This window comes from Astyanax mexicanus, chromosome 24 (assembly GCF_023375975.1).
Source record: "Astyanax mexicanus isolate ESR-SI-001 chromosome 24, AstMex3_surface, whole genome shotgun sequence".
NCBI lineage: Eukaryota > Metazoa > Chordata > Actinopteri > Characiformes > Acestrorhamphidae > Astyanax > Astyanax mexicanus.
Window position 1 is genome coordinate 13,287,577 of NC_064431.1, and position 106,574 is coordinate 13,394,150.

Genomic DNA, 106,574 nt, shown 5'->3' on the forward strand with positions numbered 1-106,574 from the left:
AGTTATGGATACACCAGTACACCCTACAGAACAGAGTTTTACACACCAGTAAACAACAGGACAGTGGTATATACACCAGTACACCCTATAAAACATTGTTTTACACACCAGTAAACAACAGGACAGTGGTGTATATACACCAGTACACCCTATAGAACATTGTTTTACACATCAGTACAAAACAGGACAGTGATGTATACACCAGTACACCCTACAGAACAGAGTTTTACACACCAGTACACAACAGGACAGTGGTGTATACACCAGTAAACACTACAGAACAGTGTTTTACACAACAAGACAGTGGTGGATACACCAGTACACCCTACAGAACAGAGTTTTACACAACAGTAAACAACAGGAAAGTGGTGTATACACCAGTACACCCTACAGAACAGTGTTTTACACACCGGTACACGACAGGACAGTGGTGTATACACCAGTACACAAAAGTACAGTGGTTTATTTACCAGTACACCCTACAGAACAGTGTTTTACACAACAGGACAGTGGTGGATACACCAGTACACAAAAGTACAGTGGTTTATATACCAGTACACCCTACAGAACAGAGTTTTCCACACCAGTACACAACAGGACAGTTGTTTACACACCAGTACACCCTACAGAACAGTGTTTTACACAGCAGCACAGTGGTGTATACACCAGTACACCCTACAGAACAGAGTTTTACACACCAGTAAACAACAGAACAGTGTTTTACACACCAGTACACAACAGTACAGTGGTGTATACACCAATATACCCTACAGAACAGTGTTTTACACAACAATAGAGTGGGGGATACACCAGTACACGCTACAGAAAAGTGTTTTACACACCAGTACACAACAGGAAAGTGATGTATACACTAGTACACCCTACAGAACAGAGTTTTACACACACCAGTACACAAGGAACAGTGGTTTATACACCAGTACACCATACAGAACAATGTTTTACACAACAGGACAGTGGTGGAGACACCAGTACACCATACAGAACAATGTTTTACACAACAGGACAGTGATGTATACACCAGTACACCCTACAGAACAGAGTTTTACACACCAGTAAACAACAGTACAGTGATGTATACACCAGTACACCCTACAGAACAGAGTTTTACACACCAGTACACAACAGGACAGTGGTGTATACACCAGTACACCATACAGAACAATGTTTTACACAACAGGACAGTGGTGGACACACCAGTATACCCTACAGAACAGTGTTTTACACACCAGTACACAACAGGGCAGTGATGTATACACCAGTACACGCTACAGAACTGTGTTTTACACAACAGGACAGTGGTGTATACACCAGTACACCCTACAGAACAGAGTTTTTCACACTAGTACACAACAGGACAGTGGTTTATACACTAGTACACGCTACAGAACAGTGTTTTACACAACAGTACAGTGGTGCATACACCAGTACACCATACAGAACAGTGTTTTATACAACAGGACAGTGGTGTATACACCAGTACACACTACAGAACAGTTTTACACACCAGTACACAACAGGACAGTGGTGTATACACCAGTACACCCTACAGAACAGAGTTTTACACACCAGTAAACAACAGAACAGTGTTTTACACACCAGTACACAACAGTTCAGTGGTGTATACACCAATATACCCTATAGAACAGTGTTTTACACAACATTACAGTGGGGGATACACCAGTACACGCTACAGAACAGTTTTACACACCAGTACACAACAGGACAGTGGTGTATACACCAGTACACCATACAGAACAATGTTTTACACAACAGGACAGTGGTGGACACACCAGTATACCCTACAGAACAGTGTTTTACACACCAGTACACAACAGGGCAGTGATGTATACACCAGTACACGCTACAGAACTGTGTTTTACACAACAGGACAGTGGTGTATACACCAGTACATCAAATCAAATCAAATCAAATTTATTTGTATAGCGCTTTTTACAACTGGTGTTGGCACAAAGCAGCTTTACAGAAACATGATTACAGGACAAAGAATCAGGCAAAACATTACACATAGAAAATACAGAATACAGAACCCCCAGTGAGCGCGGAGGCAAGGAAAAACTCCCTCAGAGCTGCAGGAGGAGGAAGAAACCTTGGGAGGACCAAGACTCACATTTGAGGGGGGACCATCCTACCACTGGTCAAACGGCTTTTAAATTAAAATTTAAAAAGTCTTTTATACATCCATATAGGTTTTATGTACTCAGGAGTGTAATAGCGCCACTAATGGCTTGGATGTAATCTGTAGTGGAGAGTAAGATGGTCGATGAGCAGCTGATCTGTGGTGGTGGTGGAGAAGAGCTGACTTCAGAAACTTCCATCAGTCTGGCCGGACAGGAGACGCGAGAGCCTGAGGGTCCAACATCGGTATCGGGTCAGACAGGTGGGCAGTCAGTAACTCGGAGGAAAGCAGAGAGATGGAATTAGTTTTGACTGGATTTATGCAAAACTGAGAATATTAAAACATTATCAGAGTGTGGCAAATGACTCCGGCAGAACTGAATAAAACAGCCTAACTAAAGGCAGAGAGCCAGAAGGTAACATAGACATGGAGGCACCCTGAAACACCAGCATCCACCCACTCCACCGTCCACAAACCTGAGAGACCGTGTGCAGTGGGAGAACAACAGCACCAGCATCTCAGTTTACCACAATTTCCTCTGTCCATGAACCCCTGAATCTGCAGCCTTATCTAAAGGGAAAAATATTAATTACCAAAAGCTAAACTAAACAAGTAAGTTTTCAGTCTAGACTTAAAGATTGAGACTGTGTCTGAGTCCCGAACATATTCGGGGAGATTATTCCAGAGTTGAGGCGCTTTATAAGAGAAAGCTCTTCCTCCTGCAGAGCTCCTCTGAATTTTAGGAACTACTAATAAACCAGCACCCTGAGATCTGAGTAATCGCGGTGGTTCATAACAGGAGATGAGGTCTTGTAAATACTCAGGAGCGAGCCCGTGTAGGGCTTTATACGTTAACAGGAGAATTTTATAGTCTATGCGGAATTTGACTGGAAGCCAATGCAGTGCTGATAGTACTGGACTAATATGGTCAAATTTTCTTGTTTTAGTAAGGACCCTGGCTGCAGCATTTTGAACTAGCTGAAGTTTATTTAAGTTACTGCCGGAACATCCAGACAGTAGCGCATTACAATAATCTAGCCTTGAGGTAATAAAGGCATGTACTAATTTTTCTGCGTCATGCAGTGATAGGGCATTTCTTAGCTTGGCAATATTACGGAGGTGTAGAAAAGCTGTTCTAGTAACATTAGATATGTGTTTATCGAATGCTAGATCTGAATCTATGATAACTCCAAGGTTTTTAGCTGCTGAACCAGGGGTGGCTGAGAAGTCAGCCAGATTTAGCATTAAGTCTGATAATTTATTTCTAGCAGCTTTGGGGCCTAATAGGAGAACTTCTGTTTTATCACTATTTAATAGGAGGAAGTTGTGCGACATCCATGATTTTACATCTTCTAGACAATCCTCGATTTTCTTTAATCTCACTCTGTCATCAGGTTTGGCTGATATGAAGAGCTGCGTGTCATCCGCATAACAATGAAAATTCACATTGTGTTTTCTAATAACTTTGCCCAGTGGGAGCATATATAATGTAAATAATAACGGTCCTAATATAGAGCCTTGTGGAATTCCATATCTTACCTTGGTATAACTGGAACACATATAATTTATCCTCACAAACTGATAGCGATCGGTTAAGTACGATTTAAACCATGCTAAGGCAGTTCCGGTTACACCGACCATGTTCTCTAGTCTTTCTAAAAGGATAGTATGATCTATTGTATCAAAGGCTGCGCTCAGATCGAGAAGTACGAGTAGGGAAACACAGCCTTGGTCGGCGGCTATAAGTAGATCGTTTGTTATTCTAACTAAAGCTGTCTCAGTGCTATGATAAGGCCTAAATCCAGATTGAAATTTTTCATAGATCTGGTTTCTTTGCAGGTAAGAGCAAAGTTGTTGGGCTACAGCTTTTTCTAAAATCTTAGAAATAAAGGGTAAGTTTGAAATAGGTCTATAGTTAGACAGTACACTAGGATCAAGATTTGGTTTCTTGATCAGAGGTTTAATTACAGCTGTTTTAAAGGCTTTGGGTACATGGCCCAGGGCGAGCGATGAGTTTACTATCATTAACAGAGGTTTAATTATATCTGGTAGTACCTGTTTTAGTAATTTTGTGGGAACAGCATCAAGTGTGCAGGTTGTGCTGTTTGAAGAGGAGATAATTTTCTCTAGTTCTAGTTGTGGAAGTGGGTTAAAGACTTCCAACCTAACTTCAGTAACAGGGTTTTGTTCTAGATCAGCCAGACCAGATGACAGAGAGGATGTAATATTTATCTGTTTAATTTTATCCCGAATGTTTTCAATTTTACTATTGAAGAAGTCCATAAAATCGTTGCTGGTGTAAATGGCTGGAATCTGAGGTTCAGTACCTGCCTGGTTTTTAGTTAATTTGGAAATAACACTAAAGAGAACTCTAGGATTATTTTTATTTATCTCGATCTGTGAGGCCAGATACGCTGAGCGGGCTTTATTTAGTTCTTTTCTATATTTAACAAGACTGTCTTTCCACGCAGAGTGAAACACTTCCAGTTTAGTTGATCGATATTTACGCTCTAAATTTCGTACTAACTGCTTTAAGGTACGAGTTTGATCATTGTACCACGGTGCGAGCTTTTTCTGTCTCTCTATTTTATGTTTAAGGGGTGCTACAACATCTAAGGTAGAGCGAAAGGTATTTTCTAAACCTTTGGTTAGTTTGTCTAGTTCTACTGAGTCTATAGGAGAATATATTAGAGTTGATAAGTCTGGAAGCTTACCTGTAAATTGTTGGGCTGTAAAAGGCGTAATTGAACGTTTTACAGAGTAGCTAGGGGATGTACATATATTATGACTGAGATGTAATTTAAATGAAATAAGGTAATGATCTGAAATTGCAGAGGTTTGAGAACGAATATTCGGGTTATCTATGCTCACACCCAGGGTCAAAACTAAATCCAGAGTATGATTACAGTAATGAGTAGGTCCTGTTATATTTTGAATAAAACCAACTGAGTCTAAAATCGATGTGAATGCCTTTTTTAATGGATCATCCAATTTTTCGAAATGAATGTTGAAGTCTCCAACTATAATCACTTTATCACTACATACTGCTAAATCTGTGACAAAATCACTAAATTCTTTTAAAAATTCTAAATAGGGCCCTGGTGGTCTGTAGATGTTAATTAAAGAAAATGCATTTTGTTTTGTAACTGGATTGATTATACTGGTGTAAAGAAGCTCAAAAGAAGTAAAATTTTCATAGTGTTTCTGATTGCTAACTAAGGTACTTTGGAAAAATATGCAGACCCCACCTCCTCTACCGGACAATCTCGGATTGTGTATATAATTATAGCCTGCAGGGGTGGCTTCATTTAATGCTACATATTCATTTGGCCTAATCCAGGTTTCTGTCAGACACAGAACATCGAATTTCTGATCAGTTATCATTTCATTCACCAGAACTGCTTTTGAATTTAGAGATCTAATATTAAGTAAACCAATCTTTAGGCTTGAAATGTTAGTACTACAGTCTGGATATGATTGTTTAATATAAGTTAAGTTATTTAGATTTACTGTTTTAGTTTTTTGATGTTTTTGTTTGACTCGGGGGACAGACACAGTCTGAATACATTGGTATCTAGGTAACGTCTCTTTGCAGCTCGCAGACGGTCGGTTAAGCCTCTCTGTCTGCGGCCTGGTCCCGGCTCTGGATTGTCAGCAGCTTCTAATACTACTCTGCCGACTAACTAAAAGACTATGAGCTATGCTGCATGAAAGTAAGGCAGCACCCTCCCGCGTGGGGTGGACACCATCCCTACCTAAAAGACCAGGCTTGCCCTCAAAGTGTAGCCAGTTATCTATAAAGCCCACATGATTTTCTGCACACCACTTGGACATCCAGCGGTTCAGCGAAGAAAGCCTGCTGTAAGCTTCATCACCACGCCTCATTGGGATGGGGCCAGAGCAGATTACCTCCTCGGACAGCGTCTGGGCCTGTTTAATCACCTCTTTAATATTAGCCTTAGTTACTTCAGACTGCCGCAGACGAATATCATTGGCCCCTACATGAATTACTACCCTCGAATATCTCCTATTCCCTAACCTGAGGTTGCCACTAATGTCCGGTGCTCTGGCTCCCGGTAAACAAGTAACTGTTGCCGCTGGTGCCCCTAAAGGAGTAGCTAATTTCACGTGTCGGACGATAGAGTCTCCTATCACCAGAGTACCTTTAACAGGCTCCTCAGTTGGTGCTTCACTGAGCGGGGCAAACCTGTTTGACACGTGAACTGGGGGAGCGTGGTGTTTAGGTGGGCTGGCTGTGGCCTTTGCGGTAGCATTAGCCTTAGCCTTTCGACTATGCCGCCGAGACGTTACCCATTCGCCCCGCTGTGAGGGCTCTAAGGCCGGAGTCGAGGGGGTACTAACTCTCCCTGAGACACCCGGGGCTGCTAACAGTGAATCCTGCTGTCTATCCCTTATTAAACCCCGGACGTGCAGCTCTAACTTATTCACCTTATCCACCAAGGTGCTAACTATCTCACACTTAGTACAAATACCACTATTGTTACCAGTATCGGTGGATAAGGGATCTAAGCTATACATGCCACACTCTAAACAGGTGTAAACCTGAGCAGAAGCCATGGAGAAAAAAGCACTCACCTTGTTTCAGTTGAAATTAGAAACTTACACAAACAAACTGCAGCAGCAAACAGCTAATCCAGCAAACCTGAGGAAAAAGTCTATAAAAGTAGACTGAGAGTGGATTAATAGGTGTGTAGAGCAAAGAGGAAGCAGACTAAAAGTGGATTAGTAAGTGTGAAGAGAGTAAAAGAGAAGAAAACAGAGAAAAGTGTAGAAGCTGAAGATTAAAGCAAGCTCTCAGCAGCAGAGCAGCACAGCAGCAGACCAGCACAGCAGCAGACCAGAGTAGTAGAGACCAGAGTAGGGAGCAGAGTACACCCTACAGAACAGAGTTTTACACACCAGTTAACAACAGAACAGTGTTTTACACACCAGTACACCCTACAGAACAGAGTTTTACACACTAGTACACAACAGGACAGTGGTTTATACACTAGTACACGCTACAGAACAGTGTTTTACACAACAGTACAGTGGGGGATACACCAGTACACGCTACAGAAAAGTGTTTTACACACACCAGTACACAAGGAACAGTGGTTTGTACACCAGTACACCATACAGAACAATGTTTTACACAACAGGACAGTGGTGGAGACACCAGTACACCCTTCAGAACAGTGTTTTACACAACAGGACAGTGGTCTATACACCAGTACACCCTACAGAACAGTGTTTTACACAACAGTACAGTGGTGGATACACCAGTACACGCTACAGAACAATTTTACACACCAGTACACAACTGGACAGTGGTTTATACACCAGTACACCCTACAGAACAGAGTTTTACACACTAGTACGCAACAGAACAGTGGTGGATACACCAGTACATGCTACAGAACAGTGTTTTACACACCAGTACACAACAGGAAATTGATGTATACACCAGTACACGCTACAGAACAGTGTTTTACACACCAGTACACAACAGTCCTGTACTTCTGGTATCAGTGACACAGAACAAAAGGGACTGAGGGTATGAGGGTCAACAGCTTCAAAATGCTGACGCTGCATACCAAGGCAGGAGCAGTAGAGCCAAAACTATTGCAGCAACAGGACAGTGGTGTATACACCAGTACACAACAGGACAGTGGTGTATACACCAGTACACAACAGGACTGTGATGTATACACCTGTACATCCTACAGAACAGAGTTTTACACACCAGTACAACAGGACAGTGGTGTATACACCAGTACACAACAGGACAATGGTGTATACACCAGTACACGCTACAGAACAGTGTTTTACACACTATTACACAACAGGACAGTGATGTATACACCAGTACACCCTACAGCTGTCCTGTACCTCCGGTATTAGTGACACGGAACAAAAGGCACTGAGGGTATGAGTGTCAACAGCTTCAAAATGCTGACGCTGCAGGCCAAGGCAGGAGCAGTAGTGCCAAAACTATTGCAGCTCAAAAACCAATCCTGCTTTAGAGCGAGGATAGGACCGCCTACCTAATTACCATACAAATGCAGAAATATAGAAATACATAAATGAAGAAATGTGGAAATAAATCAACAAATAAATGTAAAATTAAATGAATAAATAAATAAATGTTGAAATAAGTAAATAAATAAATAAATCAAAAAATGCACATATAAATGAATAAATAAATATAAAAAATAAATAAATAAAAAATTATTTATTGATTTATTTATATGTTTTTTATTTATTAATTTATATGTGCATTATATGTGCATATATATATATATATATATATATATATATATATATATATATATATATATATTTTTTTTTTTTTTTAGATATAAAATAAATATGTCTTTTGCCCAAATCGTGCAGCCCTAAGTAAGGTCCAGTAAGGAGTGAAACTCAAAACTGTAACTTACCTGGTGAATTGTAGGCGGACAGCTCATTCACCCCACTGGCTCGGTAGCTACAGGCAGAAACCTGCTGTTGGTGTTTTTAGCAGCAGGTGTCGGTGGTGGACTGGGCGACTGTGAGGCTGGCATCTTGTGCCTCATTGGACGTATTCCAGTGGTCCAGGGAGGTAGTTGTGGGAGAAAAAGCTCCTAATCTTTAGTAAAGTCCCTCTCAAGTTGTGGAGATAAATAACCCAGGTGTGCTAGTGAAGTAGTAGTCCCACCTTCTGATTGGAATACTGAGACGATTACTCATGCACTGTGGCCTGATGATGTCACCACTGTAAGCTAGCTGAAGTTCCGACGATGATGTCACGAGACTTGCACAGTTCAATGTGTTTAAATGTGAATTAATAATTCACATAATGCTAGCATAACATTAGCGCAATTATTGTCTGTCTGTATAAAACTCTGTGCATGTGGTTATTATTAATGAATCTCTACATACCTTTACTTTCTATCTGTCTGTCTGTCTGTATAAAAGTCTGTCTGTGCATGTGGTTATTGTTAATGAATCTAGCATTTAAAGACAAAACCCCTCCCTCACAAGTGTGAAGACACCCAGCCGAGGCCCCCAGAACTGGTTTTAACTGATTCGTTACCAATACTTGTTTGTGTAAAATTAAATCAAGTATATGTTCTTTTGCTAGCATTGTTTAACCCAAATTCTTGTCATTGCTATGACAATATGGTTATCTACTCGCCCAGCTGCGGCCTTAATGTTACTTTGAGAACTGAATAGAGTCGTTGTCAGCTTGGTGTCTCTGGCCGGATGTCTTCTCACCTGTTACATTAGTAGAACTCTCAGTACCCCTTTCACACAATGAGCCTTTTTACTGGAAAAAAATTCTGCTACTGTTACTTTAAGTCACAACATATCTCTGATAGTTATAAGAAAACACTGAGCACACATTTCATTAAGACAATTCAATGTTATACCCTTGACTGACTCCCTCACCTCATCTCATTATACAAGACAATGTTGCAAAGAGTTTTACTGGCAGGCCCTGTTTTGTACATAGCTGCTAAGCATTAAGGCACACACATTATTCTAAGTATAAAAGTGTTAACTAAATACTGATTAAGTAATTATTTAGAAAATTGTTATTGAAATATTGGTTATTTAGCAATTGCCATTAATAAAGTAATAATTTAGCAATTGTTAGCATAAGCATCAGTACCTTTCTTAACAATTCCCCCCTTTTAGGTCCTTTAGGACCTAACAAACAACATCCACAGATAAATGAAATTGCAACAAAACAGCAAGTGACATAATCAGATTTTCCATTGGCCAAACATGTTCACCATCCATTCTTCTAATAGATAATCTATTTCCTAGGCCTCATGCATTTCGTTTGATACGGTTCTCAGACCCTCTAATGCTCTACTGACTGACCCGTCTGGGTTAGTGTTGTTTGGAATAAAAGTACAATAACTATCCCCACCAACTCCCAATGTATTTTTGCTTGTGTGTGTTGGGAAAAATATAACATTTATGCTTTTGATTAATAGCTGTTGATAAACCAAGGTCATTTTAAGTCACCTGCTAAACTTGTGAGGTTGTGTGTTATATTGAAAAATACAGAATATTCAGGGTTTGATTTTAATAAAAATGTTAATAATTCAGTTTAATGTCATTGGCATTGTACCTTGTATAACCCAGGGTTCAAATTGAAATTATTTTCATTCACTAATGCCTTAATAAAGGCCCGCAGCTTTTTTCTGTTATTTATTTTATATTGCTTTTGGTCCAAGCACCTGCTTTTTAGTTTTGTATGCAGTTGCCCTGTGTGAACTGCATTGTTGTAAAATGCAGAAAAGTGATTTTATTGTTAATAAATTGTTATATTGATCAGTCTTTATTTAAATGGTTTTTAATTACAATTCAATGTATTAGTGTATTTCTGTTGACCTATATAACAAACACTTCTTAGTTTGTTAATCTAAATGATAATGTTTTACCAATTATATTAAAACATTTTTTTTGTTGGTAAGTCTAGCATATATTTTACATTTACATTTTTACAGTTCCAACTTAAAAATATTGAATAATGATAAAATAATAATAAACTCTCTGTTGAGGTGATTCAATAAGAGATCATGTAAATGTTTTCAAATGCTGCATCAATTTGATCACTGATGTACTCACAGAACATGCAAATTGATTGTTTAAAAGTGGTAAAAAAAATTGGTTGACAACCCCGTTGCCCCCTCCTCTAGGTAATTGACCCCTCTGAATCCAGACATTATCCCACGTATTTTTTCACTGGTCAGTATAACTTGGATCTAGGTTTCAGCTTACCCCTTTACATGCCAGGATTTTACACCAATTACTGCATGGACCCTGACCATACCACCCCCCTTTGTACACCGCAGAATTGCTTTAACTTTTGGACAGTGCACAGGTAGACATCATACCCTCTATGCCCGGTTAGATTGCTCCTGTGGTTGATTATGTCACACATATCTACTTGAAAATGGTTGCACTGCCCTTAATACTGTGCACTCAAAACAGTCCTGAAGGGCAGAGATGGAGCCTGTCAGAAGCAGGTGAAAACCTGGCCGGCAGGCTCCATCTCTGCCCTTCAGGACTGTTTTGAGTGCACTGCATGGGACATGTTTAGGGAGGCTGCTACTGAAGGCGATTCTGTTGATTTGGAGGAGTATGCAGCATCAGTCACTGGCTACATCAGCAAGTGTATTGATAATGTCACTGTCTCCAAGACCATCACCACACGCCCAAACCAGAAGCCTTGGATGACTGCTGAGGTACGTGCGCTGCTGAGGACCCGCGACTCCGCCTTCAGAGTGGGTGACAAGGTGGCCCTGAGGAAAGCGAGAGCCAACCTGTCAAGAGCTATCAGAGGGGCAAAGCGCGCACACGCCCAGAGAATCCACAGCCACTTCAAGGACACGGGTGACGCGCGGCGCATGTGGCAGGGCATCCAGGCAATCACCAACTACAGGACAATGCCACCGTCCTGTGAACGTGATGCCTCCCTCCCTGATGCCCTAAACAACTTTTATGCACGGTTTGAGGCACAAAACAACACGATGGCGAGAAAGACCATGCCCAAGCCGGACGAGCAGGTGTTGTGCCTGACTGCAGTGGATGTGAGGAACATTCTGCGAAGAGTCAACCCACGAAAAGCTGCAGGACCAGACAACATCCCCGGCAGAGTGCTCAGGGAGTGCGCAGACCAGCTGACAGATGTTCTCATGGACATCTTCAACATCTCCCTGTGCAGCGCCACTGTCCCAACGTGCCTCAAGTCGTCGTGCCGAAGAAGTCCACAGTGTCCTGCCTCAATGACTACCGTCCCGTTGCACTTACACCCATCATCATGAAGTGCTTCGAGAGGCTAGTCATGAGGAACATCAAGACACAACTGCCCTCTTCACTGGACCCCCTGCAGTTTGCGTATCGTCCCAATCGCTCCACGGACGATGCCATCACCACCACCCTTAATCTCTCCCTCGCCCACCTGGAGAAGAAGGACACTTACGTCAGAATGCTGTTTATAGACTTCAGTTCAGCATTCAACACCATCATCCCACAGAACCTCACCAGGAAGCTAAGCTCGCTCGGCCTCAACACCCCCCTCTGCAACTGGATCCTGGACTTTCTGACGGGGAGACCCCAGTCAGTCCGGTTCGGGGGCAGCACCTCCAGCACCATCACACTGAACACGGGGGCCCCGCAGGGCAGTGTCCTGAGTCCTCTGCTGTTCACCCTGCTGACTCATGACTGTGCTGCAAAACACAGTTCTAACAGCTTTATCAAGTTCGCCGATGATACAACCGTGCTGGGTCTCATCACCAAAGGCTACGAGTCAGCATACAGAGAGGAGGTGCAGCGGCTGACAGACTGGTGTACAGTCAACAACCTTCACCTGAATGTGGACAAGACAAAGGAAATGGTTGTTGACTTCAGGAGAGCACAACACACCCACTCTCCACTCAACATCGACGGGTCCTCTGTGGAGATTGTTAAGAGCACCAAGTTCCTTGGTGTCCACTTAGCAGATAACCTCACCTGGACCCTGAACACCAGCTCTACAGCCAAGAAAGCCCAGCAGCGTCTCTACTTCCTCCGGAAGCTGAGAAAGGCCCGTCTCCCTCCACCCATCCTCACACTCTTCTATAGAGGGACCATTGAGAGCATCCTAAGCAGCTGCATCACTGCCTGGTTTGGGACCTGCACCGTCTCTGACCGCAAGACCCTCCAGCGTATTGTGAGGACAGCTGAGAGGATCATCGGCGTCTCTCTCCCCTCCATCACAGACATTTACACCACCCGCAGCATCCACAAAGCAACCAGCATTGTGAATGACCCCACTCATCCCTCACACAAACTGTTCTCCCTCCAGCCTTCGGGAAGTAGGTACCGCAGCATCCGGTCCAGCACGACCAGATTCTGCAACAGCTTCTACCCCCAAGCCATCAGACTCCTTAACTGCAGAGACTGAACTGATGGTTTTTCTGTACATGCACACACACTCTTACCCCACTTACCCCAGAAAATGGAAAGCACTAAAAACCCTACTACCTCACTGGACTCTATTGCACACTGTGTAATAGAGTAATTACTACCTCACCTGGTCTTTTTTGCACACTGCAAAATTTGCACACTGTCTTGTTATTTATTATTCTTTCTCTGTATGGTGTTGTATCGTCTGTCTGCACTTTTGTACTGTTGCACTATTGTTCTGTCTTCACTGTGTTTATGTGCACCATGGTCCTTGGAGGAACGTTGTTTCGTTTCAATGTGTACTCTGTATATAGCTGAAATGACAATAAAAACCACTTTGACTTTGATATAGTTTAAACTCTATTGTCCCATAGTACAGTATGTAGAAGTCATTTGATTTTTTATTTTATTATTATTATTTATTTTATTTTTTTTTCCATGTGGTCACAATCTACAAATGCGTTGGTTAGTACCCAATTTGTAAGGCTGAGCAGGTTTGGCCAATGGATTACTAGTTAAATAGTTAATGATCATATTGTGATGTGTCAGGGATAGTTGCTTGTTTGGATGGTGTGCTAGTGTTGCTGCTGCGTTCATTCCTTTGGGAGCAGCACTTCGCGCTACATGCTTCAGTTTAAGGTGTAGAGATAAATTTGTCATGCTGCTTCGTTCAGAAGCAATCAGTTTAAACCATAGACTGTGCATAGCTGGACAGAGGAGCATCGTCTCTCAAAAGTGAAGCCACCACAGGTCGGGCGCCCCCAGCTGTTCAGTTTCAGAAAGCTGTGTAACCCCACCCATTCCCATAGGTTTCAATGGCAAAACAGACAACTTTCAATCACAGCTAGTGTAACCTCTGCTTATATTGTCAAATTTTTATATCCCAACAGAATTCGTTTTTTAAAACGTTATTCAGCTCTATTCAAAAAAGGTGTGGTTATTGAAAAACGGCTGGTTATGGGCGGGACCAATAACAGACCGTCAGCTCCGCTTTGCTCTGCAGCCTGTGACCGCGAGGCAGCCCTCAGGGGCGGGGTTATTTAAATGAGTACTCTGTCTCTCCACAGTCTTTCTCCCTCCTCTGGGCTCTACTGCGCAGACTCGGGTTTCAGGATCGCCAACATGGCGGAAGATTTTGGCTTCATTTTCACTTAATGAATGGGAACGGCGACACGGCGTCCATATTTTTTTATAGCCGCAATACTGAACCAACTCCAGATCACGGAGCGAGTTGCTCCGTTTTGGGCACACGACCTGTCGTTAGTTGTGTTTGTGTGTGTTGTGTGGGGTGCGCGCGGATGGGAGGGAGAGAGGGGCGGGGGTGCGCGCGGATAGGAGGGAGGGAGGGAGGGGGAGAGGGGCGGGGCTAAGCTCTAAAATACAAGAGCCCCCAGGGGAGCGTTGGTGGTGAAAATTAAAACTCAGAGAAAATCAATTTTCATAAAAACACATCGTCCTTAACTGTAAATTCGAATGAATCGATAAAATCGATGAATCGCCCAACTCTAATATGCCGTTATATGTGTTGCTTCATTAACAAATGTATAATGTTCACTAGACATGCTTTAAAAGTACAGCTTACCTGGAAAACAGCAGCTCCTGGTTCAGGCTTTTCTTTTCTGTGTTTTCTTCCCTTTTTCCCTTCAGTTTGTCCTTCCAGCCAAGTTGGCGCCTAAAATGGAGCTGTTAAAATATCCATGCACCGTGACCGGAACTACTTGAATGTATTTGTTTGTAACTAGAAATAATTACTCAATTGAAAATAATTACTCATCAGAGAACTAAATAATTAATATTTTTAACAATACAAATTTCCCACACCAAAAAAACAAAGCTTTGTTTTTTGCTCTATATTATTAGTCGAAGGGACTCGATTACTGTCTGACTTGGCTGCTGAATAAGTCTTTAGCCCCACCAAAGAACAAAAAAAAGAAAAACATTCAGTCATACAGGTATTTTTTTTACTCAAAGGTGTCAAATTGCTTTTGTACTGTAGCTGTGATTTACATAGGTGCATTCTGGAAAACAGCAGTGTTAGGACCAATTCTGGCCCAAAAGCAGACCAGATTTGGTTTGCCGACATGGAGAAAGATCTGTAACAGACTCAGCTACTATAAGACAATTCTGTATTGAATCTGGGCCAAATCCAAAAATTGTCAGTGACTGTTATGCAGGTTTGCCAGAGGAAAACCAGATCTGGATCGGAGTCATCTGCTATCAGGGTAATTAAACAGGCAGTTTAGATGGCTTAATATCACATTTCAAAGAAAATGCAATGCCTCCAACTGACTCAAGTATTTTACAAGGAAACCAACAATGAGCCAGTATGCCCATCTTTTAGAAATTATTTAAACCATTTCAATTTAATACTACCAATCATAGCATTAAAGTCAATCATATTCAACCCACCAAATATTTAACTAAATCTAATTTTCTAATATAGTGGTGTTTGTTCCTCCAGATGAAGTTATATTGTTTTTTTTAAGTAAATGATTCTTCCAAAGATAGAACAGTCTCTTTGTAACCAGGTATTCAGAACTGACTGGCTTTTATTCAGGTTAACATTAAAATTAACCTTTTCTCTTTTGAAATTGTAACCCTAAATATTTGACTTTCTTTTTAACTGGTAAATTATATATTACATTTTCTGGGTGACGGTGTATTGACATTAATTCACTTTTTTTTATTTAAAGATAATCCAGACGCTCCTAAAAACTGGATACCATATTTAAAGCCTCAGGAACTTGATCAGGATTTTAAAAAATGGTTGTATCATCTGCAAACCGACTAATAGCTAAATCTTCCCCTATTCAAACTACTGTAGCTCTAAATAAGGAAAAGTTGTAAAAGTATACAATAAGCTGCCCGGCGTGTAAATGTGTAATGATCAGTGTTTGCCGGCAGGCGGCGATCTGGGTGCGGATTATACCGTATGACCGAACCGAGATACCCCTCGCTGCAGAACCACAAGTCCAGGGGGTGGGGCTGGATCTGATCCAAGGGGTGGAGCCTGACCTCCTGACCACCCATATCTTCTTTTCATTGGTTTTAAGTCATCGCATTTCAATTCGTCGTTAAACTTAACACGTGTCGCTTACGTTTCCCGACCAGGACTTTTATCTTATCAAATAAATCCTGGAAAATGTTATTTGCTACGTAGCACATTTAAATCACACAATACAGATTTAAAAGAAGGAACATGTCTGTGATTACAAACATAATAAAATGCTGTACATTTCCTATATAAATATTAACTATTTCATTTTTTATCTTTAATAAAAAGGGCCTAAAGACAAAATAAAAAATAAATAATTAAAATAAAGGATGCCAATGAGTGTCTTATCTACCAGCTACCATGTTCATTTATTATTACAGATATTAATACACAATCAAAATGGCGAACAAAAAACAGAGTTCTATAAAAAGAGTGTAACGATGTATAATTTTCCAAAGAGCTTGGAAAAATGCCCAGTACACTGAGAGTATAGAATGAGGATGTTGTTACTGCCAGATTGTTATTTATATTTTTTCTTTCTCCTCTTCCCCGTTCGTGATTGTTTACTTGACTCCGAAAGGCGAGTGAGTAAAACCGGATGGGGAAGAGTCCGATCTGCTTCAGACCAATGAAAACACGACGTAGGAAGAGTTGGATCAGATCCAGCCCCACCCCCTGGACTTGTGGTTCTGCAGCGAGGGGTACTTGTGACCGAACCGGGCATACTGGCTCATTGTTGGTTTCCTTGTAAAATATTTGAGTCAGTTGGGGGGCGTCTGAGACGGTCTGGCGGGGACCGGAAGCGGCGCTTTGTTTTGTGGGCGTGGTTTAGTGAACGCGGGAACTGGCGGCGGTTTGTTCGCTTTAGGTTTAGCGCGGCTCGGCTGCTCCGCGCGTCTCTCAGCGGGGCCGGACAAACCGCCGGACTGGGACCGAACCGCCACGGCCGGACAGGATTTTAGGCTGTGTTTAGAGCTGGACTCGGTTTTAGTAGAGGAGCAGGAGGAGGTATCTGTGCTCCCCGGAACAGCGGGAGACCCGTATGTGTGATATGGAGTCCTTTCAGAAAGTGGAGAAGATCGGGGAGGGGACTTACGGAGTGGTTTATAAAGCCAAAAACAAGATCACCGGTGAAACCGTGGCCCTCAAGAAGATCAGATTGGATACGTGAGTGAAGTTTGTGGTAAAATTTCGCAGCGCAGATGTGAATCCTTGGGGCAAATAGTGCCTAAAGTTGGCAAACCACAAAATCCGCCCAAAAATATCCGTTCCACCTTAAATCGTACAGCGGTTACATTCAGATTTCGGGTAGCGTTCAAATAGCGCCTCAATGTAACCGCTGTGTAACTGCCACATAATTTAAGGTGGAACGGATAATTACCACAAAAAGAATACTTATTGAAGCTAAGCTAACTACATCTCCATACAGCTGGATGTCTAATGTAAGTTAGTAACGTCATGGAGCTTAAAGCTGGTTTATCAATTTATATTTAAATCAGCGTTTTGTATATTTTAATTAAATTGAACTTTTAAATAAACTTAAAATAATTTACTTTTGACAAAAAAAAATTAACAATGCTTCTATGTGTTTTGACCCTGTGACTTGGTGACTATGGTTCAAACTATTAATAATGATGATAATAATGCTAATACATATTAAATATCAAAATGTTTAGGTTAAAAAATGTAGATTGATATTCAGCTTTTTTTTCAAATTCAAAAACATGTAGTCCGTGTCAATCTGAACATTTATGATAATTTAATTAAGAAATTAAGTTATTACATGTTATCTTCAAGTTCTCAATGTATTTGTTTTTTCAACAGCAAATTTTACCACCTCACAATATATAAACACACAAATACATTGTTACAGTTCAAACGTGTAAGTTACATCATTACATATATTACATTTTAACTGTTTTAGCTATATAAATAGTATTGCATTCATAGACTTGTTTGTTTATTTGGATTTGTAACTACATTATTTGTATACATTACATTTGTATACATGTCTGCCTACATTCATTATCACTGTGATCACCTTGTTTATAGTTATCATTTATTTGATCATTAGTTGATCAATGTATGATTTAATATTTCTCTGCTGTTTTCCAGTGAGACTGAAGGTGTTCCCAGTACTGCCATTCGAGAAATTTCACTTCTGAAGGAGCTCAGTCACCCAAACATTGTCAAGTATGCCATTAGCTCAATACAAAAACATTATAAATGTGTGTTTACACAGACACACATACATTTTTACGTCAACTATTGCTATATATAATTTATAACCCTTTTTGTTATGTATTTTCCCTTAGGCTGCTGGATGTCATTCACACAGAGAATAAGCTCTACCTGGTGTTTGAGTTTCTTCACCAAGACCTCAAGAAATTCATGGACTCCTCCTCAGTCACTGGCATATCCCTTCCTCTGGTCAAAGTAAGTGTGTGCATGTGATTTATATTTGTCCCTTAACTTTATTGCTTGAACAGAATTCATAGTTTTGTATCTTTTGTGTTATTGACCTAATGCATTCTACAGTAGTACTTACCTCCACCTCCAAACAATAGTCCCTTTCTATTCATATTTTTTTTAGTTCACTAAATGTAATTAATTGGTATGCATTTATATTCCTCTATACGTAAAACTAAAAATAATAAATAAACTGTCATAGGCACAAAGGTGACAAATAGAATAAAGGCCATTAATACACATCATCTTTCAAACATTTTGTAATAGTAGAAAATGTTGCAGTACAAAACTGTTTCAGCTAAATCATTACCATCTACACAAACCATTACACTCTGGTACACCTGTACAGTATATATGTTGGTCTTTTTTGTACCCTGTTATTTGTGGATGTTTTTAACTGTGTGTGTATATCTATCTGTCCATCCATCCATCCTCAGAGCTACCTGTTCCAGCTGCTGCAGGGTTTGGCTTTCTGTCACTCTCATCGGGTCCTGCATCGAGACCTTAAACCTCAGAATCTTCTCATTAACGCACAGGGAGAAATCAAACTTGCTGATTTCGGGCTGGCCAGGGCTTTCGGCGTGCCAGTACGCACCTATACCCATGAGGTGAGAGAGGAGCCTTATTTGGCTTGTGCTCATCACTGTATGGTGTGTGTCTGCATGGTTTATTGACCCACCGTACAACAGTGGCTATTTAGCGTATTCCGAAATGCCTAGTTTTTCATTAAAAAAAAAAGAAAAAAGAAGAATAATCATAGTTTCTGTTGCTAATTAGACATATTTGAACGGTTTTGTTTTCCAGGTCGTGACTTTGTGGTACAGAGCCCCAGAGATTCTGCTGGGCTGTAAATATTACTCCACAGCTGTTGACATCTGGAGTTTGGGATGCATATTTGCTGAAATGGTAAGAGGTGGTTGGTAGTGTTCACTGTTACAAGACAATCAAGCAATTTTTGCATTAAAAATATGCAATGTAATTGTTTTTTTGTTTTTTTTAAATAAATATGTATTTTAAGATTTCTAACAACAAATCATAGGCTTGTAGATACTTAACCTAAATTGTATGTTTTTTTTCTTGTTAATTTTCTCAGATTACACGAAGGGCTTTGTTTCCAGGAGATTCTGAAATCGATCAGCTTTTCCGGATTTTCCGTACGCTGGGCACACCTGACGAGACGGTCTGGCCTGGAGTGACCTCGATGCCAGACTACAAGCCATCCTTCCCGAAGTGGGCTCTACAAGACCTGGCTAAAGTAGTGCCTCCTTTAGACGAGGATGGAAGAGACCTGCTTGGGGTGAGAGTCCTATCTGCTTTATATTATACTGCCTAATCCTCTGGATTATGCACATTTTAGTATCGAGTTGTCAAATGTGTAAAAAAGAAAGGAAAAAAGGCTAATTTTGTGTGAACATGATTATTTTAAATAGACGCTTATCATAATAAAATAATAAATATGTAAGGCCACAAAGTGGTCCAGCAGGCTAATCACTGACACTATAATCGGGAGATCTCAGATTTAAATCCTGTCAGCACAAGACGTCTGTGAGCTGATGTATCTGAACAGAGTTGCTGCTTTTTCCTCGGAACGTGCTGTGATGCTACTTGGCAATGCTACATCAACAGGAGTTTGAAAAGAGGCGGCGGCTGATTCACATGTTTCATAGGAGGGCATGTGCTAGTCTTTACCCTCCTGGTGTTGGGGCATTAATAGTGATGGGGAGCTGAATAGGTTGGACAATAGGCCTGGCTAAATTGTGGAAAAAAAATGAAAGTTAGAAGTAAATCATAGAAAAAAAAAGTTTTTTTTAATGAGTGAATGATCTGTTCAAAATTAAGGGCCTAAAACATTCTAAATAAAATACATATTTTCCTGAAACACCACCACAGATTAGAGATTCTATTAAATTCAACAAAAACCTAATCTTGAGCCATCTTCATTACATAATTTAACAATTTTAATATTTGAAGGTCTGTAAGGGGATCATTGCAAAGTGTAACCTTTTATTTGGTCCACACTGGTGTTTTATCTTTTGATGAATTGTTTCTACATTTTTCATTTAAGGAGATTTTGTGCACATTAAGAGTGTGTAGGCTGGGGAGCAGTGTTATCTGTGCTGTTCTGGTGTGTAAAGCTTAATGATTTATTTTTACTTTTTCCTCTCCTCACAGCAAATGCTGAACTATGACCCCAACAAGAGAATTTCAGCCAAAAATGCACTCGTCCATCGATTCTTCCGCGACGTCACCATGCCCATGCCCCCTCTGAGGCTGTAAGACATGCAGAGCAGGAAATACACAGACTGACACTGACGGGCTGCAGCGGATCCAAACTAGAACCTTACCTTTTCCTGAAGAATTTCTCCTGTAGCTCAGAGACTGTTCGCCAGTTCTATTCTCACAGATTCTGGAAGCCTTTTAAAAAGAGAAAAACAGTTCAGCCAAAGTTGAGATTCTAAGATTCTGTGGAAAATGTTCTTAATGACATGAGCAGTTTGTTTTGTTTTTTTACCAGCGTATAAGAGTCCATCAGCTCAGGGCTCATATTTTGTACTGTGCAGATGAGACTTCCTCTCCAAATGACATTCCATAATTTGGTGAACTGTGGATTCAGGAATTTGTCTGATTGTTTAACAACAATCTCTTCACTTATGCACCAGCTTCATTCAGAGAAATATTTATTTTGGATGGCTAAAAACCTTTCAATTTCAAGTTCAGGATATTTTTGTAATCTGTGATTTTAAGCCTGTTGAGGCGTTTTATTAATGTTTGCTAATTATACATAAACTTGTTTAAAAAAGTGCTGTTTTATTCGTGTTTATCTTGTTCACCAGCTTGGTTAAGGAATGTACTGACAGTGGGATAAAGGATATTGCAGTTGTTATAAAAAAAATCTACTATAACTGTACAATAACCCTTATTTTTAAAAATTATTGTTAATCATTTTGCTGAAGGACAGGCAGAATTCAGCCTAGCACCTGGAAAGTGAACTGAAACCTTTCTACAGCAGTTCCTGTGTGTGATCTTTGGCATTGGTTGCTATATTTTAGCATCAACTTTGGGTCAATTAGATAACCTTTTAAAGCTGCAGTGCTTGGTTTACATTAATCTCTGATCTATGTTTCAAATTAGATGCAAAGTCTAATTACCACCGTTGTAGTATGACGTTGCATCTATTAGTCAACAGAACACAAAGATAAATTGATTGTTTCTGTAACAAGTCTCTCTTTTTTCTAATATTGGAACTAATGGGTTTAGCAAACAGTTTCTACCAAATATTGCTGAAAAGAAATAAAAAATACACTTTCAAGCTTGAAAAACAAAAACTTCATTAACCACCATATTAAATCCAGAGCATTGTAATAAATACCAAGTGAGCAAGCACTGCATCTGTATCAGCTAGAATACATTTTATACATATCGGGACATGGAAAGTTTAGTTCTTGCTGTAACTAGTTTTGGTTTAAGTTCTTTGGTGTGCAGCACCATTGCATTTCCTGAAGAACTGTAAAAAAAAAATTCTACAACCAGGATTGATTACTGCCAGACCTGTAGAATCAAGACATCACTTAAATAGAACTTGTCTGACAACATAGTGCAGATAAAATATCTCAAAAAGCAATACATTATGCAACAATCATCAAAAACAGTCATTGACGGAATAGGTTTCTAAGTCATTTTTACAGCTTTGGGACTCCAGTGGACCAGACAGAGAGCTATTATTCACAAATGAAAACATGGAACATTGGTGAACCTTCCCAGTAGTGGCTGACCAACGAAAATTATACCAACATGGCATGGACAACTCATCCAGGAGGTCACAAAAGAACCCAGAAAAGCATTTACAGATCTGCAGTCACATTTACCAGGACTTTTTGGAAGGTGTGTGTCCTGTTACGTCTGGCGCAAAACATAATGCATAATTTTAGAAAAATAACATTATACTTAATGTAAAACATGGTGGTGGTAAACAGCAGCAATCATTACCATACAGATGAGGGTCACTATTATAATTTATCATTCAAAACCCTGCTAAAAAATACAGCTCAAGACTCCAGCTGGTCATCCAGAAAAAAAAAACATTCCCTGTGCTAGGATTGCCACCCATTCTGTAAAATATGGAATCGCCCTTTATTTGGCAAAAAATATCTTCAGTAGTTCCATAAATGTCAACACTGCAGACATGTAAGAACACAGAAGAGTCGTGTTATGACTGATTTCATATCTAGTTGTGCTTCTGGCTGAAGATGTCGTGAATTAGGCATAACTTATTTTGTTTTACTGTTGTGGTAAATTAAGAAACCAGTTCAGTTTCTGAATCAGTTTCTCTGATTTAGCTATTTATAGGTTCATGTTTGAGTAAAATTAACATTGTTGTTTTATTCTATAAAATATGGACAAAGTTTCTCCGAAATTCCAAATAAAAGCATTGTCATTTAGAGCATTTATTTGCAGAAAATGAGAAATGGCTAAAATAACAAAAAAGATGCAAATCTTTCAGACCTTAAATAAAGCAAGAAAACAAGTTTATATTCATAAAGTTTTACGAGTTTAGAATTCAATATTTGGTGGAATAACCCTGTTTTTTATCACAGTTTTCATGCATTTTGGCATGTTCTCCTCCACCGGTCTTACACACTGCTTTTGGATAACTTTACACCACTCCTAGTGCAAAAATTCAAGCAGTTCAGCTTGGTTTGATGGCTTCTGATCGTCCATCTTCCTTTTAATTATATTCCAGAGGCTTTCAATTTGGTAAAATTAAAGAAACTCATCATTTTTAATGGTCTCTGTTTTGTGTGTGTGTGTATGTATACATATATACAGTTTATTTAGTTTATATTTTAAAAGTTCTTTATTGCACCCTACACACAAACAGATTATTAAAGACTGAATAAACTGTACTTTTTTTGGAGAATGTATTCACTGCTTTCTTGATCGTCCCTTTACTGTAAACACCAGCACTAAATAAAACATACCCCTGCTGCAGGCACCACACCCCACAGGAGTCACCCAGTGGGGGTCATGGATCAGAGGAGCCGTGGTATGGAAGTAAAACAGTGTCACCAGATTTTGAAATTTAAAAGCACTTGAATTTTTAGCACTGAATTATTTTACATTGAATTATTGCATGTGATTTTTTTGCCTCTGAATTAAACACTTTAGTTTTTCAGTATATCATTTTCACTTATTTTATTTTAATGTAAAAAAATTCAAAAGCAAAAATTCAAGTTTTAAAAATTCAATTAAAATAAATTCAGGTTGCTCAAATTCGACCTGTCAAATTCGACTGCTAAAATACAACGCTCAAAATTCGCTGTCAACATCCGGGACACACAGGATGAGCAATCGATTCAGTCTTCAATCGAGCCAACAACCAGCCAATCACATCACGCTCCGAAGATCACGTGACAGGTAGCGCCTCACGGCCCAGAGCCGCTCAACGCGAGTCACAGCCCCCACCGCTGCTGCTGTGGAGAAGGTGAGTTTAAAACAGCTTAAAACAGGGCATTTACCTCACCACTGTGGCCATGTAATATCACTTAAACGGTGTAGAAATCCTCACTTTAACCACGGTTTGCTCTGTGGTTTGTAAAAATATTAAATTAAGATAGATATCCAGATATACCTTTTTAAACTAAATAAATAAATAAATAAATAAAGCTCCTCTGTTCATTTCAGAAAGCACTTCAAACACGAACACTAGATCAATTATTTATAAATACAGACAGACTGTGTGGAAGATAATTACTACTGTAGAATCTGAGATAGTAACTTAGTTAGCTTAATTATAGCTACCTATCTTGCAAGTTAGCTGTGGGACTGTGCGATTATAGACAAGATACTACCTAGTTAGTGGTTTGTTTAGCAATACCTTATTTACACTTTGCTGCAAAGTATGTTGCTTAGTGTACTGGCCACTGTCTAAATAAATATATTTAGCTATATTACACTTACTATACCCCTCTCAGGCTTGTCCTCTCATATCAAAATGTGGTTGGGAGTTCTAAGACAAATTTTGAGACAAAGTGGTGAAATAAAGTGTAAGTAGTTAGCTGAATTGGTAATATTTGTGTGAAATAAGCCTTTGAATCTGTGATATTATATTAAGGAGTAGTAAGTCATTATTTTCGCTAGGTGGCAGTGTCGCGAAAACATAGGGTTCTAGAACTGCGGTCCTGAAACTGCAGGGTCCTAAAACTGCAGTCTCCGTAATTTCCTGAGGACAGAAATGGCACCTACTTGGTGGAGTGGCCCATATGTATGGAGCTATGAAAGAACAGTACAGAATATATAGTGGGCATCCATCATTTTATTTCTGATTTTTAATTTATAATGGTCATGAGCTAGATGTTTTAGATGGGGCCTGTTGTAAATTGTTTTGTTATTGTGTTATTTATTATGCCCAGTCCACAGAAATAGTATTATTGAAAGTAATCTTTATGTTCATTTATATTTGTAATAATTTCATGTGTATTATTATAAGCCGTATAACCAGTTTATTGTCAGTAAAATCGTTGGTCTGATTTAAATAAACCCCTCTCCTGTAGTTGAAGTGAATCAGTCTGAGGGCGGCGCTGCAGCACTGACCGCGCTCTGAGCCACAGAAGAGGGGAGAAGCCTGTAGTGGAGAAGGAGCTAAAAATGGCTGAAGTCGTAGAACTCCAGAAACTGAAGGTAATAAACTAATTTATTCGAGTTAAACGAGAATTTCGTGCTTATATGGATAAATAGAACCGGTTTTTAATCTGATTTATTAGAGAAGTGAAGGGTATAGCGCTCAGTCCACCTTTAGAAAGCTAGTCAACTAGCTAGCTTAGCTTAGCTAGCTAACGTTAGCTTAGCGTTCAGGCTACACCTCACTGCATGTTTACAGAGCTGTTTAATTTAGTGTATGTTATTTTGTTAGCTGTTCTACATACTGCAAATAAAATATTGAGGAGTTTAAAAGTGGATAAAAAAAACAGACCTAGGTTTACCTTATTCGTCGCTTCTGGGCTGTACTTTAAACATTTGTTAAAAATTTAAGTTCCACCTTAAATTGTATCTAAACTAACTGGTGCTAGCTAGTTTAGCTACAATGTGTAAGTTGGTTTTATATGCTTAAAGTAGTTGAAAATCTGAGAATATAGAGATAAACACACTCTTTACTGGTTAATCAGCTCTTAACCAGCTAAAAAATATCATGGCTAGCTCAAGCGAGTCAGGCTGGTTAAACTGGTTGACCAGTTTTGGTCAGTAGATTAAAAGGTTTGTGTTTTTGTTGGTCTACAAGCTAAACAGCCAGTATAACCAACTTGGGGTTTATTTACAGTGGTAAATTGAACCCATTACTATGAATATGCTTCCTTTTAAGTCATATAGTGGACCTACACGTGTTTAATAGCTCTTGCTGTTTGTTAACTACATAATTATGGTAATTCTAGAAACATCTAAGCCTTCTGTTGGTACTGTCTTTCTCTTTTCACAGCCAGTTTTTTTAAAACAGTGTTTTAAAAAATCACACCTTCTCATTCAAATATTTTCTTCATTTATTTCTTTCTTTCTACATTGTAGATTAATATTAAATACATAAAAATCCTCCACAGTCCCCTTATCTAAACCATGAAATTGAGAGCAACTTTTGTCAAGATACTGAGAAAACTATTCCAGGTGACTCTCCCTCATGAAAAAACAATAGTGTGTAGATCTGTCCTCAAAGCTAAATGTGCTACTTAATTCCTATCCGAATGGGATTAGTTTCTTAGGGGGACGTCTGTGAAAAATACTTCACACTTGTACTCGTGATAAAACTCTTGCATCCGGTCTGCAATTAAAACAATAGGTGAGTTTTTTTGGCTTTCTTGGTCAAGTGTGTGTTTAGTAGCTTCTCCATTTCCACTTTTTCTTTTGTTTACGTAGATCTCCATTGAAACGCGCACCCAAAGTGAAATTAAGCAATAAAATCACAGAGGCCCCCATTAAAAGAGAAAATCCCCCCAGAAACCCCCTGAGAAACTAATACTGTCCGGATAGGGCTTTAGATGAGTCTATCGTAAAAACTTATTCTATTTTGTTCAACACATTTTGTATGCCAAATAATTCCACATGTGTTCCTGTATAACTTTACTATCTTTTTAATATTGAATTTACAATGTAAAAAAACTCAAAGATAAATCACGTTGAATGAGAAGAAACCATTTGAATTAAATTAAAACTGAAATCATAATGCTGAAAACTAGCTTTAGTGTTCACATATCTTGATGTACCTTTTATAATCTCTATAATTTATTCTTGTTTTTTTTTTTTAAACAGTTGGCTGAGCTGAAGCAGGAGTGTTCTCTAAGGGGTCTTGACATAAAAGGAAATAAAGGTGATCTGATTGCTCGGTTGCAGCAGTATCTGGAGGAGCATGGTAGGTTTTTTTTAGCAGAATTTAAAGTAATGTATTTTTCTAGCATGTGATTAATTTTATTTGTCATGAAGTTCTAACATAAACAGCCATTGAAATATCAAGCAGATTTTGACCTTGATTTTAAAACGACTTTGACTTTGGGACAAAAGAGATCAAATCAGCTTTTAAACAGAGCAGCAAATCATGGAGGAGGCCGCTTTTATTATGAATGTGAACGGCAGTGAAGATAAACATGTTGGGCAGGCCTTGTATCCATATCGTTCATATATGCATTGATTGTTAGTCTTTCTTTGAAAGACTTTAGAATCTAATCTGTTTTTCTTGTTTGTTTTAAAAGAGGAAGATGTTAATGAAGAGGAGGTGCTGGGGGAGTTCACAGAGGTGAGTGGACCTTTTAATAATTTTAATCTAAATTCAAGACACTTTATTTAGTCAGCCAGGACATGTTTTTTTACACCTTTTGTTGATTCACTGCTAACAAACACAAGAATATTCTGTTCTGTAAATACACACCCTCACACCATTCTCAACCTGCTCACAGAATCTGTTCATTATCAAGCGGGCAATTTAATGTAATTTTTATGCAAATTATCTGGCTAAAAAAATTGAACATTTTAAGAGGGTTTTCATAAAATTTTACTCTTTTAAAATGATTTAGTTTTGCTTTAAAATATATATATATATATTGAACACTTTGCATATTAATATCTCAGCAGACAAACCGACAAAACACTGTACATTCCCTCAGCAGTGCAATTTTAATTATGAATACATTTTGAGCAATTATATGCTAGTCAATCATGTATGTACATAGCTATATAGCCAAATAATCAGTAGTTTTATTCTAATCATAAATATACTTAAGCAGTGTGATTTTAAATCATAAATTACCCCAGCGCTACTGCTTGCATGTAAGTGAAACACAGAGGGTGTACAGCTTGTTTATTTCAGTTGAATATCAGCCAGTTTGTGAAGAGGTAGTAAACTGATACCAAATGTGATTAAATAAGGTTTTCAGTCTCACTTATTTTATTTATGTGACTTGAGAGTCAAAATGAACGTAAATCTGCCATTTGTCAACAGTTTGTAATGTTTGTAGGGTGAATATTTTTTAAGTATTCAGTGCATTCCTATAGTTTTCTAAATGTAAGGTTGAAATATCTCCTTGTTCTTTTATGTTAGTATGTAGTGACACATCCGTGCAGCCTGCTCCTGCTGAGGTTCCTTTAAATATGCAACTGAATGAATCTGACTAGAGACTAAATCTGTTTTAGGAGGCGTCCCCGAAAGCTGAGGAAGCAGTCCAGGAACAGGAAACAGTAGTTGAGCCTGAAACGTAAGTACATTTCAGAAGAAAATATGCTGATTTTGCTTTACTCAGCTCTAGGAGAATCCACTGAGTTTAGTAAAGCTGAAACACTGTAAACAGAGTACAGCACATGTTTCTGCATTTTGTCCAGCAGATGGCGCTACGGCTCTGATCAGTGAATTTCATGAAGGGTTTATAGGGAATTTCTTGCAAAAAAATAAATTAATAATTGCTGTCATGCAAAAATCTTGTATGTATTTTTTTTTTTGTTTTGTTACTTTTTGACATTATCAATCTGATCATTGTTCCTTATATTATGTCAGAGTTTCATGAGGAATGGACCAAAATGACATACTTAACATTGACTTCCAGACTCTTTGTATTCTGAAATTGTGCTGATTTTGCGTGTTTTTCTTTTTTAATTATTTATTTATTTACTTTCTCTACAGGGAACCCAAGAAAGCTGTTGTTAAAATCACTGCCCCGTCTTCTGGTGATGAGGTATGTTAATTACAATTGGTCTAACTGGAACAGGGGCACCAGCTCTTATAACTGATTTAGATTTCAAACCATTTAAAATCCTTAGAAAGAGGAATCAGTTGTGTTGAGCCAGGAAATCCAGAAGTGGACAAATCACCTTTATGGACTAATATTTAAATAGGTTAAAAATCTTTTTGAAGTTAAGAATGTTGTATTTATTTAGATTTACATTGAGAATGAAAGTCATTTTTTTTATTCATTTGTCAGGTATGACCAGGTTCGTAGTTTTCACATTTTTGCCCTGAGACACTTAAATAAAATAAACACTTATCTGATTATTGTATTAATTTTATATAAAACAATGTGATTAAATTACATAATCTTTATTTTATGTTGTTCTTCTCTTTAATTTTTTATTTTTTTAGAGATTGCAGAAAAGGGCAGAGCGCTTTAACCTCCCAGAAACTTTGGACAACAAGAAAGCTGCTCGTGCTGCCAGGTCAGAACCTTTAAGCTAAATTTGTGACTTTACAATAATACATGTTGTGACTAGAATTTCTTTCTGTTCAGTCAAAAAAATATGGTCTGAAATTTATTTAAGTTTTATTAATATTTTGTTTTATTATGTAATAATGTCAGCAAACTTTAAGATGGAAGTAAATAACCTCAGTGTTGATGGTTTTTGGATTGCAGTGATGTTGCTTTGTAGGTTTTTGTGCTTAAATAAAGTACTTTATTCCCTTAGACCAGGGGTGTCCAAACTTTTTTTGTTGGGGGCCAGAAGGAGAAATATATTTGAAGTCACGGGCCACAGACTCTATATAATAAAATATACCACTTTAAATAATACATTTTCCTGATTACTTTCATTTACACATCATTTTACTTGACTTACTATCTTTATCTTTGACAGTGTTGTGTAAACTAAGATTTTTCAAAATGATGTTTAATTTCATGATGTCTGTTAATATTAAACTCCTTAATTATGGCAACTTTTAGACAGTTTGCCCCGTTTTTCTGAGCTACAACTGCGCAGCCTCTCCACTTTTAGACTCTTTGGTCCATTTTTCTGAGCTACAACTGCGCAGCCTCTCCACTTTTAGACTCTTTGGTCCATTTTTCTGAGCTACAACTGCGCAGCCTCTCCACTTTTAGACTCTTTGGTCCATTTTTCTGAGCTACAACTGCGCAGCCTCTCCGCTTTTAGACTCTTTGGCCCAATTTTCTGCTCTAAAACTGCACCCTCTCCGCTTTTAGGCTCGTTTCTGACACCTAGCGTTTAAACTTTGAATCTCACATTATAAAATCCTGCTTAACAGCGGGCCAACTTTCATTCTATTTCTAAAATACCTCACGGGCCGCTCCAAAAAAGGAAATGGGCCGCAAATGGCCCGCGGGCTAGAGTTTGGACACCCCTGCCTTAGACCCTGTCTAAGTCCCCATATTTACCATTATAACTGTATTATGTTATAATTAGTGTATAACATAAGTGTATTCGGGCCTACAATAGATCCTTGTGAGACTCTCCAGGATATATAAAATAAATTAACTGTGACCAAATAATGTGCATTTTTCATGCTAAATATATATATATTTTTTTTGTTGCGTCTTTTACCAGGTTTGGAATTCCAGCAACAGCATCAGCCCCCTCTAAAGGTGAGATGATATCTGATATATCTTTAACTGGAAATGTATAAAAAGTTTTTATATTAATCTGACTGCCGCTGTTTTGTGTTGTAGGAGCCTCTGCCATGTCCAAAACAAATGTGAGTATGAAATACATTCTGGATTCTGATACTTTTTAAATTGAAAGAAGGAATATGTAGATATTGGTCTTTTTGCTCTTACGAGTTTAACAGTCTAACAGAAGGACATTACAAAATAAATACAATAGAATAATCAGGAATGTACGTCTATGAACCATCAGGACTGGCTATGTGTAAGTTTACATGCTTTTATTATGAACAAATGTAGATTAAATTTAGAGATCATATTAAATCTATTTAAATCTATTTTTGGGACTGTTACGAGAGACAACTGTTTGACCAGCAGCACAATTATTTTTTTTGTAACATATTCTTTCTTTCATGTGCAGTTACTGTTAACTTGCCTAATTTATTATCTAAAATATATTCAGCAGAAAATGTAACACATTTTACTGCATAAACCAAGTTATATGATCATTTTAAAGGTAGTAAAGAGGTTTTTTTATTTTTTATTTTTTTCGGTTGCTCAATAGTAAGGTCTATATTAAGGTAAATTAAAATGTATTATATATATTGTATTTTTTGTTTAATAAAAGAAAATCCAGTAGCTCATTAGGAAAATGAAGCAAAAAGCCATTTTATAGGTGATGCTGTATAATTCTAAAAAATTCTTTAAAAGCATTTATTTTAATAAAAATGTTTCACTCTGTCCTCCGTGTTTGTCAGGTTGATGTGGAGGTCTTAAAGAAAAGAGCAGAGCGTTTTGGGATGAACGTCTCCTCTGTTTCTAAAAAGGTTTGTTGGTTTTATTTTTTTATTTTACACAACACATGCTGAACATTGCTGCTCACAAACGCAACAAAATTCGATCATACTGAACATGGCATGACACCTATTAACTCTGATACTGAAGGTAATAGCCTGCTGTAGAGTTATACTGGGCAGTGCTTTGATTTCAGCTGGAGCTCCAGTGTTTTTCAGAGTTTCTGTGAGCAGAGGAAGCTGTGGTCGGTGAGGGCGGATGTAATAGGCGCTGGTTGGAGGTAAATGGCTTCCAAATGTGCAGTAAGTGAGGGCTAAATTGAATTGTGGCAGCAGCTTTTTTGCTGTGTGGCTGTTTAGTCGAATGTGAGCAAATCAGGCAGCAAGTACCATACATGCAAAAATATTGCCTCTAATTGGCTAACAGCACTGCTAAGCAGCAAGACAGAAAACAGTTAAAATAAATACATTTTACACTAATAACAGTCTTTGCCATGTCATCTGTTATTTTACACCATGTGTAATGCCCTGTTAAGTGCAGTTGAGCCACTGACCTAGTCTTAGGGTCTCTGTGAAACGCGAGATCCTATGTAAACCTATAGTAACACATGGAGGTGGGTAGTCCAGGTCTAGCTCTGAATTACTGGGCAAAGCATATAAAACAATGATGTGTTATTTGCACAAATAACAAAGGAATTAACTTGCCATTCTGTTCCTAACGCTATTAGCTCCTATCTGACGAGACTGTGTCGCTGCTTGCCTTCAGCACTGCCTGCGGGCGGTCGCGAGCCAAGGTGGGCGAGGCAATGAATACTAATTCACGGGTTGACGCAGACACGGTGCTTTTCCTGATCGGCTCGTTTTTCTAAATATTTCCTTTTACTAGCTACTGCAGACACTGAAGGTTGAGGAACAGTTTTATGTGCAGAATGCATATTCAACTCAGAGAGACCTATTTCACAAAATACAAAAAAGTGGATTTTAGCGGAAGGACATATTTAAGCCCACAATGGTACAAACGATAATTAAAAATTAATGTTACTTAAATGGGTGCTGAGTGGTCCAGCGGTCCAAAGCGCTGCCACTATAAGCGGGAGGTCGCAGGTTGGAACCCCCACTCATGCAGCTTTGCCATCAAGCTGCCGGCGCTTAGAGGGAGCTCTCCGGGTGGGTAGGTGGTGCTCTCTCCCCACATCACTCCTAGGGTGATGTCTGTAGCACAGGGCGTCCGTGAGCTGATGTATCGTAAGCGGTGTCTGACTTCACATGTATCGGAGGGAGCATGTGTTAGTCTTCATCCTTCTGGTGTGTTGGGGCATTACTAGTCCTAGTGAGTGGGTTGAGTAATTGGCCGTGTAAACTGGGGAGAAAATGGGAAAAATTAGAAAAAAAGAAATGTATATATTACTTTATCTATTTAATCACTAGCAGTAATTTTGCAACAGATAACTCCTGATAGTAACATAGTTTTAGAGCTAATTTTTCAGCGTTGTTCTGAGTTGAGCACAGCTGCTGAATTGCGGCTTTGCTGCTCTTCGTTCTTTGTACTTGAAGCTCTTCTGAGAATCTGATCTGCTGTTCTGAAGCTCAGCAGTTTCTACACAATAGAGTTCAGCCATATCATTCTGCTCTGACAGCTCAGTCAACCTGAACCCTGACCCATGCGAATCCGTCACACTCCTGAGCCGAGCTGAGCCCAGTCCGTACGTAGTGGAGGAGTCTGAGAGTAAGCACTGGGTGTGATGGGTGGTGTGTGGAGGGAGGGCATAGTATGTATCATATATGTATAAAATATTTTGAGTACCTTTCCATTTATTAATACTTTTTTTTATTATTAAAATTAAGAATATAAATAAGAAAATTGGACTTTTTCAAAGGCTTTTTCGGAGCATTGTTGTGAGGATTGCATTTAGCAGCAAAAGAGAACAATCGAACTCAGGAATTTGAATCACCACCATCAGGCACCTCACTTATCTCATGCCCAACTCTAACTCACCTCATTTAAAAGTATTGAACAGTGCATCCTTATTCCAGAGAACACAGTTCCACTGCTCTCTAAATTGGCATTAGGCATTGTGCCAATAGCTTCTTGTTTTTATGTTTATCTGCTCCAGATAATTATTCTATCAGCAAGCTCTGTGGGTGCATTTTGCACATCTGTGTCAGCAATGGGTGCAACTTCATTAGAAGGGAGGGGCGTCCACACATTTGGACATACATTAGAGTGTAAAACGGTTCTAACACTTCCTATTGTTTGTGGCTGTGGATGGGACAGTATTAGATTAATGTATTGTCATTTATTTAACTTTTAAGGTCTTTCTGCTGGGGTGCTGACATGATGGTGATAAATAATGGCTTTGACATCTTGACAAAATAGCTTCTTGACAAGTATCAACGACTCAGATCAGACAGCTGTCTTCCTCCAGCAGGCGTCACTACAGATATGAAAATTAGCGAGCCCCTGCCTGTACACAAGCAACAGCTTACAAACGCAGCATAGCTATGGAGGTCACTCCGTTCCAGTATTTCAGCTCATTATTCAGCATTTGTCTGAAGGACTGTTAAAAAATCATACAAAATGAACACAAAATACTAATGACATGGGGGTGCATGGAAAGTATACACTGTATGGACAAAAGTATTGGGACACTAGCTCATTTGTGTGTGTGTGTGTGTTGTTGTTTTTTTTATAAATTAACAAAGAAAAATCAAGTATTAAAGAAATTAAATTCACTTTTTCTTTTTGAGTAACTGGAATCATTTAGTAAAAAGTTTACACATTATGCACTTTCTGCATTGGGGTGTACAAAAGTATCAATTCAAATATTTTTGGTTGTTTTTTTTTTTTTGTTTTTTTTTTTGTTTTTTTTTTTAAGCTATTTGGTTCGTCCAAAGCTATGGAAGCATTTTTTAAGCTATTCAGTTTTAATACAATTGCAATATACTCCCAGTATCTTGAATTGTATTTTATAATATATACACTGTATCTCCAGGTTTTTTTTTTTTTTGGTCAGTGAACAGCCCTGTTACGCAGCTGAATCCCCTTAATACCACTACACCTTCTCAACTAACCCAGGTTGAATCCGCCCCCTGCCGTGAATTACGTAATTCAATTACGATGCAGCCCAGTCGCTGTGAGGTAAGCAGTGAAGGAGAGCTGCACACTGGGATTCTCACCACGTTACCCCCAGTCCCACTGTGTTCTGAGTTTCATTGTGGTGGTGGTGGGGGACAGTGGTGTCGGAGGGGCCTGCCTAATGAGGGGCCCTGGGGTGGGTGCAGGGAGCTGGGCACACTGACCTGGCTGGCGTCAGACTGACGTGATTGTTGAGGTTACTCATTAGGAATGCAGCATCAGGCAGAGCTGTGCTGGCAGCTGCTGGCATGAGGGACTGGAAGATCATGGGGAGGATCATGAGGTGTCTTTATAGGGGGTGGGGGTGCTGACAGCATGGCAGAAGGCTTTCATAGAGCTTGAGCTAAAGTAGGGTGAATATGTGGGAATGGAGTCAGAATGAAAACAGACTGGGTGGGTTGTGCCAATTTAAGTCTTAATATTCACATGGAAATATACATTTGTTATGGTTCCCTACCAGAGTTGCAGCAGTTATCAATTTCACAGTATACCATGATATGAAAATGTATGGTATAATACTGTGTGCATTAGCCTTTTACTACCAACTGGTACCACACTTGTACACACACTGATTTTACCTCTCAGCAGTGTGGGATTACTTTAATTAACCCCTATAATGAACCTGGGTTTTTGCAACATTGTAAACAACAACAAGTGTATAATCCAGCTCAGAAAAAACGTTAATGCAGTAGTTAACATGTTCCAGGCCTGCAGCTAAACCACTCCAACTTTGCCATTGCTTAGTGCTATTTGAGTTTGCGATTAACCCACTATTCTAGGCTTCTTACCTCAGGTATAGAATAAACTACAGAAGATGAATACAAGTTATACCAAATAGCAAGACTTACCTTATTGCCACGGTGCACTTGGCATCTCTAGAAATATCAGCGAACAATCCAGCTCAGAATAACAGCTAAAAATCCACTTGCTTTCATTTAAATCCCACAGCAGGCATCCAGTGCAAGTGCACTAGTATGTGATTTGTTTCTTTTTTTCTGGAAATACTTTAAAATAATTGTGATTCTCTCATTTGGCTTCTTTATTAAAAGTCATTTAGGCCACATTGTGCTCTTGAGTAATTTCAGAAGTTTTTGTTTTTTGTGATTTAGGTTTTGGTTTTTGTGATTGTATCTGAAGACTTGTTCACCTGAGTCCTCATTGTACTAGCTGAGGGTGAAAAATATCTTAATATTCGAGAGAGAGAGAGAGAGAGAGAGAGAGAGGGAGAGATACAGCTTTGGCTGGTCAGGGTTTGAGAGTGAAGGAGTTGATGAATGGAAGGTGCTGGCATTTTGATAGGGGTAATTTTCTGGTGACAGAGCCTGGACTATCCCATGAATCAAAATCTGTCATGAGTCCATACGAGATGGAGGGTCGGCCATTGTGGGTCCTGACACCCATGTGAGCGACCAGAGCTGCAGGGGGTCAAGTGTGACACATCATTATAACAATGTTGATTTAGTGAGGCCACAACGCAACAGACCTCCTCCCAGGGGGCTCAAAGGGGGATGGATGAGCAGGCCAGTGGACAAGAGAAGGGGGCCCACTACTTTTCACTGGCCAGGCAATCAGTCGACAGCTTGCAAATCGTTCCCTACACCATACTCCCTACCCCCCACCATCCGCTCACTGTCCCTTACTGAGATTTCTTCCTGGACACCTTTCCTTTCTAATGCTGCGTTCCATTTACCTCAGGTGTGGGATGTCCTTGCTGGCAATGATGTCACACTCGAGGTGAATGTGTTCCAGCTAAACATTTAGATACAGTGGTATTAAAAAGTTTGGGCATCCCTTATAATTTTCATGATTTTCTTTTATAAATGATTGGTTGTTGAGATCAGCAATTTTAGTTAAGTGTCATATAGCAGACAAACACAGTAATAAAAGGGTTTTGGATTTACGGGAAATGTGCAATAATTCTTTAAACCAAATTGGGCAGGTGCATAAATCTGGGCACACTTGTCGTTGTATTGATTTAAATACCTTTAGCACTAATTATTGGATGACACATTTTGTTTAATAAGCTCATTGACCCTTGACCTACATACACAGGTGAATCCAATTATAACAATGTAGTGGCCAATTCCAAGTTTTTCTCTTTGCATCTTCTTTGAAGAGTGGCAACATGGAAGCTTCAAATGAACTCGCAAATCCTGAACAAAGATTATGCATCATGGTTTAGGGATGGTTTAGGGGAAGAATACAAACAGCTGAAAGAGATTTCAGCAGTAAATTTCCACTGTGAGGATCCTAGTGAGGAAATGGAAGACCACAGGCATAGTTCTAGTTAAGGTCTAAAGTGGCAGGACAAGAAAAATCTCAGATAAGCAGAGGAAAAGGATAGTGAGAACAGTCATAGTCAACCCACAGACCAGCTCCAAATATCTACATCATCTTGCTGCAGATGGTGTCACTGTGCATCATTCAACTTTTCAGCACACTTTGCACAAGGAGAGGCTGTATGGGAGAGAAATGCAAAAGAAGCCTAATCTAATAACACACCACAAACAGTGGTTGAGCTTCATTTTGGAATAAGGTGCTGTTGGCTGATGAATCAAAAATGGGGTTATTTGGAGGGTGGTATGCATGATGGACAAAGAACACAGCATTCCAAGACAAACACTTGGTGCCCACAGTAAAATTTGGTGGTGGTTCCATCATGCTTTGGGGCTGTGTGTTCAGTGCAGGTGCTGGGAATCTTGTTAAAGTTGAGGGTCTCATTGATTCCAGTCAATATCAGCAGAATGATCATCTCAGTCCCCAGGCCTTTTTGGAAATCTGTGGTGTGATTTTAAAACAGGTTGTCCATGATCAGAAACCATCAAACCTGACTGAACTGAAGTGTTTTTTTTTTTTTTTTTAAGAAGAATGATCCAAAATACCTTCAGCAAGACTCTCATTGAAAGCATGTAGTTTAGTTGATGCAAACCCAGGATCTACCAAATATTTATGTATTTTTTTCTGTTGGGTGCCCAAATAAATGCACCTGCCTAATTTTTCTTTGCAATTATTGCACACTTTCTGTAGATCTTATAAATTTCATTTCACTTCTCGAAGATCACTGGGTTCGCCGGGTATATGCTATATTTAACTGAAATTGCTGATTAAGCAACCAATGCTTTATAAAGGAAAACTATGAAAATTTATCAGGGGTGCCTAAACTTTTTCATACCACTGGTTAAACCCAGGTTAGCGGTGTTAGTGATACTAGCTTATTATAAGACATTATATTGGATTTGAGTGCAGAAAATACTGCATAAACATGTCCACAGATAGTTTGCAAGTTGGCCAGTACTGTGTCTATGACTGATAGATATAAGTGATAAGCTGAATAATATTTTTATTTTATTTTAATTTGTTTTTTTTGGATTTGCAGTACAGACATCTTTAGATTTTCAACTTGGGGTTAGTGAGACTATCCTGACTTACATAGTAGTAAATCTAACCTGTAGGAGAGTTCCAGTTGAAATTCTGACATCCAAGATAAAACTATATGACTATATGACTTTTGACTATCATGATAGGTGGCGTAATTTTGTGCAGTGCAGGAAGATGGATGAATGTTTTTAGTGTTTATTTTCTCTTTTTGCTTCTCCATCTCTCAGTCCATATTGTCAAAATGTCCAAGACCTTTCACCTCTGAACCCTGAGGTTGGATTTGTGCTCTGTAATGTCAAAATAGGCTGTTGACGACCTGCAGTTGTGTGAGCAGGTGAGGTTGAACTGCTTGGTTGAAACAATCAGCTATGAGTTCTGGGGTGTTGGAAGGTTCCAGAATTAATAACCAGCTCACTTGATTTAGTTTTTTTCTGTTTTTTTAGATTTAGATTTTTAATATCCTGATTTGATGAAAGTCAGCTGTACCAGAACAAGGTTGGGTTTGTATTATTATTATTATTATTATTATTATTATTATTATTATTTATTTATTTTTTTATTTTTTTATCTCTCTCAGAGCTGATGGTTAATAGGGTTGAGATTGGCTTGTAAGTTCTTACACAAAGTATTCAACAATTTTTTTTTCTTGTTAATAGGGGTAACCCTTCTATTTATCTTTGTGCTCAATGAGGACTGTTTTTCTTAAATATTCAGTCAGAAGGTTGACTGTTTTGGATTTATTTTTTATGGAATTGTAGCCACATAAAACCACATGAATTGATCCCTGCCCCAGGTCATATAAAAGTATATCATTGATTTTGATCAATATATAAACGATATAGAAATGTATGTGTGCCAAGTATTAAGCTAGTTGCGTAGCCTGGTAACAGTCAAGCTTTTTGCACAAAAAACTAAATTCAAGTAATGATAAACTCCTTATTTCCATACTCATAGTCTCAGCAGAACCTTTCCTCCAGCCTGCATCCAGGATAGTTTAGTACGTTGGACTGGATTCTTGGCCTGCTGTCTAGATACTTGATAAGCTGTTTGTTGATAGATGAGTAATGAGTTTTGAGGGTTGTCGCCTCCTGTTGGTAATCAGCTAAAATAACTATTTAGGAACGACTGGTGCAGTCGGTTAAAACTCAGGTCAGTAGGCAGTTTCTAAAGAGTGGACAATTCAATATCAGAACAGTAATTTGTCAAAAATGACATTGTGTCCTCCTTAAATTGATGACTGGTGGATTTAGGAAAATTGATCCATAGCTTCATGGTTTTTATTGATGTTTTAGCAGTGATTTAAGGTGCAAGGATGAACTTTTATTGATATGTTCTGGATTTAGGGGCTGTTCTGGAGCCGATTCCTCCCCCCTCGCTTTCCTCCTTTTTCTTATCCCAAGTTATATGCTTAATTTCTTCCAGTATGAACAAGTGAACATCAATATGTGCATTGGACAATTTAGATTACATTGCAGATTTATCATCCAGTGTTTTTATTAGCTGTCCACACAACCATGTTTTGAAGGTCTTATGCATCGCACACTGCATGCAACATTCTGTGCACGTCTTTTAGAAGATAATTATGATAATTATGGTTTGATCGAAAGACGTATTTAAGAATATTTTTGCGCTTTTTTACAAGGCCTGTATTGAAACATTTATTCCTGAATATAAAGTAAGACAACAGTCTGTGATTCATTACACAATTTTTCTCATATTCTGCCAAAGTAGTTGTTTGTTGGCCATGTTAAATGATAAAATATTAAATATTCTCTAACAGACAGAAGGCTGGGGTTTAGGATTGGTAATTCACTATAAAGGTGCTTTTCTATTGCATATTGCACAAGACTGTCATATCAATAGGTTATAGAGTAAAACTAGTTTCTTTTATGCAGCATATTCTATATAAGAGTGGGTATTTTTTGCTTTTGGGCTCCTCCCCCAACATTTTGGATGTGTCAATGATATGTCATTTTAGTTTTTTGCAGTAAATAAAAGTCACTTTTAGTGCCCTTTTGTGAACAGCTGTGCACATGCATTTGTTGACAAGCTGAGAGATACAGAAGTAGATAAAAAGTAAAGTGGAGTAATATCACAAAATTTGACCCTAATGACACTGGTTATGCAGTATTATACATTTCTGGAGAAGCATTCTGACCCAGAAACTGATTTAAAGCTGTTTGTCTAATATAGCTTGTAGCTTATTATAACTTGCATTGCTATTTATAATGTTTGTTTTTCCATTATTTAATGGCTTATTCTTATCTCTAGTATTCACAAACAGGTTTTAGAGGTATTTCAGCACCTTAGCTCTTCATAAAACACTGAGCATTTAACGCTGTGCACTGGATGATTGAGCTCTGTACACCCACAAGCAGTGTAGAGAATCGGTCGTTGTCCTGCTGTGATTATGCACGCGAGCACACACACTTTCACACATGCAGCCTCTTAAAGAGTTGGAGGAGGCCATATGCCCTGCTTTCTGCACAATGCAGACCTTCTGACGTCACGTCATTACAAACCCGGCCAATTAAAAAGCAGGGGGAGCAGATCCAGATCTAGTGCCACTTGAAAAAATTTACTTGTGACCACATTTAATTTCTTTCGAATGGAGAAAAAAACAAGAAACATTTCTATAGGCATTTAATGACCATGCTAAAGTGTAAAGTAGCAACAAGTAGAGTGGAGTTAAATAGAAATTCTGAAATTTGTCCCGTTTTGTTGTGAAGTGAACATTCCCGCGGCTGCAGGAGGACGTCACTGTTTGGTTCTGTGAGCCGCAGCGGGTTTTACTCATTAGTGTGAATAATAACTGTCACTAATTCAGTCTCTTCTCCAGTGGCTCTGGTGAATAGGGAGCGGAGGCCCTGTGTTTGGCCAGTACGGTTCGAGGAGGCAGAGAGAAAACATGGTGAGGGTGGGGGGCACACTGGAGGCAGCGAAATGAACTTGATGATCTCTGGAGATCTGAACCAGATTGGCTTGCACTGTATCAACACTGTCACCAGCACAGAGCAGGGCACTGTGGGAGATGCCCCCTGCCGAGTCGGAACAGTGGCAGTGTGAGCTGTAAAGGACCCGCAGAGCTTTTCACTGGAGCTGCTGGATTTAAAGCGCAGCCTGTTTTACCAAGTCATGCTGTAAAAAACACTCTTTACCCTCCCAGTTACAGCTGATATGCTACTGATCACACTCAGCTTCTTGCAGCAGCCCTAGAATATGTGCTGAAGAAAGCGCACCTTTAAAAAGCTCATATATATTGGAGTGCAGGAGTTAGGGCTGGGCGATATGGAATTTTTTTTTATCACGATGTAGTTTTTCATATCAGCCGATATTGATATATATCACAATATAAATCAAATCACTTTCTGCTACAGGTTTCTTTTTACTCATAAGTGAAAGAATAAGGGAGTTATGGCCAAAATCACTAGCAGACTCAGAGCCTTGTGGACAAACACCAGGATGTTCACATCTTGCCAGGTGGGTACAAGGAGCTCAGACAGCTTTTAAATGAATTGGCAGAGCCAGTTCAGCGCGCTGCCTGATATCGTTATCGTTTTATCGCCCAGCACTAGCAGGAGTACATTTTATTGTTTGCTTACAGCAAAAATACAGATGTATTAAAAATGCTAGTTTGTTGGGGAGTTGATTTGCCAACAAGTAAGTGTGTGTGTGTGTGTGTGTGTGTGTGTGTATGCATAGGCTTTGAAACACAACATTACTGTTGTTGCATTCCTACAGTCTTTAAAACAAAAAGGTTCTTCCTGTGGATTATTTTGAACTAGAGATGGGATTGATCTGATACAATATCATAATGGGGGCCGATATTGACGTAATCAGCGTATCGGATATCGTGTAACCGCGAACGATCCACTTAACGATCCCTAATCCAGTCTGCAGTTTGAGCTGGAAAATTAACCCGCCGTAACGTTAACACGAAACGCATCACTGATCCAGGTTTCAGTTCCACAGTTTACCCTGAACCCCCAGCAGCTTCAGTCTGCGGCTGACTGACTAAACTTTAGCTGTTTGTCTACAAAAAAAGTCAATTGTCTGTAAATTTTTACTTAGGAAACGTCGAACAGCAGAACGGCTACTTTTATATATACTTTTAATATTTGTAAGGTCAGCGCCCGAGGGGTAAACAGATTACCACCAGCAGTCTGTTAGCCTAGCTAGCACTGAACCAACAGCAGCTGCGTTCTGGTGTTGTAAAGGTTTTAACTACAGACTGGAGTAAACTATAGTCATAATCCACATATCCTATAAAACCACAGGATCTAGAAACACTAACCAGCACAAACACACCCATCTGCTGTTAAAAACAGCAAATAATTTAGTTCAGAAATATCGATCTGCAGTCTGTTAGCCTAGCTAGCATTGGGCTGTCGGCTGCCTTCCGGCATTGTGAATGTAATAAGTAACTATCTCAGGTGAACTACAGCCATAATCCACATTGAATATCAAACCACAGATCCTATCCACTCTAACCAGCACTAAGAAATCAATCTGTTATTAAAAAAAACACTGATTAATTCAGCTCAGAAATTGTAATAAATGCACTTGTGTTTACTGTGCATTTAAAGAACTGTGTGGTCTGTTTCAGTCTCATTATGTAACCTTAATCGTAGTACTAATAATAAACTAAAAGAGCCCTTTTATCAGTATTTGTATCGGTATCGGCAGGTTTTATATTGGAAGCGGTTTGTCCAATCACTATTTTTAACCATCCTTTAGAACAACCACTTTTGTGCCATGAAGACGCATCATTAATCGGTCAATGACCCTTTTGAAGCAACTTTTAATTTTAAGAGCATAGTTTTTAAAATCTATTATTATTTCTTGTGTGCGTGTGCAGGTTGAGGAGGATGAGAAGCTGAAGAAGAGGAAGGAGAGGTTCGGGATTCAGACGGGTGCAGCTGCAGCCGGAGCCGGAGCTGAGGATTCAGAGGTATGACAAGGCTTCAACAAAATATACATTAAAATATGTCTCTAAGTTCTGCAGTATTTTACCCCATGTAGTGCCAACATATTTAAAAAGTTTTTTCTTCAACATTAAAGGAGAATTAAAAAAAAAAAACACAAGTTCCAAGATATTTTGGAGCAGATTTATAGGTTCAGGGTAAAGATTTGCAGAAAAGAGCTGATTTTATAAAGAATTAGGTTTTCTATATTGTCGCTGTGAGACAGAATCCTCATATCTTTCAAAAGGCAACTTTACAGGTGAAGGAAGAAAAAGTTGATCTGATCATTTCTTTTGGTCTGTTTATCTTAAAATTTAACGGCCAGACAGATTCACATTGTGTACGTGTCTTATTAATTGATTCTTTTGTACAACTCAAAGATAAAACATTAATTTCTTTTGATCTACATTCCTTTATGTTGTATTTGTGTCCTGTTGCTAATATTTGTGAAATTCTGTGTTTCAGGCTAAGAAGAGAAAACGAGCCGAGCGGTTTGGAAATGTCTGAATCTTTTTTTAAATTTGAATCTTTTTTTACTTTTGTATTCTTTTGTTGTTGTTTTTTTTTTTTTTTTAATTCTTTAAGACATGTAATTTGCGGTCAGTCTGGTTATTTTAAGTTGTGTACAATAAACATTGAAGTTTCTCACAATTTGGTGTGTTCCTAATGCTTTGGCTATTAAAACGCTCATGTTGTATAGTCTGATTAAAGCAGTATATACACACACTCACTCAGTTTTCCGATACTGCAGGTAAAGCTGGGTTTATGTAGAGGGTAAATGAAAGGACATGAGCAGTAAACTCAGTGAACTGGATACATTTGGCACTGTGCCTGTGTTGTTGGCACAAACCCAGAGCTAATTAGCTTTGGCTTTAGGTTAGCATGAAGATAAATGTGCTTCCATATTACATTAGCGGTCGTATGCAGGTCACAAAACCATCCGGAGTCCAGAACACATTCATCTCCGCAGCCTATTTTCTTCCCAGAACTCTGCCCGAGTGCATCTTAATCCGATTAACTGCAGAAAAAATTATTCTCTTTATCTGCTTTAGGTGTCTTCATTATTGATTAAATTACTGAGAAAACCTGACTTTTTATCTGATTATTAATTGCATGTAAACATGTTGATGTTGAGGATTAGTGACAAGTAGATTTGCTGCATTTATCAGATTAATAAGTGTAAATTAAAACAGAGGGATTACTAATAATCTGAATTGCAGCAATTCTATTATAAGGAGTATGGAAATGCATTGGTTAGAACACGGACATTCTGATTTTCTGCAGGTATTTGATTTATTGTTTGCACAGATTTTCTGCATTTTTCAGATTATTAGGAATATTTTACCCGCCAGTGAAATTACTGATGAAACTTAATTCAATCTTATCCAGTTAAGTACATATGGTATAACCAGTAAAATCAGATTTTCTGTAGTTATCAGATTATTAAGTACATTAGAGACAGTTTAATTATTACATGTGAATGCGTTGATTAGATTACTGACGTGATTTTCTGCAGTAATTCACTTACATTCGGATGTAAGTGCACAGGAACCCACTTAATGAGATTGCTGATAATCAGATTTTCTGCAGTTATTGGATTATTAAGTGCATGTCAAGGCATTGATTGGATTTTTCCTTATTTTTATCCCATTTTCTCCCAAATTACCCAACCCACTTATTAGGACTCCCCCTATCACTAGTGATGCCCCAACACCAGGAATGAGAATTCTAGCACATGCATTGTCTGATACATTTGAAGTCAGACTCTGCCTCTTTTCTGATGCTGCATTGCCAAGTAGCATCACAGCAGGAGGAAATTATATGGATATGGAGGAAAGCGCAGCGACTCGAATCCGATACATCAGCTCACAGACGCCTTGTGATGATCCACATCATCCTTTGGACAATGCAGCCGATGGCAAGCTACATAAACAGGATTCGTACCGGCAATCTCGTGATCATAGTGGCAGCGCTTAGCCCGCTGGACCACACAGAGCCCGGCAATGATGAGATTTCTTACAATATTATTAAAACAAAATTAAATGCATTAATGGGATTACTGACAAAATCAGATTTGCTGCAGTCATCTGACTTTTTTTGCATTAAACAGATTGCACAAGTGCACATAAATGCATTGATTGGGTTATTGACAAAATCTGTGTTGTTTTGGTCAGCCTCGTGTTTTCCGGTTAGTGTTGCCTTTTTTCATCACTAAACTGTAAACTGTGAACCCAGAGCAGTCCGTGCCCGCCCCGGCCGTGCCCCTCCGAGCGCCCTGTTTGCAGATCTACCTATTGGCAGCGATAGCGAGCGTTACGTCAGTGTTTGCAGGCCAGAGGTGGGTGGCCTGTGGTAATTTGCATTAGTAAAGAGCTGCAGACTCATTTGTCCTTTAGATTCAGTAAATTACGCTGATGAGAGGCCCTCCTATCAGGTGACACTAATTGGGTCATGCTGCACTCTATACGTGATCCAAACAAAGCCCCTCCAACACTGGATTCTGTCCTCAGGCCCCTGCCTTTCACTTCCCCCAATTAGCCTGGGGCAGTAACGAGCTTCCTGTGCTTGCAGTGCTGGAGACTCATTTTTATTATTAAAGATATTGGCAATTATGTTGCATTCTAATGTAAATATTTTTATATAGTAAATGTTTTATTCTTTGTGCTTCACGTAAAGTTTCGGTTTCATCTTCTCCAGCATCACAGAAGCTATTAAGCAGTTCCAGTGGCTGCAGCTTAGCACCGCAAATGTGTTCCTTAAGAAGGGGATATTTTTTTAGCCATACATACTCCTTTTTATAAAATAGTATTAAATTCATATTTAAAGCTTTTCTTAAGCTTATGCTGCAGCAGCGCCCTCCTGTGGCCCTGTTCGCAAGTGTTAAGTGAATGCAAACCCAACTGACAAAAAAAAATTCTGCAGTTACAGGATTATTAAATGTACATTTTAAGTGCACTGATTGGATTACTCACAACATTTGATTTGTGTTGATTGAATCACAGATAATAATCTGATGACAGAAAAAATACATGCATGTAAACACAGTAATGGTATTACCAACAAAATCAGATTTGATGCAATTATCCAATTATTAAGTGCACATGAACACACAATTTGATTACTGACAAAATATTTTTTTTTGTCAGGCATCAAAATAAAAAGTTTATATAAATTCTTTGATTAGATTACTGATTTATTGATATTGTTCTACAGTTATCGGAAAACAAAGTGCAACTATAATTGGTAAGCCAGTTTCATGCCATGAATACCACCTTTTGAACTGGTCCAAATCAGAATAGAAAATATCAGTCTCATTGCATTTTGGCACATATGACTACAAATGTTGAATTTTGGCCACTTTTACCTGCCCTGTGGACCAAGCCAGTTTGTCCTAATGATAAGTTAGATTTTTGTGCTCAGTTTAAGGCCATATGTTAGATTTCGGCAGCAGTAAAAGAGTAAACAGTATGTTATGTAGGCTAAATAAATGATTTATTGTAGAAAATAGACCAAACAAGAAAAAACTTGAAGAAACAAAAAACGATGAGCAAGTATTCATTTACACAAAATTCAAACTACAAATGTATAGATCATCTACATCAACATAAAGAGTAATGAGACAGCAGGAAGAACAGCAGGGAATTCTTTAGGAAGCGGAGAACCTGACCACAGAACACAGCGCAGTCTGAGTTTATTTACACTGAGATAAAACCCTCTTCTCTTCTGATAGAGCTGTGAGTGACAATATTTGTCAAAACGCACCAGTCCACGATTCTTTCAGTTTTGTGTGTTTTTCAGTCCTGGGTACACCAGCACCTCCCAACTGGCTGGACAAGAAACATCTGATGCCGAACCAGTCCAGATTTATGTCCCATTCAGCTGATTTCCACTGGGCCACTCAGCATGGCAGTAGATTCTTCAGTTCAGAACAGATTCAATCAACACAATTTTGCAAACAAATTTGTACATTTAATGAGATATTTTAACATGATAATCTATGCTTCAGAACCTTCTGTACCTTCTTGTCTGTTTTTCCTTTGGGACACTTTAATATTTTTTATGCACTTTCATGAAGATGAGGAAGCATTCAACCAACAAAGGAATAAAAAAAATCCCAACCAATTCAAAAATTACATTTTTCTCACAATTTTAAATGTTTTAAATTGCAAAAAGCCTTAGGCCCATCTTCTGTACCGTGAATCACTTAGCAGATTTCCAAACTGAACCTTTTGCACAGATCGACCACTAACAGGGATGTCTATTATCTCTTAAAACTTTGCTTCTGTTTGCCATCTGTGAGACGTCTCCATTAACAAACACTAAATGATACATTGTTGTACTTCTTATTATATATATCAAGTCAAGTCAAGTCAAGTAGTTTTATATAGTTTTTTATATATATAGTTTTTGGCATGCTACAAACAATGTGTGTATACTGCCACCTGCTGCTACCTATCATACTGCATTTCCCTTGTTTTAAAGTCTTTTTAAATTCTAAAGATTCTTCATTGGAGTAGTTGATTTGAATTTGATTGGTTCACCCAGTGGAAAAATAGACCAATCGGTCTCCCAGAATTCCCACACTGTGTTGTGCCAGATGGTGGGAGTTATAAAGGACCACTCAAGGGTTAAAACCAAGCAGGTGTTGCTGTGAGGTTTAGAGGTAGATTTCTCGTTCACGTTGCTGTGCTATACTTTTGTTATACACTGATCAAGTGTAACAATATGACCACCTACTTCTTTCTGCACATATTATCATATTTTCAGCTCCAATAATCATTTAGGATTGTATCTGTTTCTCTGCATCATGAATTATCCTCATTTCACCCTGTTCATCCATTGTAAGGACTGAACATGACCACCACAGAGTAGCTATAATTTAGATGGTGGGATATTCTCAGAAGTGTAGAATGTGCTGTAATCTACTCGAGGCTTCAAGTGGTTCGAATCCCATTCATGCAGCTCACAATCAGCTGCCAGAGCCCTTAGAAAGCACAATTGGCCTTTTTCTCTTTGTGTGGGTAGATGGCGCTCTTTCATCTCATCACTCCTAGGGTGATGTTGATCAGCACAAGGCGTATGTAAGCTGGTTTATCAGAACCGAGTCGCAGCGTTTTCCTTGGAGTGCGCTGTGATGCTAAATGGCTACGCTGCATCAGTAGCAGTTCAAAAAGAGGCGGAGTCTGACTTAACATGTCTTCATTCTCCTGTTGTTGTGGCATCTCTAGTGACAGGGAGAGTCCTAATGAGTGGGTTGGGGAATTGGCCTTGTGAACTGGAGAAAAATGGGATAAAAATTCAGGGTTCTTGCTTCATTTTAAAAGTTAAATTTAATGCTTTTAAAGACCTTTTTAAGACCTCAATAAATATATTTAAGGCCCAAAAACATAGTTATTATTATTACTTCTTAAGTAGAAAATAATCTATTGTATTAAAATTTTGAATTTATCAATTTTCTTTTTCAATTTTGTTCCATTGTGATGAAGAACATGTTAGAATGTTAGCTAGTTCACCGCAAATGTTAGCTAGCTCTCCGCTAACCCTAGTTTTCTCCCCGGTAACGTAGCTAACTCTCCGTTAATGTTAGTATGTTAGCTAGCTCACCGCTAATGTAAACTCAGCTAACCATAGTTCTTTCCCTGTTGAGGTTGCTAGCTCTCCGCTAATGTTAGCTAGCTCTATGCTAACTTTAGTTCTCTCCTCAGTAATGTTATCTAGCTTGCTGCGGATGTTAACTCCGCTAACCTTAGTTCTCTCTCCTGCAACGTTAGCTAGCTCTCCTCTAATGTTAGCTAGCTCTGCGCTAACTTTAGTTCTCTCCTCAGTAATGTTATCTAGCTTGCCGCTGATGTTAACTCTGCTAACCTTAGTTCTCTCTCCTGCAACGTTAGCTAGCTCTACACTAACCTTAGTTCTCTCCCCCGTAACGTTAGCTAGCTCTCCTCTAATGTTAGCTAGCTCTGCGCTAACTTTAGTTCTCTCCTCAGTAATGTTAGCTTGCTTGCCGCTGATGTAAACTCCGCTAACCTTAGATTTCTCCCCAGTAATGTTAGCTAGCTTGCGGCTAATGTAAGCTAGCTCTACGCTAATCTTAGTTTCCTAACCAGTAACTGGTCGCTAACGTTAGTATGTGCTTTCCCACTGGCATTAAACGCACCATCTTGAAATGTAATACTTACAGCAAATTTACAGTAAATTTAAGACATTTTAAGGACCAGTAGGAACCCTGAAATTAGAGAAAAAAAAGAAAACTGATCTACTCATACCAACCAGCACAACGCACACTAACACATCACCACTATGCCAGTGTTTCTGCAGTGTTGAGAATGACCCATCATCTAATGTGACCCATCATAATAGCTTTTCTCTGGTGGTCCTGTGGGGTCCTGACCATTAAAGAACAAGGTAAAAGGAAGATATTAATGTATGCAGAGAAACAGATACAGGACTACAGTCTGCAACTGTAGAGATACAAAGTGTCCTATATGATCCATGGCCATAGTGTTACCCAGGACCAGAGTATACAGTATTTTTTGTTATGTAAATGTTTGAGCTACAAACCAGATTGACACCTCAATTCCTGCTCTGTTACAGTGTTCATATATTCCCCACTTTGGTGACAGTATTAGCATTCATTGCATTGCATTTCCTTCCCATGTGACCACAGAAAAATGGTCAGGGCCTCAACCACAGCCCCAACCTTTCATTTTAAGGTCATTTAGCCAGTCAGTTTCTGGCTGGACAAAAAAAGGGCATTTATATTTCCTTTGGATTCCTATATCGTCCTGTGTCTCATTAATACAGTTCTCTGATAGGTTCTCCAGGCTGAATACGGTCAAAAGTCTGTTCTCCACTGCTGAAGAAAGTTCTTAGAGTGTTTTGGGAGGAACGGGGAACGCTGACAGGCCTCCGCTTCAGAAGACAGTAGAAAGAAACATCAGGAAAGAAGCTTAATGCTAATGAAAAACGTGACAGACAGCCGCTGTCCATCCACACAACGCGTCTCCATAAACTCACAACTCATTTTTTCTCCTTTTTTTCATTCTCTCATTCGTTACAATCCACGTACAAGCTCTTGTGCTCGCAAAGGTATAATACAAATACAGACAATAACATGACTCCTCTTGCCATTCCCATAGTGCAAAATTTATTGTTGGTAAGGTAGAGTGCCCAGAAAGGATCTTTTGTACCCCTTTTTTATCTTTTCTTTTTTTAAATTATATACATATATTATTTATATATAATGTCAGAAGGCTCCTCCTTTATCCAACAGCATAGTGCTTTCGTTTCCAACAAAGGGAGATTTTTCTTTGCTTAGACATCTGGTGAGATGAGACAAACGTTCCTAATCTATCTATCTATTTATCTATCTATCCATTTTTTTTTTTTTTAGGTTTTAAGCACTTTTAGAGTTCACCATACTGATAAAACAAGGCTTGTTGAAGTGTGTGAATGATATTTTGTAAAATAAACGAGATAAACCAAGACATTTGTCCTAAAAAGAAGTGTAGTCGAGTCAGTAGACACCCAGAAATGAAGGAAACAGCATTCTTATGATGTACATTGAGGGTGGGAGGAGCATAAATAACTACTCTGTAGTGAATTTTTTGGACATTGGCAAAATTTTGGATGTGGATTTGCAAAAAAGGCCAATGCTGTTTCTCAGAAGTTCCCCCTACCTTCTAGAAATATCTTTAGAAGCCTGGCTTTAGTGTCCCTTCAATTAGGCACAATTAGGTTGTGAATGTTGTGAATCTGAATTGTGTGATGTAGTGCAGGTAATGCCACAACAAGTCTGCTACAGGTTCCTTTTACAGTCCTCCTTACAGTTCTAGATCACAGCTGGGTTAGTGTTTACTATGTATCAGTTATGCAGATATGCTTTTACTTCCTTATTAGAGGTTCTTTATCTGTTTATTAATCTTGTATAGAGTTGAATCAGTTTTAAATGGGTTTCAGTTAAATATATATTACCTATGAATAAAACCCATAAATATGGGCAGTGACTCTTACAAGGCCAATTCTTGTTCACTGTACTTTAGACAGTAGCACAATGTATTACATTAAGGTTTATGGACTATTAACTAAATTGACTTTTTTAAGTAAATCCTTTGTGTTGTGTATGTGGTTTATAGTGAGGTCCAAAACATGTTTAAGTAAACTGAAAGACAATTTTTTATATGTTTCACATAATATTGGGGAAATATTAAAATGTTTTAGTGTCATTGATCCTGACTTGGAAATTTAGGTTTAGATTTTTTTGCTCAAACTGTAATGCTACAGGTATTTCAGTGTAGGTCCTTTAGACCTACCTCTTTGGACACCAAATTAGAATTAACATTTTATTTATTTTCTGAATATTTTGCTTTTAATTTGTTAATCAAAGTTAATCAATGTAAAACATTAGCAAAACAAATAACTTTGACTTTTATTTTTGTGTTTGTACGTTACACTAACACAATTGTTTTCTCAACCTCATTTAGAGGACTGAATAAGAAAGTTTTCCATCTGAACCAAACTGGATAGATTCAGGCAGTCCTGTTTGACCTTCAACTACATACAGTGTATGTGCACAGCTAACACCCACAGTACACTGAACAGAATACTTATAGTTAAAGACTAAAGTTTCACATTAAATCCTTACTGGAACATAGAAGCATAAAATTAATCAAAATCCAAACTTCACAACCTGCACTCAGCTCTCCTGTAGAGCTAAAGGCCCATCCGGGTTTCACAGTGGGCGGGGCAGAAGCTCAAAAGGTCAGGCTTCATGTGTTGAGTCAGTGCTGCGGTCAGAAGAACCGTCGTAACTCGATTGCTTGGGCAAACCCTTTTCCTGTTCTCATTTAACAGAACAGAAGAAAAAAAGCCCTTTCTTTTCTCTTTTCCGTCCTCTTCTTTTTTCTTTTAGTCTTTTTTACAAGATCACGAGTAAAAGGAAGATCAAAGCGGCCATGAAAGGGTGCCTGGACTCTCGGGAATCTCGCACTGGGGTGCTAGATGCGTTTGCAGAGAGGAGGGTGGGGGGGTGGTGATGATGGTGGTGGTCTACCCTAGAATGCTTTCGGCACTATCTTGTCCTTGTGTTTTGGCATCATTTTGTTTGTGGTTGTGGGGTATGTGTGGAAAATTGGAATATTTTGTAATCTGAAATATATTGATAGGGATGTTTTTTTCATGTTTAGAGAGGAAAAGCTTTCCATAATTATTGGGACAGTGAAGTGACTCTTTAGGCAATATCTCTTAGTAGTAAAAAAGTACTGGATCCTACTTTTTCTTTTTTAGTCAAGTTTTAGGACTAAATTAGCTCAATGTAAATCAGCCATAATATTGAAACTACATGCCTTACTATGAATTACTATGGTAATTACCCTTGTGCCACCAAAAGAGCTCTGTCCCATCGAAGCATGGACTCCAGGATTTCACAAAACTTATATAGGGCCAGAACTGAATTGATTCAAGGCCAATTTGCCATAACATTAAAACCACCTGCCTAATACTATGTATATCCAATACTGTGTAGATCCTGCTTGTACCACCCAAACAGACTTTTCAGTACCACTGAAGGTGTCCTATAATGTATGATCCATAAAGAGGTTCCTGCATGAGGTCCTCCCCATAAGCATCAATAAGCTTTGGGCATCCATGTTTGCTGGTTTACCTTACAAGTGGTTGACCTTTCTTGTAGCATTTTTGATAAGTTCTGACCACTGCATACAAGGAACACCCCCAAAAGATGTTAAAAAGACAATTCTGACTTTACTGTCCCAGTATTTATGGTGCTATAAAATGTTTGCTTCTCAGTATTGTGTTTTCCCTTTCTAGAGAAGGATAAAGAAGTATAAGGCTTAAAAATCTTATAATCTATTATATAACTATCAAACAAACAAACAAACAGCTTAAAAATCTAAAACATTAAAGATATACATTTTTGTCTCTTCTCCATTTGTTTCGTCTCGCTTTTCTCTCACCAGCTGGTCCTCACTCACCCTCTGAAAGCATTCATACGGATCTGTGCCGCTAGGCCTCAGTTTATACAGCTTTACAATGAATGATCTGTTATCTGTTGATCTACAGTGATGAACTAATGTGATGGCCTCCTTCAGGTGTCGTGTAGCTCTTCCAGGATACGAGGGACGAGGAAATAAAACAGGAGATACTCCATGACGCAGGTGGGACAATGCTGAGCCTGAATGAGTTCTGCCTTTTTGTTTAAGAGCATCCGCAGCGGTCCACCACCATGCCGGGAATCTTGCCGTGGATGATCTGCTGCTTGTCATTGAAGTAGAGCATGTTTATGGGAGACATCTTGGTGGGGGTGCAGCATGGACCCGCCGAGCCTCTGGGATTGGCGTGCTGGACCAGGTGAGTGTGCGGGTACTTCTGCATGAACATGTACTCACACTGGCCCGAGCAGTAGTTGGCTTTGTAGCGCTTGGGTGCGATGATCCAGTCCCACCCGAAAGCCTCAAAGTCCACTGTGAGTGGGTAGCGGCAGCAGCGGGACTCGGTGGAGTGCTCGTCGCAGTCCAGGCCCAGGTTCCGCCGCGAGCGCTTGGTGGTCTCGAGAACTTTCACCTCTAAGAACGGCTGCTGGAGATCAAGGGTGAGGGAAGAAGGAGAGGGAGGGGAGAGAAAAATAGGGAGATGAAAGAGTGATGAGGGTGAGATTTCTTATAATTTATACTGAATTAAATGGATAAAACAAAATGATATATGTATTTATCTTCATACTAGTTGGGTGTGAAACCTGTCTGAATCAAATGTTTTTTTATACACTGCCTTCTGTCTAGAACACTGTTTTAGTTCGGGGAAGATTTGAGGTCTAAAATACAGTAATGGCAAAATGTATTGGCACCCAGAAAAGGAAGTATTTTTCCCAGAGAATTATTAAAATTACACATTTTGTCATACATATGTTTATTTTCATTGTGTGTATTAAAGCAACATAATTTTTTTAATGGCACCCTCAACAATATTTGGTAGCACACCCTATGGACTATTCTGCATTGAAACCTTTCATTAATTTTAACAGTAAAAAAAGTTATTTACCTACAATCTTCTAACAGTGCCAATAATTTTGTCTGACCCATTTTTAGAGTTTTGAATGAAATCATTTTTATCTCTGTTTTTTTGTGTTGTTCCAACACACACACAAACACTCACTTAAAACAGTGAGTCATCAAAATTATAAGAAAATGAAGGGATTTGTTGGTTGCATTTGATGGTGTTATGCAGCAAAACAGTCCCCAAAGAAAAGTTTTTTAACAGATTTTCCAATTTTTTAAAATCTGTTTAAATATCAGAAGACATATGTAGGTTTACTGGTGGGTTTGAATAGAAAATGAAATATATTTATTTGTATTGTTTTCTGTGCAGCCACATGAAAATGTAGCTGATAAGACAATGCTAAAGATTAAGCACTGGAGCTAAGAGACCAATGTAGCTAAGAATAATTAAAAGAATAAACAATATGGCTTATACATTATCGTAAGGCAATTTAAGTTTTTTATAGGCACTTTTGGCTTTAAAGTCAATGTATTTTTCTTTTTTCATTTAAACAAAAGAAAGAAAGCTTATTTAAAGAATGTATTGTCACTGGGACACAAAACAGCAACTTTACTGGAGTAAAAAACATTTTTTTTTTGGGGGGGGGGGGCACATTTCTATTTCTATGTCTATTCATCATGAAATCTGAATATGGTACAAAAAAAAAACAACTGCCAGATTCAAAAATGTAAATCTACGGTTTATACACCTTTTTTTAGCATTAGGCAACAGCTGCATGCACCACTCTGAGCTAACAGTCTAATGTAGTTAACAAGTGATCCAACAGTCAGCAGTTAGCACAGTAATAACTGCACGCCTAAATCTTCACACAGTCTGAGTGAGTGTGTGGTGAATTAGCTGCACCATAGCACCATCGTAATTGTTTGCAGAGAGCATCATGCTAACTGTCAAGGTAGTAGCTATTGTTTTAAAAGCTGGATTTAATCTGTTTATCTACAATTTAAGCCTAATTAGCATCACCATCTCAAGTAAAGAGAAACAGCTAGAGAGGCAAACTTCACACACGAAACATGAACAGTTAATTTGTTTACTTCAATATTTCTGAAGCAAAAATCTGATACCAAAGACATCAAAATGATTTAGAGCAAGTGTATATTCTTTTTTAATCCATTTACATTGAGTTAAAACTAATAAATGAAGCCTGATGTTCCTGGGGGTAAACAAGCTTAAAGGAGAACTCCTGTGTAAAATAGAATTTGGGAGTATTAAAATGTGCTAAAAAGTACTTGCCTTTGTTAAATAGCCCACCTTCACTCTCCCGCAGCTTTCTGAGATCCAATATATTGTGCACTTTGCCCAAATAGGGGCATGGGCTATTCGGAAGTGGGCTTTTCAACAAAGATAAGTATTTTATTTTTTTATCACGTTTTAATACACCCAAAGTCCATTTCACACCCGAGTTCTCCTATAAACTTGGTAAACCCGTGTGAGTATAAACTGAGCCAACAACTCAACCCGCACCCACTGACAAATACAGCGAGACACAGCCACGTCAGATATGAATAATCAGACTTAGATTATACTCAGGGCCTCCCGTTAGAGCTGCGACTGCTAATTAAAATGTAAGGAGCCCTTTCAGGCCTGTAGTGAGTTGTGAGGAGCTGTCAGAATTTGAAAAGCTGACCTTCTACAGGCCATACTTGACCTTTGCCTTCCTTTTTTTATCCTAACCTTGACCACAGCGCACCTAGTAATTCTCCAGAGATTTTAAATCCAGTGTCTTCACGTTTCATTGTTCTCCATAAAGCCCCGATCTCGTTCTTGTGGCAAAGCAGCTGGACGCAAGCAAGAGTTTAGCGCAGCTCTCCGGTGGGGGGAACAAACCGAGGGGCCACTGAGGTCAGATCCTGTCAGCTTGTACTCTGCTTTCTTTGTTGCATGAAGAGAAAGAGCGAAGCCGGAGCGCTCCGGGGGGAGTTTCATTCTTTCTCTGCGTTTTATGTTGTTTTTTGTACTCTCACTAAAGACTCTCTGATCTGTGTTTTTTTCCTCTTGCTGTGCAGAAGGACGGCCTGTTTCTGACGTGTGGGGAAACAGACTTGCCCTTTGGACGACCAACAATAGACTGTGGTATGTAAGAACATACCTGTCAACACTCATGTTTTTACCCACAAGTATCCTTATTTATTCTGACATCATTTCTGCTCCTCAAGGCAGGTTTTCTAAGAAAATACAGAAATTCTACTTTCACTTCAAAACTTATCTTAAATCTGCACTTTCAAAAACACTTTCAAAAACGCAAGTATTTTTAATATGCATTGTTTGTTAGAATATAATTTTAGACATTTTAGATTGATTGTGCTTTATTCTATTTTCATAAGAAAAATAAATATATGATACACAATACAAATAAAGCCCTTTTATTAACAATCTAAACCCGGCCGCCAACTTCATGTTATGGTTTTTTGGTTTTATATCCATAATGGTATGGTAATGCGAAAATGGTAGCACATCTGAAAATACTGTATATTTTTTTGAGGGACTGTCTTTTGCCAAACAACATCCTGCAGCATGTATTTCTCCAGCATGAATTGATTTACAGATTCAAAACACAGATTTAAAACCCAAAAACTTCAAAACCTTCACTTTAAAGCACTTTTTATACATTTTAACCAGTTTCTGGGATGGTGTTTGGTTACGTTAAAAAAAATAAAATTTTTATGTTGTTGTTTTTTTTGTTACATTTTTAATAAACTTTTGATGATGTTCTAAAATTATTTGGGCATTTCAACAATTAATTTAGCTATTTTCATAAACAATGACGCTATTCAAATGTAATCAAGAATTCCATTTCCACCCTATCATTTTGAGATATTTTAAGGGGACTAAAGAAACTTCTTACTTATCTAAAGTTTAAGCTGTCCACCCTGTTGTGGTAAAATATTGCAGTAATTAAAATGTTTTTAGAAAATCTAAATGTATCTTTGAAGCTGAACAAGGTCACCAAGTCTAGATCAACAATTACATTCCAAATTTCATTGAAAATAAAAAGTGATTAAGCTAGAAAAGATGATTCACAGCTTAATCAGAAATAGTTCTGTGTAGTCTGTAGTCTTATGAAAAATATTAATAGTCAAAAAGTATTAAAAATTAGTTTTTTTAGGTTTGAAGGCCAAAAGGCTTAGTATTTTGATATTGACCCTTGGGTGATTGATAAGCATCAGCAGTGTTTGGTTAGCAGGTCTAAGGGTCCTTACCAGCCCTTCCTCTCCCGGTCGCAGAGAGGTCACGGCCAGGTCGTTGCCGCTTTCGTCGAAGGCGTTAATGTCGATGCCCCAGTTGGTGTGCGGCTGTTTGAACCAGTTCTGCAGGACGTGCTTGAAGTCGATGCTCTGCCAGTAGCCGGACCTGGAGTTCAGCTCGATCTTCAGCGAGCGGATCCGGATGTGCCGGCTGCCCTGGTCGGTGACGGGTTTGAGTCGGAGGATCTGCAGGTAGACGGTGGAGGTCTGCTGCAGGGGCCGAAGGTACACCCACAGCTGGGCTTTCAGAACCTTGGTGAACATCAGCTTAGGACTGAACTTAAAGAAACAGCAGCTGGGCTTCCCATCCACCTGCACGATGGGTTCCGCTGTGGAGAGACAAAGAACAAAGAGAGAACTTAAAGCAACAGCCTGTAAGTTTGGGGGATTTAGAGATCTCTCTGGTGAGAATGTGTAATTGCACAGAGCATGTGGCAGAGTATCTTTTATGCAGCTTAATGTAAATAATTTTCTGTGTAACATTATGTATTTCTGGGTATAATACTGTCCTTGTCTGAGTTCTTTGTATTAATTTATGAAATACTGTCAAAATATTGGGCAATAACATCCCATGAACCTACCAGACCACTCTTTTTAGAATCTATATTTTAGACACTGCAGGGATATTTGTGACAGGACACTGATACCATTAATTACAATTTTGTCTTCCCACTCAGGAATGCTACTGCTTTCAGTAAAAAAAGAAAAAACAGGGACTACTGCTTTAATTATTATATGTTTAAAAGTATCCAAAACATATGACCGATTATATTATCCGCATAGAAAAGCAGAATCATATTAACATAAAAAGAATACATTAGTTAAAGTAATGTGTTGGGATTTTTCAAGACAAATTCTGACTTTTCTTCCATTTCACACAAAATTTACTGTTATGTTAATATATCAATGTCAGAAAAATGCTTAATGCAAGGCTAATCATTGATTAGATATCAGTACCTGACCTCACGAATGCTCTTGTGTGGCTGAATGGAATCAAATCCTCCTTACAGCAATGTTCAACATCTATTGTAAAGCCTTACCATAGGAGTAAAAGTTCAGACTAAAGGAAAATGTGACACAACTGAATTATACCCTAGTTTTTGTGTCGACAGATAAAATTTCCATTTTTGTCCAATAATTGATTAATTAAGGCAAATATTTTAAATTATGTATATTATGTTGCCCTAAATCAGAGTAAATATTTTAAAAATCAAGCCAACCATCACATCAACTCACTGTGCAAAAGGGCAGTTACAGTCAGCAGAAGATCCAAAGAATCTCCAAAGATGGACAAAACCTGAACTCTTCAGCACCTTGGACAGTGGCTTTCACCATCTGGACGGTCAGATCCAGCGCATACAATCATCTTCACTGACAAGAAGAACCTCGACACACTTTCTCAAACCAGCATTTAATCTCAAAATCACTCACAATCACCAATATTACAGATGATGTCATCAGCACAAGTGATAGGCCGACGCTTTCGCAATTCTTCTAGGCTATGCCACCCCATCGGTTCCCACCTTTCACAGTGTGTGGTCATAAAGAGTCATGAAGGTGATCTGCTGATTGGCATGGCTGGTATGGCGAATGTCCAGATTATGAAGCTGAGAGCAGCGTAATCAGCACAGTGTTGTGTTGTGTGATGCAGAGCGGATTTGGCCGAAGAACAAACTGACCTGCTTAGTTGTGAATAGCTGGCAGGAGAACGGCAGGAGCCTCGTTTTACATACTTAGACCAATGCTGGTAAATAGTATTATAATAAAGATGATAAAAATATATTTTATTTGTACATACAGTACTATTAAAAAGAAAAGGTGTCTTTTCCAGCACTTTGTAACTCATGCCAAGTCACATATAAGTCAAGTCACATTATAAATCTAATGTAAACACACTCAAGACACATTGAAACAGATACAAATCCAATCTCAAATCACTTTAAGAGGTGGTCAGAGAAACATTTGAGACACATGCTGTTAGTAGCAGGGTAGCAGTGTGTCTCTACAAGAGACATTCACCAACCAGAACCCTTCCCAGTACAACTCAAACCCCTCCCCCTGCAGAGAGTCTGCAGAAGCTGTTGCCTTGAAGAAACACATGACGGCATGTAAAACCAAAAACTGCATGTTGTGAGTGCTAGAATTTAGACAGATCTATGCCAGATCCCCTTTGGTCTTCATTACATTCACTTTGCCATTAATAAGCTACACTCTCTAGTGCACTATTCCAACAGGACAATGCTCGTCCACATACTGCTATCGTCTCTGATTGAAAATATGTGGGATGCTTTTTAAACACACTATTAACACTCTACCACTAAAGCAAAACCTGCTGAAAATATGTGTGTTTATGTGTGTTTCTCAAATATTCTCTGTGTGAGAATATTTGAGCTGCATGGGATGGATTATCACAGGACACCAATAAAAACTCCACCAATCTAAGCCAAGTCAACAGACAATGGACAAGCGTAAGAATTTGACACAGTAAACTATAATACCTGTGGTGCAAAAAGTGCTTCAAAAGTGTTATTGCTTACTGAATGAGCACCAATACAGAGCAGCCAATCAGAATAGAGATCATTTACATATATCAACCCTAAAAGCACAGTAACAGGAACTGACTGTTTAAATCAGACTTTAAACTGCAGAATGGTGTTGAATTAGATTAGACAGGTGGTGGTCACTGTGAGAGAGGAGGGCACGCCTGAGGCAGAACATCCTGAGTGTGCAGGAGAGGCTGACTACTACTGACTTCATGTTCCAGGTACCAAACAAGGTTACTTAACCCATTCTAGACCAGTATCACTGGTATTATTATCACAAACAAATATGTTTTTTTTTTAAATAGCAGCCTCACAATAAAAAAAATAATACTTACAGTGAAAATAACAGTGGTGGATATATAAAGGATCTCTTGCTAATGTCTAGGTGCCAGATAACAGAACACAGAAATTGACTGAAATCTGACTACCACCACCATGCTTTAAGATGCTTAAACACTGCACACGGTATGCTGCGCTGCTTTCTGCTCTGCTGGACGCTGGCCAGTTGTGGGTGGGGTGTCCTGCTGCCGGCGCAGAGCGTCACCTGCTGATAATAGGCGTTTTTTTAAAATGCGTCACCCCTGCAATCAGTGTTTTGTAGTTTTGAGTAGTTACAGCCTCTGTCAGAATAAAGCTCCGATTCTGGTCTTCTTCCTGTTATCTATATATGAGTGTAGGGAAGTGTTGTGCAGCTCAGTGTTTCACTAATCGTTAATATCAGTCGCTCTCTTGTGTTTCGCCATATACCAGTCAGCACAAATAAATGCACTATATTGACAAAAGTATTGGGACACCCTGGAATCAGGATTTCCTGCGTTAACACACTCCCTCCACTTCTGAAAACATGCAGGACAGGGTGCCCCCCAGAACTCGGGTTTAGAAACACTGCTCTAGCCTGCTCTGGCATTGGGCATAGTGTCAATAGGTAAATAGTTTTTTTCTATGAATATACCATTTTTTTTATGAATATATATGCTCCAGAGAGTAATATTCTAATGGCAGTCTCTACGGGAACTAGACAAATAAGTGTGTGTTCATTTCCACATCTGTGTCAGCAATGTGTGCACCTTAAAGTACCTAAATGGGTGTCCACAAACATTTAGACACATTGCTTACATATAAATTATTTAAACCAAAAATATTATATTTTTTCATTCTCCCTTTCTCCTTATACTCTACCAAACCCCTTATAGCTCAGAAATTCTTATAGACCTTGTTTGGTACTATGTTTTTACTTCCATACATCATGGTATGGAAGGAGCATGCATTATGAGTTACACTGATCTTAAACATGTAGACAGTCATGCAGTACCATAAATGGACACCAGGGATGTGTAAAATCCATGCGGTCCTCGTTGACTGAAGCTCCCATCTGTTCCCCAAGATAACAAAAATGAGGGGCTCAGTATCTGAAGAAGCTTCGTAACTCTTTTTAAAATATTTTGTAATTTTCACAAGATCAAAAACGCTGAATTTTCTCTTTTGTGTAAATGTTTCGTAGATATAAAAGCACTGTAAAGTCGAGTGTATTCCAGCTCTATTGTGTCTGACAGGGAAAAGTGTGCCTCTCCCACTTTACATAAACTATAGGGACCTGTCAATCAAGCCCAAATCTGAGGTAGCTCTGGCAACCCGCGAGGGCTTCCTGTGTCAGGAGGTCATCTGGAGACCTGGGTCCAGTTAAGAAATGGGATTAAGGGTCAGCACTGCCAGCCCTTTACATCCCTGGTGCTGCAGGGAAGGGTCAGGCTTAATAGCCAAATTGAGTTTGAAGGTCAAGGTCAGCCCTATGGCAATGGTAATATCCAGAGGCAGCGGCAGCAGGGGGTCAGCGAGGGCGCTCGGCCCCGGCCCCTCCATGCTGGGGGCCCACAAGCATAAGTAAAACGTAAATAAATAAACGCAAAAAGAAAGAACACTGTAGCGAGTCTTATTATGAAGAAATCAGAGAGTAGTTTAAGGGAGATGGTGGTGGGATCCGAAAGGGTAGGACATGGAATTTGACTGGAATAGATGTGATTCTAAATCGTAAGCGTATGCCTTTATATAACCAGTGGATGTGACCTGTTAAACAGTGAGAATTTATTTATATTTGAAGATTACTGTTCAATTCTTACAAAAACAAATGGTTTCATCAAACTTTTGAAGACGAAGTGCAAATAAAATGAATTATTATTAATATATATTTACAGTATATCTTACAAAATTTACACTTTCACCTGAAGCGTGCATCCTAGAACTGTCACGAAAACTATTTTGGTTTATTTTATATACTGCCTCAGACATAACTGTGATAAACAATATTATTCTCATTTTTAAACCATTTTATGCCACTAATAAAAATAATATCAAAACAGCACAGGAAAAGTAATCAAAGTCATCAGTTTTTAAACAAAGTACATTTTAAAAAGACTGTTCAGAAAACACAGTTCCACTTCTCCACAGCTCCTGGCATTGAACAGGTTCATGTTTGTTAATCTGCTCCAGGTGGTCTTAAACTATTGGTAATACTTCTCTACAGGGAATAGATAAGAATTGTGTACATTTGCCCATCTGTGTTAGCTGTGGCTGAATGCGTCATTAGAAAGCGTGTTTACTAACATGAATTGAGTCTCCTGGTAGGTAGGGCTTCCAACTGGTCTTTTCCAGCAGGACTGGAAAAGCCCACACATGCTCGCCCACACACAGTATTTCAGAGGAATGTTTCAGCCAGATTTTAGCACTTCCTTGTCCTGCACCTATAAAGCTTCTTTCCATTACAACAAACTTCTTGGTGCCTTTTTTTTTCAGTAAGCGTAACTGATGTACCACAACAGACCCTCCACACAACATGGTCCTCCCTGTTTCTGGAGCTTCTACCCAAACCCAAGAACTGTTTACAGGCAGGAAAACAGGGCCGCATTTCTCTTTCAGCCGGCCCAGCGTTACCTCAGAGTGTTGTAATCAAATTAACGGGGCAGCATAAGGGGGACATGAATTTAATGAGGTAAAGATAGAATATCCATTATCTGGCTTGAGTGGAAAGTTGAGCAGGAGCCAAGTGAGTGAGCGGGAAGGTCCTCCAGCTCTGCTTCGCAGGTCCAGTCATTAGCGAGTGTAAATTATACAGTGTCTCACGCTGGAGAGACAATATGGCAATGTTCCTCACTCCGGGTCGCCGAGGTCACGGCAATTAACGTCCGTGTTGTCGTAATGTTTATGTGCTGGAAATAAAACACTGAGTGGTTCTGCGCTGCGCCTTCACCACAGACACACCGGATGTTGTTCACATCAAGTTAGAGACCATACAGTATGTTCAAATACAGTGATGTCAGTAACGTGTTACTCTAATCAAATTTTTTTCAGTAATGAGTAATCTAACATGTTACTAATTCCAATCCAGTAATCAGATTAAAGTTACATCATCCAACTCACTATGTGTTACTTCATTGTCATTTTCCTTGTATTTTCTTCATTGTCATTTTCCTTGCAGGCTACAATTAATGCTCAGTACTCACTTTAACCCAGCTTCTGATCATCTTTCCAAAACCAAAAAAGAACCAAAGTTTGGGTTTTATTACCCCAGAACAAGTGTAAGGAAAAGTTTAACTGGTTCTACGAAGCTACAGTGGAAACTTGCTCCCCTGAGCATCGCAACTACCGCTGAGAGGCAGTTATCAGGATAAAATAACACAGTCCTCCCTTTGTTTCTGGAACTTACAAAAGATGCTGTCTGCCTCAAAAAAGGCTAACAAGCTAACAGGGCTAAACTAGCACTTGGGCTAAACACACACACACAAACACACTCATATATATACTTATAAATCTCTCCACCTCACACATACACACTCACACACACACACTCACACAGCAAGCCCCACTCCCTCTCCACCTCACACACACACACTCAAACATTGAGTTTGTACCAGTTAAAGATTATTAACACTGTGCTGACGACAAAGTGCTACCTAGCTTCAAAACACAACGTCAAATATGAAGAAACATGTGGAGTCTCATTAGCACACTTGCAGAACAAATCCCAAATGTGGAGCGAAGCTTTCAGTAAAGAGAGTTTTGGCAAAACTGTTATTTTCAGTGGACAGAGTTGCGGTTGTTGTTGGCAGCTGCTGAAAGTACCGGTAACTTGAAAGAAACTTAAAATAACTTACTTTTAAAATCAACTAATCTACAAAGTAAACATTTTTTTAAGGAGTAATCAGCAATCAGATTATTTTTTCAAACTAACTGTGCCACCAACTGTCCACATATTAGTGGCCACCCTTTTTTAATGAATAATTAAATTCACAGCTACTTTAAGTAGCTTCCATTTCTGAAACAGATTTGCAATTGCACAAACACACAGCTTTCTAGTGTAGTATTAAGAATTATTTTCACTACAATAGGACTCTTTGCCCTTTAACTGTGAGTAGTGGAACTGTGTTCTCTGGAATGATGAAGCTCCAACCAATACTTCTGTATGGGATGAGATAGGGAGTTGGGATTAGATGAGATGAGGTGGTGTGGTGAGCATCCATCATACTGATGGCACAAACTGCAGGTGTCTCAATACTTTTGTCCATATAGTGTTCTTATAGTGTCCATATTTATCACATTAAAATAATCAACTATCAATGAATGGTAATAAAAACAATGTGAAAACATACCAGTAACGCATACCAGGAACGCATAATGTGGTCACTTGTCTGTTCACACAACAATTCTTGCCAGATGCTGCCAGTCACGATCACTACCGCACACTGCCCTCGCTGTCCACTGTGGGAGGTAATGCTTTCTTTGATGTGCATACATGACACAGTGAATTGAGAAATATTAAACACCTGAAATGAAATATACTATCAGACCCTTCTTCAACTTACATAATTAACATTGCCTTGCCATGAGTATGCTAGCCAGTGGACAACCTCACAAGATAAAACCTTACAACCCCTACATGTATGGGGGTACCCAAACCATCCCCTGTGGTAACACCTTATGACCAACTTATGTACTGCTGTTCCATGACTTTTGCATGCCCCAATTAAAATAGCCAATTTTAATACTGTACAGAGCCATTTGGTGGGTGTTGAGTTTTTTTTTATTAATGGAAACACCAAAAATGTTTAAACATTGATGTAACAAGTGAAAACAACTTATTTTTGTGCAATGCACGACATTTTTGTGGGGAGTTTTGATTGTTTACATGCTGGTGTACCTCAGCAGTGGGTTTTAGGATCAATTCTATTGTACAATTGTTTTTTTTGTATGTGATGATTCTGGTGATTAGTTTGCATTTTTGCAGAGAAGCGAATAACAGAAGTGCTTTAAATCCAGTCTGAATTAGTGATTTCCAGTAAGTACTCTGATCTACACAACCACCAGCACCAACTGAGAACAGAGGAGACAGAGTGTTTTCTGATCTGAATCTGCCGAGCAATTGCACACTCTAAATTACACTGACCCCTGCCAAGCGCCCTGAGCACTGGCCACGTCTCACACACACACACACACACACACACACACACACACACACACACACTGCTGCCTGTCTATTTAGATCACGCACACACACACCAGCAGTGAGATGGGTTTAATCCTTAAAGACCCCCTCCTTTGAATGGAAACGAGGTGCTGTGGGTCAGTTTTAGCGTTCTCCTCGTCCTTTCGATGGGCTTCCAGTTTTTCATGAGAGTGTGAAACAAATAATTTTAACAGTCAAAAACATTGAAAAACATTATGATAATATAAAATATTATAATATTATTTAATATTATAACTTTATTTAACTTGTTTTACGTTGTCCAGTGAATGCATTTTATTTACACTGACAAATATTAAAATATATACCTGAAAGACATACATTCAAATATTTGTGCAATCAATTATTTTAAATTGCACCCATTACTGACACAGTCTAGTCCCTGTGGTGAGAAAAAGTATTGCAAATAGAATAGAATTCTCTAGAGCACAAAAACAAACATAGAACTATTGGCCTTAGCTTTTGTTGCTGAATGCAATTTTTAATTAGTCTTATAATACTTCTACAATAATTTTAAACCTAGAAAAGCTATATATTTAACACTAAATTAAAGTTGATTACCCTTGCCCAAGTATGAATTTCTGCATTAAAAGCATAAAATTGTAAATAAAAAAAATGTGTTTCTCAGAGGGGTGAGATCAAACAGCCTAACAGGGGAGAAACGTTTCGTACTCTTGCAAGTTTTCATCAATGTTTTCAAGCATATTGTTTTTCTGGGGAGAAAGCCCCGCCTCTTTCAGTTCCACATCAGTCACCATGGGATAAAACCGGTGACAAACACGCTAACTGAAAAACTCATGATAAGATGGATGTTGTCTGTCATGTGACACAGGGCCAGCTGTACCAACACAACAGTACAACATAAAGCAACAAAGCGCAAAAGAACGCAACGCCACACAGAATTACATTAAACACAAGACAACACAACTCTACTCAATGCAAAGCAACACAGCACTGCACAGGACAGTGCAGCTCAACTCAGCTTTACACAATGCATCACAAAAAAAGCACAGCAAAACGCAACACATTCACCAACATAACACAGCACAAAACAACACAGAACAGTACAAAAGAGCACAATAAAAAAACTCACAACATTGTAACACCACACATCAGAGTACAGCACAACACAAACTCTGTTTACCACAAATCAACACAGCACAGCAAAATGCAAAGCAATGCAACCCCACACACCTTTGCACAACACAGCTCTGCAGAGGGAAGTGAGCCCAACTCAACTCAATGCAACACAACAACACACAACAAAGTGCAGCACAACCTAACTTAACTCAACTTATTACAACACAACTCAATGCAACACAACACACAATAAAGTGCAGCACAACCTAACTTAGCTGAGCTTAATAGAATACAACTCAATGCACCACAACACACAATAAAGTGCAGCACAACCTAACTTAGCTGAGCTTAATAGAATACAACTCAATGCACCACAACACACAATAAAGTGCAGCACAACCCAACTTAGCTCAACTTATTACAACACAACTCAATGCAACACAACAGCACACCACACAGCACTGAACACAACAAAATTAAACGCAACAAAATACAGTACAGCATAGCGCAGCACAGATAACTTAAATAAACTGAACTAAACTGAACTCAATACAACACAACACAAAATCACATAGCAAAGAACAACACAATGCAGTTCAACAGCAGACAAAAGCAACACAATGCAGCATAACACAGTGCAAAACAGAACAGCACAGCAAAGTTCTTTGGCAACTCTCTGTTACATAAAAATGCTTCTATGTGGTATGGGCTAGCTGGAGGGGAATTAAAGCCCTCAGCACTGAGCTGTGGGGCAGTGGAACTGTGTTCTCTGGAATGATGGAGCTCCTCCCAATACTTTTGATAGGATGAGCTGTGGAGTTGGGGGTGAGGTATGGTTTTGATCAGACATTCTGACCTCTCTAATGAACTGCCACTTGCAGTCAGTCCTCACAGCAATGCTCCAAACTGTTACTCCAACAAAAGGATGGATGATACACTTCTTTTTAATACCTCTAATGTGAGAAGAAACAATGAATAGGCAAGTGTCCCAATACTTTTGTCCAGATAGTGTATCAGCCTTAAGAAGACTCGTTCAAATCTGCATAGAGAATTTAAATGTATTATTTTGAAACTCTTCTGTAGAGTCGTGCTGTACACCATCAACCACCACATGCAAATGCGACAGATGATAATGTACAAGCGATGTCAAATTGGAGATAGATGGTGGATGAATGGAAGAGGAAAACAAATTTTCTCCAAACAAAAAAGCCATTGAGCAGAAAACGGTCATCTGGTCCGTGCTGAAAAAGGCCGAAGCTCATAATGGTATAGCAGGCCAAAAAAAAGAAAAAAAAGAAAAAAAGAAAAAAAAGAAAAAAAGAAAAAGGGGCGGGACTCTATTTGCATATGTATCTATATTTTCTTAATGGGAAATGCAAATGTGGTATTTTGGTGGAAGTGCGTGTTGGAGAACTGGAGCTCGGAATAAATGTGACTCTAGGGTATCCCCGCGCACCTCTGGAAATTAATCATTCTGACACGTTCACGACCCCTCTAATAAGACAGGGGCCACAGTGCGCACCCCCCAACTTCACCACCACCATCCCGGGCTTGGGCCGCCCCTGCTCCCTCTTTGTTTGGCCCCCCGGTCCCAGGAGGAGTGGGGGAGGATGTGGGAAACAGGGGGAAGGGGCTGGTTGGGAGTGAGCCCCCCTCATTCATAGCGCTCCTGAGGGAACCCCGGGCCGGGCACAAGACTCCGATCGGCCGGGCCGCCCCCCCAGGAGGAACAAAAGCTCGGCCCGTATGCTCCCTGTAACACAGGTCTCTTTCTGATCCGGTGAGCCGTGGACAAGCCGTCCAGTTTCAGGATACAAACCACCACCTCCTACACCCTGAGGGTCTTCAGGGGGGCTAACACTTCTGCACCTCAATCTTAAAACTGCAGAACTTACCCTGCTGCTATTTTATTAAACGCAAGAATCCTAAAGGCATGAATGTCGGGCCGATTCTTGGTTCCTCACTTTCTCTCTAAACCAGCAATATCACTGATATTAATATTAGTTTTATAGTACTTTTTAATAAAGAAGTGGATATTCCAAGTATGCACTGGGCAGCAATTTGACATCCGGAAGATGTTGGAATGTTAAATTTTATCCAGACATAAACAAACAACGTTGAACACACACTGAATTTATTTTAGCTAAAATAGAAATTAGGTTGACATGAAAACCCAAGGTTGTACAGATGATGAAGCATAAACTCTCTAATCCCAGCAGGACCCTGCATCAACTTGACATCAGAAAGACGTTGGACTCTTGAGATTTAGTTAAAATTGAAAATCAAGTTGACATCAAAAACCAATGTGGCACAGACATTACAATTTATTTAAGAAAAAAGGGATATCGGATTAATGCCAAAACAACATTGTGCAGCTGTCAATTTTTTTTTTGAAAACAAGAACTGGGTTTATGTCAAAGCCCAATATTTACACTCACTGAGTCCATTCATGCTGAAGTTATATTGATTGTTTTTCACTACAGAACTGCTTTGCTAATAAGGCATAAAACGGGGCTCATATCTCATGTAAAAACAGCAATCCTAAAGACAGTAGCAAGAAAACAAAAAAGGACAGGAATTAAAAATAAACAACTTATATTCACTAATACTGAGAAATAAGCCCTTTAAAAGAGTGATACCATGAATGTGTCTTAGGCCATGCAGTACAATGCTAAGAGCTTAGCTTCCATGTAATTTGGTGGATAAGCCTGTAGTCAATGTCTTTCAGGATATAATATAGGCATGCACATGTATGCATGCTCTCCGCCTACACACAGTCATGATGATTTCTTACATCAGCATGACGTGGAATAAATGCAACCATATATTAAGCTCACACGGGGTTAAAGTCCATTAGATAGAGTGACAGTGTGCGGGGGGGAAGGCGGGCTGTAATACTGCACAGCTTGACTCTGTGACGAGGGAGCGGATCTATTATTTAACATACAAGCTCTGAAAAGCTGCCTAAATGTATTGTTAAATGGGCTTTATGCATTTATACACGTCTAAATTCGCTATGGATTACTGCGTTCAAGGTTATTACATCATTATATCTCACTGTAGTCATGCTGTTTCTGATGTCACCAGTATGGGAACAACTATTCTTCAGGATGGTATTAAAACTGCATTTAAAAAGTTTGCATTGTGTGCACATTACAAAAGGATTTTTTTTTATTTCGATTTTTACTCATAACATAAAGGTTCACATTGGTGAGGGTGAGTGACACATATATGTCCTGCATGCAAAAAATTCAAATAACCTGCACGTGAACAAACCCAGTGCATCATAAATACCAATTTATGGCTGAATTCCAAATAGCTCCCTGCTCCCTGGTGCACTCTGTGAGGCCTGGAACCAAATGTAGTGTCAGAAGTCAGTGTTCAAACTTCGCAGCGAGCAGAACTGTACTTATTTATTCCCATCCAGCAAAGGCAGACTAGAGTATAGTGGAGTCAAATGTAATTTGTTTGTGTTCACTGTATGCATGTCTTTCTCTCCCACTCACTCTCGTGCTGCATGTCCCGTCCTCACTTGCCAACTAAGCTCACTGGCCAATCAGGATGCTCTAATTTTCACTATGTGTGTGTCTTCTTCGCTCGCCCCCTTTTTTTTCTCTCTCTCTCACTTTATCAAATATTAACGACAGGTTGACAATGAAATTCCGTGTTGACAATTTTTTTATAGTCAACATTGTCGATTACATCAGCCAATCATTGCAGCCCTACTTATCAAAAGCAATGAGCCCCAATTCGCGTATGCCTCCTTCCGTACATATGAAATCAATCCTAGGCATCACTACATGCTCAGAGAAAAAAGCAACAGCTCCTTCCCTTTAATCCATCAACCATCAGACACTAGGGCTGCAACGATTAGTCGAAGTAATCAAGAACGTCTATGTGGAATTAAATTGTCGCCGCGTTGTGTGATTGAGCAAGTGAGAAAGAAAGTACATGTGAGAAAAAAGGGGCGAGCGAGCAAGACACACATGCACATAGCGAGAAATAGAGCATCCTGATTGGACTCTTCTTATTCTTAGCTGGCCAGTGAGGTTTCAGTGTGGGTGGGACTTGCAGTGCAAGGAAGACGTGCATACAACTTAACACAAACAAATTAAATCTGACTCCACAATATTCTAGTCTGCCTTTGCTGGATGGGGTTAAATGACAAAAGTTTGTTTCCTATAATATACTTTGTAATTTTTAAGTTAAAATATCTATGTCAAACTTTAAAAATGTACTGCACAATCGGTCTAGAGCCCTAAACGTTTAACAGTCAATGTGCAGTAAAATATGCATTAGATCAAAAGCCTCACCAGTAGAAAGTACAAATAGAGGCCATGACAAAAAAATAATCCTGACTAACGGACTAAAATACTACTACTAAAATGCTAGTAAAATAGTCATTAGTTGCATCACAATGGTACTGATGAGGGAGGGGAGAGAGTGGCACCTACTGTACCCACTCAGAGGGCATGACCAATGGAGCTGCTCATGGAGAAGCAGCATGATTTGGTTTTCAATGCAGCGTAACTCAGATCATAATGTCAGTGCCTCAGTCTTTTGAACCACTCAGAGCAGCGGCTTCTTTAACCCATCTATAAAATAAACATACACAAACACCAAACATACAGTGACCATGCATTTCCAGAGTATTATGTAACCATTTCTGAGGTACATGAGGAGCAGTTATGGTTTTCACCAAACTGAGGCACAAAAGCCCAACAGTGGAAGCTTCCTGAACAGGGGAATTTAACTCACAACACTGTCAGTGCACTGCTGAGCCTCTACTGCCCATAATGTAAGGCTATGACTATTCCCTTTACTAAATAACTTTTTATAGAAATTTTAAGAGAGAAATATTTTACCTAACACTCACCAATTCACCATTGAGTTGATCTTTATTTAGATAGATGGATCCCTGGATAACCTTTCCTGCCAGGTCCGGATTCAGATGATGCCCCACTATAATGCACATGTTTAAGTTTGCAAAGTGGACCCCAGAGCCTCAACCTTGCACTACAGTGGACTAAATTTAAATGGCAATCTGTGTCCAAATAAATAATTCATGAAATAAATTAATCTTTATTCATGTCTTTAGGTGTTTTTGTGTGATGACATGAATAAAGATGAATTTATTTCATCTTTATTTTGCTGGAAATGACTGACAGTGAGTGAAGGCATATTGAGTGACCTTTCCACTCTCCTTGTCCTATTCCCTTATTCCCTTTTCTTCATTACCTCATTCACGCTCGTATGGGATGGTGTATACTTGGCAGGAATTGCTTCATCTCCTTTATGTCAGATAATAATTATAGGCCTTACTGGTCCTGACTGCTCGTGAATGGACTGGTCCACATGGAATTCCCAGTGATATGGCTATCCAGAGCTGCACAGGGGACAACAATAAAAGGTGACAAATAGCATTCATATGCAGAATATGGCTATTTATAAACCTCTCGCTTTGAACGAATTGATACTGGAAAAAAGTAACACTGAAATACATATATTTTTTAAATAAATATAGCTATTTAAAAAATAATAATTTCACAGATTCTCATGTTATTATATTAATAATGCCCTCCATGTACAAGATTTGAGTAAAATAAATGATATTGGGATCTATGCATGCTATGTTTTACTGATTACTTAAAATAAATATTTATTGCATTGTTACAGATTATCTGGAAGATCTGTCATGTAGATATTAAATGCATTTTGAATTTTGGTAGCATCTGCAGTGATTATGCCAAATTATTATTTTAAACAGCTGCACCACTGGGAATTCCAATGAGAGTAAAAGATTGATAATATATGACACTGTTACCTAAATCAGAACACAGACTGCCAATATACAGCTCTGGAAAAAAATAAGAGACAAAATGATTAGTTTCTTTGATTTTACAAAATTGAAAATCTTTGGAATATAATCAGAAAGAAAGTTGGATGATCACAAGCCATCAAACCAAGCTAAACTGCTTGAATTTATGCACGAGGAGTGCCATAAGGTTATCCGAAAGCAGTGTGTAAAACTGGTGGAGGAGAACATGATTAAAAACCAAGGTTATTCCACAAAATATTGATTTCTGAAGTCTTTTTTTTTTGTTATTTTAGCCATTTCCCATGTTATGCAAATAGATGGTTTAAATATTATTATTTTTATTTGAAATTTGGGAGAAATGTTGTCCGTAGTTTATAGAATAAAACAACAATGTTAATTTTTTACTCAAACATATACCGATAAGTAGCAAAATCAGAGAAACTGATCCAGAAACAAAAGTGGTCTCTTAATTATTTCAAGAGTTGTATATGACACAGAAGACTGAATGCTGATATATACTACGATTAGAATACCATAAACATTTGAATGTCAAAATAAATACTGAAACACACATACACACACAAAAGCAAATCATTTTTATAAGAAAACTGATAAAAATAAATCTCAACAGTCTCAACAGTTTGCTCTGCTAGCTGTCTGTACACAAATCTTAATTTTGAAAGTGTATAAATTAACAGTCTCAGCAAATATCTGTAACAAAACTCCTTTAGCAGTGCTAGCAGCTAAAAAAGGCACAGCTTCATGCTCCAGCAATGCTAGCTGGAGTCTTAATAGTTATGCCCTTACTTTAGTGTAAAGAAGCAGATAAGAGTGGAGCAGAATGCTCTGTATTCAGTCTGTCGACTAAACTAGATGCTATAGATTAGTTAGTTAGTTAGTTATTTAGTTAGCTAGTTAGTTAGCTACCTTTATCTCTGAGACATAACTGTTTACGGCTACGGAAAATTAGCCTGCTAGCTAACTGAGCTAAATGACTGCTTAGCTAGCTGCTGCTGATTAAAATGCTGGTTACTTTCATGCTGCCAACCACATCAATCCCCTGATCTAAACCCAACTGAGATGGATGATTATGGATGAGCTAGACTGCAGTGTGAAGGAAAAGCAGGCAAAGGAAAAACTTTTCCTGAACAAGAGTGTGCAAATCTGTCATCAAAGCTAACTGACTACTAAGACTAATCTGAAATACTAAATAATGTAATAATGTGCATGTGTTCCTGTATAGCTTTAATGACTTCAATATTAAATGTATATATATATATATATATATATATATATATATATATATATATATATATATATATATATATATATATATATATATATATATATAAATTTTGGTACTGTATACTAAATAAACCTTTAAAAGTTTGTTGCAGTAGCATGTTCCTGAAATTAATTAAATATTTTTCTGTTTTGTCATGTCCCCAAGAATACTGTTACCACAAAAAAACTCTGATATACTGATATTTTAGGGCCATAACACCCACACCTATTAGGAAGCCTTATTTTTTATAGTGTACAGATTTACAGGATTGCACACATGACCTCATACTGAATCTTTTCTGAAATCCCAGCATTATTTCAGTAGTTCTGACTGTTGTTTTTAACAGCAATGACCGTGGCCGTCTTCCAATTGTGCTTTTGGCAACTGATAAACTGGCGTCCCTAATGAGCTCCACGGCTGACATTAAATGGGAGAGGAAGTGTGCGTTAGCGGCTCCCTTCGTGGTGGGAAGCCACTCTCAGAACACTTAAGATCCTTATTAATTTTTCATGTATATCCAGCGGCACAATCTCGACTGCTTTTCCGGCGTATCTGGGCTCTTAACTGCCAGCCAGAATGATTCAGCTGTGCTGCGACTGATTGAGCCTTTTAGATTCTATGAATGGGCATTTTTAATAAACGAGCTCACGTCCGCAGTCAGCATGGGTGGTAATAATGTGCTCAGTGATTTTTATTGTTTTTCCTCCCTTCGTTCCGCCCTCATTCTGACAAAGTGCTTAATTAGTGGAGGGCCAGCAGAATAATGATTTCCTTTATTAGTGAAGGCTGACATCTGTTTTGACTCTTTAACACGGCTCTATAAATGCAGCCCGTGATAAAAAGCGGCTCTGATCTCAGTCCCTTTAGGAGAGGACTGAGCCTGCTTGTTGCTCTTTGCAGGTTTCACACATGGAATTTTATGAATCCTGCACCCATCTAGCAAACCATTCACTCAGTCTAGAACCTTTGGCTAATCCAGACCTTCCCTACAGCCAGTGTGAAATTAGTCGTTATTAGTAAAAAATGTAGTTTCTAAGCAGCTGTGTCAGGATACAAGTTATAAACCTTGGTGGCAAAAAAGCAAAATAGGCATTGCAAAATTAAAGAACATTTCACACATTTTAGCTAAGATAGACCGTACTCATATTTTTACTACAGTAAAATTTCTGATGTTTTTAATTGAGTCAGATTGTGATACAGTTTCACTATAAAACAGTTTCTACTCTTCTATTATTGTTCCATTTCTGCTTTAAAAAAAAAGAGTTAGATTGTAATACAGTACTCACAATTTTACTATAGTGCTATTTCTGCACATTTAATTGAGCTAGACTGTAATACATGATGCATCCTTTCACTATAGTACAATTTATACCTTTTAATTGAGTTAGAAGATTACAGAAGCCATATTTTTACTATATATTTTAATTGAGTTTGCCATATTGTAACTATAATTTTATTACAGCACAATTTCTGCTCTTTTGCGTTTTGATACACCCCTGATAATTTTCATGATAAGCAGTGGAGAAGGATGATGAGAAAAGTCATAGTCAATCCACATACCAGCTGTAAAGACCTACATCATCATCACGCTGTGCGTCATTTAACTATTCAGTGCACTTTGCACAAGCACATTTGGACAAGCCAGCTTGTTATTTTTCAAGGTGCTGTGGACTAATAAAACTTAAAATGTGTTATTTGGAGGTTGGCATGAATGGCGGAAAAGGAACACAGACAAACACTTGCTGCCCACAGTAAAATTTAGTGGTAGTTCCATCATGCTGTGGGGCTGTGTGATCAGTGCAGGTACTGGGAATCTTGTTAAAGTTGAGGCTCACATGGATTCCAGTCCATATCAGAAGTTCTTGAGAACAATGTTTAGGAATCAGTGAGAAAGTTGAAGTTGTGCCGGGCTGAATCTTTTAACAAGACAACAACCCTAAAAACTGCTCAAAATCTACTAAAGCACATATGCAGAAGAACAAGGGTAACATTCTGGAATGATCATCTCCGTCCTCAGACCTGAATATTATTGAAAATCTGTGGTGTGATTTAAAGCGGGCTGTTAATGCTCAGAAACCATCAAACCTGACTGAACTGGAGATGTTTTGTAAAGACGAATGGACCAAAATACCTTCAACCAGAAGCCAGACTCTTATTGGAAGCTGTAGGAAGTGTTTAGAGGCTGTTATTTCTGCAAAAGGAGAATCTACTAAATATTGATGTAATGTTTTTGTTGTGGTGGCCAAATTTATGCAACTGTTTTGTTTAAAGAAATATTGCACACTTTCTGTAAATCTTATAAACTTAATTTTATGTCTCAAATATCACTGTGTTCATCTGCTATATAATAAATTTTACTGAAATTGCTGATCCAAACTATATTTATAAATCATTTAGACTGTGATGTAGTACCCACACTTTCCTTATAGCAGTTTCTGCTCTTTAAATTGAGTTAGGTTGTAATACAATATATATGTTTTTACTATAGTACAGTATCTGTAAAAATGTTTTATGTTCTTGCAATCTCAACATGTATTTCAGTGCCTCGTCTGACCCTCATCTAACTAGCTGGAACAGAACACAGAGTCCAAAATCACCACAATAGCGCCTGGAAATCGGGCCAAATCTCAACTGGAGGTACTTCCACAAATTTATTCACATGCACTACAGAAAACAATATCTTGGCAAGTAAAACCATTTAATATATTCAATACTGAGTAATATGAGTAATATATTTCTGTGATGATCATACATTTTATATTACTGCTGTGAAATGTATTTATTTTTTCCATTGTTTAAACACTGTAAATAATACTGGATAACAATCCTACAGATATGCTATAAAGTTACTTGCAATACATGTGTAATTTAAACTTATTTTACATTTTCTTTAATTTAAAGTTTAGAATATGTTTGATACAATAACCACATGTTCACTACGCACAGTTTCTGCAATTTTGGTTGAGTTAGATTGTAAATCAGTTTTCATACTTTCACTATAGTACAGTTTCTGTTCTTCAATTGAGTTACATTGTGACACAGTACCCAACACTTTGCTATAGTACAGTTTCTGCTCTTGTAATTGAGTTGGATTGTAATACAGTTGTCAAATGTATACTATAGCACAGTTTCTGCTATTTTAGTTGAATTTGTGGTACAGTATCCATACTTTAACTACAGTAGAGTGATCTGGCCTTGTTGGCAGTTGTCTGATTTCTAATAGTTTTGAAAACCTCTTTCAAACCTCTTTCCAGATTCATCTGCATCTACACCCTTGTTTCTGAATGCCACAAAAAACTCTTCTGATCTTGCCATAAAGATACCAAAGTGGATTTTTTTCATTAGTATACACATGTGTTTAGTTGTACTACTTCTCTCAGTGTGTGCATTTACTTATCAGTGTTCTGGGATCTGTGCATTCGTAAAAATAGGCCATGTTAGCAGAAATAGGCGAGCAGCATTTAACACAGCACCCATGGCAAGATGGAAGCCAAACACTTCAATACTGAGTTTCAACACTGAAAATATAGGATCTAAATATTCTTCTTCTTCTAGCTGATGGATGTGCATATTGCAGAATAAAGCGCGAAGCAAGCGCATAAAGTTTGGGTTGTTGAATGATGTTTGGGCTATATCTTATTTGTTTATTGCCTGACTCATTTAAACTGTCATTTTACCCAAGTTCATGTAAAAGCGTTGATAATTACACACTCTGCTGTCCTGCTGTAATCAGATTACTGTAAATGTAAACACACAAATTATTGTCCAGATATCCAGATTTTATCATTTCTTTTCAAATTACTGTATACAAGCTGTGAATTCAGATTATGATGCCTTTTATAGGTTAAGTGTCCCTGAAATGAGCGGGACTTTTTCACTTTTTCAGAAGAAGAACAGAGAAAGACAGAGCGTGGGAAGAGGGATGCGAGGGAGGAGAGGGAGGAGAGAGTGAGATTCCTGAGAGGGCTGGTGAAATTTTGCCCCGGGTATTAATGGACTTTGGTCTCTTTGAAAGTTTATTAGCCATAAAATTGACAGCATGTTGTGCTATTTCTACAGCCCCGCTGTCCTCGCTTTTTATCTCTTTTTAAACAAAACAGACAAATGACAAAAGCGTCCACACATGTTTGCTGACCCCAACCCCCCCTGCCTCCACCTCCCTCCTCCCACCCTCCTGCCTCGGCCTGGATGGACGGGAATCGCTGAAAACGATCTCGGACGCAGGTGTTACTGTCCAACGTCGCATGTATAAAGCCGTCGGCTTCTCGCACGGTCCTCCCGCCATCCGACAACCGTCTTGTCTTTTCTGCCACTCTCCCTTCTTTAACGTTTATGGTTCCTGCACCTTCAGGAAATGACCCTTTTATAGGGTCAACACTATAAAAGACTTGTGTCTTTTTTGGGGGAGAGAGGGGGTGGGAGTGGTTGGTGGGTGGATGTTGGGAGTGAGTGTGTGTTTGACGTCTTAGGTGTATATTCTGTGGAATAGGGGGCCAGTGGGGGTGGGGCTGTGTTGTTTAATCTACTACCAGCTCTCTTTTGCGGCCAAAGAAAGAGACCTGAAGAGGTTAATTGGCTCCTCATCCGATATATCACATTGCTGTGAACTCCGCGACCCCTCTTGTCAATAGGGGGCTTTTTCTCCACTGTGACTCAGTGAATGTATTAGTTCTAGCTCTGCGTATATGTGTGTGTGTGTGTGTGTGGTTGGTGCTGGATGTGTGATCAGTTCTCAAGAACCAGTTTGACCAGCATCGTCATCACAACGTGCACAACGTGCATCGCAAAGTGCAGTAGTCACATCGCAGGACGAGCATTGCCTTATGCAATGTCAAATTACTTTTTTTCTTTTTTGCTGCTTGATACAAAAGGATACATTTCTCATATTCCATGACATATTTATCAGAAGCCCAGCATTGTTTATCTTTCTCTAATTGTGGATGCCTGGAATCCATTGGTAGTATTGTGACATGCTGGATCATCCCCTTCTGGAGAAATCTTGTGAAAACATTAGTTTTTCAATTTCACAATGTATATCAAAGAAAACAATGTCAGAGTTTTCCTTTACTGTTCAATCCTACTGTAATTGGAGACTGTACACTAGTATTATTTGGTAAATTAGTACACAAAATATAAACAGTAAGTGATTAAGCATTTCTATTGGAATATACATCATATTCAAAGTTACTTATCAGGCACCATGACTACTGCGCTCACGTTACTTTAAATATATCCAGAGCAGAGGCAATAAAAATAAAAGCCTAATCCACGTTTATATTGATCAGAATCCACATTTAAATTGATCTGAACTCACATTTGAATAGATTGGCGACCCTAACCCACAAACAGCAGCCCTGCTCGGCCCACAGCCTCACCCTCCGCCCCAGCCTGAATGACCACTGATCGCTGGTGTGGGTATTTATTTAGCTAAATTGCTGTTAGATGGACTGATCCTTAAACCCAAACAAGAGCAGGACCAGGCAGGAGAAGGAGGGGTGACAAATTACTGACAAACCTTCTGAAAAGCCTGTGAATGTTAGAGGGGGGCATTGATGAGGGAGGAAGGTCTGGTTTAAATATGTAGACAGGTGACAAATGAGGGCTCCATGGGGTCAGCCCCCATCGTGGCCTCCAGCGCCAAATCTCCCCCTGACTAACCTGACCACTCACAACTGACCAACCTGAATACACACAGGTTCCTTATGTTTGTTTTTAGATAATTTCTACAGCATTTGGGATCATCATGTGTTCTATATGTATTGCATATCGCATATATGTAGCACCTATATTATATAGGTTTTATATACAAGTATCTACGTTCTAACAAAAAAGTGCCTGTATGAAATAACACTACATCCTACAACACTACATATTCACTGTTAAAATGTACAGTGTTCAATAAATGTACATAGTTTTGTAACAGACTTTTGGATTTAGTTCATGCAATAGTGAAACAAGTGACAAAAATACTAAAACATGGAATATCAGCTTTAAAAAATCTTACAAATTTGGGACAAAATAGTCATGTTTGGACAGAACATTTCAACCCACCATCTAAAACTCCTCTTTTTTACAATAATGCCACCAGCAACTGGAAGGATAGATGATACCTGCTTCCTCTGAGTTATATGTAAAAGCTCCACTACATCTCAAACTGCAGCTAATCTAACACCACTGGAGCTCAACACACAAGGAGAACGCTAAACCCTAACTGCTTTTTCTTTTACATCAGCTAACAAACACCAGTGCTGGCTAGCACTGTCTACACTTGCGATGGGAGGATGAGAGGAGAGGCAAGACCACCCTACCCAACCCACAGAGAGTTGCACCAGTTCTGTAGTTTTGAGAATTTAGAGTGTATGTGCGGGCCAAATACAGAACAAAAGAAAAATCAACTGTTTGGATTCTAAAATAATTCTTTACCACTATCTTTATAAGTAAAAAAAAGGTTCTTTGAGGTCTTTTTTACACATTCTCCTAAAAATTAAGTACTAAGAAAGAATTTTTAAAGGTATGCATGCATGGGATCTTAAAAGTAATGGTTAGATAAAACGATTCGCTGCCTAAGTTAAATGTTTTTTTTTTTCTTTTTTTTATATTTTCTTATTTTTTATATTTTTAAAATGAGTTTTTTTCTCTAGTCTCATTGTTTTAAGTAGCACCAAAACTGTTAAAAAAAAGTCAACAACGCTTTTCAGTACTATGTGCCCCTGCTGACTCAAGTCATAGAGTCTGTTAAGTCTAAGGAACATTGAACCTGTGACCTTCTGTGAATCACTCTACACTCCATATACCATATCACAGAATTATTGGGTAACCTGCTCATTTACACAGTTTTTTTATTAAATCAAGGGATTTAAAAAGAGTTTATCCTATAACTGTCTCTACTGTGCAAAGAAGAGCATTAATGAGGTCAAGATGTTGAATGATCACCACAAACCACTGCCTTATCCTCACCTCCGCAAGTCATCCAATCCAAAAGTTCTCGAATGGCGCACCAACCCTTATTTCAGGTAACACAGTTTGATTGCTCCAGAACTATATGTTTTGAGACTTACTAACCCTCTAGCCCATACCTGGCATTAGTCCTGGTGCCAACATTGGCAATACTTCTGTACTGTTTCTGTTTCAGCTTCGGGCACTACTTAAAGTAGCTGAATACATAAAGTGTAGGCTGCAGTTGAGGTAGAACTGGTCCTTGGGACAACTGTTCTATGAATAGTCCTTCTCAGGTCACACAGATGAGGCTTTATGGTGACGTCCCATGCAGACGTCACAGAATTACACTGAGCTGCAAAATAAGTTCTAATCATTTTTAAAAAGAGTCGTTTCAAGATGCTGTTTTTCTTTTTTCCCTCATGTTGGACATGTACAGTAAATTGTGAGCATCAGTTGCGTCCTTCAAATGCTTTGAATGTTGGCTGCATTTCACAGCTGTATAAGAAGAATCCTTCACTTTGCAACAGCCTTTAATCATGTAAAAGCCCAGAAATGCAGCCCACCTAGGATGCAGCCAAGGTATTGGAACGTAATTATAGTGTACCTGTCCTTGATTACAGTTTCCGAGAGTTTCCGGAGGCCCAGCTAGAAGATGAAGCTCTGCACTGTGATATTAATTAATAAATAGGAGAATATAAACCCATTGAACCCCCACTGCAGCTGCTCGCAGGTTGAAAAAAGAAAAAAGGAAAGCGTCCAGTTTGCAGGTTCTGCGGGATGCCTCGGGCGGCATCAAAGGCACATGAGAGGCATATCTGCGTCGTGGTGAGCGGGGAATAATGTTTGAAGTTTTCTCGCTCCTTTTCCGGTTGGCACTCCTGTGGGATCCATTACGACGCCACAGGCAAGAGCGATGCAGTCCTTCTCTCAGCAGGAGAGGGGGGGGAGCAAGAATGAGAGAAACAGAGTGAGAGAGAGAGAGAGAGAGAGAGAGAAAAGGAGGAATAAAAGGGGGGATAAGGGGAAGCAAGAAAGATGAAGGAGAGGACAGGAGATGAAAAAGAGAACGAGCAGTGATAAGCACATAGCGAGAGTAAAGAAGAGACAGGTGATAGAAGATTGAAGAGAAGAAGATGCGCAAGAGCGTAAGAAGATGTGTAGAAAACATCTGAAGGCCAAAAAGATTAAAGGCTTGAAAGGCTATAAGTCCAAATAGCTGTGGGCACCCCTTCTAATGAATTAATCCATTCATTCAGCTACTTTATTTAAATGACACTTATGGTCGCGGACACATATGTGCAAATGCACTTACACAGCTTGTGTATGCCCTGTAATATGAAAAATAACTGCCATAAGTGGATAAACAAACATAAACCTGTTTGCACCATGCTTAATGGTCCAGAGTGGACAGTGCCGTGGATGGAGAGGATCATGACTGGCTGTATCTGGCTAGAATTGTCCGTGTGAACTGACTAGCAACTAGCAATAGATATCCAGATTTGAACAACCCAAAGATCAGTGCAGTCTTCCATAGCTGTCCTGGGACATGACAAAAGCAATAGGACACTGAACTAGTTCCTGTCCCAAGGCTTTTGGCATGTCAGTGTATACATACCAGTGGTTCCAACCCACTGTTCACCACATTTCATTGAATACCCCTCTACAAGCACACCTGAGCCAACTAATCAACTCATTAACACATCCTTACTGAGTTAAAGTGGGTGTGTCAAAGTAGGGGGGCTTTTTTCACAGCCAGAAATGTATATAGTAAAGAGTGCAATAAAAATGTAAACTATTTTGTCTATATGAACATTTTAAACACCATGAGTGGCATAACGTTATCCAAAAGCAGTGTGTAAGACTAGTGGAGGAGAACATGCCAAGATGTATTAAAACTGTGAATAAAAACCAGGTTTATTACAACAAATATTGATTTCTGATTTTTTTTATATAAACTTTGCTTTGCATTATTTGAGGTCTGAATGCTCTGCATCTTTTTTTGTTCTTTCAGCAATTTCTCATTTTCTGCAAATAAATAACATTTTTATTTGGAATTCAGAAGAAATGTTGTCTCTAGTTTATAGAATGAAACAACAATGTTCATTTTACTTAAACATACACCTATAAATAGCAAAATCAAAGAAACTGATTCAGAAACTGATGTGGTCTCTTAACTTTTTTCCAGAGCTGTACATATCATAGCTTCTGTTCTATTCACAAATATTCTTTGATGTTTAGATCACTGGACCATGAAAGCCATTTCAGAAGCTTAGTTTTTTTTCTCTTCTGGTAGTTGATGGTTAATTTGTATCATCCTTCTTTCGCAGATGCTTTAAAATTTGCATCCATGATTTGGTGCTTTTTCATGAAATCCATTCTACCTCATACTACATTGCACATTTCCCCATTGTGGGATTAATAATGGATTCTCTTATCTTATCTTATCTTACTTTCCCTAATGCTTCACAATTGGTGAAGTGTTGTTTATCTTACATACTCTTTTTGATTAGTGATTAATTGACCCCAACTGATTAATTTCATCTTTCAGTTTTTAGACATTTGGTACATAAACTTGTGCTAACATTTATTATTTGAGATAGCTTTGTAATATGAAATATGCCTACGTTTACATAACAAGCCACATTGCTCAAATCCAATTTTTGCCTAGATAGGATCTTGACTGTTTACATTCACAAATGTAAGTAACCTGTATCTGTGTGTAATGTGAGCGAATATAAACGTCATCTTCTTTACAAACAACAAACATACGTTGTACAGCAGGTCTGAAGTACATGCTCAGGTTGAGGGTGTTAAAAAAGGCCAGGCGGTTTGCTTTTGCTGTTTTTGCAGCTATAGCTGCACAGCTGCATCAAGAGATGTGTGGGAAGGAGAAAGAAGCACATAGCGCATGTGTAAAAGCAAAAATACACATGAATTCCGATTTGACCGTTCATGTTGCATGTCCATGGATTTGATACACATCTGATTTAGGACCACATATGAAAGTGACTCAAATCTTATTTGAAATCATTCACATATGACGTTTATGACATTCACGCAGCCATGAAAAAAATCTAATCTGAACCACACAGATATAAGATATATCAGATATATCAGATATAAGTTACTTCAGCCTGTTAAAGTGAACAGAGTCTATGTCAAACCTTTTTCCCACATTGTTGATTTGGACTTTTATTTTTATGGTTTGAAAGGCTTATGGTATAAACTATTTACAGTGCTTTAATTACTTAGAGTCAGTGATTGCTACAGTGCTTAGTTAACAAATTAAATATGTGTAATTTGGCCATGCATGTCAAAATTTTTGTATACATATACTATCACACATCATAATTGAATCTTTCCAATTTCCAATTCCCATCACGGCGGCTTACTAAGTAAATAACTAATTAAATAGATTCATCATGAATAAAAAAAAATGCCAGAATTACGGTTTTAAAAAACTGTAAAAAAAAAAAGAAGAAGAAGAAAATACATGGTCTTTGAATGAGAGAGATGTTAAATTTCCCTTACTCCCTCTGACGTTTTTTTTCACTTTTGACAAAATGTGAATCTAACAGTTGTTTTTTACATTGTACCAGAATTTTAGAATGAATACACCAAAATAAATTATTTAAAATTAATTAGAACAAAATTATTTAACACTGATTGCTATTTTAAAGATACGACAACTTCACTAACTCCACTATATGTGTGTATATAATAATATAATAGTAAGTGTTGCTTCACAGGGCCTGGGAGGGGATCATTTATGTGACTCTTAGTGGCAGGCCGCTGAGCTGCTGTTCATTATGCCTGCGGGAATGGCCAGCGACGTGGGCTGTGTGACAATCAACGGAGAGGTTAGTTTTAGGGGAACACAAACCTATCTTTGTTCGGCTCCTGCTTCCCAAAAGAAAAAACGGATTATTTGCTCGGCTTTTCGTCCGCCTTGTGCAGAATACATTACGTGTGTAAATGTTGTTGAACCCCAGCGATTCTTGGCGGAAAGGTCACACACTCCCCTCGACCCCAACTGTTCCATAGGGCTTTGTGTCCCCCTCGATGGAGGAGGCAAAAAAAAAAACCTAGAGCTGTGCCTATAAACTTCGCATTTAAAAGGCAAGTGCGGTGGTGAGGGACTGCTGCAGGGAGGAGGAGAAGGGTGTTGGGGAGGAGGAGGAGGCGGAGGAGCAGAGGGGGGAACAATAGCATCTTTTTTTGGACACACTTTTTCTCAGTGCGCCTGACAGCAGGGGAGCCGGTTAGGGCCCGTCTCTAAAGCGCTGCTCTAACACAGCTGCTCGCCATTTTTAGGGCCATTCTGTCATTAGATGGCCTATTTGCCTTAATATCGCCTCTTATTTCCAGAGCTGGGAAATAGAAAATAAGGGCATTTAATGCTGAGAGAAACCTGCAGCAATTTCTCCAATTGCTTTCTTTTGCTGGACAGGATGGGGGAGGTTGAGTTAGGGAGTGGACCAGAACGTGGGCTATCTGTGGTTCATTCAAGTGCATCTGCCTGCCGTGAATTTAATTACATTATCATTATTGATTTATGACACACCACACCCCCCCAAAAAATCAGGCACAAGCCAGTACCCAACACATGATGTTGCTAAACGTTCAAGACAATAACCAGGACTTTTAGCCAGAATTAGCTGAACAGAGTGGTAATCATAAAATCTTCACTCGTTCAGAAATCTATAACACTGGACACACAGTCAAAAGCAGAGTTGTGATAAGAAAGCACGCAAAGAAACAAGGTTAAACCAGAGAAAGTAAAGCAACACAGTGATTTTACTGTAAGCAATAGCACACAGAACTGATGTGACACCAGGGACACACAGTAAGCTAATAAAAAACATAAAAAAGTGATGCCGCACCAGGGACAAGCAGTGAGCAGGACTACATACAAAAAAATTAAGTTACCCCAGGGATGCAGAGTAACCTAAGTACAAAAACTAAATAAGCAATGTTTCACCAGGGACACACTGAGTTCAAACACTAAAACGTTGCAACAGGGACAGCCAGTCAGCAGAAGCACACAAAAAGGTATGTTACACCAGGGACACTAAGCATTAATGCAAAAATATAATATTTCACAAAGGCAGGTAAGGTAAGTTAAACAACACAGTGTTGCTACAGTAAAGCACAGTAAAGACAAGGGACAAGCACCAACAAATGGCACAATTGACAACTGACACTGCACCAGACATTAAATCATTGGCTAACTATTAAAAGTGCCTTTTCACAAACGACACATCATTAGAAAAAAGAAGCAAAGCAAAAAAAAATCACCACAGAAATGGTTAGTAATCAGTGATGCTCGAGCAGCCAAGCTAAGCCCTAAAACTAAGAAATGACCTTGCACCAGAAATACACACTAAGAACTGAAACAGTTTTAGTGGGAACATCAACATTGAGAATGAAAAGTACGGCACCAGGAACACTGAAAATGGTATACAAAACCAAAAAGTCATGGTACACTAAGGTACACAAATTAAGTGCAAACATGAAAAAGAGATGTCTCACATGGACACATTGTGAATTAATTACATACTTGCAGTAATGAATTAAAAAGACAAAAAGTGATGTTTCATCATTGACACCCAATAAATCAAACATGAAAATGTGATGTTGCACCAAGGACTCACAGCAATCAAAGGCTTTTCACCAGAGGCACAGTGCACTAGGCAAAAACACTAAAAGTATATATGAGCAAGTGATGCACAGCTAAACTAAGTACAAGCACCAAAAAGCGACACACAACATGCTATCTAAAAAATTAAAAATATGACACTACCAGAGCCACACTGACATATCTCCATATTATAAATAAAGTGTCATTTCACTAGGGACACAGACTGTAATCTGTGATGATGCTAGGACCTCAACGCAAAGCAATGAAACTAAAAAATGGTGTTACATCAGGGACACACTGTAAAGCTAAGTACAACACTGAGTACAAAACTAAAAAGTTCAACGCTAGGACAATGATGTTACACCATTTACAGACAGTAAGCAAAAGTACAAACATTCTAGTATTCTAAGTAATGTTTTACCACTGACACTAAATTCAAAAGTAAGAAATTACAATTCACCAGGGATGCAGAGCATGACCTGTGGTCATGCTAGCTTCTCAAAGCTAAGCAGTAAAACTACAAATGACATTACACCAGTGACACTAATACAAAACTAAAAAGTGACATTTCACCAAGAACACAGACCATAATCTGAGATGATGCTAGAACCTCAAAGCTAAGCGTTTAAACTTACTTAATTAACGTTACACCAAAGACCCCCAGTCAGCACTGATGCTAAAACCTAGTTTAAGTGGAAACATCAAAGCTGAAAACGAGAAGCACAGCACGCTACAAAGTTTCCCAACACACGCGCAAAGTTTCCCCGGGGACACGAGCCGGGCTGAGGGCACTTACGCTCGGAGGCCATGGTGATGACCGACTCGGTGGTGGCGTGGTACTCGTCCGCCTCCACGAACTCGTCCTGCGGGGACGCGTCCCCCTGGAAGTCGTGCTGGTCCAGGAGCTGCTGCAGGGGGGGCGCCTTGGGCAGCAGCTGGTTGACCACCTCGCGGCTGATGTTAGGCGCCTGCTTGAGCCGCAGCTTGCTGAGGATCTGGGACTTGATGGTCTCCAGACGCAGCACTTTGCTCTGCTCGCGCCACACGCACGCGGAGCAGTCGCGGGCTCCGGAGTCCTCTACCTCGATCAGGGAGAGCCGGGAGTCCGGGTCCGGGTGGTGGTGCGGGTGGAGGTGTGGGTCTAGATCCAAGTCCCGGGACCCCATCCCGTCCCGGGCAGGGGGGATGGAGAAGTCCGGCTGGTCGCTGCCGGAGAGTTCCAGCCCCACCAGAACTGTGAGACACAGCAGAAAGTTGTAGCTCGCCATGGCGCTGTGCTACGGTTCTACCCGGTACCAAAGCGGACCTCCGGGTGGGCTTTGGGTGGAAGCAGATGGTGGAGAAGGTGGAGATGGAGTAGGGTCCTGCGAGTCCTCAGAAAGCCGGCCTAAACCGCTCTTCTTCCCCTTCAAGTGTGAGTTCCCATAACCAACCAGGATGGAGGTCAAACAAAAGGACGAGTCCACAGGAGTCCAAAAGTAGTTGGACAAGGATCCTTCAGTGCATCCTAGTGGAGGAAGATCTGGTGGGATGCTGGTTCTCGCTGGTTCTGACACTTGGGAAGCTGGAGGGAGCCTGGTCACGTTTTTTTTTCTTTTTGTCCTGTTTTGGAGAGGGGGTGTTTCTCTTTTTTTGGTGTTGTCACTGACAAGTGTACAAACGCGCCTGGAGAGCCCCCCTTTATATATGCCCACTGGCCTCTGTCGTAATCTGCCTCTATTGGCTAAGATGGCAACAAAAGGCTTTCAGGTTTGTCACTAAGTCAAGAGAGAGAGAGTGGGAGAGGGAGAGAGAGAGAGAGAGGGAAAGAGGCTAACACACTCTAAATGTTGTTACCCCACTGACCCCTACCAGCAAGCTGCTCACCACTAAAGTACAAAACAAGTACAAGCACAACGCACTGACATATATTATATGATATGTTATAATGGTAATAATGACTTGTGATATGATTATAATGATACATACATAATGAATAATAAAACTCAGATCAGACTGCAGAAGAAAATTGGCAGAAATGTAAATGTCTACCGGTGTGGTCCGATAAGACACTGGGTCTTTACACCACAAGTGGGTGCAAAAGTGCATCTTCAGCTGCTCAGTAAAAAAGCTCTCAGAGGATAATTTTGGGTAGTGTACCCCTTGGCGAGAGATCATTGACTACTAACATGCCTCTGCAATGCACTTGAAGATTTTGCATAGTTGAGAGACTTTGAGAGGGGGATCATTGAACGGAGAGAATGTTAATTTCCACATTAACCAGCCCCCATCACCTTTGAATAAAAAACCTGAACAAAATACTACGGTACTGACTTTTTGACGAATTCAAGTTCTGTTTGGGATCTGCCAATGGTAGTGAGTGACTTAATTCTGCCTGTGCTGTGGAGCGACACACTGCTCCAATTGATGGTTTGAGGATCTGTGGGTCATCCAAAGTAACAGTTCAGGGAGCCTTTTTCCAATGTAAAGATTTACCAAATGAATGTGTCCTTTTGCTATAGCACACAAATACTGAGGTATAATAATAGTTGTGCAGTATATAGAATGTTTTCATTCAAGTTTTATAGACAAGCTGCTCCACAAGCATAGAGGGTAGATGGTTGTTAAGCAGTTTATACTGGTCAAAATATTTTGGCAAGCTGGTCATGATGGTTAACCAGTGTAGTCATAGCATGGTTGATCTGGTGATTCATCTTAACCAGCTTAGCTCTGGACCAGCATATGCTATGTTCAGTTGAGTTTGATGGACTGGCTGGTCTATCAGCATGACTGATTGCCAAGGTGGTCAAAGGTGTTAGAAGGCTTTGACAAGTAGGGCAACCTGATTGGTCATTCTTGTTGATGTAGCTTGGTTAAAACGACTAAAGAATTCAGAGCTACACTACTGTATATGAGCGAAAATATTGGCACACTTGCTCATTCAATTATTGTTTCTTCCAAAATCAAGGGTATTAAAAAGTAACTGTCTCTGCTTTCCAGGGAACACTTTCTAATGCATTTTGAAGCATTGCTGAAAGGATTTTATTGCGTCTTGCAACTAAATAGATCTGGTGTAATTTCTAGTCAACTGGGAAACAAGCGATATAGATCTGGAGGAGTAAATGCTTAGTATGATAAAATCCATCCATACATACATGCAACCATCCACCCACCTATCTGTCCTAAAAACCTGTGTTCTCTGGACTGAAAATGGAGTTTCTTCTAGGATTGGCTGGTTTGACAGAACTGTCCTCACTGATGCCCTTGGGTGCAAATCCTCTTCAGAGCAACCAGAAGTACCAGAAGCACTGAGCAAATAGTGCAAATCGCTAAATATGGGCAATAACTTACTGCAAAGATTAGACAAGCTGTGCCGAGATCTGTGTAAGCAATGGGTTCAACTTAAAGTAGCTGAATTGCAGGTTCCAGTAACTGCAAGCTTCAGGCAGTTACTGCATGTTCTGTTTGTTTCAGAAAAACAATGTGAGGATGTGTCCTAGCAAGCTTTTCAAATAGTTTTTTGGCACAGAGTTGGCATCTAATTATAGTTTTGGAGGATTAGTGATTCTAAGATGTTGCCACCTCCTGCAACTGTCCAACTGTTATTATTTTATAAGGTTTCACCTCTCAAACAATTTCCTGTTAGTGCACATGAGGGCAAAAGACAGGTGTATGTCTATTACGGACTGGTTCATTATAGTTTTCTTTCTTTGCTGCAATTGCCTGCAATGTGTGAAGCATGTGGTTGTGCATTTTCTTGTGCATGCATCAAATTGAGCAGATAAATAAATAAAATATCTTGGGTTCATACTGTCTGCAATCAAATAAAACTGCATGTTAGAAACACTTCCAAACAATTCCAATGTTTTGTAAAAAATGGTGACCTAAATATACTTCATGTATTTACTTTGAATGAAATATTACCTCATTTAAAGTACACTTGAGCTGAGTGAAACTAGTTTGGCCACTTGTGTGAAGTCTTTAAGGTTCAACTGAAGGACAATGTTGTTCGGTAAAGGGCGCTGAGAATTCAGGCTGGCACTGCAATTGGCCAGGCATGTCAAAAAAGCCAACACCCTCTGAGGGAGCAAGTTCTTACAGGTGCCTCAAAAGCCAGGAGTCAGCCAAGAGTCAGAGTAGATGCCTAGTTGAATAACAGAAGAAGAGATATAAGGATAGTTTCAGGTCCAGTTTTAACCATTTTTGAACTGACACAGCAATCTAAAAGGTTATTGCACTCAACCACCCAAACTATTTACCAAAGGAGCCCAAGCAGAAAACATAAAACCATATACTTTAACTTAAATCACAGCTTCAGTTAATTAAGTTAACTGTAGTTGAAACTTGAGTTACCTTATTCCTTTACATTAGAACCACTTCCAGGTGAAGAGAATAACATTGATGATCGGGTACCAATATCTCATTTAATGGGGTGGTATAAATATTAGACATCAAATGAACAGTCAAACCTTAAGCTGATGTGCTGAAACACAAAAAATGGACGAGCACAAGAATCCAAAACACCACTGTGATGTCCCAGTTGACTGACTGGGTCCGAACATCTCCAAAACATCAGTCAGGGCTCATGGGGTGTTCTCAGTATGCATACCAACAGTGTCGAAGGAAAGACAACTGAATAAGTAACCCAAAGACAGGGTCAAATTTAAGCTAACAATGGTACCATTTGAAGGCACCAAATTAAATGAGAGGACTTTATTAAAATATCTGCTGCTAATGTAATTTGTGGTACCAAAAGATGGCTAAAATTGTTCTTTTATGAAATCGAATGTCATTTTATCTGTTTTAGATTTCAGCAAGTGTGAGTTGGACTTGCTAGAAGATAAAATCACAGTGTTTTTTAAACAGATTGAAGGTGTCTGGGATGCGAACATAGTGAGCATGCCCACTGTGCTGTGTTGTAGTGCCACCTAGTGTTGTCAGGCATTGTTGTACAGGAGAATGGCCAATTTCCAGTATGAATTTTCAACTAGGCATCCCATGTTAATGGCAGTAACTTTTTTTCATTACTTGCTAACATATTCTATTCTATTCTATTCTATTCTATTCTATTCTATTATATTATATTAAATGTAAAATCTACTTAATAAATCTAAACGTTAGAATTACTTTGTGATTTTGTGTACAATATTTTGTCTATTCCCTGTAGTAGTGAAGTACTGCTATTAGAATAATAGGACTCTCTGGAGCAGAACCTGTTTGCACCATGTCTAATCTAATGCCAGGCTTCAGCTACAGAGAGATATAAATCTTCCAGCATGGAGCTCTTGGGGCAGTAGAACTGTGTTCTCTGGAACGATGATTGGCACTCCGTTCAATACTTTAGGATGGGATTAGTTGGAAAGTTAGGTGGGTTGTGACCATCCAACATCCTGACCTCAGTAAACTTTTTAGCATTTGTAGCTGAACAAAATACAATCTTTACAGTAACGTAACGTCCAACAATCTAGTAAAAAGTCTTCTCTGGACAGTACAGGGGCATTCCATTGAATGAGCGCCATTTCTGTCCATAAGGAAATTACATGTGCACACAAAATAAGGTTAAAACACATTTTATTATTGAGCATGTTGTCTCGTAAAGTGACGTATTTGCAAAAGTAACATATTTAATCAACATTCTATCCTGTTACTTAAATTAATTCTTAGATGTTATTTTAAAAATACAAATTTTAGGAAAATCAGTAGAATGTGCTCAGTGTCCTCATGCTATTAGCATAACTGCCATTTAGCTATTTTTCATCTTTTTGCTAATTCTATTCTAAAAACTTATTCCTGTTACTTTCACTGCTGTTACTCAAAACAGGAAAAGTAACAGGAATGAGTGCCAGTAACAGGAGTGATTTTTTTTGTCATAAATATAAATTATTTGAACATGCATTCAACCATTTCTTTAAAATAAAAACTTTATTGAGAGAAAATCTAAATAATTAGTGGACTCGCTTTTAAACATGCTTTTTGAATGTCACATGAGTTTTATAACCATTTTCAGTTAAGAAACCGTAAAACATCTGCCTGAGTTTGACCATATAAATAAGTTTCATTTGGAAGAGTTACAACAAGCAACTGGCACCCATTCGATGAAATGGCCCAGAGACAGTTTTAGACAAATACACATTTTAACCATTGGGATAACAATTTAAAGCAACGAATAAAGCCAATTTATTTACTTTTTTAAAAAATCTAAAAATAAAATCTTAAAAAATAAAGTGTCTACAAGTGTCTTTTGGCATTTTTAAAATGGCATGATTGTGGTAAACCTGGGACTACTTTTTGTCACACAACACCCTTCACTGTGTATCACTCCACCATTTTAATAATATGCAAATTTTAAACATTTTTAATAGAGGTGTAAAAATGTTGATATATTGGAGTATTATATTTTGTTTTGCTATACTGTATCTATATTTAAACACAGTATTGATTTTTTAATAATTAGTTCAGATGTAAAGATGGTGTCAGAGGTGGTCCATTTAGCTTTGTGTTTAAACCCCACTCACTAGATGGCAGTATTGTACCCTGTTGTTCTGATTGGTACAAAGTAAACTTCTAAATATGATAGTGGCTGTGACCGAAATGGCTCCCTACTCACTCATTTGTGTTGCGCTATGTAGGGAGATACTATGTAGTTCACTAAGTAGTGGTAAAACAGGAGTGAATTCGGACACAACCTCATCATTATCCTGCGCCTGCACCGGTCGCATAAACACACACAGGGGAGAGAGGGGTTAGCCGCGTTTAAAACTCCACAAATACACTGAACTGAGCTCTGAATTAAAGATAGTGAAGCTCTGAGCTGATCAGGAGTAATTTATCTGCCCGTTATATTTATGCTGTTTAAAAGATAATCCTCACATTATTGAACTACATGAAGAAAATCTGAAATTAACCGCGTACACCGGCTCGCACTGTTGCCAGATTGGGTGGTTTCATGCCAAATGTCGAGTTGTGTCTGAAATTGTCTGGAGGAAACGCTGTGATTTGACTGGTGAACAAAACTACCAAGTGTAAAGAGTTTGGAAATTTAACTCAGCAGTGTTATAGTTAGATATCTAACCTGGCAGAGACCGAGCTTCCTGCACATTTAAAGCTGTGTTTATGTTTGTTATTATATGTGAGTAAATTGTGTTAAAGGAGCATTCAGTAGGAAATGAGAGCGAGTGTGTGAAAAAGCTACATCAGTCCAGTTTCAAGACACCACAAAGAGTTTTCTGCACCGCCCACCCCTCCCCAGATGAAACTCACTCGGGTTGCCAAGTTGAGGAGGCTGAATGCACACAATCCAGTGTGAGACGAGTTCCATAACTTCTACCATGACAAGCATCAACGAGTCATACTCTGTAAGTTAATCAGCTAATGAATATGTTTGAAGTTTTTTCATTGTTTGCACAATTTACACGGCTCAAGTGAACTTTATTCATAGTTAGCCTACCTAGCTTTATGCACCGCTAGCTGCGTTAGCCTAAGCCAAGCCTGTTATACCTGAAAAATCCCACTGCTCCGAAAATACACACACCAGAGCTGAAGTTACTACTTAACAGGTCCTAGTAGTATAATGTCTAGTTTAGTGGATAACATATACATCTATTTTTGAGTAGCCTACCATTTAATTTTGGTAAAGCCTGATCTAGATCTCATTTATGACCTCCACTCAGTACTGTCAAGTGAAGCCAGTGATGACTGGGCAGATGGTAGGAGAGGTAGAGAAACTTTTGAACTCACTGCCAATATTTACTCTTGGTTTATTTCTTCCTTGGTCACTCAGATTTTTGGAGACATGCCGAGGCTTTTTAGGCTGTGTAGCAGCTAAGGTTTCAGCTGAAGCTGCCTGCTTGCTAGCTTCCATGTTGCAGTCCTGCTTGCTCACTGTTGTTGTGTGTGGGTAACAGTGTTGGGAGTAACGGCGTTAAAACTAACGGCGTTACTAACTAATCTAACTAATTACTACGGCTGTAACTATAACGCCCTTACCATTTCCGACACCCCGTTACTGCACGTTACTTTAGCTGCTCTATGAACTTTTTTTTTGTTTTAACTTCGCTTTGCCCTGGTTAACCCCTCCTCTGTCCGCTGAACTTGAGCTTCTGCCCGCTGTGCCTGTGGTTTGGCGTGGTGAAGTGAGGCACAATTGTGACGATTTGCGTGCTCTAATCAATTCAGTGATTGCCGTGGACAGGCCAAGTTCCGATTTAAGGACGTTAAGCTCTTTTTAGCTGCTCCGGTTTTTGTGGTGCTGCTGCTTTCACTTTTAGAGCTTAGATTCTCTGCCGGAACCCGACCTGACCCAGGACCGACCCGAAATCGGGCTCCTATTTTTATTTTATATAAAGCTCTGGTGTGATAATCACAATGTTGCTAAGTAACCAATTATTATTACGAAATAGCGAAAACTGAAAGTGAAAAAACATTTGTGTTAACTGAATCTAATAAAACGGTAATTAAAAGGAAAAAACATAACTATCTCGAACGGTATTTTGTGTTTATAAAACTAACTAAAACGAACTAAAATTACTGATAGAATACCCTCATTTTCGTGTTTAATTTATTTATAAGCGCTGTTGTACAGCGGAGTTGTAAAGCGGGAGGTGTTGTGCCGAGCGCGCGGCACCTCGTGGTCCGTTAGTTCTTGTGTAAAGCGCTCGCGCTAGCTGCAAAATACGACAAAAAAAAAACACTGAGAAACTGCAGAACTATGAATGGGATTACAATATGAGCGCCAGGCAGATGAAAGAGAAACAGGAGATACAGTGTGTGAGAACATTTACCTGTGAGTAACTCATACCAGAACACGCAAATCTCTCTCTCTCTCTCTCTCTCTCTCTCTCTCTCTCTCACGTTTCTTAGATTGATCTCTCTGATGAGATGTAAAAACTTACTGAACAGAAAAAATAAAAACAAAATCAAATTAAACTATAATAAAAATAAAAATGTAATCACGTAGCTCTGGGCGCACGTGAACGCCTCCGCGTTTGACTTGCAGCATTGTGTGTAGCTGTTCTTAAAAATCATTTAAATTAAATAATAGTTCTATGCTTTTATGTTACAGTGTTAATTAACATAATTCTGATTATATTTCGCTCATTCAATCAGCCCGAAAACAGACAGTTTATTGGGCGGATCGGGTCAGGCTCATAATGACAGTTCATGGTTCGGGTTGGGTCGGGCTCGTGCAGAACGTGCACGGGCTCGGGCTGGGTCGGGTCAGATTTTTTGGGCACGATCTAAGCTCTATTCTCTTTTGGTGAAGCTGTTATATTAATACCATTTTACGGTCATTACATTGTTGTTTTTGTCCATTATTTTGTTTTGTTTATATATACATATTTCCTTTAAGTGTGGCTTGGTTTGTTTAATTTCATCCCCAGACGCGTTTTTCCGCTTTTTTCAGTATTTCAAGTTTTAGTAATTTTCTTTGGTTATGTGGAGAATTTCGTTTTATTTTTTTGAAATTCGTTAGATTATATTTTTGTCAACATTTTGGGTTTATTTTCGTTTGTTATTTTTCTAATAATAATAGTAAATGCATAATTGATTTCCTTTTTTTTTGACGGGCGAATAATACAAAGTAACGCTATAGTTACTTTTACTGGTAACTAATTACTTTTATAGTGGAGTAACTTCGTTACTTTTTTGGAGAAATATCGAGTAACTATAACTAATTACTTTTTCAAAGTAACGTGCCCAACACTGGTGGGTAATATCGGTGGTGGAGTTAATGTTAGGGAATGAGCAGCAGGCGGAGTCAGAGGCCAAAACAAACACAGATACTGTGACGCACTGCACAGTCCAAATAGGAATGTACTGACTGAAGCTCTGCTGACAAGCTTTAACTCAGCATGTTTCATTAATATCTGATAATACATTCTGATCATTTTATCATTTACTACTTAAAATAAAATCCTTAATGGTCCTTTAAACAAGCAGAATATTGTGCCTTGTTCATAGTATTACATTTATCATTTAGCTGATGCTCTCATTCAGAGCAACTTACAACTCTAATGGTGGTGTAGTAAAGCATAGACACTTATACCAGGAGTTAAACCCCAGTCTCCCACTACTAGCTGGTAGTGGTGTTATCCACTGCACCACACTAATCACTAGTTTATAACCAATGTTATTATCGTAATGAATATTGAGCTTTATACAACAGTTAGTTCCGACCTCACAATCTGATTGGTTGAGAAGTGTTCTAGCTGTGCTGATATATGTGATAACATCACGGCCTTCTCACACTAAACTTGTATCACTCTGCTGACGCGTTGCCAAGTAACAGCGTATACACACAGGACACCCGCAGCTGTGTTAGTTTAGCATAGGCTAGCGCTCAGCCACGGCACGCTCACCCGCTCAGCTCAGCGCTGACTCGTCTTTTGTGGAAAAAAGGAAAGAAAATTGTTAGGTTAATGCCGTCTGACAGCCAAAACTCTAACCAGCCAGCCAGGCGAGGCTTAGCTAAGCTAATGCTGAGCTAAAGCAAGCTACACTAACCTAACCACAGTCCAGCCAGCTAGCTAAAACCAACACCACCCAGCAAAACAGGCAGAAATGCTCAAAAAATCCGCAGCTTTCACCTGAAGACGACTCCACAGAGCAGGAGAGGAGAGTATTAGCGTTATTTCACGGTCCTAATGTTACCATCTTCACTTATTCCCAATTTTGATTTCAAGCTAACTTTTGTGGTGTTAGTCTGTATGAACCATGCACCATTTTGTAGTTAAGTTTCAGATCTTTTTAGGACTTTTATTCACTATTCTGAGTGAATAAAACTGTAAAACGCCGAATGTAGCAGTTTACACCAAACCCACTCTGACTCACTCTGTTCACATCTTAACCATGTGTTCATTCAAGATGATCCAGTATCTGCTTTGGTTAATCAGTGATTTACTCTGTTCTGAATGGGATCTAGTGTGTGATCTCAGTGTGTTGACTAAGCTTTGCCCTGTATTACTCCTGCTGTGTGACAGTATGTGTTTATATAAAGTGTGTAGAGATATCTGACCTTGTAAAAAGGAAAAGGACGTTAACTCCCAAACCAGTGACAGATTCATTCATGCAGTGCTGCGGAACATCCCATCCAATTCTGCTGTTCTCCTTCCAGCTCTATCCAGTAAAACATTTAAGAATTTGAGACCTCTGCATCATCAGTATGATATACTGTAATAAACCCTGAATTAAAATACAGTTTATTAAAACACTGTTAAAAGATAAAGGTCATTGCTAATCCTGTTTGCATAAAATAGAATTACCTCAAAACACAAAAGCACAAGACATTTGTTTTGGGTGTGCTGCTCATAATCCTTACACCAATCTGCCACAGCATTAAAACCTCCTGCCTAATGTCGTTCCACCATTCCACCTGTAATGCCAACTATAGCATTACATTTTTTATTCTAAATTTGGAGCATTTCTAATGGTGCATTCAGTAAAAAATGCTAATACAGAACAAAAAGAGCACCTGCCATGTTCAAATAATGTAGAAAAGTACTTTGTACGTCATTTTAATTGACAGAGAAAATGTACATAAATATGTTGATAATAGTTTGGTTTATAATATGCAAAAAAATCGATTAAAATCAAACAAAAATGTAGAATATAGAATGGTACTACATAACCTTGAACATGTAGGACTATGTACAAATGGCCAATTGAATGACTTTACTAATGAAACAAACCATAATGTATGTAGTTATTCACTGCAAGTGAACAGACACATATAAAGTACTAGAGATGCATATGTAAAAGTAAAAGTGCTCTGGGTAGAGGAGTTCTTTAAGCACCGCATGAAGTACTAAAGTATTCAACATTTTTTTGCATTTTAGCATCGCAAGGAGTTTCTAAAATGTACTACTCAAGTACTGTAAGTAGCTATGTAGTTAACACAGAACACAGTCAAAAGTTTGAATATCATTGTTAAAAAAGTTTATACTTATTCTATAGACCTCACTTCCACAAAAAATATATTTATTTTTATTAGCATCATTCAGAAGGTTTTAAGAGACCTGTGTTCTCTAGGTTTGTGCTAATGGGTGGACAGAAACAAATTAACTTTTGATTTTTGTTTCCACACTCTGTAGAATCTACTTGGTTTATTTAAATGTAAAGTATTCATCTTTGTTCAAATATTTAATCTAAAATATATATTTTATATTTAATCAGGGTATATGTATTATGTGCCCCTCTAGAATCTAATCTTTATTTCTCAGTCCTCAATGCTTCATGACTCCACCGCTTCTCAATCTGTCCAGTCAACATTGGAAGTATTTTTCCAAAATTAGGGAATTGTAAAAAGCAAATAGGAGTTGGATGTAGCTGGATGCAGAATTTCTGATGATACTGTAGAGAACAGTTAATATTAATGGATAAATCAGTAACACTTTCTATGAATAGTATGTCTATTAGACCCTGTAAACATACAAATAACACGTTATAATGCATTCATTAGGCATTGTATAGAAGAACGTGGTATATATATATATATATAGAGTTCTAAAGGTGATAATTTCATCACAGATGCTCAGTATAGAAGCTTGCTCGATTTATTTAGCAGTTGGTTGGTTTGGCGTTCGAGAGAGAGGTTCGAGAGTTAGGCAGTATTGGACGAGCTGAGGTGGAAAAAGTACTGAAAAATTGTAATTAAGTAAAAGTACCTTTACTTTGCTAAAATTCTACTCAAGTAAAAGTAAAAGTCCCCATCTAAAAATCTACTCGAGTAAAAGTAAAAAAGTACTCAATTTAAAATGTACTTTGAGTAAAAGTTACATAGTTACTTTTAATTATTTGATGTACAACAAATAATAAATTAAATCGTTTTTAAAGAATCATTATTCCACATAATAATTTGGACCTTGCAAGCAGTATCTGCTTAGACCACCCCATAAAACCTTTTCAAGAACAAGTGGTATAGGTTTCTATGATCCATTTTTTTCTTTACTGTTAAAAAGTTATGGTCATATAGGTGACTATAAAGCGTTTTTATAGTTTTACAGTACATTATTTTTTTTTAACTTGCCATTGCTGTGCTTTAACTGCTATTTACATGTTTTTTTAACATTGAAGCAGATTGTTTAATGATAAAAATACTTACCACCACATGCTTTCACAGGTTTAATGTGGAAGTTTTGAAAGCTGACAGCTCTGTCCGGTGGGGCACATTTTGTATTGCATGAGGACCAGTGATGGTATAGTTACTTTGAAAAAGTAATCCGATTACTGATTACTGATTACTCCTTTAAAAAGTAACTTAGTTACTTTATGGATTACTTGATTTTAAAAGTAACTAAGTTACTGTACAAGTTACTTTATTAGTTACTTTCAGCAGCTGCAGACACCACCTCCCGCCGCGGCGCCGCCTTAACATCAAAACTATAACCAGTTCTCTTTCAAGCATTCGTTTCGGTGTCTCACTATGGGATACGCCCCTTCCGCGTATGCCTCAGAAGCTCTATTCCACTACGCCAGCCAATGAGGCTGGCTGACAGCTGTGACGCTCGTGCTCACATCCCCCCGTATATAATACGGTGGCGCAGCGTCACCTCCTCATTCAAAACCTTCTTCTCGCTTCACACCAGAAGCCTCCACACACTCTCTCTTCTACAGGCCGCCTAAGCTAAACAGTCCACAGACGGAGTTAATACCTCTGTCGCCGGGCGCTTAGCGACTTTGAAGAGAAAGAGGATTTATTCAGGTCTTCACCATAGACCGAATATTTTCCTGTTTAGTCGGGTTGTCTCCAAACGACGGCTAAACGAACTAGCTAAGCTAACCACCACATTAGCATTAGTGCCGCGACTAGTTACTAGCCCCCTGTGCTAACGGTGAATAGATTGCCCACCACGCCATCGTCCACCGAATAGCGCGGTATAGCACAAATTAGCACACCAGCTAATTGTTTGCAGTAACGCAGGCAGTGCCGAGTGGAGATGGTGAACCCGCACGGTCGTGTCCCTGTGGGAATAAAATAGCTAGCCGGGACACGCACCATGTATGTGCCGCTTGCCTCGGGCTGCGACACGCCCAGGCAGCGCTGGCGGATCCCGGTTCGTGCTATCACTGCGCGCGGTTCACCGTCAAAAGCCTACGCCGCAGGCTGGCGCGCCAAGTCAGCCTGTCGGGTGGGGACCCGCTCATATCAGGCGATGCGAATCCGCCCAGTACACAGCAGGTCGCCATGCCCGCTGCATCATCCACTCCCGCGGGGTTAAGCTGGGGTGACCAGCTAGACACCTTCGCCCCACTCCCCACTCTGCTAGACGCAGAAGAGGATGAGCTGGAGGGAGAAGAGGATGATATGGACGACGGATCCGAATTTCTCATATCTGACGAGGATGATGAATTTGAGGATTCACCGTTCCTCCCCTCTGCCCAGATGGTAACACTCCCATGTGCCATGGAGGTCACTAGTGAATCGGGAGAGACACCACACTCTCAGTTTCTAAATGTGGACCTCCAGGATATGCTAAAGCGTGCAGCTGAAAAGCTGAACATCCCGTGGCCAGCCGTGCTAGCGGAGACTGCGAAGTCACGCTACGAGGGAAGGAGATTGCCTAGGACGAAGCGGGCAGCGAGACAGCTACTCCCCATATTTCCAGAGCTTATGGAGGAGTTAGCTACGTGCTGGAAGGAGAAGCCTTTATGGGAAAAACTCCTATCCAAGGAGGATCTGCTCTTGATCTGGAGCATATGGAAGAAGAAGGACTTCTTCGCATGCCCCCCATGGAGCCCCTGGTAGCAGCACACCTGCATCCCAGCCGCTCAGCAGCCTCCAACCCCACGCTGCCCTCCAAGGCAGACCGCTTTCAGTCGAGCATGACCGATCTGGCTTATAAAGCGGTCGCCCTGTCTGCGAGAGCCCTTAACGCCATCTCCATGCTTACAGCCTACCAGGCTGAGCTGCAGGACGACGCATCAGCCACGCCAGGCTCACCTCTATGGGAGGAGATTTGTGTTATCACGGATCTCTCCCTCCGTCTTCAGAGATGTGCGGTCCAAGCGGCAGGCAAAGCCATGGCCATGATGGTTGTCCAGGAAAGGGGCAGGTGGCTGAATCTCGCGAATCTCTCAGACAGGGAGAAAGAGGCCATTCTGGATGCACCGGTTGTGCCCAGGGGCATCTTCGGCTCCGCTCTCGCGCTGATGCAGAAGCGGTGCGAAGAAAAGAAGAGGGACGATGAAGCGCTCCAGCTGTGCCTACCCAGGAAATCACAGCCGGGACCTACAGCTCCTCCTCGCCCTCCTTTCACACAGGCTGCAGCCCGTCCGACTGTCGGCTTTCGTATTCCTACACGGCCGAAACCAAAGCCGGATCGAAGCAGAAGCGCTGAAAGCAAGACAGCTTGGTCCAGGAAGCCCCAGACGCTACCACAAGCTGCCCAGTCGCCCCCCAGCTCATCCGAACGGATGGTGAGGAGGCAGAAAAAGTCAGCCTGATGGGTATCTGGCGCGGGGAGGAAGCCAATCTGCCCCCCGTTTACTGGCTCCTCTCCCTAATGTTCAGGCGAAACGCAGTTCAGGCGCTCCCATATGTTCTGTGTGCCAACCAAGCCCAGTTCGCACACCAAGCACACCCTAACTCATTTCAGCAGTGATGTGTTCAATAAAGCCAAGTGGTTCTGTGTTTTATGCTCGTTACATGTTGCAAAACAGAATAAAACGCAAAATGTTGCAAAACATAAAAGGCATAAAGCCGAAGCCTCAGAGAGTGTCTCTGCTCTCTGGGCTAAAAAGCCACACACACGCTATCTCGGCACAGACAGGTCGCGCATGCGCAGTACACGACACATGTAATCACAGTGCGCTGCCGCTGGAGGGCGTGAGTGCCACATGGCTGGACAATTGGAGCACATGCGTTTCGTCCCGCTGGGTGCTCAGAACGATGCGAAATGGTTACAGGCTACAGTTCAACACACAGCCTCCCCATTTCACGGGAATCTTTTATTCTCGAGCCACAAGGGAATCGGCTCACATTCTTCAGGAGGAAATTTCCTCATTACTGAAGAAAGGAGCGAAAAGAGTAGTGCCACCTGGACAAAATCAGGACGGGTTCTACTCTCGGTACTTTCTGGTTCCCAAGAAGGGGTCCCAAACTTTACGACCCATTCTGGATTTATGTGCTCTGAATAGATATTTAAGAAAATACAAGTTCAGAATGCTTACTCATTCAGCTCTACTGAAGTGTATATGCCCAGGCGACTGGTTTACATCCATCAACCTGAAGGACGCTTATTTTCATATCAGCATATATCCCCCGCATAGGAAATACCTAAGATTTGCCTTCACGGGGATAACGTACGAGTATTTGGTTCTCCCCTTTGGTCTCTCACTCAGCCCGCGGGTGTTTGTGAAATGCACGGAGGCGGCGATAGATCCGCTGCGAAAACGGGGCATTCGTATCGCTACGTACATAGACGACTGGCTCGTTTTAGCTCAGTCGCAATCAGAAGTGAGAGAACACACAATATTCCTTGTGGAGTATCTTCTAAAACTGGGATTCCAGTTAAACACAGAGAAGAGTGTGTTGGTTCCAACCCAGTGCATATCTTATCTGGGGCTGACACTGGATTCAGTGTCGCTCAGGGCATGTCTATCTGCAGATCAGAGTGCCCAGCTGGGAGTCGACGCTTTCTCACACGAGTGGCCACGATCGCTGCTTTACGCGTTTCCTCCAATCGCATTAATCTCCCCAACTCTAGCCAGAGTAAGGGAAAAAGGTCTGACCATGATCTTAATAGCTCCACACTGGCCGGGCAAGCATTGGCTGGCGGAGGTCACGCAGCTTCTCCATGGCAACCCCTGGCCCCTCCCATTGCGTAGGGATCTACTGACGCAGGCAGGGGGGAAATATTTCATCCACACCCGGAACGACTAGCCCTATGGGCTTGGCCCGTGAGTGGTTTAGCTCAAGTGTAACAGAGTTACTGCCTAAAAAAAAAAAAAAAAAAGAGGGAGAGCTGCCTCCACAAGGTCCCTATTTGGATACAAGTGGGGAGTGGTTTGAACAATGGTGTTCAGAGAAACTTATAACCCTGTCCCTATGCTCTGGGAGGTATACTTTATTTCTCACAAGACCTGAGAGTTAGGTATTTCCCCGCAGTTAAGCTGTACATGGCAGCTATTGCAATGTGGCATGTGATGAGATAACATCCTTTAGTGTGCCACTTTGGGCACGGTGATTGTTACTTTCCTCCAAACCCCGTCTCTGTTTTGGGGTTTATCTTCAAATAGTAATCAGGTTAGCCTTGGCTAACAGGAAATGTATTACGTAACAAAGACTATCGCACTGAAATTCAGAAGCGATTGCTTTGGCTTACACTGGTAAAGTGCCTTATTTAGATTTGGCTGGTTGACAGTGTGTTCGGGCAGGCTTGTCTGGCAATATGGGAGTTAGGATATCCCATAGTGAGACACCGAAACGAATGCTTGAAAGAGAACTTTAGGTTACTTGCGTAACCCCGGTTCTCTGATAGCATGAGTGAGGTGTCTCACCAGACCACCCTCCTTGCAGCGTGAAGCGAGGAAGAGGTGTGCCTGTTTTGAATGAGGAGGTGACGCTGCGCCACCGTATTATATACGGGGGGATGTGAGCACGAGCGTCACAGCTGTCAGCCAGCCTCATTGGCTGGCGTAGTGGAATAGAGCTTCTGAGGCATACGCGGAAGGGGCGTATCCCATAGTGAGACACCTCACTCATGCTATCAGAGAACCGGGGTTACGCAAGTAACCTAAAGTTTTACCAATACTCCCTTTACTGGAAAATGCATTTTTAACAGCAACAATGTATCTCTAGACATTTAAAGTTGAACTATTTCCTGAAAAAATAAGTTTTTTAATAAAAATAAAAGACCATTTCTCTTGAATTAACTTAACATAAATTATTTTTTTTTTTTATAAAAAATAAAATATGGTCTTTCTTGATTTCACTTAACATAAATACTTGTTTTTATAAAAAAGAAAAATAAAGAAAGTCTTTCTTGACCTGAAATATTTAACACTGTAAATCTTAACATTGAACCTGTTGTTCTCTGCAGGGCAGCAAAGAGTGGTTTTATAAAACAGAACCGTGTATGTGGTCTAGGCCAGGGATCACATATATGCGGACTGCGGTCCGGGTCCGGACCCAGACGTTATCCAGTGCGGACCCAAACCAGTAAACTACTGAAAATATTTAATTTTGATAGCGTTCATTTAAAGCGTCAGAACTTTTCTTGTCTTTACGGTATACGCGCTCTGCGGCACAAAATCTTCAAACGCTCTCCTCTGCCAATCAGATCTGTGCAGACCGCTGCCCTGACTAGTGAATTGGGACGCGGCCGGGAAAAAACGCCTTTATAAAGAGATAGGGAGCCCGAGAACTGGCGGAAAAATGAGAACAGACGGAAATTAAAGACACGCCGAGCACGAGAGAGAGACAGGGGAGGATTGTAAAGGTGACGGGTAAGGGAGCGGTGTGTGTCTGTGTGTGTGTGAGAGAGAGTGAGGTGGAGAGAGAGAGAGAGAGAGTAACGCACAGTGACTGGGGCTGTATTCGGAATGGCATACTACTATACTGCGTACTGCATACTGCACTAGTATGTACTGCATACTACACGCTGCCCAGTATGTAGTATTCGGTACTGTAACACTTTTGATTGTAGTACCCTACACGGTCCTGCTGTGACACACCAGTCAGTGCTCTGTAGTGCTCCGAATTCCTCAGAGTGAGTTGTAAACAGAAAGAACATGAAAAATGTCCTACCTTTTCATTATTAAAACTAATGAGATCTGCATACTGTCCAGAACAGCAATTGCTGCTTTTATTTTAGAGTTTAGCAGCTAACCCAATTCTAACAACCAATTAGCAGCAGCCCCCACAATCCAAGTATGTTCCAGTTATATTTAAATATGTTTTTCTATTTATTTTAGTAGATTACTATTTTCATCTATGTAAGTACCAACAAGAAGAAAACATTTAAACAAACTCTCATTCATATTTACACAATCTCAACACAAATCAAACAATTTTATTAATTTGTATTCAAATAATTCCCTTATTTAAAAGAAAAATATGTATTTAAACACAGGGAATTATTTATTAAATCAACAGAACGATTTATTAAACAAAGGTAATTATTTATTAAATAAAGAGAACGATTTATTAAAACTGAGGGATTTTTTTTATTAAAGTAACAGAATAATTTATTAAAACTGAGGGAATCATTTATTAAAATAACAGAATAATTTATTAAAACTGAGGGAATAATTTACTGCATCAAGGAAAGTAATGGCTCACCGCTGTCGAGACCCTCCGCTGTCCCGGCCGCAGAAAGCGCTCGGTCGCGGCAGCGGAGGGTCCCGGCCGCGGAAAGCGCTCGGTCGCGGCAGCGGTGGGTCCCCGCCGCGGAGAACGCGCGGCCGCGGCAGCGGAGGGTCCCCACCCGCGGAGAACGCGCGGCAGCGGAGAGTCCCGGCGGCGGACAGCGCTCGGCCGCGGCAGCGGAGGGGGCTCGACAGCGGTGAGCCAATACTTTCCAAAATAATTCCCTTAATTTAAAAATATATTTATTTATAAAATTAAAAAATCTCTCGCACTCGCCTCCATCTTGTTTTTTTCTGAAGCGAGCTGGAGAAGCCAGTCGCAATGCATGTTGGGATGCAGTACACCGCGAAGATAGCTCTCCATGCACACTGCGGAATCGGAGCGGAGTAGTATACCATCCGGGTACCTGTAGTGCACTACAGATCCTCAGTTTGGTCACATACTGTGTACTGCATACTGGCTTTAGGCAGATTTAGTACGCGAGTAGTATGTAGTATGCCATTCCGAATACAGCCTTGGATAAGTAACTTTAATCTGATTACTGGATTGGAAATAGTACCGCGTTAGACTACTCGTTACTGAAAAAAAGGGTCAGATTAGAGTAACGCGTTACTAAGTAATGTGTTACTGACATCACTGATGAGGACGTTATTGCCTCGTTATTCCACGTGCGAGCATCCATGCACCGACGCATCCACGCCAATTTTATTTTTTAATTTAGACCATTTTTTGACGAGTGACAAGTTTTACTGTCGTAGCTAGAGATAACAGGAGAGGTTGTTGATGTCAGACCACCTAACAACAGGAGACCAACAAGAACCAGCAATGCAACTTCAGTATCTAATTATCATCAAAGAGGAACCTGAGACTAAAGACACAGCAGCGTCTGCTCTAGAGCTGCCAGAGCTCAGAGTGAATGATGATCTTTCTTCCTCATGTGAAGATGAACAGAGTGCTCAGACTGTGATTGTGATTAATTCACATCCCATCTCGACCAGAGCACCTGTCTCTGATAGCTCAGAGGAACTCCAGCTCCAGGACAATGTGGACATCAGCCAGCCTGCTAATTAAATTATCAGATTCATTGGGTGACAGCAGCTCCAGAATGGTTGATAGGGAACATCCAGCAGGAATCTGGAGCAAAGATAAACATTATAACATCAAAGAGCTCTAAAGAATTCCGGATCATCCATGTAGACAGTACCAAGAGCCAAACAGACACAGCTGCAGCCCTGACTGGAAAGTAGTTCAAAAACTTTAACCTGGCTTTGCTGTCTTATATATGCTAGCATTGCTGCCCTGCTTGCTGTCTAGTTACACACCTAAAACTGGATTACTAAGACCATGAAGACTACGAGATCAAGCTTTCAGTCTGTGCTTGTGTGTGTGTGTCTAAGATAAGTTCAATAAAAAAGCTATTAAAATAACTTAATCTCAGAATTGACGTGACAAATAAA

The 106,574-nt window shown here is 39.4% G+C and overlaps 3 protein-coding genes across 5 annotated transcripts; 2 read left to right on the plus strand and 1 right to left on the minus strand.

The window, feature by feature from the left end:
* Positions 1-16,884: 16,884 nt before the first annotated feature.
* cdk2 (cyclin-dependent kinase 2) lies at positions 16,885-21,377 on the plus strand. Its single transcript, XM_007242753.4, has 7 exons — positions 16,885-17,267; positions 18,216-18,293; positions 18,416-18,536; positions 19,007-19,177; positions 19,374-19,475; positions 19,663-19,866; positions 20,742-21,377. The coding sequence occupies exons 1-7, from the start codon at positions 17,143-17,145 to the stop codon at positions 20,844-20,846; spliced, it is 906 nt and encodes a 301-aa protein (XP_007242815.2). The 5' UTR covers positions 16,885-17,142; the 3' UTR covers positions 20,847-21,377.
* A 2,593-nt stretch (positions 21,378-23,970) lies between these two features.
* LOC103027166 (SAP domain containing ribonucleoprotein) lies at positions 23,971-43,350 on the plus strand. Of its 2 annotated transcripts, none has more exons than XM_022682410.2 (12): positions 23,971-24,051; positions 25,121-25,247; positions 26,865-26,964; positions 27,302-27,345; positions 28,239-28,300; positions 28,723-28,774; positions 29,179-29,252; positions 30,372-30,409; positions 30,494-30,519; positions 31,186-31,254; positions 42,594-42,686; positions 43,165-43,350. In XM_022682410.2, exons 2-12 carry the CDS (start codon positions 25,215-25,217, stop codon positions 43,204-43,206), a joined length of 633 nt encoding a protein of 210 aa, XP_022538131.1. In that variant the 5' UTR covers positions 23,971-24,051; positions 25,121-25,214; the 3' UTR covers positions 43,207-43,350. The 2 variants fall into 2 exon arrangements, with proteins under 2 accessions (XP_022538131.1, XP_022538133.1); XM_022682412.2 differs by lacking the exon at positions 23,971-24,051 and adding an exon at positions 24,798-24,831.
* A 2,888-nt stretch (positions 43,351-46,238) lies between these two features.
* Positions 46,239-87,498, minus strand: LOC103026675 (growth/differentiation factor 11). 2 transcript variants are annotated; one of them, XM_007239756.4, is made up of 3 exons: positions 86,629-87,498; positions 56,967-57,340; positions 46,239-53,289 (listed from the first exon to the last, which is right to left on the minus strand). In XM_007239756.4, the coding sequence occupies exons 1-3, from the start codon at positions 87,098-87,100 to the stop codon at positions 52,912-52,914; spliced, it is 1,224 nt and encodes a 407-aa protein (XP_007239818.3). In that variant the 5' UTR covers positions 87,101-87,498; the 3' UTR covers positions 46,239-52,911. The 2 variants fall into 2 exon arrangements, with proteins under 2 accessions (XP_007239818.3, XP_007239817.3); XM_007239755.4 differs by having other exon boundaries at positions 46,239-53,292.
* Positions 87,499-106,574: the final 19,076 nt, after the last annotated feature.

Bases quoted from the DNA above. Each gene is read 5' to 3' on its own strand.
- cdk2 (XM_007242753.4), top strand. From the start codon at position 17,143: ATGTGTGATATGGAGTCCTTTCAGAAAGTGGAGAAGATCGGGGAGGGG. The intron at 19,476-19,662 runs GTAAGAGGTGGT...TAATTTTCTCAG, and splicing joins GATGCATATTTGCTGAAATG to ATTACACGAAGGGCTTTGTT. The intron at 19,867-20,741 runs GTGAGAGTCCTA...CTCTCCTCACAG, and splicing joins ATGGAAGAGACCTGCTTGGG to CAAATGCTGAACTATGACCC.
- LOC103027166 (XM_022682410.2), top strand. From the start codon at position 25,215: ATGGCTGAAGTCGTAGAACTCCAGAAACTGAAG. The intron at 28,301-28,722 runs GTAAGTACATTT...CTTTCTCTACAG, and splicing joins ACAGTAGTTGAGCCTGAAAC to GGAACCCAAGAAAGCTGTTG. The intron at 28,775-29,178 runs GTATGTTAATTA...TTATTTTTTTAG, and splicing joins CCCCGTCTTCTGGTGATGAG to AGATTGCAGAAAAGGGCAGA.
- LOC103026675 (XM_007239755.4), bottom strand. From the start codon at position 87,100: ATGGCGAGCTACAACTTTCTGCTGTGTCTCACAGTTCTGGTGGGGCTG. The intron at 57,341-86,628 runs GTAAGTGCCCTC...GTCTCTCCACAG, and splicing joins CATCACCATGGCCTCCGAGC to CGGAACCCATCGTGCAGGTG. The intron at 53,293-56,966 runs GTAAGGACCCTT...CTTGATCTCCAG, and splicing joins GACCGGGAGAGGAAGGGCTG to CAGCCGTTCTTAGAGGTGAA.